Source organism: Thamnophis sirtalis, unplaced genomic scaffold, assembly GCF_051295495.1.
Source record: "Thamnophis sirtalis isolate CommonGarterSnake01/CBP01778 unplaced genomic scaffold, rThaSir2_p1.2 scaffold_1, whole genome shotgun sequence".
NCBI lineage: Eukaryota > Metazoa > Chordata > Lepidosauria > Squamata > Natricidae > Thamnophis > Thamnophis sirtalis.
The window spans coordinates 172,314,899-172,437,558 of NW_028261381.1; the positions used below are offsets into that span (position 1 = coordinate 172,314,899).

Below are 122,660 nucleotides of genomic sequence, written 5' to 3' on the forward strand. Positions count from 1 at the left end.
CTCTCTCTCTATCTACCTACTGTAGTTCTCTCTCTCTCTCTCTATCCCTCTATCTACCTACCTATCTACCTACTCTTTCTCTCCCTCCCTCCCTACTGTATTTATCTCCCTCTCTATCCCTCTCTCTCTCTCTCTACCTACCTACTGTAGTTCTCTCTCTCTCTCTCTCTCTCTCTCCATCTATCTACCTACCTACCTACCTACTTTCTCTCCCTACCTACCTACTGTATTTCTCTCCCTCTCTATCCCTCTCTCTCTCTCTCTCTACCTACCTACTGTATTTTTCTCTCTCTCCCTCTATCTACCTACCTATTTTTTTAAAAATTTGTCTCTTCAAAACCTTGGTGTGTCTTATGCTCCAGTGCGTCTTATACTCTGAAAAATACGTTAAGTATTAGGGGAGACATGATAGCAGTGTTCCAATACTTGAGGGGCTGTCACAGAAAGGAGGGGAGTCAACCTATTTTCCAAAGCACCTGAAGGCCAGACAAGGAATAATGGATGGAAACTGATTAAGGAGAGATTCAAATTTGAAATAAGGAGAAATTTTCTGACGGTGAGAACAATTAATCAGTGGAAGAGAAGTTGTGGGAGCTTCATCACTGGAAGCTTTCAAGAAGAGATGGGACTGCCATATGTCAGAAATGGGGTAGGATCTTGTGCTTGGGTGGGGGGATGGATTAAGAGGTCCCTTTAGGGGTGACATTCACTTACCTTCCCTACCGGTTCGCAAATGTGAGCGACCACTTCTGTGCATCAATGTTGGGATTCAACATTTTTACTACTGATTCTGTGTGCGTGGCTTGGTAGGTGTGGCAGGGGAGACGCACGATGAGCTGGGACGCAGGAGGCAGAGAATAGATGTGGGCAGGGCCAGTCAGAGGTATTATTTACCGATTCGCCAAACTACTCCAAATTTCCAGAACTGGTCAGAACCTGCTGAATACCACCTCTGATGCACACAGCCTTCTGTGCATGCGCTTTGGGCAAAAAAAAGGGACCTAAATGGGATGCTGTAGAGCCAGGGCGGGTAGGTGGAATCACCCAGGATTTCCGCTCCCAGTTTCAGGCAAACTGGTTCGAACCAGTAGAATACTACCTCTGGGTCCCTTCCAACTCTGTTATTGTGTACCTAGTGCTCCCAGCAGGCGTACCGGTCATAATCCCCCACTGCTTTGTATATACGTACAATGACAATAAAGTAAAGTGAATAGAATAACATTCAATAATGTTAGGAGTCAGAAGAAGGGTTATGGAGATAGAAATTCTGAGGTTTTAATTTAGATTAATTTGGTTTCTCTTTTTTTCTCCCTGCAGACCTTCCGTATATTGGGTAGATAAAATACCCAAAGAGCAGCCAAGATACACGATTCCAGGCGAGTTAGTCAAAATTTATTTTCCAGGGCAAAGATGCCTGGACTGTGATCTGCATGTTGTATCCAATGCGCCCTTTTGACAGCTCTTAAAATACCTGTAGGCTAGATGGGCCAACATTTTCAATCCTTTAGGAATTGAATCCTTTAGGAAGGACACAATGAATACCGACGGCTCTTCCTAGTGACTTCATGGCATCATGATAGATCACTGGCCATTTATCCAGCATTATTGTTTATTTTTAAGAGGCCACAAGAATATTGATGATTTTCCTCAATCCTACGTAGATATAATTTCCCACAGTTACGGGAACTCAAGTCCAGCACACCTACTGAGCGTTAGGTTTCACTAGGGCAGTGTTTCTCAGTCTTAGCAATTCTAAAATGTGTGGACTTCAACTCCCAGAATTCCCCAGCCAGCATTTCGCCAAAAGCTTGTTATTCTAAAGCATGGGTCCTCATACTATGGCCCACAGGCTGCATGCGGCCCGCCGAAGCCATTAATCCAGCCTGCGGAGGACCACGAGGCCCCACCCACATCACTCCACCCACCCTTCGGCCAATCGCATAACTTACCTTCGTGAGCCCCATGGACTAGAACTTTGGCCTGCAGAGACTTCTGGAGGTGGGAGAGGTGAAAATCGGGGCACAGAGACACCCCAAGAGGTTAAAAAAATGGGCAAAAACGGCTCGTTTTTCACCTCCCCTTCTCTGGAAGATAGATAGAGAGAGAGTGGGAGACACACACACACACAGAGAGAGAGAGAGAGAGAGAGAGAGAGAGAGAGAGACAGAGACAGAGACAGAGACAGAGACAGAGAGGGAGGGGGAGGGAGGGAGGGAGGGAGAGAGAGAGAGAGATCTCAAGCTCCTTGGAGCTGAGAAGAATTGCTGGAAAACTAAGTTTCCTGAAGTGGACCACTAGACTCTTAAGCAACTGAAAAAACATTCTAGTAAAAAAAAAGGCAACTAAAAGAGCAACATGCAAATAAAAGTAAATAAAACTTTCCCAGGAGCAAACCAAATTAAAGTTTAATATGTGTGCATTGTTCAATGGATGGTTAAATTGGTCATGATGACCTAGTCATGCCCACCCAGTCACATGACCAGCTAGCCACGCCCACCCAGCCAGTCCGGTCCTCCAACAGTCTGAGGGATGGTGAATTGGCCCCCTATTTAAAAGGTTTGAGGACCCCTGCTCTAAAGACAGCTAAGATTTAATGAGATATGCCAAAATAACACTTTCGGATTTAGGAAACAGAGAAACAACACAGCATAGCAATAGCAATAGCAGTAGACTTATATACCGCTTCATAGGCCTTTCAGGCCTCTCTAAGCGGTTTACAGAGAGTCAGCATATTGCCCCCAACAATCTGGGTCCTCATTTTACCCACCTCGGAAGGATGGAAGGCTGAGTCAACCCTGAGCCGGTGAGATTTGAACCGCTGACCTGCTGATCTAGCAGTAGCCTGCAGTGCTGCATTTAACCACTGCGCCACCTTGGCTCAACATGAACCCATGAAAGAAGGAATCTATCATAGTTAATGTATCAGCAAATAATTAGAAAGGTAAAGAATTATAACATGTAAAAAGTGATCATAAAAACCGAAGGGACTTGAAAAAGTAAAATTATTTATATATTTATTTGTGTATTAAGCATATGCTACTCATCTTGCCAAAGGTGAATCTAGATACATATAAAACTGAGTTTGTTTATTGGGCTGTATCTATAAAGTCTTTACTGAAATATAATGACAGAGCAAAGAAAAACATTGTGTAATAAAAGGGAAGGAAAATTTGAAAGAGGTAATCACAGTGGATCAATGAAAAGAGTTACAGGAAAAAAGCCAATTAAATTTACTCCAAGCTAAATTGATATAAACGATATATAACTTCACCAGCTGCCAAAATGATAAACCATATATTGTAATAATAAACACGTGAATTGCCATAACAAAGAAGGAACATTATATCATATGGGATGGTCATGAAAAAAATGTCAAAAGTACTGGAAAGAAATACATTGAAACATTCAGAATATTTTTTTTAAAAAAATGGATTGAAATCACAAATATTTTTTTAGTAGAAATGACTTCATTGAATATAAATGAAGGGCATCACATCTCTGGGAATGTTAGTCTAACCTGCATTGTTTCTCACTTCCCTTCCTGACTCTTTTACAGTTATGACTTCCAGGCAGGAAGAGTTGGCTGAATTCAAGATGGTCCAACAAGGCTACAAATATAACAGGTGGGGGGGAAAGTGAGCTAATCTGAAGACTCTGCCAAGCATTGACTTTGGTGGGAAAAGAGAAAATTAATTTGGTCATGTTGAAACTCTAGAAAGAGTAGAGAGAAGAGCAACAAAGATGATTAGGGCAGTGTTTCTCAACCTTGGCAACTTGAAGATGTCCGGACATCAACTCCCAGAATTCCCCAGCCAGCGAATGCTGGCTGGGGAATTCTGGGAGTTGAAGTCCGGACATCTTCAAGTTGCCAAGGTTGAGAAACACTGGATTAGGGGACTGGAGGCTAAAACATATGAAGAACGGTTGCAGGAACTGGGGATGTCTAGTTTAATGAAAAGAAGGACTAGGGGAGACATGATAGCAGTCTTCCAGTATCTCAGGGGCTGCCACAAAGAAGAAGGGATCAACCTATTCTCCAAAGCACCTGAGGGCAGGACAAGAAGCAATGGGTAGAAACTAAAGGAAAGAAGCAAGCTAGAACTAAGGAGAAATTTCTTGATAGTTAGAACAATTAACCAGTGGAACAAATTTTATTTTTTATTTATTGTATTAATTACACTTATATACCGCTTCATAGGGCTTTCAGCCCTCTCTAAGCGGTTTACAGATTTTTAGCAAATTGTGTCAGCAAATTGCCCCCACAGTCTGGGTCCTCATTTCACTCACCTCGGAAGGATGGAAGGCTGAGTCAACCTTGAGCCGGTGAGATTTGAACCACTGAACTGCAGATAACAGTCAGCTGAAGTGGCTTGCAGTACTGCACCCTAACCACTGCGCCACCTCGGCTCCAGAAGTTGTGAATGCTCCAACACTGGAAGTTCTTAAGAAGATGTCGGATAACCATTTGTCTGAAGTGGCGTAGGGTTTCCTACCTAAGCAGCGGGCTGGGCTAGAAGACCTCCAAGGTCTCTTCCAACTCTGTTATTCTATTCTAATCAAGGACAGAAGCAACCTAGAACTAAGGAGGTATTTCCTGACAAGTTAGAACAATTAATCAGTAGAAAAACTTGCCTTCAGAAGTTGGGAATGCTCCAACACTGAAGGTTTTTTAAGAAGAGATTGGAGAACCATTTGTTTGAAATGGTATAGGGTTTTCCTGCCTGAGCAGGGGGCTGGACTAGAAGACCTCCAAGGTCCCTTCCAACTCTGTTATTATTCTGTTATAGTTTGGGGGAAAGAAACTGTTTTAATACTGGATTTTATTCAGTATTAAACCACTTTTAATGGTCATGGTTTAGTTAGCCAGATCTCCCCAAATAAAGTGGAGTTGACTGGATTCATAGAGCCAGTGTGGTGTAGAGATAAAGATGCTGGACTACAAACCAGGAGACTTTGAGTTCTAGTCCTCCCTTAGGAATGCCTTTGGGCCAATTACCAAGTAATGACAAGTTCTAGTCCTGCCTTAGGCATATAAACCAACTGGGTGGTTTTGGGGCAGTTTCTCTCCTCTCAGCACATCCCACCTCAGAGTTGTGGAGAAAATAGGAGAAGGTGTCTGTCCACTGCCTTGACTTATCATATTTTTCAGAGTATAAGACGCACCTTGTTCCCTCAAAAAAGAGGGTGAAAATCTGGGTGTGTCTTATACACTGAATACAGCAATTTTGGCCTCCAGAAACCCCTCCCCCTTTGCAAAAATGGCCATGCATAGCCTTTAGGAGACTTCCAGAGTGCTCCTGGGGGCTGGGGAGGGCAAAAATGAGCAAAAAACAGGCCATTTCGTTCTGGTTTTGCCTCCCCACCAGCCCTCAGGAGCACACTACAAGCCTCCTAAAGGCTATGCATGCCTTTTTGACAAAGAAACAGGCACGTTTTTGGGAGGTCTGCAGAGTGCAAAAACTTTTTTTTTTTTAATTTGCCTCTTCAAAATCTTGGTGCCTCTTATACTCCGGTGTGTTTTATACGCTGAAAAATATGATATTTGTAAAAAAATAATAATAAAGGTGGGATATAAATAAATAAATGCACAAACAAAATATAACCAATCTGTAAAAACTCTAGATGACAAGTTAATGGCAAAGAGATATAGAAACATCATCTAGCAGCTGCTTAGAGATTTGCAGCCTAGTTCTTGGCATTGGTATCCTTCCTATATGATCTGCAGATCAGGGGGATAATTTACAGGTTATTAAAAAAATTCCCATGGGGCCTGTGATTGTCCATCTTACTCCCAGTTGGATATTGAGACCTGGCCACATAGTTTTCACAACCCTCTATTTTATTTCAAAGTCTCTCCAAACTATAAAGTTTATTTTTTTTAAAAAAAAAGCAGGCTTTAAAAAAAAAATCAGGCATAGAAACGTAGTTGACATCACCATATTCCCCTGAGGCTGAAAACTAGGGTGATGGGAGTGAAACTCTGCACTTCCTAAACCATGGTTGGTTTCATTATGACTTCTGTGTTTCCCCGAAAATGCCCGAAATAAGTGCCTGGCCTTATTTTTGAGGTTGTCTTATTATTTTTGAGGTGCGGGAGGCCCCTTAACCTCGAACTGCTGATCCAGAGGGGGCCGCAAGTTCTGTCTCTGTTAGTGTTGCTGGGCCTGGCGCTCTTTTTGCAGCTGCCACTAAGAGAAGGGCCGCGGTAGCTAGGGTTTGCAGCAGCGGCCTCCGTGACGCCGTTCCGTGTGGATGGCAGGGGCATGTGGACCGCATGGGGCATGTTCCAACCCCCTCACCCCCCCCAGGAAATGGTGGGGACCAGCTGCACATGTGTTTAAATATTTTAGGGGAGGGCTTATTTTCGGTGGAGGGCTTATTTTAGCGCATGCACCCAAAAGCCCAATTGGGCTTATAATCCAGGGAGGTCTTATTTTTTGGGGGGAAACAGGGTATTAAATAACAATTGGTTGGATTTTTTGGATTTGGTTGGTCACTACCTTCTTCCTAAGACTGCGTGAAAAGGACTGGCCCAATCATCCAGCTGTCAGGATTAGAATTCAGTCAGTTTTTCTATCACTGTTATACCAAAGTGACTGAGATAAGATATAATAATACGTGGAGTGGAATGGAGTGTCAGGGTTCCAAATAGCATCTGAAAGTAAATCAGAGTCCAAGGCAAAGTATTGCTCAAAGTTCCAATTTATTAAGAGAGCCATGTTGGCACTTCTGGGAAAACCTGAATCTGAAAACTTCCCAGTTTTCCCCACCCAGTTGAAAGTTCAAGATCTTTCCCCCACACCCGCCAGTCCATCACATGGTCCAATCTCCCACTGCCAGGCTGACAGTTTCATCCATCCAGTTCCGATCAGGTGCAGAGGCGCAAAGACAAAGGATGACCTTGGTTTTCTAGGAAGAATTTTGTTATGGCTACATAGCATCTAACTCCATACAATCCCCCCTCCCATTTTCCCACAATAGAAATTGCATAGTAGAATAATAGAAAGTATGGCAGGCCAAAGATCCAAAATAAAAGATACCTGCAGGCCTGATATAGAATAGAGTTGGGTAGGGTAGAGTAGAATTGAATTGAATTGACAGTGAATAGATTTGTAACACAAGTCAAATTAGTAAATTCACGCTAGGTTACTATTAACAAGTAACAATAAGTCAAATAAATTATGCTATGATTAGAATAAGATTAGCGCAATGAACTTTGCATGTTTTCTTTTTGGTTTTAATTGTTTTTTCTTCTTCTTACTTCTTTTTTTATATCAAACTAGATTTTTTTCTGAGACGCCAGTAACAGCCACAGCTCTGAATGTGTTGGCATCGCCCAGGTTAATTAACCTGTCACGGCCCCGACCCGTCACGGATATCTCGGAGTTAAATAATCTTAACTGGTTTATGGTATGGAGAACTTTTGTCAAACAGCTTCCATTCCTGTTCATGTAATATATATTTGCCATAGTGGGATCAGAAAATCTAGTACATCTTTTTTTTTAAGTCATAGCCTTACCCTACCAATGCTCAGGTTCTACTGTATTTTCTATATCTCTCCGTAGCAAGGTGGCGCAGTGGTTAAATGCAGCACTGCAGGCTACTGCTAGATCAGCAGTTCAGCGGTTCAAATCCCACCGGCTCAGGGTTGACTCAGCCTTCCATCCTTCCGAGGTGGGTAAAATGAGGACCCAGATTGTTGGGGGCAATATGCTGACTCTCTGTAAACCGCTTAGAGAGGGCTGAAAGCCCTATGAAGCGGTATATAAGTCTACTGCTATTGCAAGAAAGAGGATTCGCCTTTTCCCTCCAAGGAGAAGAGAATTTTCTCAGGGGTTGGGAATGCATCTAATTAGCAATGAGGTGGCCAAGGACCTTGTGTAAATATCCCGTCTTTCATCGTTCAGTAATGTTGCCAATAATCTGTAGCTTTCTTAGCTCTACAAACTTCCTTTCAATCCCTTAAGAGGGAACTCTTCCCATGTGATTTTTTTAAAACAATGATGCTACAGTTGTCACTCTAAAGGGACTCTTGCCCTTGAGAAATGATTAAAGAATCTCCTTTTCAGCCCTGGGGAAATTTGGAGGAATCTTCCATCTCATATCCATCAGTTGGATGGACAATTTGGAAAAATTGGCGCAGCTCTAGCCAGTATTTATTTAGCTATTTAAACAATTAAGATGGATGCCCATCTTGCAAATGGGTTTAAAGTAGGTTTGAAACCAACACCAACAATCCAAAACAATTACTAAAAAGCAGAGACATCACCCTACCAACAAAAGTATGTATAATCAAGGCTATGATTTTCCTAGTTGCAAAGTATGGCTATGAAGGTTGGACCATAAGAAAGACTGAGTGCCAAGGAATGAAGGCCTTTGAATTCTGGTGCTGGAGAAGACTCCTGCGAGTCCCTTGGACTGCAAGGAGATCCAATCAGTCAGTCCTAGAGATCAACTCTGACTGCTCTTTAGAAGGCCAGATCCTGAAGAGGAAACTCAAGTACTTTGGTCACCTAATGAGAAGGAAAGACTCACTGGAGAAGAGCCTCATGCTGGGAAAGATGGAGGGCAAAAGAAGAAGGGGACCACAGAGAATGAAGTGGTTGACTGGAGTCACCGAAGCAGTTGACATGAGCTTGAATGGACTCCGGGGGATGGTAGAGGACAGGAAGGCCTGGAGGAGCATTGTCCAGGAGGTCGCGATGGGTCGGACATGACTTTGCAACTAACAACAACATAACAGCAATCAAACACAGCACAACTGAGGTCTAAAAAACAAAAAAAATCCACCCCTTCCATCCTGCAAATCGGGGGTCTCCAAACTTGGCAACTTTAAGTCTTGTGGGCTTTCAGAATTCTGCAGCCAGCCAAGCTGGCTGTACTAAATGTTCTAAATAAAGTTTGGAGACCCATGCTGTAAATGAAAGGGCACATAAACATCAAACTAACCAGGCTAATCTAACATATAAGCCTCAGTGTTTAAGGGGAAAGCCAAGTCCCTTAGACTTATGGAAGGCTAACAGGATTGGGGTGATCAGATTTACTGGGGGAATGCTGCTCCATAGGACAAGCAATTCAACTGAGAAAGCATCTCTTCCAGATTGTGTTTGATGGCACCGATTGACAAATGAGACCCGAGCATGCCCATCGTTGGATCTGGTGAAGTGAGCAGAAATGATCCAAGACAAGAGAACCTGCAAATTACCTGGCCTTGTGCCATGTACAGCTTTATAGATGACAACCAGTACCTTGAAATGCACTCAGAAACCCACTGGAAGCCAGTACAAGTTATGCAGCTGTGGTGTTATGTGTTTGCCTTGGGACATGCTCAAAAGTGCTCATGCCATAGAATTCTCAAGGACTTGTAGAATGTGTTGGCAAAGTCCAAATGGACGACATCACTCAGCCTTCATGTAGATCAGGGGTTGCCAACCTTGGCATCTTTAAGACATATGGACTTCAACTCCCAGAATTCCCCAGCCAGTCATGATCTACATAAAGACTGGGTGATATCCATCTGGACTTCTTTGGCACCTTCTGGCTTGGGAAATTCTAGGAGTTGCAGTCCACACGTCTTAAAGTTGCCAAGGTTGGATACCCCTGATGCAGATGTTGACCAAGAACCGACAGGGGGCATCCTGCAAAGTACGGCCTAGAAACAGATCCTTCAACAATTACTGAAACTAGCTGCAAAGAAAGGGACTCTCCATAGCCCCATGCAGTGGTGAAATTCAATTTTTTTTACTACTGGTTCTGTGGGCATGGCTCACAGGATGGACCTTCTCCAGGTGCCATCAGCTGGATAATGCCGGCTGGCGATGCCTCGGAATAGGGCCTTCTCTGTTGCCACTCCAGTCCTATGGAATGAGCTACCCCCAGAGATCCGGACCCTACCCACTCTTATGGCCTTCCGTAAAGCTATCAAAACCTGGCTTTTCCAGCTGGCCTGGGGCTGTTGACCTCTTGATTGAGGTCCAGCCCTGCTTAGACTGGGTGCATGTTGTGTTTCTTTTAATTTTGTTGTGTCTTATTGTTTTAATCCCTTCTTAATATTTCTTATTTCTGTAAGCCGCACGGAGTCCTCCGGGATTGGGCAGCCTATAAATTCAACAAATGGAAATGGAAATGGAATGGATGTAGTGTGGCTTGGTAGATGTGTCTTGATAGGCATGGCAGGGGAAGGACACTGCAAAATCTCCATTCCCACCCACTCTCAGGCCAGCCAGAGGTGTTATTTGCCGATTCTCTGAACTAGTCAAAATTTCCGCTACTGGTTCTCCAGAACCTGTCAGAACCTGCTGGATTTCACCCCTGGCCCCATGCCTCACCCCGCTACTCCCCTGAGCTGATCCAGAAGTATACCGTGATCAATGGTGTCAAAATCCACTGAAAGAGAGACCCAGGATGGATGCACTATCCCAAACCAACTAGAGATGGACCTCCTCCTCCTCCACCATTGGGCTTCAAAAATTTTAGCAAGAGGTTCTCTGCCTGGTTGCTGGATGGGTGTGGCCATGGTGGGCATGGCCTAGTCGGCCTCCTGCACCAGGGCAGGGTGTGTGTGTGTTTTTTCCCTCCCCAAGCTCTGAACGCTTTCCTTGAGCCTCCGGGAGGGCAAAAACAGCATCCCCAGGCTCCAGAGGCCCTCCGGAGGCCGGAAACAAGCCCATTTCTGGCATTCCTGAACTTCCGGTAGGCCCATTTTTTGCCCTCTCTGAGCCTCCAAGTACGTCCTGCATCCAAAACGGGCCGCGTGGGGAATCCTGGGAGGGGCAGGGTGGGTGGGGCCAGCCAGAAGCGGGATTTGGGGGTTCTCCGAACTGCACAGAATCTTAGCTACAAGTTTTCCCAAACCCCTGAGGACCCCCAGCAATGCACCCCTGGTTCTGAACCACATTTCAAGATGTTTGTTTCTCTTCTGATGTGGTCTCTGCAACTCCAGAATAGACTGGTAGAAACTTTTTTTCAGAACCTGAAAATCCACTATCAGTCAATATAGCCAGCATAGAAGCAGAGGGGCAATAGAAATGATTTAGTAGCAGGTTCACACAAGTTAAGTCCTGAAAATAATCGCCATGTTCCAAGAACACACTGCACTTAAACAAATAAATTGTGATTTACTGTATTTTTCGGAGTATAAGACGCACCTTTCCCCCCCTCAAAAGAGGGTGAAAATTTGGGTGTGCCTTATACACCAAATGTAGCCACGCCCACCCACCCCCACCCTTTGGCCTCTGCCTCCTTGCAGAGAATTTTACCTCCTTGCAGCAAACGGAGAAAATGGGGCTTGCGAAGGCGGCAATAAGCTATGGCAATCCCTGCAGCCTGAAACAGCTGATCGTGCTTAAACTGAAAGTGAAACGCTATTTGCTGCAAGGAGGCAAATTGCTGGGAGGCAGAGGGAGATTTTTTTTTCTAATCAGGCTAAACTGAAACAGTCTGTTTGCTGAAAGGAGGTAAGTCAATAACTATAAAGGCCAATAGAATGTTCAAATTATTAGACTTATCTTTTAAAGACTGCTTTATTATTGTTTTAGACAACTTAAAAAAACGAAGCTTTTTAAAAGAAATGCTTGATCTGAAGAGGACCAATGCTATTGTATCTTCTTTTAAAGGCACAAAATAATGTATATTTCCAGAAAGCCACATCAATTTTAACAACATCTGTACTAGTACAGTCTGAAATGTAACACCACAAAGAGTGTATATCTTCTGTACCGTTTGCTGCAAGGAGGCAAATTGCCGGGAGGCAGAGGCAGATTTCCCCCCCCCCCTTGTTTTCCTCCCCAAAAGCTTGGTGCGTCTTTCTGCATAATTTTTTTTTATTTTCCATTTTCATAGCATATAATCACATGTATACTATTACATAGTCAATATCATGTTGTATTATTAAGTAATTACATCAATTCATCTTACCATCAACTACCAAAAAAACCCCAAAAACAGTTATTGGCTCTTCTGCTTTCCATACACCATATTTATACCTTATCCAACACTTTCTTCCCCCTCTCTCCTCCCCCTCTCTACCTCCTTTCTTCCCTCCATCATCCTTTTCTACTCTACTTCCCCTTCCTTTCTCCTTCTCCTCTCTTCCCTTACCACTCCTCCTTATACATCTCATCTACCCCCCCTTACCCTCTCTCCTGTCCCTCTCTTCCTATCTTTCTTCTCTCCTCTGCTTCCCACTCTTCCTCTAATTCACTTGGTGTATTTCAGCTTCTGAGCAAACTCCCTTTTGTGATGATGGTATTTATAATTCCATTTCAATGTACGTAAAAAAGAAAAGATAGCAGTATACATATACAATCAATTACCTTAAAATCCAACACCCCTCCTCCAACCTAGTATACTACCCTCTCTCCCACCCTCAAGCTTGATGTGTCTTATAGTTCGGAGCCTCTTATACTCTGAAAAATATGGTAATATAAGAGCCTGGATTGTATGACATGCTGAGACCACACAGAAAGTCCTTGATTTACAACCATTTGCTTAGTGATTATTCAAAGTTACATGGCACTGGGAAAAGTGCCTTATTGCCATTTTCATACTTACAACTGTTGCAGCATCCCCACATAATCAAAATTGGACGTTTTGCAACTGACTCATATTTACGACATTTCAAGTGTCCGGGTTCATGCGATCACTTTTTGCGACCTTCTGACAAGCCAACTCCATGGGGAAGCCAGCTTGACTTAACATCCATGCTTCTGACTTAACAACTGCAGCGATTCACTTAACAGCTGTGGCAAGAAAGGTCGTAAAATGGAGCACAACTCACTTAACAATTGTCTTGCTTAGCAACAAAAATTCTGAGTTCAATTGCAGTCATAATTTGAGGACTACCTGTAGTTGAGTTCTTGCCACAACACAGTGAACCCAGGGGTGGGTTTCAAAATTTTTTTACCACCGGTTAGATGACCATGGCTAGATGGGTGGGCATACGACTGAGTGGGCATAGCCAACTTTACATCACTCAAGCACACTCAGTCACATGACCCCTCACCAAGCCATGCCCACCGAAATGGGTCATTTTTCACAAAACCGAAGGCATTTTTGCTTCCCTCAGCCCTGCTGAAGACTGCAGAGTGCTTCTGGGGGCTGAGAGAAGGCAAAAACGCCTCCATTTTTGCGAAAAATGGCCCATCTCTTGGACCTTTCTGGGACTAGCATGCACACACCATTAAAAAAGGGGGAAAATACATGTTTTCAATGAAGAGTGTTCTGCACATGTGCAGAACAGAAAATAAAAATGGTGTCACTCAGGATAGAACCGGTACGGTGATATGTCCGGCCGAGTTACTACCTATTTGGCCGAACCGGTAGGAACCCACCTCTGAGTGAACCACAAATGACCCAATTCCATATTAGACTCATCTAACTTATAGTATGAATGCAGCCACCCTGGCAGCTTTGCTTAGCAATGTCACAAAACTACTTTTAAGATGACAAATTACATTTATTTCTTATTTATTTATTACTCAAATTTATGTAGCTATCTGCCTCCCCCGCAAGGGGTGGCATATTAATTAATGGCGCACTTGAATTCAAAATGTTTCGAACTCTAACATTTCTTTCATGATTATAATATCCTGTTCAATATTCTAGGTTCAAAACCGCTGGGCTTTAGAGCACTTTACCAGAAGTGTTTTGACACCATTTGGACTGTTGTGGAAATGTTATGAGTGCAAAATGGTTGGGTCAAGTACAAAACACCAATTTCAGACTTAACACCTTTCTGTAGTGGTTGAAAGTGTAGGCTGGTAACCATACATTTTGAATTCAAAGTGACTGCTTTGATTTTGAACAGCCCTGCAAACTCCTAGCTATGTTTGAACAGAATCAAATGTATTTTTTTCATTGTGATCTTACCATATTCTTATGGAGTATGGTCTTTGATATGCCCCTGATAAATAACTCATGCATCACACCATCCTTCGTTAGCTTTTTTATGCTGCTTTAGGTGAGTTTTAACCCAGGTCAGGGTTTTGTTTACAGTGGTGGATCCTACCAGTTTAACAACCAGTTCGGTGATCGTGCGCTTCGCATGATGCACAGTTTTGAGAAAATGTAACTCCGCATTGCTGCTGGGGAGGAAAACAGCTGAGGTGCGGCAATCCGCTCTTCTGCATGACTCAGCTGAGAAGATATACTGTATTTTTCGGACTATAAGACGCATCAGAGTATAAGACGCACCATGATTTTGAAGAGGTTTTTTTTTAAAAAAGTTTTTACACTCTGCATGCCTTCCAAACTGTCTGCATACCTCGTTTTTTGCACACACAAAAAGGGGGGGGGGGCATGCAGAGCTTTGGGAGGCTTGTAGAGTGCTCCTGGGGGCTGGGGGCCCCAAAAACAAGCAAAATGTTTGCTCAATTTTGCTCTCCCCAGTCCCTAGGAGCACTTTGCAAGCCTCCCAAACCCTCTGCACATTCATTTTTGCAAAGGGGGCGGAGTTTCACTAGGGCAAAAATGCTGTATTCAGTGTATAAGACGCACCAAAATTTTCACCCTCTTTTTTGGGGGAAAAAGATGCGTCTTATACTCCGAAAAATACGGTAGGTGAGTTAAGCGCAGTAGCGGGCGGGTGGGCCTACTTCATCATTGGAGCAAACCGGTTTGTTCCCAGCTGAGGGTCGGAGCTACCAGTTCACCTGAACTGGTCCGAACTGGTAGAATCCCACCCCTGGTTTTCTAGCGGCTTACCAATTTGTGTGAAGTCAGTCTTAATGCAATTGACTCTATTGTGTAAACCCCAAAATTTAGTCAACCCCTCAGTCAAGTGTGTTCAATGTATGTGGCCCTTTCTCTCCCCATACCTGTTTCCACGTTTTTTATAGCGTGTTAGTCTCCTTTGTTCTGTTCTCTCCATCTTTTCTTGTTCACTCATACCCCAAGAGAATATATTCCCCATAGAACTAAGCTGCCGTGCAGCATTTGCAAAATAAATAAATAAGTTAGACAGATCTTAAATTGTAGTTACTTTCAAGACAGAAGCTGAATTGTGGTTATTTTTCCACTAGTTTCGCAATAATTCCTCGTACATTCTTAAACAGTCAGTCCCTAAGGGGGAGCAAAATCCATTTTGCTAAGGCACTGCAGGAGAAGGTGTCCAAATGAGAATACAAAGGAACATTCTTGTAAGCAGAGGTGGTATTCAGCAGGTTCTAACCAGTTCTGGAGAACTCGTAGCGGAAATTTTGAGTAGTTTAGAGAACCGGTAAATACCACCTCTGACTGGCCCTGCCCCCATCTATTCTCTGTCTCCCGAGTCCCAGCTAATTGGGAGAAAATGGGGATTTTGCAGTAACCTTCCCCTGGAGTGGGGAGGGAATGGGGATTTTATAGTATCCTTCCCCTGTCACGCCCACCAAGCCATACCCACCAAGCCATGCCATGTCCACCAAGCTACGCCCACAGAACCAGTAGAAAAAAAAAATTTCAATCCCACCACTGCTTGTAAGCCATCCAGAGTCGTTTGACAGTGTGATGGACAGCATATAAATTTAATAAATAAATATACATAAGATTCACCCAGCATACAAAAAATAAAAATCTTGAACACACCCTGAAAACTATCAAAACCAACGATGTGTTTTTACATGCTCAGAAACAGGAAACTTCGAAAATGGCTGAATGAAACGACTTAGAAGTGCCAAAAGGATAAAGGGAAGGGTGCAGAAAAATGCAAAAGGGGGAGAGTCACAACCATGACTTAAAAACATGGAAATAGGTAAAACTTTTCTGCCTCAAAATAGTACAGAACAGGTGGTCTTTCAGCCCAATATTTCTGTTGTTAAGTGAGACATTTGTTAGGTGAGTTTTGCCCCATTTTATCACCTTCTTGCTACAGTTGTTGATAAGTTACTAACATGATTACTAAGTAACTATAACTTACTCACTGACTTTGCTTGTCAAAAGGTTGCAAAAGGGGATCATATGACCTTGAGACACAAAAACGGTCACAAGTATGAGCATATTCTGACTTAGGCTTCCTGAGAAAGCATAAATCACAATCTTAGTCCCCAAAACCCTCTTTTATTTATACAGCTGTAAATTATGGTCATTCACAGTCCGCAAGGCTTCACAAGCAGTCCGCGAAGGTTCCGACAGATGTCTGCTCGAGTTGCCACAGTCTCTCAGGGGAATGTTAATAAACACCCACCTTATCTCCCTGGGAATGCTGCCAGAGACCTAATTGCCAAATGCAGAGCAAGGCCAAACTGAGCACAGAGTCAAACAGAACTTTTCAAAGCTTGAACTGACCAGATGAACTAATTGCTCCCTGCAAAAGCTCACATCCTGTTCCCTCCTCTTTAATGTCTTATGGGAAGGGCCAATCATCTCCAAACCTTACTCCCAAGTCGACCCCATTCCCTTAATTATTCTTGCCTTCTGGCAGCTCTGTGCATGCGCACATTGGACACAGGCACCTGTTGTTCTTCTGCCTCGCTAATGTCAGACTTCAGAGGCTCCGGAGGCAGCAAATAACTACCAGATGGCCTTGGTCCCCTCCCTGCCTCTGACGCAGAGCCCTCGTCTGAGCCTTCCCCAGACCCCAGGACTGGCCCATGTTCCTCCCCACCTCCTTACTGTCTGAATCTGCTGCCAGCTCTGCTGGCCGCTGACATGCCGCAACAGAACTGTTGCCCATGTTGCCCAGCATCTGAATTTTGATCACATGATCATGGGTATGCTACAGAAGTTGTGTGAAAAATAGTCATGTCACTTTTTTTCAGTGCCGTTGCTTCTTTTAACTGATCACTAAACAAACTGTTGTAACTCAAGGACTATCTGTATAACATCATGGGTCATCCAACAATGTTGAACAGTAGAAGATTTAGATGCCCAGAATTGGAGATACAGGAAGATGCTTTCGAAAGGGAGACAGGGGTTTGGGCAGAAATTTTGAAAACTAGGCAGTGGAAGAGGGTAGAGATGGGAGAAATCCCTAGATTGAACAGCCAAAAAATAGATGCAGAGAGAGACAAAGATCCAAGAGAGGAATATGGGAGGCAAGTCAAAAAAAGCATAGCAATTAAAGTATTGAAGTGGGCAAGAGACGATGGAGAGATTATTTCTTTTTATGGTTATTTTATGATTTGCTTTTCTTTTTCTCTCTCCTTTTTTAGGTAGGTGACATGATTAGAACTTAGGTAGGATAGAAAGTAAACGTCTTTTAATAAAGGGCAATATAATTAAAAGTTAGAATAAGAGATAAAAATAAGAGAAAGGGGGAATATTAATGTAGATATTTTTATATAATAAAATAAGAGCAATCACAAGAGAAAACATGGAATAATTGAATAATAACCAACTGCAATATAAGTATGTACTCCTATTAGAAATATATGTTGGTTGAATGCAATAATTATGATTAATTTTATTAGTTTTATTTCAGAGGTGGGTTGCTACTGGTTCGCACCCATTTGGGCGAACCAATAGTAGAAATTGAGACTGGGTCACTGAACCAGTAGGGGTGGCAGGCTGGCCACGCCCCTAAACAGTTCCCCGGTCACCCATGATGTTGCCAGCATGTTTTTTAGTCCTTTTTTAATGTTCTGTGCATTGCACACATCAATTTATAGGCAACTGTTCATGTGCAGCGCATGTCCGACATACGAGCAAGCAGTGAACCGACAGTAATGTCAGTAGTTACCCACCCATTTTATTTGTATTAGAATGTATGACACCCAGGTGCCAGTGTTCAAGCATTGATATGTTCATAAAAAAATAAAAAACTTAAAAACAAAAGATTTAGATCCCCCAAAAGGAAGCTGTTTTCACATACTGAACCTACACAGTGGCTGCCACAAGTTATAATTATAGACCTAGAGTGACATCATGGCTTGAAAAGTGGCATGGGACAAGCTCATGGTGAGTGGGAGCATCAGCAGTTTCTAATAATGACAGGCTGTCTCCCAGAGCAGACACAGCAGGCTAGGATTAAGTCAGTTGTGACGGCTCAAATTGTGGGAACTTTGTCTTGAAAAATCTACATTAAATCTACAGTTTGTCTTGTATCCTTTGTTATGTTTGTGGATCTTTTTTTTCCTCGTGTGGAGGTGCAGCATGTTAAGCATGTGGTAGGAACACAGTTCATAGATCACTGACAGTTAAGCCTGTGGTGTAAACACAGCTCATGGGTTTTTAATCTGATCCAGAAGAGGGATGATAAAGCTGTGGTAAAATTTGATTGGCAGCATCTTCATGCTAATTTGTACTTGTTCTCAGTTTGGACTGTGGCGATAGGGGACATTTAAGTTCATTCATGGAAAAGACCAGCTTTGTTTCTTCTCTTTAGGTGAAAAAAGGAGCCTTAACTGCAGTTCCCACACCACGGATAATTGATCTAGCCAAACCAAAGTGCTGTCCCACAACTTCAGAGAGTAAGTAATCCGACTACAGCTGGAAGGGACCTGGGAGGTCTTCTAGCCCATCCTCCTCTTTACCATTTTAGACAGATTGCTGTCCAGTCTCATTACAAAACCTCAAGTGATGGAGGCACCCACAACTTCTGGAGGCAAGCTGTTCCAATTGCTCTCACTGTTAGCAAGTTTCTCCTTAATTCCAGGTTGCTTCTCTCCTTGGTTAATTCCCACCCACTGTTTCTTATCTTGCCTGTTTTGGAAAATATGTTGACCCCCCCTCTTCTTCGTGGCAGCCTCTCAAATAGCAATAGCACTTAGACTTATACCGCTTCACAGTGCTTTCCAGCCCTCTCTAAGTGGCTTACAGAGTCAGCCTATTGCTCCCAACAATCTGGGTCCTCATTTTACCCACCTTGGAAGGATGGGAGGCTGAGTCAACTTTGAGCCTGATGAGATTCGATCTGTAAACTGCTGGCAGCTAGTGATCAGCAGAAGTAGCCTGCACCACTGCGCCACCATGGCTCTTAATTCCAAATACTGGAATACTGCTATCATGTCACCCCCAGTCCTTCTTTTCTCTAGAGTAGACATACTCAATTCCTGAGACCCTTCTTATATTTTAGTCTCCAGATCTTTAATCAACTTAGTTGCTCCTTCTTTGCACTTTTTCCAGAATCTCAACATCTTTTTTGTAATGTGGTTACCAAAACTGGATGCAGGATTCCAGATGTGGTCTTAAGTAATCTGTTCCTACCCTTCCTATTATTGACAAGATAAGCTTGCTCTTTGCACCAGTTTAGTTGCAGATCCTCTGGGGGCTCTTAGTTACAGGGGAGGGGGGAGATGTGTCACACTGCTTACTAAATAATAAATCTCTTTCCAATTTTTAGAAGATTAGCAACAGGAGAATAGAGCTGTACAAACATAGGTGCCTCTGTGCATTGGCTGAATGACTCCCTATAGCGCCTGAGATTCCCTTCCCACAGCGATACAGTGCAGGAATGGTTCCCCATTTCCCCATGAGGAAGGATGGATGAAGATGATCAAATCACAGACGTCAATTCCCTCTCCTCTACAAACATTTTTCTTGATTAAGGAAAAGGAATATATATATAAAGAAATGACTATTCTGATCCATAATTCAGCACATACTGGTCATATATCAAATGCTACCAAAAAATAATATCTCTTACAAACACAACACAGAAGGAAGGAAATGTTTAATAGATAGATAGATAGATAGATAGATAGATAGATAGATAGATAGATAGATAGATAGATAGATAGATAGATAGATAGAGATAGAGATAGATATATAGATAGATAGATAGATAGATAGATAGATAGATAGATAGATAGATAGATAGATAGATAGATAGATAGATAGATATAGATATAGATATAGATATATAGAGATGGATAGATAGATAGATAGATAGATAGATAGATAGACAGACAGACAGACAGACAGACAGACAGACAGACAGACAGACAGACAGACAGACAGACAGACAGACAGACAGAGACACTACAACCAAACAGCTTCTACCCTCAAAACGACGCTATAGGGCACTGCACAACAGAACTAGGCACAAGGACAGGTTTTTTTTTCCTGAATGCCATCACTCTGCTAAACAACTAATTCCCACAACACTTTCAAATTACCTACTAAGACTATATTACTATTATTATTCTTTTCCTTCCTAGTGCCTCTCTCTTTCCACTTATGACTATAACCATGTTGCTTGTATCTTTAAAATTTATATTGTTTTATTTGTTTCCTAGTATAACTTGATTGCTTATTAGTAACCTATGACTATCACTGTTATATCTTATGATTCTTGATGAATGTATTCTATTTTATTTTTCTTTTCATACACTGAGAACATATGCACCAAAGACAAATTCCTTGTGTGTCCAAGAAAATAATAATCATTGCTCTAAGTAGGGCAGTGATTCCTGTATTTTATTTAGTATGCCCGATATACAGATTTCCCAACAGAGAAAAAATATTTGTAGCTCAGGGTTGAAATGAAGAGTTCTTGGTGCTCTCTGAGTTTGGTAGTTCTCTTGCAGATGTTTCATTAACTGATGCACTGCAGTTTAGGTAATGAAACATGTGCAAGAAAACCAGCAAGCTGAGACTTCTCATACAGATTTTCCTTGCTTGTTAATAAAATCCATATAGCTAGGGATAAAATCTAGGGAAAACAGGCATCCTTGACAAACAGTCACTGTTATGAAATCATATTGACAGACCTTTGTATTTCAAATGCCAATTTAGCAATGGAATTACTAAACGTACTCTGAAATATCCGTACAGGTGGTCCTTGCTTAATGACCAGTTGTCAGGGTTCCAAGTAACACCCCCAACAAAATAAGACTTCAAGGCTTGAGATTTCTCAAGGTTCCATTTTGTTAGAGATGTCATATTGGCACCATATGAAAGCTTCCAGGTTTTCCCCACCCAAGTAAAAGTCCAAGCCCCTGCCCAGCATCCACATGTTCGTCACATGGCCCAATCAGCCACTGTCCCAACTGGAGATGTCTCCTAGTCACACCTCTCCAGGTGCAGGGCAACATGTCCTTGACTCTCTGAGAAAGGAATGTTACTTTGGCTATATATCTCCCATACTCCATATAATCTCCCCTCCCATTTTGCAAGTGTTATTGAATGCGGCAGGCCGGAAGGCCCAATGCAAAAGATGGCTTCCAGACCTGATACCAGTCTTATGACTATGCTAAATTACAACGGCAATGGAATGGGTGCTTTACAACCCATAAACCCTCCCAAACCATCTTAAATAAATGCACAGCGTCTCTCACAGTCATGTCAGTTTTATGAACAGTTGTAGCATTCTGTAGTCATGTGCCATTTGAGAGGGTTTTTTGCCAATTTCTGGCATTTTTTGCCAGTTTCAGGCAAAAAAGCCCATTGAAATGAATGGGTTTTCTTAACAATCACTTGTTCACTTAAGGACTGCTGTGAAAAAGGACAGAAAATTACCGTACTTCTGGTCACATGGGTGCCTTGACTTACAAACATACTTCTGGGCTCAATTACAGTTGTAAGTTAAAGACTACTTGTAGAAGCTAAACAGGTTTTTGTTAATATTGATTTCGTTTTAAGAAGGATCTTTCAGTGTTTTCAATGCATCTTTCAAAATACCATAATGTAACTATTAAAACCACTTTTGGCATCAAGACCAAACATTATTTGCTGAAATAAATGTATTCTGGTGAAATATTTTGAAGTTAATTAAACTCAGCTATTAAGTATTAAAAAGTTAAGATACATTGAGTCATGGTGGCAATATTATGTGAAGTCCAAAGGCTACCCTAAAGTTTTCTAAATTATTTTTAAACTGAGTTTTTTGCGAGTAAAAGAACTATGTCTATGAATCACTATCCAACTATAAGATTAACTATAATTCAATAGATAAATATAATAATTAATATACATCTATAATGAAATAGATCTCCAAACAAAAAAAAAATCCTCACTGCTTAGCTTTTAGTGGAGTTATATACTTATCTACAGATTTAGCCCCGAAAAGGAACTGAATTTTTGTTTTATTCCAGCCAATTATCAAAGCCAAATATATTCCAATGGAAGCATAAAAATTAAACCCATTATTTCCTAATACGTAGTTAATCAGAATTTGAGTATTGAAAAAGATGTCCTTGCCGTTGACTTTTTTGAATAGTGTATTATGATGCAATAAAAATGGGGAGAACTATCTTATAATTCAATTTTAATGACATTCAGTTAATTTTGGATACTCTTAAGGCAGGATAGGCTATGCAGAACCTATGAAAACCTGTGTGTTTGTAACATCTCATGGAACCTCAAAACTGTATTTGTGTGTGTGTGTGTGTGTGTGTATGTATGTATGTATGTATATATATATATATATATATGAATCATTATTAAAAATGGTTGAAAACCATATTGAAGCCATTTGTAATTTTAAGCATGAATGCTAAGATCTTGGGGAACTGATCACTGAAATTCCATGAGATTGCAATTGTTTTTAACTTTTGGCATTTATTGCCTGAAAGGATTGATGACTACTGCTCTTAGAAATCCTAAAATCTCTGCCAATTGCAAGCCACTTTCTAGAATTTAAATTAACTGTTTGGAAAAAAAACTGACTGTAGGCAGTTTCATCAAGATAAACAAAAAAGTCTAGATGCCACCTGAAACCTCAAGCCCTTAATATACCACTATTTCCACAAGAATCCAGTGGCATCCAATTTTATTTACTGTCAAGGCACAAGGAACAAGGCCCACACTGTCAGGCATTACATAATAAAGAATCATCATCTTCTTTTAACGACCGAATAATCCCTTGTGGGGTGGAGTCTAAGCAACTGAATGGAGCTATCAGAGTGTTTATTGGCTTGACGCCCTTCCTGTCGCCAATGCAGAGTATTGTTCAGTAGATATATTCTCATTGTGCCCAGAGAGAGAAATATCTGCCTCTGCCTAGGATCGAACTCTCAGCCCCCTGGTTGTGAGGCGAGAGCTCCACCTCTAGGCCACCACGCCACTCCTATTACGACAATAAAGAATAAGTGTAAATATTGTTGTATTTACAAGAATCTGACCAGACTGATTACATTCTCTTGGGAACGGTCAGATAAAAGCTTCAGGGAATTTGAGGGAGGTAAGGTCTGTGCCACTTTCTGTGCCCTCTCTTCACACGCACACATGCACACACACACACTGTAGCTGGAGATTTTATCTACAATAGTGAGGAAAATAACTAAATATGGTGCTTAAATTTTATATTAAGGAAAGAAAACTGGAAATAGAGTCTTACAATGTGTCAACTGCATGTAAAACAGTTTTACACTCAACTATATTTTCAGTTAATACTGTAGAGGTTGTGCTCGACTTATGACCACAATTGGGATTGGACTTTAAGTTGCCAAGCAATGTAGTTATTAAGTGAGTCATCATATGAGTGGACCCAATTTTACAATTATTTTTACTGTGGTTATTAAGCAAATTGCATGGTTGTTAAGTGGACCATGCAGTCATTAAATGACTCTGGCTTCCCCAATTGATTTTGCCTCTCAGAAGCCAGATGGGAAGGTCACAAATTACAATCACATAACTACAAGATAGTCTACAAGTCATAAATGGGCGCCAGTTGGCAATGGCCCCAGTTGTGGCCATGGGGATGATGGTGCAGTCATTACTCTAAAGACAGGTTGTAAGTCACTATTTTTGAAGCCATCATACCATTGTTAACTGTTGTTAACATTGTTAAGTCAAGGACTAACTGCAAAACCTTGATTTAGCAGACCATTTTGGGAGAAAGGTGTCCATTAAATCTGAATGTTTATTAAATCCAAATTAAATTGCTCCAAATAACAATAGAGCATTACATGACACAAAATATGTGAACTGATGCAAATTACTAATTATATAAATTAGGCTGATTGTTGATTTATGTAAACAAACTGAAAATAATGGATTTGTTTGTTCTCGCCGACTAGGCCTGGTTTGCTATATTTTACACCAGTTACATTTCAGAATAGAATTCACAGGCAGTTTGGTGTCAAACCTTTGCATCCATTTAATCCATTAATGAGAAGATTTTGAATCATGTCACCAAGATCTTTTGCTCCAAGTAGGAATGCTACACACTAGCTGAATTTGAGCAAAGGTAACTCTGGCCATGCCCTGTTTCCACCTGTGAAACCAGCAGGAACTGACTCCAGGTCTCCCAAGTAGTAAACTTGTTCTATCAAGGAGAGCAAAATCCTCTCTAGAGCTGACTGGAACATAAAAAGAAATTATTACTGCACAAACAGAAACCATGTCTTGGTAGGACTGTTTCTGTGTTGTCCCATTCAGACTCTCACAGCCTCTGGCCACTAAGTCAAGAATTCTACAGCATCTTTGGCCTAACCCAGGCTATAGATATTCATCTGGACATCAGCAGCATACTAATGATACTATATCTTAAATTGACAGGTAATATCTCCTTGCAGTCTCATGCAGGTGTTACAGAACAGAGGGAAGTAGAACAAACTCTGTGGCCCACCACTGGGAATATCAATCAGGCCAATCCCTCAAACTGACTGGCATCACCCACTTAAGAGAGAAGTAGAATCATGGCAGAACAAGGCTTTCTATCTTAACACTTTGAAGCAGTTTAGAAAGAGACTGTTGTTGAGCCTATAGAGTGCCACCAATTCAAGAGTCTATGGAGATTCTCAGTCATCTAGGTCATGGTTATCCCAAAGGTGCTTTTTCAAAAGGCAACCGGACTTCCTTGGTTTTGCTTGAAGATGGTTCTTTTCCTCCAAAAAGCTTCTTCAGTTCCAACTGAAGGACCATTAGCTTTTCAACAACCTTCCCTAAAAGAAGAAGGTGGGCAGTTCTCCAATACAGCTAAAAGATCTCTTCAAGAAAATCCACTTCATCTTCTTCATCAAAATATCTGGCAAAAACCCTCAAAAAGGATTCCAGTTACTCATACCCTTTATTCCAGTGGTGAAATTCATTTTTTTTACTACATTTACATTTACATTTTATTGAGATTTATAGGCCGCCCTTCTCCCTGAGGGGACTCAGGGCGGCTTACAATCACAAGGGGAGGGGGTGCAGTACCAAGAGACAAACAATAGTGAACAAAATAAAATGGTAAACCACAACATGCATTCAAAAGTCAACACTCGGGCGGGCAAATTGGAAACCTATCCCCAGGCCTGCTGGGAGAGCCAGGTGGTCTGGATGGTGGTGAGGGTACGAATCTCAACGGGGAGCTCGTTCCACAGGGTCGGAGCTGCAACAGAAAAGGCTCTCCTCCGTGTAGTCGCCAGTCAACATTGACTGTCGGATGGAATTCGGAGGAGGCCCAGCCTGTGCGATCTAATCGGTCGGAGGGAGGTGATCGGCAGAAGGCGGTCTCTCAAATATCCAGATCCACTACCATGGAGTGCTTTAAAGGTGGTCATCAATACCCTGAAGCGCACCCGGAGACCGACAGGTAGCCAGTTCAGCTCGCGGAGGATGGGTGTAATGTGGGCGAACCGCGGTGCGCCCACTATCACTCGCGCGGCTGCATTCTGGACTAACTGCAGTCGCCGGATGCTCTTCAAGGGCAACCCCATGTAGAGCCCATTGCAGTATTCCAGCCTAGAGATCACAAGGGCTCGAGTGACTGTTGCGAGAGCCTCCCGGTTCAGGTAGGGCCGTAACTGGTGGACCAGGCGAACCTGGGCAAATGCCCCCCTGGTCACAGCCGACAGCTGATGGTTGAAAGTCAGCTGTGAATCCAGGAGGACTCCTAAGTTACGGACCCTGTCTGAGGGGTATAAAATTTGACCCCCCAGCCTGAGTGTTGGAATGTCAGCCAAATTATTGGGAGGGAAGCACAACAGCCACTCGGTCTTGTCCGGGTTGAGTACCAGTTTGTTAGCGCTCATACCAGTTGTTTACTACCAGTTCTGTTGGCATGGCTTGGTGGGCATGGCAGGGGCAGGATATTACAAAATCTCCATTCCCACTTCACTCCAGGGCCAGCCAGAGGTGGTATTTTCCGGTTCTCCAAACTACTCAAAATTTCCGCTACCGGTTCTCCAGAACCTGTCAAAACCTGCTGAATTTCACCCCTGTTTTATTCTCTGCTAGCTCTGGTGCTGCCTATTGACTGGGTAGTATAATCCCAGAGGAGCAGACTGCAACTTGAGTCTCATAGTTAATGCTACATAGCTTCAGGTGGAAACTGTGTGCAGAGAGCTTTTGCCCATCTTGCTGGTTCACTGGCTGTAGTCCTTTCTAAAACAAGAGAACCAGGTGACAGTAATTCATTTTTTCATCACTGTGCATGAACACTTCACTCTACACCAGTGGTGGGATTCAAATAATTTAACAACTGGTTATCTGCCCTAATGATTTCTCCCAATAACCAGTTCACCAAACTGCTCAGAAACTTAACAACTGGTTTTCCCAAAATGGTGCAAACTGGCTGAATCCCACCACTGCTCTACACTGCCTTTGAACACCACCCAGAAATTTCATTTCAAAAGGCAGCGAGTTATTTTGGGGGGCCCGTGTTCATCACCATAAATGTGTTCCACTGATGCTTCAGGCCTTGAACTAATCTATTTTTTTCTAGGTGCAATTCAAGGGCTTGGCTTTACATAGCTTGGCTACTCAGGTTATGACTGACTCATCTGATTCATGCATGTCAGGAAAACTGCTTGTGACCCACTGTTGTGGATGATCACATGGATGATTTGCAAGGGTTTGTTTTTCAGCAATCGCCATTATGTGGTGGAAGTCTTCCTGCAAACTTGTTGCCCTAGTGTTAACATTCTGAAATCTGCTAACCACAGAATGCTTATGGTAACTCAGATGAGCTGTGGGTTTTGGTGGTTTTTTTCCATTGTAATTTGTAATGCTACTTGATATAACTACTTATCTATTCTTTGTCATTGTTTTATTGCACTTCTATCATACACATTGCAACTGTTAAGGATGTACAGTAATTGATTGCAAAGTGCAAACTGAATAAATACTTGATAAAATAGTTTGATCAAAGCCAAGATGAGGTTAAACAAATGTCATAACATTCTTACTGAAATTTTTTTAAAGAACAATAACTTTCCAGCTTAGTTTTGAAAGTCTTCAATTCTGATCATTATATCTACAACCTTCAGTACATTGCTTTAAGCCGAGGATTCTCTCATTATTGGCTCTGATATAATATTGCTCCGGCTTCCAGAGGTGGTTCAGTGATTAAACCCAAAGGATCCACTCTTAGTGGACATGGGGGCTTTCCCTATTTTTAAATGCAATGACCCGAAACGAGGTGAGAGAGGCATAGTAAATTTCCTGCTGATAACATTTTTTGTTGACTTCAAGGATGAATGAACACTTTACCATAGCAGTGGGAAGGTCCATAGAACAGTGCTGCAGCAAGCTGTTAGAGTGGGGCAGGGACCAGAATGAAGGTATCCTAGCAGATGCATGTCTGACTGCATCCTTAACAAAATCACTAGTACAGGGACAATTTGCTATGCATTCTGTGTAACTATTATAATTTGAGCTCTCATTCTGCTTAGTAATAAGTATACCCCTTAGTGTATTGCAATTTCTAAAATTTTGATTGCAACCTTGGTATTAATTCATCCCATTATGACATGAATGAATAATATCAAGGTTGCAATCAAAAATTTAAAAATCCAATAGCCAAAAAGCATCCTATGTATTAAATACTTGTTTAACAAAAAGGACTTTAAATATTAAGGTGTACTTACTTTTGGTGCCCAACTCACACATAAGAGCAAGCATGGGGAAAAAAACCACTCTCTTCTTGACTTGCAATCTCTATAATGAAGTGGGAGAAAACAGCTGAGTTGGTCTTTCTTTGCTTAAACTGCTGGACAGCAATGTAAACCCTTGGATCCAACTCTTTCTATCATCCAAGGTACCTCATAAGAGGAAAGCTGCATTTATAAAATCAATTCCTTAAAACTACTAGATATTTAAAATCTTATTGTTTGAGGAATTTTGCATCATTTTAGTTTATCTTTGAATTTTTTTAGAAACATTGGTCATGGTCAGTTTAGCCTTTAACCCTTGCTTCTCTCTCCTGGGTTTGTTCTTACAGAGCCACATAGAAGACGCCGTTCTCTTCCTACAGCAGAAAAATTAGACAAACTCTCCAAACCCCGGATCTATATTTTTGAAGAGCACGACCCATACAAAATTTCCAAGGCTGCTCTCAAATACAATCCTTCTCCCCGCATTATTGAAATTAGTCATCCAGCAAGAGTGCGAGGAAGAATAATTTGAATTGTGCAGATGTTGGTTTTCCTTGTTTCTGTATTATTTGGGAAACCAATTAAAGGATTTTGCGTCTCTCAGAACTGTAAACTGCCTATCATATACAATGGATCAGTGGTTAGACCCCTGGCTACTTCTGCCTGATGACCTTAACTCAAACAGATTCTTCTCAGCTTGATCTTCAGCACAATTCCATCTGCCGGAAACATTGCTGGTTCTTTGGAATCAAGTAATATCATAAATTACAGAAATCCTTGCTTAAGCCAATCAGATTCTGGCTGTGATGCATTTCAATACCTTATCTTAAGATGTAGAATATGCACAAATTATCATTTTTTTGATAAGAACATAACAAATCCTCCAACATTATATGTGGGTAATTAATTTTTTACAACTAAAGTAAGAGAAGCAAGCAAGAAAAAACATATTAGGCCTAGACTCTATTACAAAAGCACTCACTGGACATTAAAATCCAGATCTTTAATATTGCACTAAAGCAAACAGAATCTACACCCCAAGGATTTTAAATTGTATTCTTTCTTGTCCTATATTTGAACAAAGCAAAAATATTTATGTTGTTACATCAAATGTTTTTAAATATTTGAAATTTCCATTAACACAATTTCCTTTCTTTTACTAAACATATTAGTGCTTTTAGGAATACTTGCCTCCATGATGTCCTTTTTATCTAATAGTTGATTAATATATGCATCATAGAAACTTAACAGTTCTATGTATAAGCCAATTCTGTTGCAAAATGCCATGTTTACATTGATATGTTGGTTTACATTTATATTTAGAATCAAATTTGAAAATTTCCAACAGGTCAGGTAGTACTCGTAAGAAATATAGAACATTGTTTTTCTACTAACTTTAAACAGTAGACATTTAAATATTTCTGGGCAACTTACAAGTGCTATTCCTTCATTCCTGAATAACATTATGGTAATTCTTAGTTTAGGTTCAGGGGTGCATTTTTTGAAGGCTACCCTAAACTTGATGCAACTTACAGTATCCAGAACTGTTCTCTCCAAAGTGAACTGCACAACAATCAATTTGGAAGAATTGCGGAGAAAGGTTTAAAGGATGGAAAGAGTGCTTTTAGTCTCTATAAAGCTTAGAAAACCAATATTGCCCCTTAACTTTCCCAAATTTATAACATGCAAGAAGATATGAGCCAAAATGTTTGGCTCCATCCACTTTGACAGTTCTACAAATTGTGAAAGAGAGTCTGGGGACCACATATGGACAGTTTGGGGAAAAGAACATATATCAGAAAGTATGCTGCAGAGAGGCATGATCTTATGCAATCAATGTAGTCAACACAGCAAAGTTTAAACCAAAAATAAGCAGAAGATGGATGATTTTCAGTAGATCAAAAAGTGTTTTTAATGCTATTTATGCATGCATTCATTCAATTTATAGCGCTGTCCATCTCAATGTGTGACTCTTGTTAATAATTAATAATTAATTTCAATATAATAACAATTACCTATAGTCTTTTACTTGTTGAATCCAGCTGCTGAAATCAAGAAAATAGGAATACGTTTTGTGTGAAAAAAGTTGTTTGTGTATCCCAAGCCTATATTTAAAACAAATTCCTCAGATTAACTATGCTGTCCCTTTGTTGAAGAACTTCAGGATTAATAGAGCCGAGGTGGCGCAGTGGTTAAATGCAGCACTGCAGGCTACTTCAGCTGACTGCAGTTCTGCAGTTCGGCTGTTCAAATCTCACCGGCTCAAGGTTGACTCAGCCTTCCATCCTTCCGAGGTGGGTAAAATGAGGACCCGGATTGTTGTTGGGGGGCAATATGCTGACTCTGTAAACCGCTTAGAGAGGGCTGAAAGCCCTATGAAGCGGTATATAAGTCTAACTGCTATTGCTATTCTCTATTAATAAATTAGGTTCTAAAACCTGAAGTCTACCTGTCCCTGCTCCAAAGAAAATTATGGAATGATTTATTTAATTATTTAACACCTTATTTTGCTGAATTGCCTGTGGACAATGAAACGTTTCCATTCATATACTTCTATCACTATTTCTGTGTCTCCAATTTTTTAATCTTAGAATCTTAATTTTTGCCTTGTCGCTTGCGCGTTTTCAGCAGAATACAGTAACTGATTTCACATACTACACTGTACAGTCTATGCATTAAGTAAAATATAATAAGTGGATTCATAACCAAATCAAACCATGGATGAACCCAAATAATAGCTCATAGACTAAAGATGATAAATTTAATCACCAAAAAAACCAGTCAGTCTGGCTCTACGAGATTCTGGATGAAAAAAGCCTATAGATACCTGGAAACATCATGCGTGATATTCATCCTTTATCTTAGCTTTGTCCTTTTTCCTGTTAATTTTTACAATTCATTAACTCTTTACTATTCATTTCTTATTCCTGTTCTTTCACTACATTCTTTTAACCCACTAGTCCATTTTGACTACTTTCATGTACCATACATACTAATTTTCCCACATTTAACTTTGATCACATGAACTGAATCACATTTTGCACTCAACATACTTTAATGTTGCCCAGTGATGTTCCTTATTCTCCTGCCTGTCAAAATTCTGCCTTATCCCCATGTTTTATTCCACTTACTTTTTTGGTGTCCACTTTTCATTTTGTCCATTAACATTATTTCTCATACGTGGCCTACAATTTGCCTATTTTTAATCGGAGCCATTCTTTTCTCTGCTGGGTATTCACAATAATTCATATTCTTATGTATTAAAACTGGATAAAACGTGACCCGTCAAAACCACGGTAGACAAAACCGCGCTTGACGAAAGCGCGTACCTGACGTCATCAGCAGCGCGACGAAAAAAATTAAAAATAAATTAAATTGAAATTAAAATAAAATTAAAGCAAGCCAATTCACATAAAGGTAAGGATTAGGTTTAGGTTTAGGGTTAGGTTAAGGGTTAGGGTTAGGGTTACGTTAAGCGTTAGGGTTAGGTTTAGCGCTAGGTTAAGGGTTAGCGTTAGGTTTAGCGTTAGGTTAAGGGTTAGGTTTAGCGTTAGGTTAAGGGTTAGGTTTAGGGTTAGGTTTGGGGGGGTTAGGGTAAGGTTTTCGCTTTAATTTTAAATTTACCGTTCACAGCGCGATGTTTTCGTCGCGCTGTGATGACGTCATGTATGCGCTTTCGTCGAGCGCGCTTTTGTCTACCGCGGTTTTGTGGTGGAACCGGATAAAATTGCAATGTGCATTATATAGGGCTGTCTTGGAAAGCTACTTTGAAATTCCAGTTGGTACAAAATACAGATCCCTTCCTCGTCTTGAGCCCTGTTATAACCGTGATGGTGAACCTGTGGCAATCGGAGCCATATTTGCTGTCACGGCAGCCCTCAGGTCCTGTCTGCACTGATTTTTGGCCTTCCGGAGGGCCTGGGAAGGCCGTTTTCGCCCTCCTTAGGCTCCAGAGGCTTTCCTGAAGCCTGGGGAGGGCGAAAAACAACCCAACGGGCAAACTTCCAGTCCCCTAATCATCTTTGTTGCTCTTCTCTGCACTCTTTCTACAGTCTCGATGTCTTTTTTTACATCGTGGCGACCAAAACTGAATGCCATATTCCAAGTGTGGCCTTACCCAGGCATTATAAAGTGGTATTAACACTTCACGTGATCTTGATTCTATCCCTCTGTTGATGCAGCCTAGAACTGTGTTGGCTTTTTTGGCAGCTGCTGCACACGGCTGGCTCCTATTTAAATGGTTGTCCACTAGGACTCCAAGATCCCTCTCACAGTTACTACTATTGGAACACTGGAAGTTTTTAAGAAGATGTTGGATAGCCATTTGTCTGAAGTGGTGTGGGGTTTCCTGCCTAAGCAGGGGGTTGGACTAGAAGCAGTGTTTCCCAACCTTGGCAACTTGAAGATGTCTGGACTTCAACTCCCAGAATTCCCCAGCCAGCATTCGCTGGCTGGGGAATTCTGGGAGTTGAAGTCCAGACATCTTCAAGTTGCCAAGGTTGGGAAACACTGGACTAGAGGACCTCCAAGGCCCCTTCCAACTTTGTTGAATTATAAATTCAACAGGCACCACGTACACTGTACCTGTGCCTTTGGTTTTCCTTGCCTAAATGTAGGACCTTACTTTTCACGCCATTCTTCCTTCATCCTTTCCTTCCCCAGGAAGCCCCCTCAGCTCTCCCTCTTCAGCCTCCCTGACATCCCCCCAATTCCTTCCATCTCCCCCCCTCCTGTTTTTTACCTCAGCTTCTCCCTTTCGCCCGCGTTCCTCTCCCCTCCCGGCGGGTCGCCAGAGCCGGCTCCCCGCTCCCTCCAGGTCCCCGCTGGGCTCCGAGACCCTCACCTGCCTCACCTGTCCCTACTTCTCCGCCGCCCTTCGACGTTTCCCCCCCTCCCCACCCCTCAGCTTTCCACGCCCCTCCACCCCACATTTTTACCTCAGAGCTCCCTCGGGTCGGCCTCCCCCCCCCACCCATCGACGACCACCCCCCCACCCACCCATCACCCGCGCGCACCCCTCACCTCCTCCCAGCCCCCCCCCTCTCTCGCGCGCGCGGCCCTCCCCTCCCGCTCCGTTCCCGTGCGCGGCAGCCAATCAGCGCGCGCCTCCACATCCGGGGCTCTCCTGCCTCCCCCCCCCCCGCCGCCGTTCTCACTCTCGGCTATGGCGGAGGTGAGTGTGTGAGAGAGAGAGTGGGGGGAAGGAGAAAGTCGGCTCCCTCTCCCCCTCCCCCCTCCTCCCCTCCCCCCTCCGAAGAGAAGGGGGCACCCCGCGGGGGGAGGGGGGGGACTGTCGGGGAGCAGGAAGTGGGGAGCCAGGGCAGGGGCTGTTTTTGGGGAGGGGGGGAGCAGGTGGGACTTGCAGGTGAGAGAGTTCCTGGGTGGGGGGGATGTGGGGGGGGATGAAGGGGCCGGAGAGGATGGAGGAGTTGGGACTTGGGTGGGGGTGCAGCGCCTGGGGTCGGAGGGGCAGGGCAGGAGGGGAGTCTCGAGTGGGTCAGAGTTTGTGGGGTTATGGTGGGGGGGAGGTGGGAAGGTGTGGCCGAGCGGGGGGCACTTCGGGAGGGTCGTTAAAACTTCTGGAGGGACTTTGGGTTACTGGGGGGGCTCAGCAAGGATGGGCAGGTTTGAACGATGGGGATGGAGGGGGGCAAACTTGTGGACCAGAGGAAGATTTGGGGGTGCAGAGCTGAAGGTGGGAGTGCTGAGGCCTTCTGGGTGTGGGGGGGCAGGGAGCTGATGAGGGATTGGGGTGCTCTGCACAGATCTGGGGTGCAGGGGAGGTAGAACTGTTGCCCTTAGGATTGGGGGTGCAGGATTGATTAGAGGGCAGGTATTGCAAAAGCAACTTGGATTCTTGAGAGTTTGCAAAAGATTTTTTTGGGGGGGGGGGTGTTTTATAAATACGTCTTTTGAGGGTTTGCGGATGCCCGCTTTGTGACTTTTTCCAGGGTTTAAATATTGAGGTCAGGGCGGGGGTCTTTTATGGGGAAACAGCTGTGTTTAGAGGAATTCAAGAAAAATTGGGGTTTAGGCCACTTCGGTGGAGTTGGGGTTACTTTTTGGGGAGGTGGGGATAACTTGAGGTTTGCTTCGGATAGGCCACAAATGAATGGGGGGCGTTCTCAGGACGAAGTGGCTCCCGAAATTAAGGAGTCCGGGGATGGGTGCGAATGTTGTGTCTCAAATGGTACAGATGGGACGTGGTATGGTTGGCATGCTTCTAATCAGGATATTCATCTACAAAGATGTCAATTTTTGGTGTGATAAATATAAAGTACCTGGAGGGTTATGTTTTGAATTTGCAAAATGGAGGAAGGGGCGACCTTCTGTAGACAGGGGAGCATAACTGAAATTTGGAGAATCGAGCTAGAAATGGTGTATCTACTGAGGGGAAAAAGCCAGAAATTCTAAGAAGCTCGATTCAGGTTTGAAGGGATGATAAAAGAGTAGGGAATATTAGAAAAATACTTGTAGGATATTTGGGGAGAAGGACTTGGAGCTGTTGACAAATTGGTGTAGTCCATGTTCAAGGTTGCACTTGGTAGAAATAACTGCACTTGGAAGAAAAGAGATGATGTAGCCGTATTTGTTTAGAAACTAACACCCGGCTTTGAAGAGCAACAAGCTTTAAATCTGACAAATATTGGAGACATGCAGAAGGCTTGAACATCCCATCTAAAGATCTCAAGAGGGTCAGTTTGGGGGGGTGGGGGGTTGGCCATCTGAAGAGACAACAAACCAAAATCTTGAGTCATCCAATGGCCAAGATGAAAATGAAAAATTGTGGTTTTCTGAAAGGGGATGATGCATTTCCGCAGACCATTGGGGAATTAAAAGTAAGGGAGTTCTTTAAAGATTACATCTGCTTTGCAATGGCCTTGGCAGAGGTTTTGACTAAAGAAAAATAATTGGACATGAGTGAGATAAGGTGGAGGCAGCTGGAATTTGGGTGGGCTGAAGATGAAGGGCAAGAAGATAAAGAGCTGTGTGAGGGAATGTGAAAAGGAGAACTTGGAAACTGGGGAGGAAAAAAAAAGAACTGGTGAAATGGAGGTCTTCACTTCTGTAACATTTGTGCAGAGTAATGAAGTCAGAAGGGACCTTGGAAGTCTTCTAGTTCCTTCCAGTTGCTCCTTTGATGAGTGTTCATTAATGTCTTAATCTTCACCTTGAGCTTTTATTTTAATTTGGTGGGATTATATAGGTGTAGGATCAAAGTTTTAAAAAATAGGAAATAGACCTTTGGGTGTGTAAAATGTAGTTATCTTACTTCAGATGTTGTACATTAAATATGTGTGCACTTCAAGGATAGTTTGGAGGAAAGGTTTTAGATCTCACACAAGGGCAGCAATTACCTTTCTGCTGTTCCTTAAACCATCCCATCTTTCTTCCGGCTTCTGCATGGTACCAAAAATACACATCCCTATTTTATGGGACGGGGTGGCTCAGTGGCTAAGACACTAAGCTTGTCAATCAGAAAGGTCAGCAGTTCAGTGGTTCAAATCCCTAGCGCCGCGTAACAGAGTGAGCTCCCGTTACTTGTCCCAGCTTCTGCCAACCCAGCAATTCTAAAGCACGTAAAAATGCAAGTAGAAAAATAGGGACCACCTTTGGTGGGAAGGTAACAGCGTTCCGTGTGCCTTCGGTGTTTAGTCATGGCAGCCACATGACCACGGAGACGTCCTCGGACAGCGCTGGCTCTTCGGCTTTGAAACAGAGATTAGCACCGCCCCCTAGAGACGGGAACGACTAGCACATATGTGAGAGGGGAACCTTTACCTTTACTTTATGGAGTCAATTCACAACTTAATCCTGAAAACCCTCGACATTTTGACTTTTGAAATGTCAGAATGGTAAAACTCCATTATTTATGGACGCTGATTTATATTTTAGTATGTACACCTTTTTATTGCTTTTTGTGTTTTTATTGCATTTTAAACTATAATTTCCATGAGCGTGGCCAACGGAATAACAAGAGTTGGAAGGGACCAAGTGCCTGCTCAAAGCAGTCAACTCTATACCATTTGAGACAAATGGTTGTCCAATCTCTTCTTAAAAACTTCCAGTGTTGGAGCACCCACAACTTCTGGAGGCAGGTCGTTTCTCTGGTTAATTGTTATCTCAGGAAATTTCTCCTCAGTTCTAGGTTGCTTCTCTCCTTGATTAGTTTCCACCCATTGCTTCTTGTTCTGCCTTCAGGTGCTTTGAAGAATAGCTTGACCCCCTCTTCTTTATGGCAATCCCATAGATATTGGAAGACTACTATCATGTCACCCCCCCCCCCCCCGGTCCTTTTCAGTAGATGGGCAACTAGGAATATTTAAAATAAATAAATAATGAATAAGTCTATCTTTGTTCCAGATGTTAATGCTAATGTGTGTAACCTCTAGGCTATAAAGAAGAAAGATCGGTGTGCCAATTTAAGGGGGAAAATTCACATGTTCACAGCTGTCAGGTTCTGTATGGGCTGTGAAATTGGATTGTGACTGTGAAGCGGTACTGTGGGTGGACAATCTTTTTATTTATTTTATTTGAAACACTCTTATGCTGCCTTTTGTTTGGGGTTAGCGTCTTAGGGCGAATATATCAAATCCTGATTTAAATATCTTTTTTTTTTTGACTGAAATTTGATGTCCCCAAGGAAACCATAGGCATCAGGGTCTTGGTGTCTCATGAAGTGTGACCTCATTCTAGAACACATTTTTCCCCGCAACTTGGTTCCGAGATGTGTTGAACTCATAGAATTCTCAAGGGGCATCGCTGAAATTGCCTGTGAATGATAGAAGGTGATGTCCAGCATTTCTGGAGGCATGAAATTGAGGATACGAAGTAGAGTATCACTGCCTATTTTATCTCACTCCCAACTCTGCTTTTCCAATATTATCCATTGCTGACCTGATGTTGGTGATTTGTTTAAGGAGGCAGCTGCTCTTTTTGAGACAGCTTTGAATAGGAAAATAGACTTTGGGAATCATCCTCGGGGTTTCTCAGTGCCGCCTTGATTTTATTTCTTTATATTAAATCTATGCTCTTTTCCTATCAAATGCAATGCTCAGGAAACCCACCGTAATAAAATAACAAGCAAAATAGGTTTTATATTTTATAGACATGCAGACAAAATCTATTTAGAATAGGACAGCACCAAAAATAAATAAACACTGATTTAAATGTTTCAAATTTTTTTTTTAAAAAAGTGTCAGGTTAAGCTGCCAAATCTTGCCTGATTTCTTTTTGATAAAAAGATTAAAGCGTGGAAAAGAATAACAAAAGTGGATTTAGCTTGAAAAAAAAGTTCCAAAAGTTGGAAATAATCTTTAGTTAGTTTTTCCTGCCATTTTTGGAGGATCAGTAATGATGATCAGCACCCTTCTAGATTAATAGAAGTCTGAAAAAGTCTTAAAACATCACCACTTTCTGAAGTAGACTACTTCCCCTTAAAGTTATCCACATTTTGTGGTCAATCATGCCAGATTCTACTGAGAATTCACGGTGAACCAGCATGAAGATTACTATCGGTCCCAATGATAAGTCTTCTTCACGCTGTTGTCCAAAATGTAGTTTGGAAGATCCAGAATAAGTTTCTTTGAAATGTGTTTGGATATTAGTAGCTCGGGTTGGTAGTTAGGCTGTTGGTTTGCGCTCCGAGCTCGGCAATTTGGTTGCAAACATTTCGCCACCATTCGAGGAGACGTCGTCAGTGCGTTTTGTTCAAACAATTCAAAACGCATTGTCGACATCTCCTCGAATGGGGACAAAACGTTTGCAACCAAATTGTCGATCTCAAACCAACAGCATAAGTTTCTTTGCTTGGAGCAGTGCTGGGTGCAATCTGAAAACTGGGATAAACAGTAATTTATTTGGGTTCTTTCCCCCCACCCCCAAATAGCTGTACTATCTTCTCAAGGACAAAGTCATTGAGTTTACTCAGCAGCTGTGAGCTCCAAGGTTAAACTAAAATATGCATTAAGATTTGGGTATCTTAATACTAACCTAAGACTTAATACTGTTAGAAGAATCCTTAATGTTCCTGTTCCTCCTTGATTACTAATCAGAATAGAGCTAGAAGGGACCTTGGGGGTCTTCTAGTCCAGTTCCCTGTTCAAGCAGGAAAACCTATACGCGTGATGGTGAACCGCAACCAAGTGCTCAAACAGGGATGCACATGCATGTGCACACCAGAGCGCGGAAACCTGACAACTAGATGGCCAGTGCGCATACACCAGTCATTGGGTACATGCACACTTGCGCCAACCACCTGGTCTTCGGGTTTCCGTGTGTACATGCATGCTGCTTAGCTGGTCTTTGGGTTTCCAGTGCTCTGGCGCAAGCAAAGACCAACCGGCCAGTGCACATGCAGGCGCCAGAAACCCCAAAACCAGGTGGCTGGCACTTGTATGTGCACCGGATAGCTGATCTTTGGGTTCCCAGCCCTACAGCACACACGAAGACCAGCTGGTGAAAACCAGGAGAAAAAGCAGAAGAGCAGCTGGCGAAGGTGCGCGTGCCCACAGAGAGGGCTCTGCGTGCCTATGTTATTTCAGACAAGCGGCTGTCCAATCTCTTAAAAATCTCCATTGATGGTGCACCCACAACCTCTGCAGGCAAGCTGATACACTGGTTAATTGTTCTGACTGTGAGGAAGTTTCTCCTTAATTCCAGGTTGCCCTGGAGCATGCAAACGAATGGCGAGGCAGCCTACTCATACTTTCCATCTGATTTGCACCAAAGGATTGTCCAGTAAAACCTAAATTCTCGCCGCTGAGTTCAGAGTCTAACTCCCATGTTTGGTTCATCTGTATTTTCCTTTTTTAAGCCTCGAAGACTTTTAACCATGCAGAATTACCGAGTAATAAAGCGTCAAGCGTACCCCTTAGGTACTTTATAAATATAAGGTTTATAATCCAGCAATATAAGTGCGCAGTTAATAATACTATGAAGTCTTCCTGTCTGTAATTGTTGTGTAATAGAATTTCTGAGATATTGGCTTCTTTCATTTGGGTAGCAAAAAGCAGAGGTGGTTTTGGGGGTTTTTTAGTTGTGAATTATTATACAGTATCTTTTGAGAAAAGGAAGGACTCACTTGGATTTCCTATGTTCTCTAGCCATTAGATTTGGCAGGAAGTTTCTCCTTAGTTCTAGATTGCTTCTGTCCTTGATTAGTTTCCATCCGTTGCTTCTTGTCCTGCCTTCTGGTGCTTTGGAGAATAAGTGAAGCCCCTCTTCTTTGTGGCAGCCCCTCAAATATTGGAGCGCTGTTATCTTGTCATCTATTTGAAGAGCCAAGGTGGCGCAGTGGTTAAGTGCAGCACTGCAGGCTACTTCAGCTGACTGCTAGATCAGCAGTTCAGCGGTTCAAATCTCACCGGCTCAGGGTTGACTCAGCCTTCCATCCTTCCGAGGTGGGTAAAATGAGGACCCAGATTGTTGGGGACAATATGCTGACTCTCTGTAAACCGCTTAGAGAGGGCTGAAAGCCCTATGAAGCGGTATATAAGTCTACTGCTATTATTACTATTACTATTTCATCTGTTTCTATATGAAACCAAACCTAATCAGGTGCTTTGAAGAATAGCTTGACTCCCTCTTCTTTGTGGCAGCCCCTGAGATATTTGAAGACTGCTATCATGTCACCACTAGTCCTCCTTTTCATTAAACCAGACATACCCAGTTCTTGCAACCGTTCTTCGCATGTTTTAGCCTCCAGCCCCCTGATCATCTTTGTTGCTCTTCTCTGCACTCTTTCTAGAGTCTCATCTTTTTTACTTCGTGGCGACCAAAACTGGATGCCGTATTCCAAGTGTGGCCTTACCAAGGCCTTATAAAGTGGTAGTAACACTTCACGTGATCTTGATTCTTTCCCTCTGTTTATGCAGCCTAGGACCGCGTTGGCTTTTTTGGCAGCTGCTGCACACGGCTGGCTCATTATTAAGGGATTGTCCACTAGGATGCCAAGATCCCTCTCACAGTTGCTACTATTGGAACACTGGAGGTTTTAGAGAAGAGATTGGATAACCATTTGTCTGGAGTGGTGTATGTTTCCCTGCCGAAGCAAGGGGTTAAACTAGAAGAACTCCAAGGTCCCTTCCAACTTTGTTAAATTATAAATTAATTACAAAGTATTGAGCCAGGTACCCCCTACGCCCATGATGGTGAACCTGTGGCACGTGTGCCACAGGTGGTACATGGGGCCATTTGTTAGGGCATCCACATGCTGGCCAGCTGACTTCGGCCTTCTTTTGAGGCCATTTTTCGCCCTCTGGAGACTAGCCTCCAGAGCGTGAAAAACCGGCCATATGGGCAATAGCAATAGCAGTTAGACTTATATACCGCTTCATAGGGCTTTCAGCCCTCTGTAAGCGGTTTACAGAGTCAGCATATCGCCCCCACAGTCTGGGTCCTCATTTCACCCACCTCGGAAGGATGGAAGGCTGAGTCAACCTTGAGCCAGTGAGATTAGAACCACTGAACTGCAGATAACAGTCAGCTGAAGTGGCCTGCAGTACTGCACCCTAACCACTGCGCCACCTCGGCTCTTCCTAAACTTCACCATTCCTAAACTTCCGAGGTGCCCGTAGGTCTGTTTTTTGCCCTCCGGAGCCTTCAGGAAAGCTCCTGAGGCCTCCGGAGGGCGTCCTGTGGGGGGAGGCTGTTTTCACCCTTCCCAGGTTCCTAGAACGCCTCGGGAGCCTGGGGAGGGCGAAAAAAACATGCCAAAAGGGGGGGTGTCCGCTAGTCACGTGCACATGTGCGCGGGGAGTGTGGTCACACACAGCATTATGAGTATGGTGCTTCCGAGCACGACCCCCCCCCCCCGTGCCCCCCCACCGGCTTTTGGCACAGGAGCCAAAAAAGTTTCACCATCACTGCCCTATGCTATCCCTGTGCATTTGGTTTCCCTTGACTAAATGTAGAACTTTGCATCAGAACATTCCTGGCTCAAGAAATTACCTGGTGGCGGGGAAAGATTCTGGTTGAAAACATCTGTACATCCTTTTATCATGAAAATGGATAACCACTGTAGATGGTCATCAAGAGGATTGAGGAGCCTAAGCACTGACTCCAGAGAACCTGCAGATCAATGGGGTGCTAAGGTAAACTTATCAAGAGGTCAAGACTTTGTAACCTAATCCCACCCCACGCCTTACAATTAAGATTTGATTAAAAAGTCTCTGGCAGCCTCCATTTCTTCATGAGGATTAGCTGCTAGGGGCTTGGCATTAGTCTTGATAACTTGACGTATTTACCGCAGCCGCTCTATTTAGGTTTGTTACAGTGGTGAAATCCTCCTGGTTCGGCTGAACCGGTAGGGACGATTGTCCTTGGTTCTGCAAAAACGGTAGTTTAAAAAAAAAAAGCCGCGGATCAGCAGGGAACCGCATGATCGTCAGAAGCTTGTTTTTCCCACTTTTTAAAGCAATTTTTTCCTGCCTATTCGCCCGAACCAGCAGGAAAAAAATGCTTTAAAAAGTGAAAAAAAGTTGGCCACACCCACCCAGTCGCATTAACAACCCCCCCATCAAGCCACGCCCACAGAACCCGTGGGAACAAAATTTAGATTTCACCAGTGGTTTGTTAGGACATGATTCTTGACTCCATTTTTGGGGTTTTTGGGCTTCCCTTCAGTAGTTTCAGGTTGTTGGAGATGCCTGGACAAATCCCTGCAGTTTTCTTGGCAAGGCCTCTCCGGTGATTTGCCATTGCATCCTTCCTAGGGTTGAGAGAAAGTGACTGGCCAAAGGTCACCAAGCTGGCTTCGTATCCAAGGCAGAACTAGAACTCTCAGTCCCCAGTTACTCTGGCCCAAAGTAACCCAGCCGGCTTTATTATTTTTATTTATCATTTATTTATGGAAATTTGATTAATCAGTGGTTCTCAAGCTTTTCTTCACTATGGACCTCCTTTAAATAACTTTTCTGGCCAAGGGCCATGGCCATGGACCCCCAAGATTTAACTCAAGATTTAAATCATAACATTTCTTCAAGCCTTCGCAGATCCTCCTCTGAGGACATTGTGCCCCTCCTCCCCCAGTGGTGGATAGACCACAGGTTAGGAACTACTGTAATAAATAATAAATAAACTCACAGCCTCCTGGTGATTGGCCCAAAATCACCCTACCAGCTTTCATGCCTAAGGCAGGACTATAACTCACCGTCTTCTGGTTATTGCCCCAGAATCACCCAGCCAGTTTTCATGCCTAAGGCAGGACTAGAATTCACTGTCTACGGGTGATTGCCCACAAATCATCCAGCCAGCTTTCATGCCTAAGGCACGACTAGAACTCACTGTCTCCTGGTGATTGCCCCCAAATCACCCTACCACCTTTCATGACTAAGGCGGGACTAGAACTCCCAGTCTCCTAGTGATTGGCCCAAAATCACTCATACTAGCTTTCATGCCTAAGGCACGACTAGAATTCACTGTCTCCTGGTGATTGGCCCAAAATCACCCAGCCAACTTTCATGCCTAAGGCAGGACTAGAACTCACTGTCTCCTAGTGATTGCCCCAAAATCACCCAGCCAGCTTTCATGCCTAAGGCACAATTAGAACTCACTGTCTCCTGGTGATTAATCCAAAGTCACCCATCCAGTTTTCATGCCTAAGGCAGGGCTTGAACTCACATTCTCCTAGTGATTGCCCCAAAATCACCCTGCTAGCTTTCATGCCTAAGGCAGGACTAGAACTCCCAGTCTCCTGGTGGTTGGTCTACCCTGTTGGTTTTTATTCCTACGGCAGGACTAGAATTCCCAGTTTTCCGGTTTCTAGCTTGATGCCTTTACTACTATACCCTCTTACTATTGACACCTATTGAATATACCAAGGAGGTTGTCCCTTGTTTGCCCTTGGGGCAAAATGCTTCCGCATACCCTTTCCCCCTGTATAGGACAGGTCAAACCTGGGTGGGAAATAAACTTTTGCAAATTTTTCAGGCACCAAACCATACACTGGCTTTACAGTTAATGGTTGCAGTTCATGGGCTTGTTCGGGTAGCCACCAGAAAAACTGACTCCAAGGCACACATTTATATTTATACCAGCATGTTGAATTGTATGAGAGACTTGAACTCTTAAAACCTATGTAGCCTCCTTAGTTGTAATATAACTAAACCTGTACTTTTGTTTAGCAGGCAGGCTGTTGCATTTTAAACCAACAAAAGCATCTGAATCTTTTTTTTTCAAAGACATCCCCATACAGAGTAGGTTACAGTAATATATTGGTCCTTTCCCGGTTGTTTCCTCTTCCCAGTGATCCGATTTATACAATTCACCTTTTTAAAAGCAGGTTTTCCCGTTGATATTTTCATGAAGCCCTGACTAGAATAGAATAATAGAATAGAAATAGAATAGAATAGAATAGAATAGAATAATAGAATAGAATAGAAGAATAATAGAATAGGAATAGAATAGAATTCTTTATTGGCCAGTTGTGATTGGACACACAAGGAATTTGTCTTTGGTGCATATGCTCTCAGTGTACATAAAGACAAGATACGTTCTTCAAGAATCATGAGATACAACACTTAATTATAGTCAGAGGGTACAAATAAGCAATCCGGAAACAATATAAATCATAAGGATACAAGCCATAAACTTACAGTCTTGCAGTCATAAGTGGAAGGAGATGGGTGATAGGAATGATGAGAAGACTAATAGTAATAGTAATGCAGCCTTAGTGAATGGTTTGACAGTGGTGAGGGAATTATTTGTTTAGCAGAGTGATGGCTTTCGTGGGGGTGGAGGGGAACTGTTCTTGGGTCTAGTTGCCTTGGTGTGCAGTGCTCTGTACCATTGTTTTGAGGATAAGAGTTGAAACCGTTTATGTCCAGGAGTCTATAGCATAGCAATAGAAGTAGCAGTTAGACTTATATACCGCTTCAAACCTCTCTAAGCGGTTTACAGAGTCAGCATATTGCCCCCACAGTCTGGGTCCTCATTTTACCCACCTCGGAAGGATGGAAAGCTGAGTCCACCTATAAATACTTTCACAGCCCTCTTTTTGATTCATGTGGTATAAACATATAGTTATCCCCTTTCCAATATTACTATCCTGTCTGATTACTATCAGCACAGATCTTATTAAGGTATGTTTGAAGCTAGGCTATTTTTTTTTATCAAATTAACTTCTTTTAACTTTCATAAATTAAAGCAAACGAATCATCTCAATTTTGGCATTTATGAAGAAGTTGAAAAGCTTCCATTTGGGAAAAGTGAAGAGATTCCTATTGATGAGAAGGTGATTAGGAAAATGTTACAATGTGCAGAAATGAACAGAGTAACACTAACAATTAAAGAGGAAGAACAAACTGAATATTATATGATATGGGAAGTATTTTATCAATGATTAGAGAATAAAAAGTGAAATTGGAAATAAACGAAGATTAAAGAAGGATATAAAATATGTTAAGAGAGGTATAAATAAGATAACTGTTAGTATTATGTTTAATAATACTTTAATTGTTTAATTGTTTAATATACTATAATTTTAAGACTAGAGAATTAATATTAATATGAATGATGTTGTAAATGTTGAAGGCTGTTGCAATGAGATACTTGTATCCAGATGATACACTGTTTAAGGAAAGATGGAAAGATCCATCGTGTGTGTGTGTGTGTGTGTGTGTGTGTGTGTGTAAAGCCTACAAATTTGAAATTTGGCACTTATGTTCCTCTTGGTTTCTAGGTGCTCTCTAAGAAAGGATTTTTCAAAATGACCATCAGATCATTAGCATTTCTTACGTTATTATTAACATGTTCTGATGCTAAGGAGTTAGACGTTCTACTCCCCCTCCCCACCTGAAAAGAACTCTGCTCCAACTGCCACTTGCGTGTGGGCATGGCCAACGCGTGACTCATCCGGCCTGCAGGCTGGGAGTTTACACATTCTACTCCCCCTCCCCACCTGAAAAACGCTCTGATGCTAAGGAGTTAGACTGAGGGAGAGAAGGGGATAAGATAGGAGAGGCCTCCTGAAGGAGAGGAGAGGAGAGGCTTCTGTGGGGCACGCCTGAGGGTGGGAAGGGGAGGGGAGAGGCCGATGGTAACTACTCATTAGTGTTCAAGCTTTAACTGTCAATTTATCAAGCCCAATCACATAGTTCCGTAGCGAAGGATGGGTATCCAACCAGGTTTTAAATATGTGCAACTGCAGACTTCACTGTTTTGGATTGCTGTACAGTATTGTAAGAATGTTCTGTATGTCTTATGGAGATTCTCAGTCATCCAGGTTGGGGTTGCCCCAAAGGTGCTTTTCCAAAAAGTGGAACTGGACTTCCTTGGGTTTTCTTTTTCTTTGGGAACGTTTTGCTTCTCGTCCAAGAAGCCCAGTTGCCATTTGGAAAAAGCACCGTTGGGTGTAAGAGCATCCTATTTCTTCTTTTGCTTTTATTGAATCATATACACTTCCTATTCCTGAGTTTCCCCTGGAGAGATTTTGTCAAAAGCCTTTTGGAAAAGCTCAGATGAACAACTTGCCATTCGGAAGATATGTTTTTATTCTGTGGTTGTTGCTGTTTTTGTTTTTTAAAGGGAAGAATTTCCCTTTGCATAGACTTTATAATTTTGTCTTAGTAAATCTTTCCACCACGTTGGATAATAATCCTTATACAATATCAGAAAAGCATTGCTTGAGGTTGTGTGCGTGCTTGTGTGTGTGTGTGTGTGTGTGTGTATGTGTAATTATATACCCTGTTTCCCTCAAAATAAGACCTCCCCAGATAATAAGCCCAATCGGGCTTTTGAGCGTATGTGCACCCAACTTCTTTTGCAATTACCTTTTGAGGCTTTCCCTCCTTATGGAGGGTGTCAATGATGGTTTTCTGCACAACTGTCAGGTCAGCAATCTTTCCCAGGATTGTGATTCCTACTGAACCAGACTGAGAGGCTCAGGAACCCTTTGCAGGCGTTATGTCTTAATTAGCTGATTAGAGTGGGACACTTTGAGCCTAGAATATGGCACCTTTTCACAATATTCTAATTTTCTGAGGTTGTGGATTTGGGGTTTTCGTGAGCTGTAAGCCATAATCATCACCATTATGACAAATCAGGGCTTGAAATATTTTGCTTTGCATGTAATGCGTCTATCTCATATATTAGTTTCACCGGTTAAGTTGCATTACTGAAATAAATGAACTTTTGCATGATATTCTAATTTTTCGAGTTTCACCTGTATATCCCTCTCCCTCATTATTAGTTTAGACTTTTGGGGATTATTATTTTTAAGCACGTGTATGGATTCATTCTTTCTTTCTTTTTTGTTCATTTTGGCAACACTTCCATTTTCTCTAATAGCTTCCTTGACAATGCTAATTAATCATTTTGGAGAGGTCTTGAACTCAAGTACGTTACTTGACCTGTGGTAAATCATCTATGAATGTGATTTTTCAGGAACCCTACCCACACCCACCCCCCAGCATCCCAAAGTGATTTGATCCATTCAACTTTCCTTTTCAACTGCTTTTAAAGCAGTCCCCTCAATTTCAGGGGCTTTCTATTCCTGCCTGGAAGGGATGGGAGTGGGCTGGGCTGCCTGAAAAAAATGTTTTCCACTTGTCCATAAATTGAATCCGTTTGGTGCTGTGTCAACACTTCCAGTTGGATCAGTGAGACCTGGGTCTCGGGTGAGATTTAAGGCTTCAAGGCTTTAAAAATGGCACTTCTGTCTCGTGAGTGGAATGTGGATTCATCCCATCCTTGAGCATTTATAGTTACTCCTCAACTTATAACAGTTCGTTTAGTGACCATTTGAAGTTAGTGTTGTGGCCCACCAGAGGCAAGTGGAGCTAGCAGCAGATTCGGACAGTGAGGAGGTTGGGGAGGAACCTGGGCCAGTCCTGGAGCCTGGGGAAGGCTCTGATGAGGGATCTGCGTCGGAGGCAGAGAGGGGGCCAGGGCCATCCGACAGTTATCAGCTGCCTTCAGAGTCAGACATCAGTGAGGCAGAAGAACAGCTGGAGCCTGTTCCCACTGTGCGCATGCACAGAGTTGCCAGAGTAAAGGAACAGCTAAAGAACAGGGGTCAACTTAGGAGTAAGGCCACAGGTGGACGATGAATGGCCCCTCCCAGAGGAACTAAAATAGGAGCAGAAGGGGAGTGGAGTTTGCAGGAGACAATTAGTTCACTTAATTGGTTCCCGACTCTCTGAAACTCCTTGCTACATTTTGCAGATATCTGGCCTGGCAGCTTTCCAAGCCAGATAAGGTCTGTGGCCGTAAATCCTCCCTCGAAAGACTTTGCTGGATTTGAATGAGCAGAATCCACAGTAAATTAATAAAGGGAGTTTTTGTCAGGACCAGGAGTTTGCTTCATGCTTGGGAAGCCTTCGGTCAGAAAAGTCACTTATGACCATTTTTCATACTTAGAAACCGTGGCAACATCCCCATGATCACGTGATCAAAATTCAGACGCTTGGCAACCGATTCATATTTATGACGGTTGCAATGTCCCGGGATCATGTGATCCCCTTTTGCGACCTTCTGACAAGCAAAGTCAATGGGGAAGCAAGATTCACTTAACGACCATGATACTAACTTAAGAACTGCAGTGATTCACTTAACAAATGTAATAAAATGGGGAATCATTTAACAATCGTTGTCAGCATTCCAAGTAATGCACCCATAGAAAGCAGAACTCCAAGGCAGGTAGATTCCCCCAAAGAACAATTTATTGGATACATCCTATTGGCACAACAGGGTTAAAGTCGACTCTGAAAGTTCCCGCAGCTTTTACTTAATTAAAAAGTAAATATTCCCCCTTTTCCCCAAGTCACTGGTCACACTGTCCAATCAAGGTGCTGGCTGGTTGCTGGGTTACTTCACTCCTCCTCTGGCCAGCCACCTGTGAGAATGTCCTTGGTTCCCATAAGGAAACTTAAATTTATTTTGGCTACAAAACCCCATCTAGCTATTCACCCCCTCTTTGTCCCTTCTTCTGCTTTGTGGCAACCCTGAAGCCGCCAAATTGGCCTCAGCCAGGTACATTTCAGGGTTGACAATCGTGTTACTAACTTAAGAACTGCAGTGATTCACTTAACGAATGTAATAAAATGGAGAATTTTCACTTAACAATGGCCTCACCAACAAAAAAATTAAGTTGTGGTTGTATGTCGTAGGTCCAGGTCTAAAGGGACACAGTGGCTAAGACGCTGAGCTTGTCGATCAGAAGCTCGGCAGTTCAGCGGTTCGAATTCCTAACATAGTGTAACGGAGTAAGCTCCCGTTACTTGTCCCAACCTAGCAGTTTGAAAGCGCGTAAAAAATGCAAGTAGAAAAATAAGAACCGCCTTTGGTGGGAAGGTAACAGCGTTCCGTGTGCCTTTGGCATTTAGTCATGTCGGCCACATGACCACGGAGACGTCTTCGGACAGGCTGGCTCTTTGGCTATAAAACAGAGATGAGCACCGCCCCCTAGAGTCGGAAACGACTAGCACATATGTGCGATGGGAACCTGATCAAGTCAAGGACTATCTGTAACTAGAGTCACCCATCCATTCCTCCTTTGGATAATTCCCTCGTTTCCTTTCCCATATAAAGGTGTTTTGGTTACAGTCTCACGTCCCTGATAATAAATCATTATGAGGTATTGCCACTCTTCTCTGTTCCGTGAAGAATTTGATCTCTTTTGAGATTTATGGATTTGTTTGATATTATGATCGCTTTGATATATAGAGCAACAATCTTATTATTTTCTTTACAAGTAGAGTGAAGTTCAATTGATGTTGAGGCTGTGGGTCCCCTTGTATTTCTTCTTCTTCGTGTCAACAGTGTGGAAATTGGTTGCCATTGCCATCTCCAACCATTTTTTTCAGCGCTCTAGAATACAGCTAGTCCTCAACTTATGACCACAATGGAGCCCACGTTTTCTATCGTTAAGTGAGTTTTGCCCCATTTTAGACCTTTCTTGACGCAGTTGTGCTGGCGTGAGTCAGCCATCGTGCAAAATAATTTGGGTGCAATTCAGAGGTGGCCTCCTACCGGTTCAGCCCGGTTTGGCCGAACTGGTAGTGTCATGTCTGCGTGGGTTTGCAGAAATGGCAGTGACCCAGGCTGGCCACACCCCCGAACCAGTTCTCTGGTTGCTACCGCCATCTTTTTTTTTTTTTTAGTTCTGCGCATGCACAGAACAATTTCCATTCAACTGCACTTGTGCACGCAATGCACATCCAGGACGCACACAAGTGAACTGGCTGAAACCCACTCCTGGCTCAATTGTGGTCATAAGTTGAGGACTACCTATAATTTGCAAGAGACACTGTTTTGGAGCACTTCTTTGTTAGTGACGTGGTCAAAATAGCGAATTGTCGAAAGCATTTTTGTTGGGAGACATCGAGTCTCTTCTTAATACAGGTAATCCACCACAAATTGAGCCCAAAGTTCCCGTTGCTAAGTCAGGCGGTTGTAGAATGAATTTTGCCCCGTTTGACCACCTTTCTTGCCTGAGTTGGTAAGTGAACCACTGCAGTTGTTAAGTGAGTAACACAGTTGTTAAGTGAACCTGGCTTCCCCACTGACTTTGCTTGTCAGAAAGTCGCAATAGGGGACCCCATGGCCCTGGGACACTGCAACCGTCATAAATACTTGCCAGTTGCCAAGCGCCTGAATTTTGATCATCTGACTGAAGATATTGCAATGAAAAATGTGAAAAAAAAGCGTGAAAAACGGTCACTAGTCACTTTTGTCAGTGTAACTTTGAACCCCCACTAAATGAACTATTGCAAGTCAAGGACTACTTATGCTTACTGACACCTTGTATTTCCTCATGGTCTCCCATCCAACCGTAATCCATTCCAGGACTTCGGTCGGCACACAATTTGGTCGTGACCGGAAGCAAGACTGACTGCACATGCGCGCGCACACACAAAGGAGGCACGGAAGGGGAAATCGCTGCGGCTGTGTTTGATTGCCACCTGAGGGTGTGTCCGTGAACAGTGTGAAACATTTAGCGCAGTGATGACTGACCTTTTTCTCTCCGTGTGCCAAAAGTGTGCATGCACGTGCAACAGCATGCGGGCGTGTGCCCACACCTATAATGCAATGCACGTGCAACCCCCCCACACACATGCGCGCACGAACCCCCACCAGAGCCCTGTCTTGGGCCTAGCAGGCCTCCCTGAAGCCTCCTGGGACCAAAAACGGAGCGGGGGGGGGGGTACAGGGCGCATCTCCAACATGCGCCCTGCACATGCACAGCAGAGATCTGAAAATCAGCTGGTCGGCAGGAGGAGCTGAACTGGGCAACGGCTTGTGTGCCCACAGAAAGGGCTCCATGTGCCAACTGTGGCATGCGTGCCATAGTTTCAACATCACGGATTTAGCGGGTTTTTTTGGTTGGCACCCGCTTTGGTCGTGGTCAGAACCGTTCATGACCATATGTCCCACTGTATGACTAGGCCTAACTCTTGCTTAGCTTGTAACCCCAGATAAGGTCAGCTGGTTAGTTGCTGCCACCTATTAAGACATACCTTTAATTTGAGTACAAGCAGTCCTCAACCTACGACCACAATTGACCCCCAAACTTTCTGTGCTTAAGTGACACATCTGGTTTTTTTTTTTTTTAAATTTATTTTTAGACATACAAGACCAACAACACATAAGATATAAAACTCTCATCAATTACATAACAGCATGTCGTTTGGTTACAAGCGTTTGTGCATCCGTATTTTCAATTACATATACGATCACTAAATTTCCATCAAATATAACTAAGTACCTCACTCTCATCGCACATCATGTATTCAGTTACAATTAATATTCCTTTTAAACAAACCTAATTCCCTTGCATCCTTAATTATCTGTTTAATAACAACAATATACCTTTACCTATGTCATTCTAGTTATTTTTACAGTGTGAATTTTCCAACTGTTTATGTTTATACATCACTACTTTCGATTATGCATAGTCCCGCCAATCATCCATCAAGTATACTTACGTTCATTGTTGTCCTTGTGCATCATACATTCAAGCACAAATGTTAATCCTTCATTTTTAAACAGTGTTCTAAATATTCACTTCATATAATAATACAATGGCAGAGTTGGAAGGGACTTTGGAGGTCTTCTAGTCCAATCCCCTGCCTAGGCAGGAAACCCTATACCGTTTCAGACAAATGGCTATCCAACATCTTCTTAAAAAGACTTCCAGTGTTGGGGCATTCACAACTTCTGGAGGCAACTTCTGTTCCACTGATTAATTGTTCTCACTGCCAGGAAATTCCTCCTTAGTTCTAAGTTGCTTCTCTCCTTGATTAGTTTCCACCCATTGCTTCTTGTTCTACCCTCAGGTGCCTTAGAGAATAGTTTGACTCCCTCTTCTTTGTGGCAGCCACTGAGATTTTGGAAGACTGCTATCATGTATCCCCTAGTCCTCCTTTTCATTAAACCAGACATACCCAGTTCTTGCAACCGTTCTTCATATGTTTTAGTCTCCAGTCCCCTAATCCTCTTTCTTGCTCTTCTCTGCACTCTTTCTAGAGTCTCCACATCTTTTCTACATCGTGGTGACCAAAACTGAACGCAGTATTCCAAGTGTGGCCTCACCAAGGCATTATAAAGTGGTATTAACACTTCATGTGATACATGTACCAATCTTTCATTACTTCCTTATTAAACTGTTTAACAACAAAATATCTTTATAATATACATCACTACTTACAACTATGCATAATATCACCAATCATCTACCAAATATACATAGGTTCATTATTATCCTTATCCTTCATTTTAAGTGACACATCTGTTAAGTGAGTTTTGCCGCATTTTATTATCTTTCTTGCCTCGGTTGTTAAGTGAACCACCATGGTTCATACGTTAGGAACTCGGTTGTTAGATGAATCTGGCTTCCCCCTTTGCAGGAGGTCGTCGTGACCTCGGGGCACACCAACCGTCATAAATACGAACTAATTGCATTTAGTGGCCGTGGCCATGTGATCAAAATTCAGGTGCTTGGCAACTGACTCATATTTATGACGGTCGCTGTGTCCCGAGGTCACGTGATCCCCTTTTACGACCTCCTGACAAGCTAAGTCAAGGGGGGAAGGCAGATTCACTTAACAACTGAGGCACGACCACGGGGATGCTGCAAAGGTCGTAAATCTGAAAAACGGTCATAAATCACTTTTTTCAGCGCCATTGCAACTTTGTGAACAGTCGGTAAGCGAACTGTTGTAAGTCAAGGACTCCCTGTATACGATCAGCTGGGATTTCAGGTGGTGGTGTTGTGTAGGAGAACTTTGAATTCCCTTGATCCTTATCTATCCCCAATTTGCTTTGGCCGTTATTAGGTCAGATTCTTGTAGAGAGTGTTAGCATGCAATAAACCTCCATTCATTTGAACAGCTCTGGCTCCGGATTGCTTTTACGCTCGACAATAACTGAACCAGCTTTTAAAATTCTTTTTGGCACCAATCTGGAAAGGTTATTTGAAAAAGATTTCTAGGAATTGGCATCCAAATTCTTTGTTTCTGGGCATCTGCTTCCTTTGCTGCCATTCAAAAGAAATTTGAAAGCAAAATTTATAGGCGTACAGGCAGTCCTCGACTTACGACCACAGTTGAGCCCCCACATTTCTGAGGCTAAGCGAGAACCTTGTCCAAGTGAGCTTTGCCCCATCTTACGACCTTTCTTGCCTCAGTCATTAAGCGAATTGCTGCAGTTGATTAGTCAACCAGTTGTTAAGCGAATCTGGCTTCCCCGTTGACTTTGCTTGTCGGAAGGTCGCAAAAGGGGATCACGGGACCCCCCAGGACACTGCAAATATGAGTCAGTTGCCAAGCGTCTGGATTTTGATCACGTGACCACGGGGGTGCCGCAAAGGTCATAACCGTAAAAATGGTTGTAAGTCTTATGTTTTCAGTGGCGTTGTAAATTTGAATGGTCACTTAATGAACTGTTGTAAATTAAGGACTACCTGTATGTCTGTTAAACCACTAGTGGAGGATTTTGAATTGTCCCTCAAGTGGCTCTGTTCTGCATTCCTGGCATTTAGTAGATTCTTTCCCCCAAGCCAGGGGTCAGCAAACTTAAACACTCGAAGAGCCATTTGGACCCGTTTCCCACAGAAAAGAAAACACCGGGAGCCACAAAGCTCCTAACCGGAAGCCCCCTGTTCAATTCTGGAGCTGACCGGAAGTTCAGTTCCCCCACCATAGAGTCTCCTCCTAGCGCGCCGTCCTTTTTCCTCTACCTGTCATAACCAAAAGCCCTATCAATGGCGGAGACAACTGGAAAACCCTCCCCTTGCCGTAGAGTCTTCTCCTGGCGCACTGTGCTTCTCTCCCCCCCCCACCGGAAGCTCCTCTCAAAATTGTGGCACCGACCGGTAACGGAGCCGCAGCAGAGGGAGGAAAGAGCCACATGCGGCTCCAGAGCTGCAGTTTGCTGACCCCTGCCCCAAGTCATCAAGCCATCTCTAATGAGGACAGATCCACAATTTACTAATAAGCCCGTGGGGATAACGCATTACAACACATATGCTCCTGCCTAGAGGTTGAAGCAGGGGTGAAATGCTACCAGTTCGGGCCAGTTCGGCCGAACCGGTAGCAAAATATACTAAAAAAAAGTTTTTAAAAAAAACATTCCGACAATCACACATCGCACAGCTGATCTTCGGAACTTTTTAAAAAACTTTTTAAGCATTTTTTTTACTATAGGTTCTCTGGAAATGTGGGGGTGAGGGGATCTGTTTTTGCTCCCAGCAGGCTTTCCTGAAGCCTGCTTGGCCAAAAGGGGGGGAGGTGCTGAGAAAGCCAGAGAGAGAAACAGAGAGAAAGAAAGAAGGGAGAAAGAAAGAAAAAGAAAGGTAGGGAGGAAGGGAAAAAGGAGAGGAAGGAAGGACTACAAACCAGGCATTAGACGCAGCTTCAAAGGATAATCCAGGGCTGGAAGGGGCCTGGAGGTCATCTAGTCCAACCCTGCTCCAGCCAGACATTGTTAAAGTGAGCTTCTGTCTTTTGATCCCCCAGTTACATGACTGCATAGCCACGCCCACCCAGTCACATGACCCACCACCACCAAGCCACGCCCACAGAAGCAGTAGTAAAAAAATTAGATTTCACCACTGGGTTGAAGGCATCTTCCTCACAGGATTTTCCTAGAAGACCATGAGCTTGGGTAGTCCTCAACTTACGTTCATTTAGTAACCGTTCAAAGTTACAGCAGCGCTGAAAAAAAAGTGATTTATGACCATTTTTTACACTCTACATTTTTGTCCGTGGCAGCAACCTCATTCTCATGTGATCAAAGTTCAGACATTTGGGCAGCTGGTTCATATTTATGACGGTTTCTGGATCCCGAGGTCACGGGATCCCCCCTTTGCAACCTTCTGACCAGTAAAGTCAAGGGGGAAGCCAGACTCACTTAACAACCGTGTGGCTATTTTAACAGCTGTGGCAAAACAAGGTTGTAAAACGGGGGCAAATCTCATTTGACAAATGTCTCATTTATCAACAGAAGTGTTGGGCTCAATTGGGGTCGTAAGACGAGGACGAGTATCCTGCCTTTATTACATCTATGTGTAACTCAAGGCAGCCAAACACCTTCCTCCTTCTGTTTTCCCCACAACAGAAATCCTGCGAGGTGGGTTGGGCTGAGAAAGATTAACTTGTCCAAATAAATACATTGCACCACAGTTCCTATCATCCCAGCTGCTGGGTTGCTGAGAATGATGGTAGTTCTAGTTAAGGGGTGTCAGAATCTATTTCATTGAGGGCCGCATCATGGTTGTGTGTGTGTGTGTGTGTGTGTGTTCCAGCGGAACTCTGGAACACCTCGAGCAATTTCAACCAAATTTGGTACACAGATGACTTACTCTCTGGAAACAAATACTGTGTGGGGTAAGACATCCCCAAACACTGCTCAGGGTGTGCCTTCTGTTAAGATACAGCCTGTTGTGCCTTTAAATGGCTTCTACTGTACTGCTGTAAAATGGCTTCTACCGTACAGCGCAGTGGAGTTGCCATTGTAACGGCTTCACAGTACTCCACAAGGGGGCTCCCTCTGGTAAGGGGGGAAATCCAACATTAGAAATTATGTCTGGTCTGGACATTTTCTCCCTATAAATAAATACCCAGGCAACACACCAGGTTATCAGCTAGTAATAAATATGAATTGTGAAATAACTTCTTTTCTTTTTCCTTCAAAGGCCTCGATTGGGAGGCAAAGCCCAAGGATCGTGTCTTATCCTGCGCATAACTTATGTTCTGGGCGATCCAATCTTCATACCACGGCAGGTAAGGGGACCTTCCAGTCTCAAGACCGGTCTTTTTGACTGATTGTTGTTCATTAATTTTGCATTATGATTGTTCATTAATATTCCTCCTGATACTGCTTTGGTTCTCCATCTTTGCAACCAACTTGCTGTGCATCCACCAAAAGAATACCAAAACACTCAGAAAGCCAGTTTTGTGATGTCCGACCCATTGCGACCCCATGGACAACGTTCCTCCAGGCCTTCCTGTCCTCTACCATCCCCTGGAGTCCATTTAAGCTCACGCCTGCTGCTTCAGTGACTCCATCCAGCCTCCTCATTCTCTGTCGTCCCCTTCTTTTGCCCTCCATCTTCCCCAGCATTAGGCTCTTCTCCAGGGAGTCCTCCCTTCTCATTAGGTGGCCAAAGTCTTTGAGTTTCCTCTTCAGGATCTGGCCTTCTAAAGAGCAGTCAGGATTGATCTCCAATAGGACTGATCGGTTGGATGGCCTTGCAGTCCATGGGACTCAAAGCAGGAGTCTTCTCCAGCACCATAATTCAAAGGCCTCCATTCTTTGACCCTCAGCCTTTCTTATGATCCAATCTTCACAGCCATCCATTGCAACTGGGAAAACCAGAGCCTTAACTATACACACTTTTGTTGGCAGGGTGATGTCTCTGCTTTTGCAGTATGCTATCTACATTTGCCATAGCTTTCCTCCCCAGGAGCAAACTTCTTAATTTCTTGGCTGCAGTCCCCATCTGTGGTTATCTTGGAGCCCAGCTATAAATTTTGTAAATAATAAAGTTCAGTTCTAGAGTGGCTAACGGTAGCCGTTTCTTCCCTTCCATCCACACAGTGGTGTCTATGGGCTCAGCTGACCACCGATTCAACCTGGCTGAGATCCTGTCCCAGAACTACGGAGTACAGGAAAAAACGGAGGAGGCCGACGAGGAACCAGACCACAGAGAGGAGAAAGCGAAGCCTTTGGAAGAGATAGAGAAGAGTTTCAATGCCGCCCAGGTAAGGGGCTTGGAGGTCTATCCTTGTGTCTTCTTTGCTTACCCAGGGAAGGTCTATGGAGATTCTCAGTCATCCATAATTCGTAATTTAATGAGTTTATGTGCTGCCCAATCCCATAGGACTCCGGGCGGCTTACAAATACGAGATAAAATAAAATAACAAATAGGGGAGAAATGAAAACAGATTAAAAAACACAACATACATTCGGCTTAGCTGGGGGCTGGACCTGTTTCATAGATCAACAGCCCCAGGCCTGCCAGAACAGCCAGGTTTTGGTGGCTTTTTGGAAGGCCGCAAGAGTGGGAAGGGTCTGGATCTCTGCGGGCAGATCGTCCCAGAGAGCCCGAGCAGCTACAGAAAAGGCTCTCCCCCAGGAGGTCACCAGCCGGCATTGTCCGGTCGACGGCACCCGGAGGAGGCTTAGCCTGTGGGTTCTTATCGGCCGTTGGGAGGTGTATAGCAGGAGGCGGTCTCTCAGATATCCATGCCATGGTTGTCCCAAAGGTGTTTTTTTTCAAGCGGCAACTGGACTTCCTTGGGGTTTTTTTGGTTTTTTTTGAAGACATTTCGCTTCTCCTCCAAGAAGCTTCTTCAGCTCTGACTGGATGGTGGGGAACGGAAGGATTTATATTCCTTGCAGACAAATGTGTCAACTCAGAAGCGAACTTGCAGACAGCTTTTAATTTGCATTCTTTTTAGAGAGTTGTTAAGGCTACTTAGAGGTTTGTCTGTGTCCTCAGGGTCACCTGAGTGGTGCAAATGGTTCCTGTAGTCTGCACTGAAGCAGGACCGTTGCCGCATCCCCCTCCCCCCCCCCATGGTCACGTGATCAAAATCCAGACGCTTGGCGACTCATAGTGATGACGGTGGCAGTGTCCTGACAGGCGAAGTCAATGGGGGAAGCTGGATTCATTTAACAGTCACGATAACTAACTTAACAACTGCAGTGATTCACTTATCAACCGTGGAAAAGAAAGGTTGGGAAATGGTGGCAAAATTCACTTAACAAATGGTCCGCTTAGCAACGGAAATGTTGGGCTCAGTTGCGGTCATCAGTTGAAGACTGCCTGTAGTCTGGCCTCTGCTATTTTCCTCCATGAGCAACTCCAGAGAAGGCCACCTCTTTATTCCCTTTTCTCTTTAGCCAGGGGATTCCAGCACTACAGCAATAGCACTAGCACTTAGGCTTAGATATACCACTTCACAAGCTTCACAGCCCTCTCTGAGCAGTTTAGAGAGTCAGGCAATTGCCCCCCAACAATCTGGGTCCGCATTTTACCCACCTCGGAAGGAGGGAAGGCTGAGTCAACCTTGAGCCTGGTGAGATTCGAACCGCCAAACTGCAGCCAGCCGGCAGTCAGCAAAAGTAGCCTGCAGTACTGCACCCTGACCACTGCGCCACCATGGCTCACAGGGTTGCCAAGTAGCAATAGCAATAGCAGTTAGACTTATATACCGCTTCATAGGGCTTTCAGCCCTCTCTAAGCGGTTTACAGAGTCAGCTTATTTCCCCCCAACAACAATCCGGGTCCTCATTTCACCCACCTCGGAAGGATGGAAGGCTGAGTCAACCTTGAGCCGGTGAGATTAGAACCGCTGAACTGCAGATAACAGTCAGCTGAAGTGGCCTGCAGTGCTGCACCCTAACCACTGCGCCACCTCGGCTCTTGTTCGAAAGATGGTCATGTGACTGCAGGGAGGGCAGTAAGCCATGGGGTACCACAAGGTTCCCGTCTTAGACCCAGTGTCAGGGTTCCAAGCAATGCTCCCAACCAATTCGGGACTCTGAGGCCTAGGCTTCCTCAAAAATCCTGTTTATTTGGGGTACATCATATCGGCGCGGTCAAATGTAAAACCAAGACTGAATAATTCCCGCGTTTTTCGTATCATTAAAGAATAGATACCGTCCACACACACCACCACCTTTGTGTCACAGGTCCCGTTAGCCAACCAAGCAGGTGATGAACTTCTCAGCACTCCCTGTTCTGACCGAGGCTTCCCCAGCAGCACGAAGCCGACTCCTCGGCCCGATAAACCCCTTTTATTTAATTGACAGTGAATTCCTCTTCAGCCAAGTCTTTCCTCTCCCACCGTCTTTCAAGGTAGTCCACAATTACCGACCTTTATCAGGCTTGGATAGTGGCCAGGCCGAGATCTTTCAGACGCCCGCAGTACTTGGCAAGAATGCAGGAATGAACGAATTGTCTCCTGCAAACTCCACTCCCCTGTCGCTCCTCTTTTATTTCCTCTGGGAGGGGCCATTCATCGCCCACCTGTGGCCTCACTCCCAAGTCAACCCCTGTTCTTTAGCTGTTCCCTTCGACTGGCCACTCTGCGCATGCACGCACTGGGAATAGGCTCCAGCTGTTCGTCTGCCTCACTGATGTCCGACTCTGAAGGCAGCTGATAACTCAGACGGCTCTGGCCCCCTCTCTGCCTCCGACACAGAGCCCTCATCAGAGCCTTCCCCAGACTCCAGGACTGGCCCATGTTCCTCCCCAACCTCCTCACTGTCTGAATCTGCTGCCAGCTCTGCTGGCAGGTCACAACAACTCCTTCCTGCTGTTGCTAGGGCACTGTTGATCTGACCTTGGTTTTCAGGAGCCTTATTTTTGTTATGTCTGGCACATTGGAGGAAGGCATCTCACATTCCATGAATCCCCCCTTCCCTCCCTAAGTATGGCAACTAAGAAACGAAACAAGAAAAATATGGCTTCAGCTAGAGTCATTTACAGAGTTGACACCCAGTACATTTCAATATCTTCTTCATAAATGACTCAGATGAGGGAATAGAAGGGGAACTTACTAAATTTGCAGATGATACCAAGCTGGCAGGAAGAGCCAATATCCCAGGCTCAAGATCCAGATGGATCTTGACAGACTGGAACCCTGGGCCCTATCTAACAAAATGAAATCCAATGTAGAGAAAAGTAAAGTATTACACTCAGGCAAGAAAAACCAAAAGTACACATATAAACTGGGTGAAACCAGGATTAATAGCAGTGACTGGGAGAGGGATCTCGGAGTGGACAACCAGCTAAATATGAGTTAGCAGTGTGCAGCGGCAGCCAAAAAAAGTCAATGCAATCCTAAATTGCATTAACAGAGGGATACAATCAAGATCAAGTGAGGTACTAATGCCACTATAGAAAGCCCTAATAAAACCACACCTACAGTACTGTATCCAGTTTTGGTCACCACACTATAAAAAAGATGTTCAGACCAGGGGTGGGTTTCAACCAGTTCACGACGGTCCCTGCGATCCAGTTGGTTGCCGAACCCGGAAGTAAGTAACTTCCGGGAACGGCGAAGGCCCGCCCGCGCCCGCTCCTTACCCGGTTTTGCCGAATTCTGCGCTTCCACGCATGCGCAGGACGCATACAGTGCCTGCGCGATCCTCCAGGAGCAGCTGGAGCATCGCACAGACGCTAGTACGCATGCATGCACCGCGCGCGTGCGCGAGGACGCCGCCGGCCTCGTTCCAACCGAACCGGTTGGAACGGGGCGAGAAACCCACCCCTGGTTCAGACTCTAGAGAAAGTGCAGAGAAGAGCAACTAAGGTGATTAGGGGATCGGAGGCTCAAACATACGAAGAATGGTTGCAGGAACTGGGCATGGCTAGTCTAGTGAAGATAAGAACCAGGGGAGACATGGTAGCAGTCTTCCAATATTTGAGGGGCTGCCACAGAGAGGAGGGGGTCAAGCTATTCTCCAAAGCACCTGAAGGCCAAACAAGGAACAACGGTTGGAAACTGATCAGGGAGAGATTCAACCTGGAAATAAGGAGAAATTTTCTGACAGTGAAAAAAATCAACCCATGGAACGGAAGTGGCCTTCGGAAGTTGCGGGAGCTTCATCACTGGAGGCTTTCAGGAAGAGACTGGACTGCCATCTGTCAGAAATGGTGTAGGGTCTCCTGCTTGGGTGGGTGGGGGGAAGGTTGGACTAGATGACCTACAAGATCCCTTCCAACTCTGTTATTCTGTTAAGATTTCTGTTAAGGGAGAGGGGCAGAAGTCAGAACTTTGGAACCGCATCATAAATACCTTGGGAAGGTCTGTAAGAACTTTAAACGATTGCTGCACTGCCAGTCATAACTCGAGAACTAGCTCTGTGCGACCACAACTGAGCCCACAATTTTGTTGCGGAGCGAGACAGTCCTTCAATGAATTTTGCCCCATTGTACAACTTTTCTTGCCACCGTTGTTAAGTGAATCCCTGCGGTTAAGTTGCTAACACAAATCCGTATGTGTATCCGGCTTCCGTATTGACTTTGCTTGTCAGAAGGTCACAAAAGGGGATCACGACCCCAGGACAAAAATACTTGCCAGTTGCCAAAGCCGTGACCCGTCAAAAGCGCGGAGGACAAAATCGCGCTCGACGAAAGCGCGCATGTGATGTCATCACAGCGCGACGGAAAAAATTAAAAATTGAAATAAAATTAAAATTAAAGCAAGCCGATTCACATAAAGGTAAGGGTTAGGTTAAGGGTTAGGGTTAGGGTTAGGTTAAGGGTTAGGGTCAGGTTTAGAGCGTTAGCGTTAGGTTTAGCGTTAGGTTAAGGGTTAGCGTTAGGTTTTTCGTTACGTTAACGGTTAGGTTTAGGGTTAGATTTAGGGTTAGGTTAAGGGATAGGTTTAGGGTTAGGTTTGGGGGGGTTAGGGGAAGGTTTTAGCTTTATTTTTACATTTTTCGATCACAGCGCGATGTTTTCGTCGCGCTGTGATGACGTCAAATGCGCGCTTTTGTCGAGCGCGATTTTGTCCTCCGCGATTTTGTGGTGGAACCGCCAAAGCGCTTGAAGTTTTGATCATGTGACCATGGAGATACTGCAACGGCCAAAAGCGTGAAAAAATGGTCATAAGTCACTTTTGTTAGTGTTATTGTAACTTTGAACCATCACTAAATGAAGTATTTTATGTCGAGGACTACTTGTGCTCACTGATGCCTTGTATTTCTCCACAGTCTCCCATCCATGTATGACTAGGCCTAACTCTTGCTTAGCTTGTAACCCCAGATAAGGTCAGCTGGGTATCTGCTACCAGCTGCTAAGACATTCCCTTGGTTGGGCATCTTCTATAATTTGTTGTCAGGGTTCCAAGTAAGACCCCCAATGAAAGAAGACTCCAAGACTTGAGCTTCCTCAAAGTTCCACTTCATTAGAGATGTCATCTTGGCACATCTGGGAAAACCCGAAACTGAAAGCTTCCAGGTTCTCCCCACCCAAATGAAAGTCCCAGTCCCTGCCCAGCACCCCCATGTCCATCACATGGCCCTCAGGCACCGTCCAAAACTGGAGATGCCTCCCAGTCACATCCCTCAAGGTGCAGGGCAAGATGTCCTTGACTCTCTGAGAAAGGAATGTTATTTTGACTATAAAGCTCCCACACTCCATACAATCCCGCCTCCCATTTTCCCACAGCAATCAATGAGGCAGGCCTGAAGGCCTAATGCAAAAGATGGCTTCCAGGTCGGACCCTCACTTAATAAAAAACACTTTCTTAGCAAAATAAATTTGGTGGCTCTAAGTCGAAGACTACTAGAGAGAGAGGGAGAGGAAGAAAAGAAGGAAGGAAGGAAGGAAAAGGAAAGAAAGAAAGAAAGAAAGAAAGAAAGAAAGAAAGAAAGAAAGAAAGAAAGAAGGGTGGAAAGAAAGAAGGGTGGAAAGAAGGACAGATATAAATACATACACACACAAATATATATACACATACATATATATCATAGGTAGGTAGGCGGGGAGAGAGAGAAAGAGAGATCCTCTGTGAGTTCAAGTCCCTGCCCAGCACCCACATGTCCATCACGTTGTCCAATCAAGCACCATCCAAAACTGGAAATACCTCCCAGTCACACCCCTCAAGGTACAAGGCGAGATGTCCTTAACTCTTTGACTATAAATCTCCCACGCTCCATACAATCCCGCCTCCCATTTTCCCACAGCAATCAATGTGGCAGGCCTGAAGGCCTAATGCAAAAGATGGCTTCCAGATCTGACCCTCACTTAACAACAAACACTTTCTTAGCAAAATAAATTTTGGGCTCAATTGTGGCCCTAAGTCGAAGACTACTAGAGAGGGAGAGAGAGAGGAAGGAAGAAGGAAAGAAGGAAAAAGGAAAGAAAGAAAGGAAGGAAGGAAGGAACGACAGAGGGTGGAAAGAAGGACGGATATAAATACACACACACACACAAACACACACACATACATACATATACACATCATAGGTAGGTAGGCGGAGAGAGGGAGGGAGGGAGAGAGAGAGGGGGAGAGAGATAGAGAGAGAGAGTCCCTGCCCAGCACCCACATGTCCATCACATTGTCCAATCAAGCACCATCCAAAACTGGAATTACCTCCCAGTCACACCCCTCAAGGTGCAGGGCGAAATGTCCTTGACTCTCTGAGAAAGGAATGCTATTTAGACTATATATCTCCCACATTCCATACAATCCCCCCCTCCCATTTTTCCCCAGCATGAAATATGGCAGGCCTGAAAGCCCAAATTAAAAGATGACTTCTGGGTCTGACACAAGCAGTCCTCGGCCTACACGCCACAATTGAGCCCAGACTTTCTGTCACTAAATGAATGGTTGTAACTCAAGGACCACCCCCTACGCCCCTATATATTGCGCTGCTCGATTTTTCAACTTCCCCATTGCCAGAACTGAATCAGTATCACTCCTGTTTTGCCACTCAGAACAGTGAGATGCCCTTTGAAGAGCTGCTGGCACTGTATGGCTACGAGGCTTCGGACGCCATCTCTGAGCAGGAGAGCGAGAGCAACGATGCCACGCCCAATCTTCCAGACATGACCCTGGATAAGGTAGGGGGTGATGATCCGAACTGCCTTGTCCGGTGGGGTGCCCAGGTTGAGGTGTTATGTGTTAGGATTTGATTCTCCTGGATATTATTTGGTTATGTCGGTTCTGTCCCGTTTTATTGCTTTTACAAATAACTCAAATGGCAAGACTGTCCTCCTCCTATTTCCCCCACCACAACAACCCCGTGAAGCAAGTGGGAATGAGAGAGAGAGTGACTGGCCCACTGTCACCCAGCTGGCTTTCCTGGCTAAGGTGGGACTAGAACTCACTGTCTCCTGGTGATTTGTGCAAAGTCTCCCAGCTGGCTTTCATGGCTAAGGTGGGACTAGAACTCACTGTCTCCTGGTGGTTGGCCCAAAGTCACCCAGCTGGCTTTCCCGGCTAAGGTGGGACTAGAACTCACTGTCTCCTGGTGATTTGTGCAAAGTCTCCCAGCTGGCTTTCCTGGCTAAGGTGGGACTAGAACTCACTGTCTCCTGGTGATTTGTGCAAAGTCACCCAGCCGGCTTCCATGGCTAAGGTGGAACTAGAACTCACTGTCTCCTGGTGGTTGGCCCAAAGTCACCCAGCCGGCTTTCCTGGCTAAGGTGGGACTAGAACTCACTGTCTCCTGGTGATTTGTGCAAAGTCACCCAGCCGGCTTCCATGGCTAAGGTGGAACTAGAACTCACTGTCTCCTGGTGTTTGGCCCAAAGTCACCCAGTTGCCTTTCATGGCTAGAATGGGACTAGAATTTACAGTCTCCAGCTTCTAACTGACTCTCTGACTCTCTTTTCCTTAATATTCATCCTAAATGTAACCTCAACACAATTGCTGTGTGTTCACATGGCATGCAATGCCCAAAGTAGTAAACCATAGTGTGGCTTGACATCCTAGCTGCTTCCCCCCAATACCCCGAACTGCCAATTACTTTAAAGCCAATTTGAGCTTAGGCTAGCACGTTGGTCCAACCCACCAACACCTCCCTTCCAGGGTCATCTTTCTGTCGTTGACCTTCCTGAGTCTATCGCTTCTTTGTTAAAGGGAAGGACAAGCAGATATTTTTTTCCAGTTATTTCATAAAGAGGAGATCTTTCTCGCGGATTGCTCGCTGCTCCTTGCTCCCCGGAGATGCCAAGAAAAAAACTGGGATTTGCTGCACTCAGAAGCCGGTCCTCCCACAAGGAAGAGGAGTCTCTACTTTTTGTAGGCGAGGCTTACATATTCCTTAATAATTTTGAATAACTTGCAGACTCAAGCAAAAAAAAGAAGCCTGTACTTTACTATTATTATTATTTAAGATTTAATCTTCAATTCGGTTCACAGTCTGGGACTGGTAAAAACTTAACAGTTCAAGTCCTAACTGAAGAGCTGTTAAAGTAACTGACTATACAGGCAGTTCTGAGTAAGATGGGTTTTTTATTTATTTTTTTGCAAAGCCAGGATATTCAGGTATGATAAATTCAAAATTTCCATGTATCTAGGCTGCCCTTTGGGTATTGCTCCTAAGACTCTTGTTACTGTCGTACAACCGTTGATTTCTTCCTCTGCAATTGCTCAATTTCAATTATTATTGTTGTCGTTTCTGTTGTTGTTGTTGATCATCGCACAGTCTGTTCAGTCTGGGTTTGGCATTTGTGTCTACCTGTTGAGACCTTACCAAGGACCTGGGATAGGCAGATGTTTGACGGTGTTACAGATACCGTCGCAGGATGGAAGCTGTTAAAGTAAAGCCGCCTTCTGCAATTGACTGGTGGCAGATTTGTTGGTGCTTATGGCGCTGTAGTGCTCCAGTTGTTTTGGGGCTGCACCCAAGGCGCCTGTTACTATTGGCATTACCCTTGCTTGCCTTTCGCCACAATTGTTCTATTTCTCTTTGTAGGTCTTTGTATTTCGTTATCTTCTCTAGTTCTTTCTCTTCTACTCTGCTGTCTCCAGGCACTGCTGTACGTCCACGACCCAAACTTTTTGGTCTTTCTTATCGACAATTGTTAAGACTGTTAAGGTGTTATGTGGCTGGTGGCCTGTCTGTTTGAATTCTAAAGTCATAGGACAATTTTAACTTCTTCGTTTTCGATGACTTTCTCTGTTTTATGGTCCCACCAGTTCTTGCCGGCGGGCAAATGATATATCTTGCAAATCTTCCAAAGCACCATTGCTACTACTTTGTCATGCCACTGCTTGTAGTCGGTCTGTGCGATCTCCTTGTAGCGGCTCACCAGGTGGGTCCATTGTTTCTGCAGCTCCTTTGCAATAGGTGGCACTTACTGTCTGTTGCTGACTGTCTGTTGCTGTCTTCTCAATTCCGGCTTTCTAAGCGTTTGTCCTTAAGGCTTGGTCTTCTGCAGCCAGAATTATTCCCTCGGTCTGTCAGGGTTCCAAATAGCATCTGAAAGTAAATCAGAGTCCGAGGCACCCATCCAGATCCAGTCACATACAGAGACAAAGGATGACCTTGGCTTTCTAGAAAGAATTTTGTTATGGCTACAGAGCATCTCACTTCTTGCAATCCCCCCCCTCCCATTTTCCCACAATGGAAAATGCATCGTAGAATAATAGAAAGTGTGGGCAGGCCAAAGATCCACAAGAAAAGATGGCTGCAGGCCTGAGACAGTCCTAATGCACTGGCCATGTAGCGCTTTGTCTACCCATGCCTCCATTCTGTTCTTCATTTGGTCTTCCTTGTAGGCCAGTCTGGTCTCTCCAGTAGTCAGTAAATATTAGTTATCAGTATATAAAAAGGGTTTTTTTTGGTTACATAATAATAAATTCTTTTGTCAACAGGGTATTGTCTGGATCCCCCCTTTAACGTTTCCACAAACACATAATTCATTCTACATTATTTCCCATTTTAGCTATATCACTTTTCTTCTTGTGTTTCCCAATCTCTAATTTTTTTAATGATTTTTTTAAAAAAACAAACTTTTACAAATATTTACTTCCCTCCCCCCCAAACCCCCCCAAGCTCCCCCCCCCCCCCGGACTTCCCAGAACCAATACAGGGTATAAATCTTTAACAAAAACATTCTAAAATAAGCTTAAAAAGAAAAAAAAATTGATAACATCTTTCACTCGAGCTTTAACTCCTCCTTGCTAGGCTAGCTCTAAACAATTTATATCATTCCTGGTTTCTTTAGTCATAAGCTATCTGAAGTTTCTTAGTCCCGTATTTATTTTGAGTATAATCAATCCATCTTTTCCACTCCAGTTTATATCTCTCATTTGAGTGATCCTTGAGATATGCTGATATTTTAGTCATCTCTGCTAAGTTTGTTACTTTCAATGTCCATTCTTGAATAGTAGGCAGATCTTCCTTCTTCCAGTATTGCGCCACCGACAGTCTAGCTGCGGTTATTAAATGCAAAATGAGGTTAGTCTCTATAATATTAGTTATTAGTAGGGTTCATAGCACAGTCATCCAGATGTTCAAATTGGATTTCACATTTTTATCCACCTATCGAGTCCTTCCCAAGGACCTGAGAGAGGCCAATGTGGATATTTGATGGTCTTAAAAGGTATTGTCGCAGGATGTCAGTTGTTCTGAGTCAAGCTGCCTTTTGCAATTGATTGGTGGAGATTTTATCAATGCCAATGGTGTTCAAATGCTGCTCCAGGTGTTTTGGGATGGTCCCCGAGACGCCTATCGCTATTGGTGTCAGGCCTGCATTTATATTCCTTTTTAGAATTTTGGCCTGCCACACTTTCTCTAATTTCATTATGCTGTTTCTTTAAGTATAGTCAATGGGAGGGGGGAATAGAAGGAGTAGGATTTTGGAATGTATTGTTTTTCATTCTTTACTAGAAGCAAGGTCATCCTTTGTCTCCACACCAGTACACCTGACCAGAAGAAGCTGGGCATGGACGCCAGCGTGGAAGAAGGAGATTGGACCATGTGATGGACTGTGGGTGTGGGGACAAGATCATGAACTTTTAACTGGGTGGGATTCTGATGTAACTTCCAGAGTTGGAATCCCCACAGCTGTGTGCCAACATGCCTGTTTTATTAAATTGGAACTTTAAGCATAGTTTTGCCTTCGACTCTGATTTAATTCTACATGGTATTTGGAATGTTGACAATTGGTTCTACCTTTGCTTTCCTTTGCCACAGTCGCCCTGCTTCTATTTCCAGGTCTTTGTGTTTTTTAATCCTCTCCAGTTGTCCTCTCCGGGCAATGCCACGTCCACTTTTCAAACTTTCTTATCAAAAGTTGATAAGCCTGGGATATTGTTGTGACAGGTGTCTGTCAGTCTTGAATTCTAAAGTCCCAGCGTACTTTAGCTTCTTCGTTTTCTATTTCTCTACTTTATGGTCCCACCACTTCTTGCTTGCAGGCAAATGGTATTTCTTGCAGATCTTCCAATGCACCATCATTGCTACTTTACACTGCTGTTGTTTGTAGTTAGTTATTATCATTCACGGTTATGTGCTAGATTTAGATTTATTATTACGCACTAAATCTCTCGCAGCTGATAAAATACAGTGACTACTACGTTTTGTGTCTAATGTATATGCATATTTATCCTTAGGGGATGACTACAGTATTATTATTTATCTCTTTTATTATTTTTACCTCCCTCTTTTATTGGCTGTACATTTTAGTATTATTGTTATATTCTGTATAAAACCAAATGCTTCTTTACCAGAGACAAATTCTTTGTGTGTCTAACCACACTTGGACAAATAAACAAAGTATAAGTATATAACTATTTAGATCAGTGTTTTGCAATCTTGGCAACTTTAGGATGCGTGCAGTTTTATACCCAGAAATCCACAGCCAACCGTGCTGTGGTCCACACGAATCTCTGGAGATTCTCAATCATCCAGATCATAGTTATCTCAAAATGTTGTGACGTGCCAACAGAGCTGGCAGCAGAGTCGGACAGTGAGGAGGTTGGGGAGGAACATGGGCCACTCCTGGAGTCTGGGAAAAGCTCTGACGAGGGCTCTGCGTCGGAAGCAGAGGCTGGGCTGAGGCCCTCTGGCAGTGACCAGGCGCCTTTAGAGCTAGACAGCAGTGAGGCAGAAGAACAGCTGGAGCCTGTTCCCAGTGTGCGCATGCGCAGAGCTGCCAGAAGAAAAGAACAATTCAGGAAACAGTTGACTTGGGAATAAAGTCACAGGTGGACAGTGATTGGCCCCTCCCATAGGAAATAAAAGAGGAGCGAAAGGGGACTGTGCTTTTGCAGGAAACAATTTGTTTGTTTCAGGAGTGTGAAGATCTGTCCGTGAATCTCAGAGACTCTGTGCCCAGCCTTTCCTTGCACAGCACTTCATTTGGACAATATTTATATGGCAGCTTTCCAAGATAGATAAGGTCTGTGGTCATAAATATTCCTTTGAAAGACTGTTTGCCAGGCCTTGCTGAATGTGAATGAGAGGGATTCACATTCGTTTAATAAAAGGGGTTTTCTCGGGATCAGGACTCTGTGTTTTTTGGGGAAGCCTACGTCAGAACACAGAAGTGCTTTTTCAAAAGATAACTGGACTGTGATTTTTTTTTCCTCTTAAGGAAGAAAATAAAATAAAGATGTTTCTCATCCAACTCACGTCCACATGTCTTAAAGTTGCCAAGATTGAGAAACACAGGTTTAGGGACTGGCCAACTGCAGAATAATTCAGGGTGGCTTACACCTAGAAACAAAAAATATTACAAAGAAGAACGTACGTATCCAAATGACCACATGCTATACATCATAGTAAACGAATAACTGGGGTCCACCACCAGCCTACTCCAAGGATTGGGAAAACACCCCAATTTTTAAAGATCTTAGGGTGGGCGCTATAAAGATTTCTGAGGAAATACTCCAGAATGCAGGTGCTACCAATAGCAACAGCACTTAGACTTTATATATCGCTTCACAATGCTTTACAGCCCTCTCTAAGCCGTTTACAGTGTCATCCTATTGCCCCCACCTCATTTTACCAATTTAGGAAGGATGGAGGGCTGAGTCAGCCAGTGAGGATCAAACTGCTGGCAGTGGGCAGAATCTGCCTACAATATTGCATTCTAACCACTGCCATGTCCTCACGGCTCCTGCCATTGCTTAGAAGGCATGGTTTAATTAAGGAGGTTTTTTGTCACGTGTATTTACCCTCCCTTTCCATCAGAGGTTCAGGAGAGCCAAAACAAGCCTAAATGTTGTCAAGACACAAATTTTGTTTTTTTTTAAACTTTTTATTAACAAACATGTAAAATACACACACACAAAACTTAAACGTATACCACATTTACCCAATACAATACGAACAGGAGCTTCCTGTTCTTTCTAATAGCAATTATCAATCGATACCACTCACCTTATAGTATTTCCCCTTCTATTGTATTTCATTTGGATTTCACCATTCTTAACCCTCTTATTTTACTCATAACTATTATTTTTTGAGTTTTGTTATATTCCTTCATTGATTCTTGTTTCTTTCCTCCATCCACCTCTACCATTTATCCCATATCTGGTAGAATTCTGATTCTTCTTTCCCCTGGATTTCTTTAGTTAGTTTGTCCATTTCAGCACAATCCATAACCTTTCTTATTATTTCATCTTTGCTTGAAATTAATTTGTTTTTCTATTTCTGGGCAAAGGCAATCCTTGCCGCCATAATTATATGTAGTATTAAATACTGGATTTCTTTTTTTTGTATTTCGCAGACATTATTCCTAATAAAAAAATTTCAGGTTTCCATTCTATTTTAACCCCTGTTATTGCCTCCAGCCAATTTTTGATCCTTTTCCAAAAAAATTTAGCCTCCTCACAGGTCCACCATAAATGTGTCATAAAAGACACAAATTTTGGTTGCATTAAAATAATAAGATAGCCGTTGACAAAGTCTTTTTTTTTCATTTGGTTTTTTTAATTAAACATGCAAAATTTAGTGATTACATAAACAGTGCATTGTCTGGGTACAGTTAATTTTAGAAAATAGTAAAGATAATAATACCAACAATAATACTGGTAATAATCAGATGATAATAATAATAATAATAATAGTTCTGATAAATGGGGAACTCATCAAATTTGCAGATGACACCAAGTTGGCAAGGAATAGCCAACACTCCAGAAGACAGGCTTAAGATACAGAAGGATCTTGACCAACATGAACATTGGGCACTATCTAATAAAATGAAATTCAATGGTGAAAAGAGTAAGGTTCTACATTTAGGCAAGAAAAACAAAATGCACAGGTACAGTATAGGTGGTACCTGGCTCAATAGTAGTAACTGTGAGAGGGATCTTGGACTCCTAATGCCAACCATTTAAATATGAGCCAGCCGTGTGCAGCAGCTGCCAAAAAAGCCAACATAGTCCTAGGCTACATAAACAGAGGGATAGAATCAAGATCGCATGAAGTGTTCTTACCACTTTATAAGGCCTTGGTAAGGCCACACTTGGAATACGGCATCCAGTTTTGGTCGCCACGATGTAGAAAAGATGTGGAGACTCTAGAAAGAGTGCAGAGAAGAGCAACAAAGATGATTAGAGGACTGGAAGCTAAAACATATGAAGAACGGTTGCAGGAATTGGGTCTGTCTAGTTTAATGAAAAGAAGGACTAGGGGAGACAGGATAGCAGTCTTCCAATATCTCAGGGGCTGCCACAAAGAAGAGGGAGTCAAGCTATTCTCCAAGGCACCTGAGGGTAGAACAAGAAGCAATGGGTGGAAACTAATCAAGGAGAGAAGCAACCTAGAAATAAGGAGAAATTTCCTGACAGTGAGAACAATTAATCAGTGGAACAACTTGCCTCCAGAAGTTGTGAATGCTCCAACACTGGAAGTCTTTAAGAAGATGTTGGATAGCCATTTGTCTGAAACGGTATAGGGTTTCCTGCCTAGACGGGGTTGAAGACCTCCAAGGTCCCTTCCAACTGCTATTGTATTGTATTGTATTGTATAGTTGCTTGTCTGTTTTGATGAACCTTCCCTATCTAATTAATCATTCTCTTATGCTTTTGGATTTCTAACTTCTGTTTCTGTTAGTTAGCCATTGATAAAACAAAACCCATGTTAAAAAGGATTCCCTTTCATCTTTCTCCTTGATTTTAAGTCTCATCAACCCAATTTTGGACTCTACATAGTTTTTGTCTTTTTTTAAAAAAAAAATCTCCTCTTTTTCTGATTGTTGAATGAAGGAGCAGATCGCCAAGGATCTACTTTCTGGAGAAGAGGAGGAGGAGACGCAGTCTTCGGCAGATGACCTGACGCCTTCGGTCACTTCTCATGATGCATCAGACCTTTTCCCCAATCAGAGCGGCTGTAAGTTTGATTAAGAGCGTCTCTTAGACCTCCGGAGGTGGGCAAATGGAAAGATGGAGCAGTTCAGCTCTTTGTGGTACGTCAGGCTGCAGATTGGCAGCTGCAGCACCACGACAAAGAGATTTTGTATTTGTATTTGTATTTTATTATTTGTATGCCGCCCTTCTCCAGGAGGACTCAGGGCGGCGAACAATTCAAGGGGGGAAAGAAGGGGAACATAAAAAGACAAAATACAAATAATAAAAGTAGACAACAGTCGCACAACCATACATGTCGAGAGGGGAGGGAACTCATCAACCCCAGGCCTGTCGGCAAAGCCAGGTTTTGACGGCTTTCCGGAAGGCCTGGAGAGAGGTGAGGGTCCGAATCCCTGCGGGGAGTTCCTTCCAGAGGGCCGGAGCTGCCACAGAGAAGGCCCTCCCCCGGGTAATAGCCAGGTGGCATTGGCTGGTAGATGGCACCCGGAGGAGGCCAACCCTGTGAGATCTAATGGGTCTGTGGGAGGTAATTGGCAGCCAGCACGCTTCTTCACACAGGCCATCCTTGATTTGCAGCCATTCGTTTAGCGACTGTTCGAAGTCAGAGCAAGCCCTGCAAAAATAAAAGTGATTGACAACCAGTCATCACATTTACATCGCTTGCAGCATCCCCATGGCCATGTGATCAAAATTTGGGCGCTGGCAACCAGTGTGTATTTATGATAGTTATCCCCAAAGGTGCTTTTTCAGAAGGCTTCTGGACTTCTCTTGTTTTTTTTCTTTTGAAGAGGTTTCCCTTCTCATCCAAGAAGCGTCTTCAGCTCTGACTGGATGGTGGGGAATGGAAGGGTTTATACTCCTTTCAGACAGCTGGTCATTTGCATCCTTTTTAGAGAGCCACTTGGAGGTTTATCGGTGTCCTCGGTGTCATCCGAGTGGGGCAAATGGTTACGAAGCCTTCTTGACAGCAGGATGTTTTCTGCCCCGTGTCCCTTCCCGGTTAAAGTCAGGCGCAGGCTTGTTGAGGATGAGCCTGTGTTGGCTGCATCTCAAACTGAAGCGCAAATGGTGCCTGAATTCTGCAATTTTTCTGGAAATCCGTTAATGCCTCCTCACCATTTGAAGGGTGTTCATCCCAAAGTGCATAGGCCTAGCACCTTTGGGACAACCTGGAGATTTTTAAGAAGAGACTAGACAGTCCCTTGTCTGAAATGATATAGTTCTGTGATGGCGAACCTATGTCACATGTGCCACAGGTGGCACACAGAGCCATTTGTCAGGACACACAAGGTGTTGCCCTGTCAGCTGGCCAGCGTGCATGCATGCGCGTGCTGGCCAGCTGACTTCGGCCTTCTTTTGAGGCCATTTTTCGCCCTCCGTCGAGCCAGAAGTTCGGGAACGGACTTCCAGTTTGCTCGTAGGGCCAGTTTTAGCCCTCCGGAGCCTTCAGGAGGCTTCCCTGAAGGCTCCGGAGGGCAAGAAACAACCCTACGAGCAAACCGGGAGCTCCAGTTTGTCCGCTTTTAGCCCTCTGGAGCATTCAGGGAAGCCCCCTGAAGGCCGCTGAAGGCTCCGGAGGACTAAAAACAGCCCTACGGACAAACTGGTTTGCTCGTAGGGTCATTTCTTGCCCTCTGGGGCCTTTAGGGAAGCCTCCCGAAGGCTCCGGAGGGCTAAAACTGGCCCTACGAGCAAACAGGAAGTCTGTACAGTTTGCCCGTAGGGCCGTTTTTTTGCGCTCCAGAGGCTTCAGAGAAGCTCCTGAAGCCTCTGGAGGACCTCCGGGGGGGGGAACAGGGGGGGAGCGCTGGTTGTTTGTGCATGCGCTGGGGTTGTACGCATAGCATTATGGGTATGGTACGCCCGCACACGACCCCCCCCCCTGCACTCCCCACGCTTTTGGCACACGAGCCAAAAAAAAGGTTTGCCATCACTGATATAGGTTCTCCTGCTTGAGCAGGGGGCTGGACTGGAAGACCTCCAAGGCGCCTTCCAGCTTCTATTCTATTCCATTCTATTTCCTATTCCCATTCCCATTCCCTAGTCTAGTCTAGTCTATTTCCTATTCTATGCTATGCTATTCCCTATTGCTATTGCTATTCCTATCCCCAGTCCATTCAATTTCCTATTCCATTCTATCCCTGAACTGGATGACTGAGAATTTCCATAGACATTTGTGACGGTTTCAGGATCCCGGGAGACACGTGATCCACTAATTGCAACTTCCCCTGCTGGCTTCCTTCAAGCAAAGTCAGTGGGAGAAGTTGGATTAGCTTAATGATTCGCTTGTGATTCACTTAACAACTGCAGTAATTCAGTAAGTTGTTGTGGCGTAACTGGGTTAAGGTCATAAAATTGGTCATAAAATCAGCTTTGCTTTGCTTAGCAACAGAAATTTTGTGGTTCGTAGGTCGGGGACTACCCATACTGGCCTTATTCATACAACCTACTTAACAGGCTCAAAGATTGTTCCAGTTGTCCTCGACTTACAACAGTTCATTTAGTGACCGTTCAAAGTTGTAACATCCCCATGGTCACATGAGCAAAATTCAGAGGCTTGGCAACTGCCTCGTATTTATGACGCTTGCAGTATCCCGGGGTCGGGTGATCATCCTTTGCGACCTTCTAACAAGCAAAGTGAACGGGAAAGCCAGATTCACTTAACAACCAGGTTACTCACTTATCAACTGCAGTGATTCATTTAACAATTGTGGCAAGACAAGTTGCAAAACTGTCTCAACAACAGAAAGACATTCCAAAGATCTTCTCTGATCTTCTTCATCCATCTTACTCAGTGTCTTGTTCTTTTTGTTTCCTTCATTCAAGTCTCACTGCTGTATTTTTCTAACCCACCCAATATCTAAGTGGCTGCCACAAAGAAGAGGAAGTCAGCCTATTTTCCAAAGCAGGGATCTCCAACCTTTTGGACCTCCGGGACCACTAAATTCATAATTTTAAATCCCGCGAACCACTAATATGATCTGCCTAATGATAAAGCCACACTTGGAATACGGCATTCAGTTTTGGTCACCACGATGTAGAAAAGATGTGGAGACTCTAGAAAGAGTGCAGAGAAGAGCAACAAAGAGGATTAGGGGACTGGAGGCTAAAACACATGAAGAACGGTTTCAGGAACTGGGTATGTCTAGTTTAATAGAAAGAAGGACTAGGGGAGACATGATAGCAGTCTTCCAATATCTCAGGGGCTGCCACAAAGAAGAGGGAGTCAAACTATTCTCCAAAGCACCAGAGAGTAGAACAAGAAGCAATGGGTGGAAACTAATCAAGGAGAGAAGCAACTTAGAACTGAGGAGGAATTTCTTGACAGTGAGAACAATTAATTAGTGAAACAAATTGCCTCCAGAAGTTGTGAATGCCCCAACACTGGAAGTCTTTAAGAAGATGTTGGATAGCCATTTGTCTGAAATGGTATAAGATTTCTCGGCTAGGCAGGGGGTTGGACTAGAAGACCTCCAAGGTCCTTTCCAACTCTGCTATTGTATTGTATTGTATTGTATGACTGGCTGGGTGAGTGTGGCTAGATGGTCATATGACTGGGTAGGCGTGGCCAACTCAATGTCACTCAGTCAAGGGGCGCCTCATCAGCCTCAACTCACCCCTCCCCTCCTACCCACTCCTCACCTTCCCCCCTGTGCTCTTTAAGGCCCCAACAGGAAGCAATTGCTGGAGCTAAGCAGCCCCTATGAGAAAGAGTTGGCAAAACAACTCAGTTCAAATTGGATCTGACCGAGAAGGAAGCTCAGCAGAAGCTCCTCACTGAGGACTAGGAGCATAGGCTTTCCAAGCAGAAGGAAAACCTGTGGGAGTGCAAGGCCAGGTACCGGCGCCTGGAGGCTCAGCAGGCTGAGATGGTCAGCCAGTTCCAGGCCATGATGCAGTCCCACTGGAACGAGGCCCTCCAGCTCTTTGCCACCAGCAATGCTTCCCTCCAGCCTTCGCCCAAAGGCCCCCACCAGGAGGTTGAAGCAGACCCCAAGTCGGAATTTCTGCCCCCCTCTGCCCCGCGCAAAAAGACCCCGAAGGGGGAGACTCTCTGCAGCAACACAAGCGTTCATTGCACATATTCTGCCCAGAGACCGTAGTTTGAGGAGCCCTGATTTAGTGCAATATAAAAAAATGCAAAGTTTTTCTGCAGACCACCAAAATTTTCTCACAGACCATCAGTGGTCCATGGACCGCCAGTTGGTGACTGCTGCCCCAAAGGGCCTGAAGAAGCAATGGATGGAATCTAATGAAGGAGAGAAGCAACCTAGGATTCAGGAGAAACAACTACTTAGTGGAAGGGCTTCCCTCCAGAAGTTGTGGGTGCTCCAACACTGGAGATTTTTAAGAAGAGATTGGACAGCCTTTTGCCTAAAATGCTACAGGCTCTCCTTCCTGAGCTGGTGGTTGGACTAGAAGACCTCCAAAGTCCCTTCCAACTCTGTTTTTCTGTTATCTGTTTGCATCACGTGTCCATAATATGTGAGATTCTGCTTGCTAATTATGTCCTCGGGATAACGGTCAGCCTTTATTTCCTCTTGGCCCAATTGATTGACTCTTCTTGAAGTCCACGGTAACTTAGTAACCCATAATTCAGAGGTGCCAATCTTCTACCTCCTCTAATTCTTTCTTAAATGTCCAGCTTTCGCAGCCACGCTTTGCTCCAAGGGAGACCCATTGCTTTCACTCTTCTGATCCCTGTTGTCATAGAAATATCCTTACCCTTCATGATCTCGCTTAAATTGGCCACTTCCATCTTTCCTGGGATTAATCATCTTTACGTCTCCAACATGCCTCCCATTTCATTTTCTACTTCGGCCCGAGAAAACAAATCTTTCCGCCACTTTTACTTTTTTTCCCCCCCTTCCATTCAGCTGTGATATTGTGTTTTTTTTTAACCTGAAAATTTTATATGTTACCAAGGAGCTTTTTTCAAGAGGCAACTGGACTGTCTGGTTTTTCTTTTAAAGACGTTTCACTTCTCATCCAAGAAGCTTCTTCAGCTCTGAGTTGGATGGTAGGGAACGGAAGGATTTATGCTCCTTGCAGACAGCTGGTCATTTGCATGCTTTTTAGAGAGCCAATGAGGCCACTTGGAGGCTGGTTTGAAAGAGGGGTCAAAGGGGCCATCTGTGTCAAAATTGAACAGCCCCCCTCTCAACAGAGAGGGAGGGATACGAGATTTATATTCAGTTTCCACTCACATGACTCTGAAGACACAGCTAAACCTCCAAGTGGCCTCAACGATTTTCTAAAAGGATGCAATTGTTAAGTGAATCACTGCAGCTGTTAAGGTTGATCAGTGGAACAGAAGTTGCCTCCAGAAGTTGTGAATGCCCCAACACTGGAAGTCTTTAAGAAGATGTTGGATAGCCATTTACAATACAATAGCAGAGTTGGAAGGGACCTTGGAGGTCTTCTAGTCCAACCCACTGCCTAGGCAGGAAACCCTACACCACTTTAGACAAATGGCTATCCAACATCTTCTTAAAGACTTCCAGTGTTGGGGCATTCACAATTTCTGGAGGCAAGATGTTCCACTGATTAATTGTTCTAACTCTCAGGAAATTTCTCCTCGGTTCTAAGTTCTCTCCTTGATTAGTTTCCACCCATTGCTTCTTGTTCTACCCTCAGGTGCTTTGGAGAATAGTTTGACTCCCTCTTCTTTGTGTTTGTCGGAAACGGTACAGGGTTTCCTGCCTAGGCAGGGGGTTGGACTAGAAGACCTCCAAGGTCCCTTCCAACTCTGCTATTGTATTGTATTGTAAGGTAGTAGTCATAGCAATAGCACTTATATACCGCTTCCCAGTGCTTTTACAAGCCTCTCTAAAGGCTTTACAGAGTCAGCCTCTTGCCCCCCAACAATCTGGGTCCTCATTTTACCCACCTCGGAAGGATGGAAAGCTGAGTCAACCTTGAGCCTGGTGAGAGTCGAACTGCCAAATTGCAGGCAGCCGGCAGGCAGCAGAAGTAGCCTGCAGTACTGCACTCTAACCACTGTGCCACCACAGCTCTTGTAACACTCTTGTTAAGTAAATCTGTCTTCCCCCGCCATAGAATTTACTTGTCAGAATGGGGCAAAAGGGGATCCCATGACCCCAGCATACGTCAACCGTCATAAATATGAACCAGTTCTCAAGCAGCCGAATTTTGATCGTGTGGCCATGGGGGTGCTGCGATGGACCTAAGTGTGGAAGACGGCCACAAGTCCCTTTTTTCAGCACCGTTGTAACTTTGAATGGTCGCTAAATGAACTGTCGTAAGTTGAGGACTTCCTGTATTTTGAGAGAAAAGGCCTGTAATATGGAGGCTTCAAACCAACTGCTCCTATAGACGTTTAATGAATGAGGGATAACAGAAGGAAAGTAAACCCAAGATACAAAACATTTACAGCCAAGTTTTCTCACCTTTTCTGAATGAGTGTTGGACAACTTTTTCAAGGATTATCCAGCCAGGTGGATGGGAATTGTAGTCCAAAACTACAATTTGCAAATTTGGGGTTGAGGAAGCTTTAAAAGTGGGATGCATACTCTTTTTTTTTTATAAAAGAAAAATGATGAACGCTTTGGATATATACTTCTTCATCCACCTTTTTATAGTAGTTTTGTTCAATATATGTATATATATATATATATATATAGAGAGAGAGAGAGAGAGAGAATATTCTATATTCTGGGATGTAGCTGAAAATATTACAGCTGCTGCTTACAATTTTGTGTGTGTTGTGTGTGAGGGACGCGGTGGCTCAGTGGCTAAGACACTGAGCTTGTCAATCAGAAAGGTCGGCAGTTCGGCGGTTCGAATCCCTAGCGCCGCGTAACAGGGTGAGCTCCCGTTAATTGTCCCAGCTTCAGCCAACCTAGCAGTTCGAAAGCACGTTAAAAAATGCAAGTAGAAAAATAGGGACCACCTTTGGTGGGAAGGGAACAGCGTTCCGTGCGCCTTCGGCATTTAGTCATGCCGGCCACATGACCACAGAGACGTCTTTGGACAGTGCTGGCCCTTCGGCTTTGTAACGGAGATGAGCACCGCCCCCTGGAGTCCGGAATGACTAGCACATATGTGCGAGGGGAACCTTGACCTTTATGTTGTGTGTGTTTGTGTGTTAGAAGCAGCCCATTTCCTTCATAGACCAACTCTTGTGTGCCATCTGCAAGTAAAATATTAAAACATAAAAACTGTATAGGAATATAGTTAGCTATAGTATAGCTACAAACTGCTACAGAATCAATGGCGAAAGTATTGGAAGAAACATCAAGTTACAATCTGACTAAATCAAGATTTTAAAAAACAGAGATAATATCTACGCAAAGAGAGTCGATATTTGTGACTTCATTGGTCGACAAAATAATTAACCAATTGGACTCCAAATTGTCCTAAACTGCTTTAGAACAGTTGTTAAGTGTCCTCTGCTTGTTCTCTGCTTTGTTATTGACAAAACCAAATGGGGGAGCTCAGGGCTGAAGTGTGAGGTCCCTTGTTGGTCTCTGAGCTTGGTTGTTTCCTTGCAGACGTCTCATAACCCAACTAGGTAATATAATCAGTGCTACAAGGCGGTAGGATTCGTTCTCAACTCCCATGCTCTCAGCAAACCCCCATTCGCTTCTAGTATCGATGATGTTGCCTAGTTTGGGTCATGAAACATCTGCAAAAAAAAAAAAAAAGCAGCCAAGCTCAGAGACCACCAAGGACTACCCCACCCCCCCCCAAAAAAAAACCAATTTTCTCAATTAAAAGCGGAAAGAGGTCATTTTTGTCTTTTCTTTTCCCCCCCCAAGCTAATTTTGTGGCAGACGGAGAAAAGGCTCCTTGTTCTTCCCCTTGTGCTTCCTTCTCAGCTGAAGACTCCGAAGAAGATTCCATCGCTCCTAATGACTGCAAGAAGGTAAGGGGTTTGGCATCCCATAATTGTCACCCCTCATTAGCACAGGGGGCCTGAGTGGTGTGTAGTGGCCTAGAGGTGGAGCTCTCACCTCACAATCAGGATGCTGTGAGTGTCAGGGTTCCTAATAGCATCCAAAATTAAATCGGAGTCCAAGGCAAAGGATTCCTCAAAGTTCCAATTTATTAAGAGAGACATGTTGGCACATCTGGGAAAACCCGAATCTGAAAGCTTCCCGGTTTTCCCCACCCAGTTGAAAGTTCAGGATCTTGCCCCCACACCCACAAGTCCATCACATGGTCCAATCTCCCACTGCCATGCTGGCAGGTCCACCCATCCAGTTCTGGTCAGGTGCAGAGACAAAGGATGACCTTGGCTTTCTGGAAAGAATTTTGTTATGGCTACATAGCATCTAACTCCGTACAATCCCTCCTCCCATTTTCCCATAATAGAAAAATGCATACTAGAATAATAGAAAGTGTGGCAAGCCAAAGAACCTCGGCAGGGTGGGGGGCAGTTCAACGTCACTTGTGTCGGGGGTGCCTATGATGGCCTGAGTGCTCTGCCAGCGAAAACGGAGCTCGGGAGGGCTGCACGCGGCTCTCGGGAAGCTCCATTTTCACTTGCAAAGGCACTGCGGGCCAGTCCTTTGCTGTTTTCAGGGTGGCCCCATGGGCCAGATCTAAGCACCCATCCAGTTCAGGTAAGGTGTAGACAAAGGATGACCTTGGCTTTCTAGAAAGAATTTTGTTATGGCTACATATCGTCTAACTCCGTACAATCCCCCTCTCCCATTTTCCCACCATAGAAAATGCATAGCAGAATAATAGAAAGTGTGGCAGGATCCAAAGATCCAAAAGAAAAGATGGCTGCAGGCCTCACAGTGAGTCAGTGGTGTGTTTCAACCGGTCTAACGACCAGTTCGCTGAGTGCTCACTTTCTCCGAGCCTCTGGGAAGGCGAAAACTACCTCCCCTGGGCTCCGGAGGCACTCCCGCCTGTTTCCGGTCTTCTGAAAGGCACGTTTTCCCCTCTCCCTGAGCCTCCGCACAGGTCCTGCACTTACCTCGCATCCAAAGCTGGCCACATGGAGACTCCTGAGAGGGGCAGGGTGGGAGGGGCCAGCCAGGGGTGGGATTTGGAGGTTCTCCGAATCAGCCATAACATTAGCTACAGGTTCTCCCGATCCGAGGCAAACCCATAGCAGCTCACCCAGTGGTGAAATATTCAGTTTTTTTACTGCTGGTTCTGTGGGCGTGGCTTGGTGGGCGTGGCAGGGGAAGGATACTGCAAAACCTCCATTCCCATCCCACTCTGCGTCCAGCCAGAGGTGGCATTTGCCGGTTCTCTGAACTACTCAAAATTTCTGCTACTGGTTCTCCAGAACCTGCTGGATTTCACCCCTGAGCCCAGCCCTGATTACCTGTACCACCGAAGCTTCTTAGAGATTTCAGTTAAGGAAATAGGTATCCGTTTTGCAGGTGCAATTTATCCGCTCCACCCTCAAAGATGGCGTCCTTCCGCTTATAATATCTACACATTTTACTCCCTTTTAGGAGATCATGGTGGGACCTCAGTACCAGGCCATCATCCCTCTCTTGCACTTGAACAGGCAGGGTGAAAAAGGTGAGCAATTTTTCTCGCGCGGAGCCTTGTTGTTTTAGCCTTCGGCAGTGCTGTATGGGTGTCTTTAATCTCTCTTCCTAGACCAGGGGTCGGCAACCTTAAACACTCAAAAGAGCCACAAAGGTCCTAACCAGAAGCCCCCCCAGTTCAATTCTGGAGCCGACCGGACGTCCGGTTCCCCCACCATAGAGTCTCCTCCTAGTGTGGCGTCCTTTTTCCTCTACCTGTCCTAACCCAAAGCCCTATCAACTGTGGAGCCGACCGGCGACAGGGAGCCACAGCAAAGGGATGAAAGAGCCACCGTTTGCTGAGCCCTGTCCTAGAAGTTAACCTTCAGGGCCAAGAACTGTGCAAATTGGGCTGTCCTTAGACAATACCAGCTGAGGATTTCAAAGTTTTGGAAAAGCTAAGAAATAGCCCCTGGGGGGGTGAGGGGGGGGTGAGTGAAAATTTGCAGTGTTTTTGCTGACAATTAAAAGAACAAGCCTTGTTGCTTGAACACTTTGCCTTCTTCTTTACAAACTTATTTGAGTTTTTAATTGAGGTTCTCGCGTCAGTGTTAAAGTGCTGAACATTGGTCGCACAATTGTCATGTGTGTAACCACTAGGGCGTAGGACTGAGTTTGGTTGAACCAGTTTCCTAGATTCCTTGTAACGGGAATGGAGAAATTGCTTGCTTGCTTATTTCATTTATTTATTTGATTTTTATCCCTCCTTCCTGTTTTCCCCACAACAGTCCTGTGAGATGGGTTGGGCTAAGAGAGAAGGACTGTCCTAAAATCGCCCAACAGGCTTTCATGCCTAAAGCAGGACTAGAACTCACCGTCTCCTGGTGATTGGCCCAAAGTCACCCAGTTGGCTTTCATGCCTAAGGCGGAACTAGAGTTTTAAGTATTCTGTTGATTGGCTCAAAGTCATCCAGCTGCCTCTCATACCTAAGGCAGGATTAGAACTCACCATCTCCTGGTGATTGGTCCAAAGTCACCTAGCCGTGTTTCATGCCTAAAGCGGGATTAGAACCCACCATCTCCTGTAATTGATTTTCCCTATACCACTGCCACACCCAGTGAAGTTTTTTGTCTGCTTTTTATTTCCCACTGTTTCTACACCTTCATTATCCCTCCCCCCTTCTTCCTTCCCTTCTTCTTTAAATACCTGCTTCCCTGAATTCAGAATTCTATTTAGGCTCGATTTTAATGATTTATGCATATTTTGTATTTTGTATTTTTTGTATTTTATTAAAATTTATAGGCCGCCCTTTTCCCTGAGGGGACTCAGGGCGGCTTACAACCATTAGGGAGGGGGTACAATACAAAATAAACAATATAAAAACAAGATAAGTAGTAAAAACACAACATGCATTCTACATTCAACACTCGGGTGGGGCAAATTAAGGACTTATCCCCAGGCCTGTTGGGAGAGCCAGGTCTTGAGGGCTGCGCGGAAGGCCTGGACGGTGGTGAGGGTGCGTATCTCGACGGGGAGATCGTTCCACAGGGTCGGAGCTGCAACAGAAAAGGCTCTCCTCCGTGTAGTCGCCAGTCGACATTGACTGGCGGATGGGATTCGGAGGAGGCCCAGTCTGTGCGATCTAATCGGTCGGAGGGAGGTAATCGGCAGAAGGCAGTCTCTCAAGTACCCAGATCCACTACCATGGAGTGCTTTAAAGGTGGTCATCAGTACCCTGAAGCGCACCCGGAGATCGACAGGTAGCCAGTGCAGCTCGCGGAGGATGGGTGTAACGTGGGCGAACCGCGGTGCGCCCACTATCACTCGCGCGGCTGCATTCTGAACTAACTGCAGTCGCCGGATGCACTTCAGGGGCAGCCCCATGTAGAGCACATTGCAGTATTCCAGCCTAGAGATCACAAGGGCTCGAGTGACTGTTGTGAGAGCCTCCCGATTCAGGTAGGGTCGTAACTGGCGGACCAGGCGAACCTGGGCAAATGCCCCCCGTGGTCACAGGCGACAGATGATGATCGAGAGTCAGCTGTGGATCCAGGAGGACTCCTAATTATATTTTTTATAATTTCACGTAGTTCTTCAAATTCCCACCTTTCCATAATGTCCAGTTCCAAAGTTACAGTTTTATACAATTCTTATTTCAAAGTTCTGGTCCACCTTAAATTTAGCTAATTCAGCTGCTGTGGAGAAGAGCGACGGGAGCCATCTTGGTCTTTTGTTCTTCTTTAATGCCCAGTTCCAAAATTGCAGTTAGTTATACAGATCTTATTTTGAAGTTCTGGTCCACCTTAAATTTAGCTAATTCAACAAGTGTGAAAACGGAAGAGAAACTGGAGCCATCTTGAACTTTTGCAGAAACAAAAGAAAAAAAACTTTTGTATTTTCCCAGTTCTTGATTTTTTTATTATTTTTCCCTTGCTACTTTCCACCTCTCGTTGGTTACAGTTGCTCAAAATATATTAATTGGAACACACTTGCATACAACCAAACTTGGATATGTTTCTCTTCGGCTCCTGTTTTCCCAAGTTCTGATTTATGGAAGTTGGTTATTTAAAACTTCCCGCACAGGCAAGATTAGGTTATCAATTGTCAGTGAGAAAAAGTGTTCTTTCTTCCTTGTTGCATTCCACCTCTCATTGATTGGAGTTGCTTAAGATATATTAGTTGGAAGAAATTAGGACGAAGTAATTCCTTCGGAATGTTTGGTTTCTAGTTCAAATCCAAAACCAAATTTAGAGTTTGTATTTGAGTGGGTTTGTCACTTCTCTGCTTTCTCCCTTTCTGTCCAAATTGTTTCGGACAGAAACAATTGGCTTGGGGGGGGTAGTGTTTCAACCCTCCATTTTCCCTTTCTTTCTTTCCTTTTGCTAAAATCCAGATCTGTCTATTAATACTATTTGTACTCTCAAGATTCTTTGCCTTTTCCAAGTTTTGATTTATGACTGGGTTAAATGAATTTTCTTACCAGTCTTTCATCTCGCCCCAACACTCCTGTTCAGTTGCTATGGCTGGAGTTGGTTTATCAGACAGGTTCATGTGAGGCTCTTCAGAGCTCACATCCCCCACATCTGTCCAGCTGGAGAACTTCCTGTCAAATCTCGACTTTCATACTTAAAGTGAGACGGAAACTCATAATTTCGTGGTTTCTAGGCCAAGACCTTAATCACTAAACTAAACTCTGGGTTTAATCTCTCTCTTTCTCTTTCTCTCCCTCTCTCCGTTTCACTCACTCACTGTTTCTTTCTTCGCCTAGTCTATGAAAACGATGACCAGTTGCTGTGGGACCCAAACATCCTTCCAGAGAGGGAGGTGGAAGAATTCCTCTTCCGAGCCATCAAGAGGAGATGGGATGAAGTCTCCAACGCCAGGCTTCCCGAAGGAGAGATGGTGAAGGATAACGAACAAGTGAGTGCTGTCTGGCTAAGTCTCCCCCATCACGAGGGAGATTGCTGCAAGGAAAACGCTCGTGAGCGGTAGGAAGATTAATTAATGGGTTAATTTTAAAATGCTGATGCCGCCTCAAACCTCCCCTCAAGCAGAGAAGGACACTAGGGCTGTGATGGCGAACCTATGGTACATGTGCCAGAGGTGGTACGCAGAGCCGTGTCAGTGGGCCATTGCCAGCTGCTCTTCTGGTTTCCGGCGCGCGCATGCGGACTGGCCAGCTGGTCTTTGCATACGCTGCAGTGTCAGAAATCGAAAGACCAGCTAGCCAGTGCGCATGTGTACGCTGGAAACAAGAAGAGCAGCTGGCAACGGCACGCATGCCCCCAGAGAGGGCTCTGCGGGCCACCTCTGGTATGTGTGCCATAGGTTCTCCATCACAGGCCTAGGGCAGCTGCACTCGTGGTCTTTGCCCACACTGGAAACCTAAAACCAGGTGGCCGGTGCGCATGCTGTTCTTCAAGTTTCTGGTGCTCTGACGCACGCACAGGAACGTGCCGCCGCGAGTTCTGGTTTGGGCACACAGTGCCGAAAAGGTTTGCCATCGCTGTACTAGGGCAACAAAAAAGAAATAGAATAGCCTGCCTTTAAAGGTGTTTCAGCCCTAACAGTGATTCTTAACTTAACATTTGTGCAAAAGACACGCCCAGGTCAGACAAAGCTTTAGCTACTAGATCCGTGATGGCGAACTTATAGCATGTATGATTTTTCACCGTCCCTACAAGACAGTTATAATCCTCAAGGGATCCCCAAGATGGCAGGGATATCGACGGTTCTTCAGAGCCCCTAGAGAATGTGTCGTGTCACCGCAATGCTGGCCACACCCCTCGCCATGCATCGTTTTTACGGCCAGCTGATTTTTCAGGTCATGCCACGCATGCACGGGGGGTGGAGCGCATGTGGGGGATGTACATGCACAGGCAAGGGGATGCAGCGCCCCCCCGCCTCCCCGGGCCCATTTTTGCTCCCAGGAGACTGCAGAGAGGCCTATTAGGCCCAAAATGGGGCATGGCGGGGTCACGCACATATGTGCAGGATTCGAGGGTCATTCAGGCGGTCACATGTGCATGCACGGGGTGGTGGGATACGGGGGGGCGCACGCGCATTGCATTATGGGTGCACTTTTGGCACACGTCAACAAAAAGGTTAGTCATCCCTGTACTGGATGCTAAAGTTGGCAGGTGCTTGACTGAGGAAGATGTTACCTAGTTGGGGGTTGGGGGGGGGAAGACAGCCAGCTCAGAGAGCACCAAGGACTGCACAGATTAACCCTGAGCTACAGATATTATCTTCTCTTGGAGAAGAAGGATGTTTCTAAGCCCTGCTAAGATGTCAAGGTCTTTGGCAATGAATATCTCGATGCCAATGGAGGGATCCTTGGTGCTCTCTGAGCTTGCTTGGTTTCGTGCAGATGTTTTATTACCCAAAGATGTCACTGCTAGAAGGGAACAGGAGGTGGAGGTGGAGAAGGAGGTGGAGAACATGGAGGAGGAGGAGAAGTGGAGCAGGAGGAGAGATATGGAGGAGGTGGAGAAGGAGGAGGTGGAGAAGGAGGACATGGAGAGGAGGAGGTGGTAGAGAAGGAGGACATGGAGGAGAATAGACAGAGGACATGGAGAGGAGGAGGAGGTGGTGGTGGAGAAGCAGGACATGAAGGAGGAGGAGAAGTGGAGCAGGAGGAGGACATGGAGGAGGTGGAGAAAGAGGAAATGGACATGGAGAGGAGGAGGTGGTAATAGAGAAGGAGGATGTGGTGAAAGAGGAGGACATGGAGAGCAGGAGGCGGTGGTGGAAAAGTAGGACATGGAGGAGCAGGAGAAGTGGAGCAGGAGGAGAGATATGGAAGAGGTGGAGAAGGATGACATGGAGAGGAGGAGGTGGTAGAGAAAGAGGACATGGAGGAGAATAGACAGAGGACATGGAGGAAGACATGGAGAGGAGGAGGTGGTGGTGGTGGAGAAGCAGGACATGGAGGAGGAGAAGTGGAGCAGGAGGAGGACATGAAGGAGGTAGAGAAGGAGGACATGGACATGGAGAGGAGGAGGAGGTGGTGGAGAAGCAGGACATGGCAGAGCAGAAGAAGTGGAGCAGGAGGAGAGATATGGAAGAGGTGGAGAAGGAGGAGGTGGAGAAGGAGGACATGGACATGGAGAGGAGGAGATGGTAGAGAAGGAAGACATGGAGGAGAATAGACAGAGGACGTGGAGGAAGACATGAAGCGGAGGAGGAGATGGTGGTGGAGAAGCAGGACATGGAGGAGGAGGAGAAGAGAAGCAGGAGGAGGACATGAAGGAGGTAGAGAAGGAGGACATGGACATGGAGAGGAGGAGGAGGTGGTAGAGAAGAAGGACGTGGTGGAGGAGAGGACATGGAGAGGAGGAGGTGGTGGAGAAGGAGGACATGGAGGAGAACAGGTGGAGGACATGGAGGAAGACATGGAGAGGAGGAGGTAGTGGTGGAGAAGCAGGACATGGGTGCAGAACATAGAGGAGGAGGTTGAGAGGAGAGGAAGATGAGGAAATGGAAGAAAACGACCGTGTGGTCCTTGGGGGCCCCTTAACGTGGTTGTTTTCTTGCATACATTTCTTCATAATGTGCTGCAGTTGAGCTGAGTCCCTCCTTAGCCATTGTTATCCCATAGTTTTTTTGCACGGTGATAGACAATGACAAGGTCTTGCTCCTTCTTCCCATCCCCTTCCCTGCTCAGGTTCTTGTTTCTCAGCAGCCTCTTACTTGTCCTCGTAGCCAAAGCTGCTTTTCTGATCATCCCGCCTCCCTGTGCGATTGTGTCCCCCACAGGCCCTCTACGAATTGGTGAAGTGTAACTTCAACGCAGAAGAAGCTTTGCGGCGACTCCGGTTCAATGTGAAGGTCATTCGAGGTGAGACAGAAGGCAGTTCTTCTATTTTTCTCTTCTTTCTATCTTTCTGTTGTTTGTGTTCTGACCTGGGCTCCCCAAAAGCACGAATAGCAGTAGACTTATATACCGCTTCATAGGCCTTTCAGGCCTCTCTAAGCGGTTTACAGAGAGTCAGCATATTGCCCCCAACAATCTGGGTCCTCATTTTACCCACCTCGGAAGGATGGAAGGCTGAGTCAACCCTGAGCCGGTGAGATTTGAACCGCTGACCTGCTGATCTAGCAGTAGCCTGCAGTGCTGCTTTTAACCACTGCACCACCTTGGCCGACTCCTCGTCCTGGTAAAACCTCTTTTATTTAGGTTAAAGGGGATTCCTCTCCAGCAAAGTCCCGGCCAGGAGTCTTTCGAGAGATTTCACAACTACAGAGCTTTTTCAGGCTTGGAGAGCTGCCCAACCGATATCTTCCAAACGCCACTCTGTAGCAGATAATGCTTGGCAAGAAGTCAGGAACGTTCCTCGACTTACGACCACAGTTGAGCCCAACATTTCTGTTGCTAAAGTGAGACATTTGTTAAGTGAGCTTTAGCCCGTTTTCCGACCTTTCTCGCTAGCGTGGTCAAGCGAATCGCTTGCAGCTGTTAAGTGAGTCGCACGGTGGTGAAGTGAATCTCGCTTCCCCGTGGTCTTTGCTGGTCAGAAAAGGGGATCACCTGACCCCAGGACACTGCAACCGTCATAAATATGAGTCAGTTGCCAAGTGTCTGAATTTTGATCACGTGGCTACTGTATAGGGATGCTGCAATGGCTGTTAAGTGTGAAAAAAACCCGACATAAGTCACTTTTTTTCTGTTGTAAAAAGTTTTTCATTTTTATTTTTTAACATGCATATAATCCAAAGTATACCATTACATCTTAACAAACATTTTTTTTAAATATTCCATATTATATCAATTCCTCTTTTACCATCAAGCCACATCAACTTTCATTTGCTCTTCTGCTTTCCACACACCATATTATAGTCTGTTTCATCTTCAACCTTTCTCCTCTCCCTCTCTTCTCCTCCTCCCTACCCCTTTTCTTCCCTCTTCTCTACTTCAGTGTTTCTCAACCTTGGCAACTTGAAGATGTCTGGACTTCAACTCCCAGAATTCCCCAGCCAGCGAATTCTGGGAGTTGAAGTCCAGACATCTTCAAGTTGCCAAGGTTGAGAAACACTGCTCTACTTCTCCTTGTTCTCTCCCTCTCCTCTCCCCTCTTTCCACATCTTCCCTCTCTCCTTCTCTTTTCCTCCCTTCTGCTTCCCTCTCTCCTCTCTCTCTCTTTCACTCTCTTTTTCTCCCTTCCACTCTCTAATTTGCACGGTGCATTTCAGCATCTGAGCAAGCTCCATTTAATATTAGTGGCGTTAATAATTATATTCCAGAAAATATTTTTCCGTATTGCTAATTTTACATACCTTCTCCTTTTAAAAGTATACTTATAAACAGGTTCCACTTTTTTTCAGTGACATAACTTTGAACGGTTGTCATTAAATGAACTGTTGTAGAAATAGAAAGTGGGGTGGAAATTAAAAAGAAAAGAAAAGAAAAAGAGGATGATTAAAGGTAAAGGTTACGCATGGATCAATTTCACCCCTGAGCAGAGTTCTAAACTTGGATCTCCAGTTTAATCTCAGCTCTTAATGTGAAGAGAAGGGCTGCTGGATTAACGAAAGACCCATCCTGCCAAAGATGTGGTTGAAAGCATCGGCTGCACAGAGCCCATCAACCCCAATATCCAGGTGGATTTAAGGACGAGAGTTAATGAAGAATTAATCAAGGGAGGGTTTGAACACCTCACTGAGCCTTATTACACTTAGCTCTGAGACGTCAACCAAACCAGGACTGTGATTAAGACGGAGAACGTTGGCTACATTATCAAGCCATGCTTGGTGTCAGGGTTCCAAATAGCATCCAAAAGTAAATCAGAGTCCAAGGCAAAGTATTGCTCAAAATTCCAATTTATTAAGAGAGACATGTTGGTGCATCTGGGAAAACCTGAATCTGAAAGCTTCCCGGTTTTCCCCACCCAGTTGAAAGTTCAAGATCTTGTCCCCACACCCACAAGTCCATCACATGGTCCAATCTCCCACTGCCATGCTGGCAGTTCCACCCATCCAGTTCCGGTCAGGTGCAGAGACAAAGGATGACCTTGGCTTTCTAGAAAGAATGTTGTTATGGCTACATAGCATCTAACTCCGTACAATTCCTCCTCCCATTTTCCCATAATAGAAAAATGCATACTAGAATAATAGAAAGTGTGGCAGGCCAAAAAACTTCGGCAGGGTGGGGGGCAGTTCAACATCACTTGTGTCGGGGGTGCCTATGATGGCCTGAGTGTTCTGCCAGCACACGGCCCTCGGAAGCTCCATTTTCACTTGCAGAGGCACTGCGGACCGGTCCTTTGCTGTTTTCAGGGTGGCCCCATAGGCAATATCTAAGCACCGTGCGGGCTGGATCTGGGCCCCGGGTCTTGAGTTTGACATCCCTGATCTAAATTTATTTATTTATTTATTTATTAGACTTATATACTGCTTCATAGGGCTTTCAGCCCTCTAAGCGGTTTACAAATGTTTTAGCAAATTGAGTCAGCAACTTGCCCCCACAGTCCGGGTCCTCATTTCACCCACCTCGGAAGGATGGAAGGCTGAGTCGACCTTGAGCCGGTGAGATTTGAACCGCTGAACTGCAGATCACAGTCAGCTAAAGTGGCCTGCAGTACTGCACCCTAACCACTGCGCCACCTCGGCTCTAAATCATTGTGTATGTCTGAAGGAGGTTCAATTAGCGGTTGAATTTCCTCTTCCAGCTTCTATATGACAGAATAACAGAGTTGGAAGGGACCTTGGAGGTCGTCTACTCCAACCTCCTGCTCAACCAGGAAATCCTATACCATTTCAGACAAATGGCTGTCCAATCTCTTCTTAAAATCCTCCTGTGTTGGAGCATCCACAACTTCTGGAGGCAAGTTGTTCCACTGATTAATTGTTCTAACTGTCAGGACATTTCTCCTTAGTTCAAGGTTGCTCCTCTCCTTCATTAGTTTCCACCCATTGCTTCTTGTCCTGCCTTCAAGTGCTTTGGAAAATAGCTTGACTCCCTCTTCTTTCTGGCAGCCCCTCAAACCTTGGAACACTGCTTGTATTTGCACAACATTGGAAAAATGTAGAGATTCCTATTGATAATAATCTGATACGGAAAATATTAGAATGTGCAGAAATGAACAGATTAACATTAGCAATTAAGGAGAAAGAGCAAATTGAATATTACCGTATTTTTCAGAGTATAAGACGCACCCTTTTCCCTCAAAAAAGAGGGTGAAAATCTGGCTACGTCTTATACACTGAATACAGCATTTTTGGCCTACTGATACCCTACCCTGTTTGTAAAAATGGACGTGCAGAGGGTTTGGGAGGCTTCCAAAATGGTCCTGAAGGCTGGGGAGGGCAAAAAAGAGCAAAACATCAGCCATTTTTGTCCTCGCAACCCCCAGCCCCCCAAAGCACTCTACAAGCCTCCCAAAGATCTGTATGCCCTTTTTTTTTTTTTTTTTTGCAAAAAACGAGGCGTGCAGAGTGCAAACACTTTTTTTTCATTTACCTCTTCAAAATCATGGTGCATCTTATACCCCAGTGCGTCTCATAGTCCAAAAAATATACTATATGATTTGGGAAGTATTTACCAATGGTTGGAGAATAGAAAAGGAGTTTGGAAATAAAGAAGGCTAAAAAATAAGTAGACAGTATATTTAGATAGAGATTTAAATAAGATAAAAACTGCTAGTATGTGTATGATGAGAATAATGATGTTTAATGTTAATCTGACACCATTACTAGAAGATATTAAGATAAATGGAGAGTTTTCTCATGTTTAAATGCTTAATATAATGTAATACTAAACTTAGGGAAATAAGGTTAATACGAATGTGAAAAATGAGGTAAGTGAGGAATGATGTTGCACAGAGATGTTTGTACCCAGACGACATAAAGAAAGATGGAATGTTTATTTTTGTAACAGAAAAATAATAAAACTCTTTAAAAAAAAAACATTGGAAGATTGCTATCATGAAATTCAATGGTGAAAAGAGTAAGGTTCTGCGTTTAGGCAACAAAAACAAAATGCACAGGTACGGTATAGGTGGTACCTTGCTCAATAGTAGTAATTGTGAAAGGGATCTTGGAGTCCTAGTGGACAACCATTTAAATAGGAGCCAGCCGTGTGCAGCAGCTGCCAAAAAAGCCAACACAGTTCTAGGCTGCATAAACAGAGGGATAGAATCAAGATCATGTGAAGGGTTAATACCACTTTATAAGGCCTTGGTAAGGCCACATTTGGAATACGGCATCCAGTTTTGGTCGCCACGATATAAAAAAGATGTGGAGACTCTAGAAAGAGTGCAGAGAAGAGCAGCAAAGAGGATTAGGAGACTGGAGACTAAAACATATGAAGAATGGTTGCAGGAACTGGGTATGTCTAGTTTAATGAAAAGAAGGACCAGGGGAGACATGATAGCAGTCTTCCAATATCTCAGGGGTTGCCACAAAGAAGAGGGAGTCAAGCTATTCTCCAAAGCACCTGAGGGCAGGACAAGAAGCAATGGGTGGAAACTAATCAAGGAGAGAAGCAACTTAGAACTGAGGAGAAATTTCCTGACAATGAGGACAATTAATCAGTGGAAAAGAAATTGCCTCCAGAAGTTGTGAATGCCCCATTCTGAACAACCGTGTGACTAATGTAACAGCCGTAGTGATTCGCTTAACAACGGTGGCAAGAAAAGTTGCAGAATGGGGCAAAACTAAATGAACATCTCGCTTAACCACAGGCATTTTGGGCCCATCATAAGTCGAGGACTAGCTATCATCCGGTTGCCTGAATTCTTGCACCCTCTCCTCTCCCTCTCAGATCTTGCTAAGCAGTTCCCGCGTAGCTTGTGCACTGTGCGAAAGTCGAAAGAACAGGCCGTTTCCAAGGCACTCCTACGTCTTCAGCCTTGAAAGAAAGAATCGTGGATCAGCGATCGATGCAACAATTAAATGCAGTTACTTCCAATAAAGTCAGGATCTCGTTGCAGAACGATCCGGCAAGACCAGAGGAACATCTCAGTCAGTGCTTGCGGATTGAATCATATTTCTCCTTTAAAAATAAAAGAAAAAATCTGAACAGCTTAAAAAAATTCTACTTGGAGTGCTCTAATTTCTAAAAGTTTAGGAAAAAGAGGATATCTATCTTATCTGTCTCTATCTGTCCATCTATCTTGTCTATATCTATCTTATCTATCTATCTATTTATTTTATCTATCTCTATCTGTCCATCTATCTTATCTGTATCTATCTATCAGTGGTGGGTTGCAGGCGGTACGCCCCGATACACACGTACTGGAGCCAGCCCAGAACCCCCAATACCGTTCCGGTACAGTGCTCCGGAGGGCCCGCCCGAGCTCCTTATCAGAGTTTAAAGGTTTTTGCGCTTCAGCACAGGCGCATGGTGTGTACAGCACCTGAGCGACACTCTGTGGAGCAGCTGGAGCGTCGCGGAGTATCACAGGTGTTTGAACACATGCGCGCGCAGCGCACATCCATGAGGACACTGCTGGCCCCTTTCCAACCATACTGGTTGGAACAGGATTTGAAACCCACCACTGCTATCTATCTATCTTTCTTTCCTTCTTTCTATTTATATCTATCCTATCTATCTTTATCTGTCCATCTATCTTATCTATCTATCTCTTTCTATCTATATCTACCCATCTATCTTATCTATATCTATCCACTTATATCTATATATCTTTCTATTTATATGTATATATCTATCTCATCTATCTCTATCTGTCCATTATCATCTATATCTATCCATTTATCTTTCTATTTATATCTATCTCTTTCTTATCTATCTCTCTATCTATATCCATCTATCTATATCTATCCACATATCTATATATCTTTCTATTTATATCTATCTATCTTATCTCTCTATCCAACTATCTCATCTATTTCTATCTATCTTATCTATCTATATCTATCCATCTTATCTATATCTATCCACATATCTATATATCTTTCTATTTATATCTATGTATCTATGTCTGTCCATCTATCATCTATATCTATCTATCCATTTATCTTTCTATTTATATCTATCTCTCTTACCTATCTATCTATCTCTCTCTCTCTATCTAACCACTTATATCTATCTTTCTATTTTTATATATATATATATAAAATCTCTCTCTATCTGTCTATCTTTATCTATCTATCCATCTATCCTATCTATATCTATCCAATTATCTCATCTATTTCTATCTATCCATCTATATCCGTGATGGAGAACCTATGGCACGCATGCCGCAGGCAGCACGCGGAACCATATCTGAGGGCACGGAAGGCATTGCTCCATGTCAGCTCCACCATGCATGTACATGCTGCCCAGCTGATTTTCGGCCTCCCAAAGGGCATGGGGAGGCCGTTTTCGCCCTCCCCATGCTTCAGTAAAGCCTCCTGAAGCCTGGGGAGTGTGAAAAATGGGCCCACCAGAAGTCTGGAAATGGGCCATTTCTGGCCGCCTAAGAACCTCGGGGGGGCTGTTTTCACCCTTCCCAGGCTCCAAGAAAGCCATGCACGCATGCACGGGGGGCAGTGTAGGGGTGTCGCACGCGCAGGTGGGAACAACACGGCATTTAATTACAGGGCATGCATGCACATGCACACGATAGCGTGTGTACATGTGCTTTTGGCACCCGAGGGGAAAAAAATGGTCGCCATCACTGATCTTTATCTGTCTGTCTGTCTGTCTATCTATCTATCTATCTATCTATCTATCTATCTAATCATCTATCTATCTATCTATCTATCTATCTAATCATCTGTCAAACCTATCTGTGTCCATCTATCTATCTATTTATATCTATATATCTATTTTACCTATTTACCTACCTACCTACCTATCTAATGTGTCTGTGTGTGTGTGTATGTATATGTATCTTTCTCTCCTTCCTTCTTTTCACCCACCCACCCACCTTCCTTCCTTCCTCCCTTCCTTTCTTTCTCTTTTTTCTTTCCTTATCTCTTCCTTTCTTCCTTCATTCATTCCAAACCTCTTCCTTCCTTCCTTCCTTCCTTCCTTTCTTTCTAATAGTCCTCAACTTAGGGCCACAATTAAACCCCAAAATTTCTTTTGCTAAGAGAGAGTTGTTAAGTGAGTTTTGCCCCCATTTGACCACGTTTCTGGCTCCAGTTGTTAAGTGAATCACTGCAGTTGTTAAGTGAGTTAATGAATTCTTGTTAAATTAATCCGGCTTCCCCATTGACTTCGCTTGTCAAGAAGGTCACAAGAGGTGATCCCATGACCCCGGGGCACTGCAACCATCTTAAATATGAGTCACTTGCCAAATGTTTTAATTTTGATCATGTGACCCTGGGGCTGCTGCAATAGTTGTGTGAACAATGGCCATAAGCCACTTTTATCAGTGTTGTCGTAACTTTGAACGGTCACCCAAAAAAACCTGTTTTAAGTTGAGAACTACCTGTACAAAGATGATCGTAGAGACAGACTGCATTCTATTGTCAGAAAAATATGACTTTAGGACAAGAAAATAAGAGAAAAAAAGCTTGTTTCTCCTACTTTGATTCTTTTTTTTTATGGCTTTTAAGATTCTGCTCTTACAACCTATAGCTGTGATGGCGAACCGATGGCCGTTTGTGGCGCCATTTGTTAGGGCACGCGAGACGTTGCCCTCCCAGCTCCAGTGCGAATGCACGCGCTGGCCAGCTGACTTTGCCTTTCATTTTCTGCTGCTTTTCATCCGCCGGAGACTTTGGGAAAGCCCCCGGAAGCCTCCGGAGGGCGGAAAACAGTCCTACGGGCAACCTGGATGTGACCTCCGGTTTTTCGCCCTCGGGAGGCTTCAGGGGGCTTCTCTGGAGGGCGAAAAACGGCCCTACGGGCAAACCGGAAATCCATTCCCAAACATCTGGGTTGCTTATAGGCTGTTTTTCGCCCTCCAGAGCCTTCAGGGAAGCCCCCTGAAGCTCCCGAGGGCCTGCAGGGTGGCAGGGGAGACCGTTTTCACCCTCCCCAGGCTCCTAGAAAGCCTCTGAAGCCTGGGGAGGGCAAAAAACGGGTCCTAATGGATGCCAAAGGGGGGGGGGTATCACGAGCATGCACGTGGGAGGGTCGCACGCATAAAAGTATGGGGGGGGCACGCCTGCGCACGACCCCACTGCACTCCCCCCACTTTTCGAGGTGAAAAAGTTTAGCCACCACTGACCTATAGCAATAAAGTCGAAATTCTAGTATTTCTGGTAGCCCTTATATCGTGACCTGGCCTACCTCGAAGGGCTGACGTTCTGTTCTTGATTGCTTCTCTCCCCCTTCCAGATGAGCTGTGTGCCTGGAGTGAAGAAGAATGCAGGAACTTTGAACATGGATTCCGGGTGCATGGAAAAAACTTCCACCTTATCCAAGCCAACAAGGTAATTTTAAAGTCACCCACTTTCAAAGCCAGCCAGGTACCCGTAGGAGCCTCTGGAGCATCCTAAGCAGGGTTGTGGCTCCATTCCAAAGGGACAGAGGATAAGGCTAAGTTGCAGGAGGATGACTTCCCTTCTTGCCCCTTCTTAACCTTCTTGAGAGACCGCCTACTGCCAATCACCTCCACTCGACCAATTAGATCCCATAGATTAGGCCTCCTCCGAGTTCCATCTGCCGGTCAATGTCGACTGGCAACCACGCGGAGGAGAGCCTTCTCGGTGGCAGCTCCGACCCCCTGGAACGATCTCCCCGTGGAGATTCGTACCCTCACCACCCTCCAGACCTTCCGCACAGCCCTTAAAATCTGGCTATCCCGTCAGGCCTGGGGCTAAAGACCGTAACCCACCCGAATTGTATGAATGTTGTGCTTTTAATGATGTACTGTCTTATGTGTTAATTTGTTTGTTTTCCCCTCCTTTCGAATTGTAAGCCGCCCTGAGTCCCCCCAGGGAAAAGGGCGGCATATAAATAAACTACTCATACTCAAATAAACTACTCATACTCTTGCATGGCCTGGCAACTTTGGGCATCGTGATGACAATTTAGACCAGGGGTGTCCAACCTTGGCAAGTTAAAAGTGTCAGCCTCTATATTGCTTGCTTGCTATCGGCTGCCATAGTAACGGGGAGGGAGGGGGTTTATGGTATTTGGGAGGGGAACCGTGCCGGAGGAGATATCACAAAAGAGGGAGTTTTGTTCTCACCATCTTCTGCCCATGCTGGTGTTTGGGTTCGGTCAAGGTCAACCGTCTGTGCATACCAGCCGGATGAGGCCACCTGAAGATGCACCCCACATGACACCCTTGGGAGTTGCAGATTGGACATTTAGGCCGGGGTAACTGGGCGGAGGGGTTTGGGTAAATGCTTTGACATGTACAAGTTCGCGCTTTTTTGCCCCAGATCTCGCTTCACTTTCGCTGTTTTCATTTCACATTCAGTAGAAGTACCTTTTTTTTCTAAATCAATGGAGTTGGGAGTTTTCTTTCTTGGACGTTGAATGAGGCATGCCTGACATAAAAGACCCGTGGGTTTCAAGTCCCAGAATTCCTCAGGCAGCCATGTGGATTTTATTCTGCTAGTCATAACTGACTCTAGGAGTGGTGCTCCTCTCTGTTGCAAGGCCATTCAGATGTGCCTTCCGTGGTCATGACTTCACGGAGTACAGTTACCTTCCCACTCAGGTCCGGAACCTGGATTGTCGGCTTTTCAGCGGACAACCCCAGCATCTTAACTGCTAAGCCATCGTGCTGCCCTACTTACCGTATTCTTCAGAGTATAAGACGCACCTTCCCCCCCCCAAAAAAGAGGGTGAAAATCTGGGTGCGTCTTATACACTGAATACAATAGCAATAGCAGTTAGACTTATATACCGCTTCATAGGGCTTTCAGCCCTCTCTAAGCGGTTTACAGAGTCAGCATATTGCCCCCAACAACAATCCGGGTCCTCATTTTACCCACCTCGGAAGGATGGAAGGCTGAGTCAACCCTGAGCCGGTGAGATTTGAACAGCCGAACTGCAGAACTAGCAGTCAGCTGAAGTAGCCTGCAGTGCTGCATTTAACCACTGCATTTAACCACTGCATTTAACCACTGCGCCACCTCGGCGCCATTTTTGGCCTCCCGAAACCCCATCCCCTTCACCAAAATGGACGTGCAGAAGGTTTGGGAGGTCTGCAAAGTGCTCCTGGGGGCTGGGGAGGGCAAAAATGAGCGAAAAATGGGTCGTTTTTTGCTCGTTTTTGGCCCCCAGGAGCACTCTACAAGCCTCCCAAAGCCTATGCACGCCCTGTTTTTGGCAAAATCGGAGCACTTTGCAGGCCTCTCAAATGCTCTGCATGCCCCGCTTTTCACAAAAACGAGGCGTGCAGAGGGTTTGGGAGGCCTGCAGGGTGCAAAAACTTTTTTTTTTTAATTTACCTCTTCAAAATATTGGTGCATCTTATAATCCGGTGCGTCTTATACTCCGAAAAATACGGTATATTGTAGACCCTACCTTATTTATCTTCTAAACCTCTAACAGTGAACCTATGGCACATGTGCCAGAGGTGGCACGCAGATCCCTCTCTGTGGGCACACGCACTGTCGCCAGCTGCTCTTCTAGTTTCCGGCGTGCATGTGTGCCGTCCAGCTGTTCTCCGTGGGTGCTGGAGCGCCAGAAAACAGCCTGAAAACGGCCATTTTGGAGGGCGTTTTTCAAGCCAGAAAAAAACCCTAAAAACGGCCCCAAAAATGGTGCAAACTACCAAAAAACAGACTGCTTTGGTGGCTGTTTCCCAGGCCATTTTCAGGCCATTTTTAAGCAGTTTTTAGGCTGTTTTTCAGCTGAAAAATGCCCCCCAAATGGCTAAAAAATGGCCTGAATATAGCTCAATAACTGGTAAAAAAACAGCCAAAAAACAGGCATGGACGTGCCGGCCAGCTGGTCTTTGGGTTTCCGGCGCTTCAGCACATGCACATGCGTTCTGGTTTGGGCACTCAGTGCCGAAAAGATTCGCCATCACTGTTCTAAACCAAGGCTGCATTGTGAAATGAAACATTTGGCCACTAGAAGTCCTGAGTGAATTGATTCCATCCTCTTGGTTTAATTTTTGGGTTTGAGGGCAATGCCTTTTAATGTTGTGTACTGCTGAGCATCATTTAGGACTGGGGTGGATTATAAGTATGGCAGATAATCTTTAAAAAAAACAAACCACACATTTATTTATCTCAATCTGTCCTGTTCTGTTCTTTAGCCCCAGAGGTTCTCAGCTTTGCTGGCTGGGGAATTCTGGGAGTTGAAGTCCGGACATCTTCAAGTTGCCAAGGTTGAGAAACACTGCTATAGCAAATCATGCTAAACTTGATTTAACAAACCACAGTTGCTGTTCTTCATTTATTGTTTATTGATTATGGTAATTTGCACACCAGCTACTTGTCAGGCGGTGGACATTAAAGTATTAAACCCCTATATGGGTAGTCCTCAATTTACAGCCGTTTGTTTAGTGACCCTTTGAAATTACAACAGCGCTGAAAAAAGTGACTTTTCGTTTTTCACACTTGCAACAGCCTCGTAGTCACACAATCAAAATTCAGGTGTTTGGCAGCTGGCATGAATTTATGATGGTTGCCGTATCCTGGGGTCAGCGATCCCCTTTTGCGGCCTTCTGGCAAGCAGAGTTAATGGAGAAGACATTATTCACTTAACAACCATGTCACTAACTTCACAACTGCAGTGATTCCCTCAGCCACTGTGGCAAGAAAAGTCGTAAAATAGGGCAAAACTCACTTAATGACTGTCTCGTCATTAAATGTGGGCTCCATTGTAGTTGTAAACCGAGGACTACCCATATAGGTAAAGGCAAAGGTTCCCCTCACACATACCGTGTTTTTCGGAGTATAAGATGCACCTTTTCCCCTCAAATTAGAGGGTGAAAATCTGGGTGCACCTTATACAGCATTTTTTGCCTCTTGAAACCCCTCCCCTTTGCAAAAAATGGATGTGCATAGCCTTTAGGAGGCTTCCAGAGTGCTCCCGGGGGCTGGAGTGGGGGCTGGAGTGCTCCTGGACAGAAATGAGCAAAAAACAGGGTGTTTTTTTGCTCGTTTTTGTCCCCCCAGCCCCCAGGAGCACTCTACAAGCCTCCTAACGGCTATGCATACCCTTTTTTTGACAGAAAACAGGCCAGTTTTCGTGAAAAACGGGCCGTTTTTGGAAGGTCTGCAGAGTGCAAAAACTTTTTAAAAAAATTTGCCTCTTCGAAATCATGGTGCATCTTATACTCCAAAAAATACGGTATGTGCTAGTCGTTCCTAACTCTAGGGGGCGGTGCTCATCTCTGTTTCAAATCCAAAGTACCAGCGCTGTCCGAAGACATCTCCGTGGTCATGTGGCCAGCATGACTCAATGCCGAAGGCGCATGGAACGCTGTTCCCTTCCCACCAAAGGGGGTCCCTATTTTTCTACTTGCATTTTTTACGTGCTTTCAAACTGCTAGGTTAGCAGAAGCTGGGACAAGTCACGGGAGCTCACTCCGTTACGCCGCGCTAGGGATTCGAACTGCTGAACTGCCTATCTTTCTGATTGACAAGCTCAGCCATTGCATCCCTAATAACAGAACGCCAGATTAGAATACAAGTAGCCCTTGACATACAACCATAACGGAGCCTGCCTGATACAGTCAGAAGTTGTGATCGTCATAAACCAGGTCATCACGAGTCTTTCAAAGACTCACCTTCTCATACTGATCCTTGTAACCTATCAAGGCATCAGGAGGATTCCCATACCTGGTTGGTAGGAAGAGAATGTACATTTTAAAGCAGGGGCCTCCAACCTTTGGCGACTTTAATCCTGGCGGACTTCAACTCCCAGAATTCCCCAGCCAGCAAAGCTGGAAGTTGATGTCAGCTTGGGAAGCCATATTAACACCGTAAGCTTCCACGCTGCCACATTCTTGTGCTTGGGAAATTAGGATCGGGGGGGGGGGGGGATTTAGTAGAAGGGGTATTCCTGCACCGGGGGGAGGAGTGGTTGAAGTGAGGTCTCGAGTTGGGACAGATGGGAATTGGACCATGTGATGGACTGATGGGTACAGGGGTTGGGTTTGGACTTTTGATTTACTAAGGGGAAACCCCGAAACTCTCAGATTCAGGTTTTCCCAGATGTGCCAGTATACCTGCTCTAATAAAATGAAACTTTGAGAAAATGTCTATGTCAGTGTTCCAAATAGCATCCAAAAGTAAATCGGAGTCCGAGGCAAAGTATTGCTCAAAGTTCCAATTGATGAAGAGAGCCATGTTGGCACATCTGGGAAAACCCAAATCTGAAAGCTTCCCGGTTTTCCCCACCCAGTTGAAAGTCCAAGATCTTGTCCCCAACACCCACAAGTCCATCACATGGTCCAATCTCCCACTGCCATGCTGGCAGCTTCCACCCACCCAGTTCCGGTCAGGTGCAGAGGTGCAAAGACAAAGGATGACCTTGGCTTTCTAGAAAGAATGTTGTTATGGCTACATCGCATCTAACTGCATACAATCCCCCCCTCCCATTTTCCCACGACAGAAATTGCATAGTAGAATAATAGATAATACAGTACAATAGTGTGGCAGGCTAAAAATCCAAAAGAAAAGATGGCTGCAGGCCCGACAATAGCATTTTTCTTTTCGCTCAAGGTCGGGGTATTCCTGCACCTGGAGGAGGAGTGGTTGAAGTGATGTCTCGAGTTGGGACGGATGGGGATTGGACCATTTGATGGACTGATGGGTGCAAGAGTTGGGTTTGGACTTTTGACTTAACTAAGGGGAAAACCCGAAACTCTCAGATTTAGGTTTTCCCAGATGTGCCAGTATACCTGCTCTAATAAAATGAAACTTTTGAGAAAATGTCTGCCTGGGAGTTTTCAATTGGAGTTGGGCTCTTCACAGGTGTCAGGCCTGCAGAAAATGGGAGGGGGGATTGTACGGAGTTAGATGCTATGTAGCCATAACAACATTCTTTCTAGAAAGCCAAGGTCATCCTTTGTCTCTGCACCTGACTGGATCGGGATGGGTGGAAGCTGCCAGCATGACAGTGGGAGATTGGACCATGTGATGGACTTGGTGGGTGTGGGGGCAAGATCCTGAACTTTCAACTGAATGGGGAAAACCGGGAAGCTTTCAGATTCGGGTTTTCCCAGATGCGCCAACATGGCTCTCTTAATAAATTGGAACTTCGAGCAATACTTTGCCTCGGACTCTGATTTACTTTTGGATGCTATTTGAAAAGCTGACACCAGGCTTAAAGTTGCCAAGGTTGGAGAGCCCTGTTTTAAAGGATCCTGGTGTCTGTTATCCATTTCTAGCAGGTCCCAGGAAGGCCGGTCTTCCATTCAATTCAATTAGAATAGAGCTGGAAGGGACCTTGGAGGTCTTCTAGTCCAACCCCCTGCTCAAGCAGGAGACCCTATACCATTTCAGACCAGTGGCTGTTCCAGTCTTTTCCAATAACTCCTCACCCTTCTTCCTGTTTTTGTAGGTCCGGACCCGGTCGGTGGGTGAGTGCGTGGAATACTATTACATATGGAAGAAATCGGAACGGTACGACTACTTCACCCAACAGACGCGGTTTGGAAGGAAGAAGTACGTCCTACCTCCTGAAGCCACTTGCTGGCCAGAAAGTAATATCTGGTGTCATCTGGCCATAGGTGGCGAAGTGTGCATCCCCATGGAATTGAGCCCAGATCTTTTGACCCAAATCCTTAGGGGTCTTGAGTCCAGAGATCTGCATACGGGCAGTTGAAAGCAGGAAATGAATACACACACACACACCCTTGGTAATGTCAGAATTTGGTAGAGTGCAGGAAGTCCTTGACCTTTTAAAGTTACTAAACGGACGGAAGGAAGGAAGGGAAGGGAAGGAAAGAAGGACGGATGGACGTACAGTGGGTGGCTCAGTAGAGCGAATGCAGTATTGCAGGGTAACTCTGCCCACTGCCAAGAATTCGATCCTGACCGGCTCCAGGTTGACATCAAATGGCCAGGTCTACTAACGTAGATGGAAATTTTTAATCTTTGCCTTAATCCTACAAAGTCTCGTGGGATTTTTGGACTGCGGAAGATTCTACCAGTAGTCCTCGACTTACAACAGTTTGTTCAGTGACCGTTCAGAGTCTAAAACGGCCCTGAAAAAAAGTGACGTAGGGTCATTTTTCTCAGTTACGACCTTTGCAGCAGATGTACCATAACGTGATCTAAATTCAGATGCTTGGCAGCTGGATCGTACTTACGACGATGGCAGGGTGCCAAGGTCACGCGATCCCTTTTTACGAACTTCTGTCAAGCCAAGCCCATGAGGAAACCAGAGTCCCTGAACCACCCAGGTTAATAACTTACCAACTGCGGTGATTCGCCCAAGAACTGTGGCAAGAAAGGTCGTAAAGCGGGGCAGAGCTCACTTCATCGATGTCTCACTTAACGACGGAAGTTTTGGGCTCAATTGTGGTCGTAGGTCGAGGACTGCCGGTGGTCTTTTTTTGTTGTTGTTGTTGTTCAGATGGAAAAGCCACCTACATATTTGCTCCTCTTTTGTCTCCTTTCGTCTCTCCAACTCCGTAGGGATTACGGGGATAACTTTTTAGACGGCGGGGAAGTGGAAAGCGCCAGCCGCGCGCGAAGCTCTCCGCCCATCGCATCGGCCACTGGCTGCCTGGACTCCTGTTTCAACCCGGATCATTTAACAATGGAGACCGCAGGTAACGTTTTTACAAGATTGGATGTCTTCTTGATCCCAGTAAACCAGGGTGGTCGGTCCTGTATGTGGGTGCATCAAAAGAAAGAGAGGTAGAATTGCTTGTATCCTAGGAAGAGAAACAGAATTTAGGTAAAATTCCACACTAGCTCATAGACGTCGAGAAGATATATAAAAACTTGGTGCATTTCAGTGTTAAATTTATATTTTACCGACAAAAGAAATGAAGGGAGATGTGGCCCGCCAGCAGCCAGCAGAGCTGGCAGCAGATTCGGAGAGTGAGGAGGTTGGGGAGGAACCTGGGCCAGTCCTGGAGTCCTGGGAAGGCTCTGATGAGGGCTCTGTGTTGGAGGCAGAGAGGGGGCCAGGACCCTCCGACAGTTATCAGCTGCCTTCAGAGTCAGACATCAGTGAGGCAGAAGAACAGCTGGAGCCTGTTCCCAGTGTGTGCATGCACAGAGTTGCCAGAGGAAGGAAACAGCTAAAGAACAGGGGTCCACTTGGGAGTAAAGCCACAGGTGGATGATGAATGGCCCCTCCCAGAGGAAATAAAAGAGGAGCGAAAGGGGAGTGGAGTTTGCAGGAGACAATTAGTTTGCTTAATTGGTTTGTGACTCTCCAAGAGTTTTGCAGATATCGACCTGTCAGTTCTCCAAGCCAGATAAGGTCTGTGACTGTAAATCCTAAGATAGATAGGTAGGTAGATAGGTAGATAGGTAGATAAGTAAGTAGGTAATATAGATATATAGATAGATGATGATAGATAGATAGATAGATAGATAGATAGATAGATAGATAGATAGATAGATAGATAGATAGATAGATAGATAGATAGATAGATAGACAGACAGACAGACATAGAATACAAATAAGCAATCAGGAAACAATATCAATATAAATCGTAAGGATACAAACAACAAGTTACAGTCATGCAGTCATAAGTGGGAGGAGATGATAGGAACGATGAGAAGACCAATACTCATAGTAATGTAGCCTTAGTGAATGGTTTGACAGTGGTGAGGGAATTATTTGTTTAGCAGAGTGATGGCGTTCAGGAAAAAAACTGTCCTTGTGTCTAGTTGTCTTGGTGTGCAGTGTCCTATAGCATCGTTTTGAGGGTAGAAATTGAAACAGTTTATGTCCAGGATGCGAGGGGTCTGTAAATATTTTCACAGCCCTTTTTTGACTCCTGCAGTGTTCAGGTCCTCAATGGAAGGCAGGTTGGCAGTAATTGTTTTTTCTGCAGTTCTAATTATCCTTTAAAGTCTGTGTCTGTCTTGTTGGGTTGCAGAACCAAAGGTTGAGCCATCGGTAACTGCTTATACATAACTTTATTCATCCCTCTTTCTGCATGTTTTTTAAATAATGCACTGCTCTGTTTTATACTTTGATAGGCATTTTATATGCTGTTTTTGTGAAGGTTTTAATGCATTAATGCTATATCCTGTTATGCTATACTGTGTGTGTGTGTAAGAAATTATACACACGCGCGCACACACACATACATATATACATACAGTATATAGATATGTGTGTGTGTGTATATATGTATATGTGTATATATATATATATATATATATATATATATATATATATATATATATATATATATATATATATATATATATGTATACATACATACATACATACATACATACACATACACATACACATACATACATATATACACAGATATAGATATATAAAAACTTCCAGTGTTGGAGCATTTACAACTTCTGGAATCAAGTTGTTACACTGATTAATTTTCGTCACTGTCAGGAAATTTCTCCTTAGCTCTTGATTGAATGATTCTTTGATTTGCTTCCACCCATTGCTTCTTGTCCTGCCTTCAGGTGCTTTGAGGAACAGCTTGACTCCCTCTTCTTTGTGGCAACCCCTGAGATATTAAAAGACTGCTATCATCTCTCCCCTAGTCCTTCTTTTCATTAAACTGAGTCCCCCTCAGGGGAAAAGGGCGGCATACAAATGAAATAAACAGTTAAATAGTTAAACTAGACATACCCAGTTCCTGCAACCGTTCTTCATATGTTTTAGTCTCCAGTCCCCTAATCATCTTTGTTGCTCTTCTCTGCACTCTTTCTAGAGTCTCTACATCTTTTCTACATCGTGGTGACCAAAGCTGAATGCAAATATTCCAAGTGTGGCCTTACCAAGGCCTTATAAAGTGGCATTAACCCTTCACGTGATCTTGATTCTATCCCTCTGTTTATGCAGCCTAGAACTGTGTTGGCTTTTTTGGCAGCTGCAGGACATGGCTGGCTCACATTTAAATGATTGTCTACCAGGAGTCCAAGATTCCTCTCACAGTTTCTACTATTTAGCCATTTTAGGGGAAGGGACAAGAATTGTGTACTCCCTCTCTGACTTATAGGACTGTTAATGTAGATTACCTGGCCCAGTTCCGTATCTATATTGCTTAGCTACCAGACCGAAAAAAGCTTAGGGCAGTTTATGAAATGCAAGTTAATGAGTGGTACTGAATGAATTGGGTTGTTGTTGTTTTTCCCCTCCTTACACTTCCCAATCCCCTGCAGAGCCATTGAGCATTGAAAGCGCAGCCTGCAGTCTCGGCAGCACCAGCGAATCTGGGCACGGCTACGAGTGCAGCACGCCTTCAGAAACAAACTGTTCCTTCGACCCCCCCGAGGAGGTGACCCCCGCCAGTCGTGTCCCGACGTACCTTCAGCACCCATCAAATCCTTCCGAAGCCGGATTCTACCAGATGGCCGCGACGGACAAGCAGGAGGAGCCCTTGCGGTGCTCGGGGGAAGCGATTGCCGTGGACTTCCCCCCACTTCCCGAGAGCGTCACGGAAAGCTTACCTTTAATTTCCAGCCACGCGGGACTGGAGGGAGTTCCAGAGACGTTGGTGGCCCCTGCGCAAGTGTCCTTAGCTGTCCCCGATTTCAGCCTCCTGGGTCTTGGAGAAGTCGATAGCCTCCTGACCACTCAACAACCCTGTCCGGCGCCCATGGCCCATTCAGACTCAGTGTCTCAGTGACAGCGGCCGTTGAGAGGTTCTTTGTAGGCCCGGAGCTGACTCGGATTCTGGGGGAGACGAGGGGACGAGAGATCGAAAATCTTGGCTCGACGATGATCTTTTCCTGGTCCTCGGTGACAAACCTGCTGCTCCTCCCCTTCCGAAATCCGAGGAGCACCGGTTCCCCCACCAGCCCTGCCCCTGGCCGTTCCAGGGTCTCTCCGGCAAAACCAAACACCTCCGTCACAATCTCCTGTGCAGCTATCGCAGGAGCTGGCCGAAGGGAACTGTGACCCCCATGGGGTCATCACGGACGGAGGGGGACTCCTCAAAGCCATGCGGGACAGACCGAGTCTTCCCCCCCATCCCCCCCCCCCAACCCGCCGTCTCCACATTCAGCCAAACACCTCAGATTTGCCAGGGGAAGGCGCTTTGGCCCCAGAACGGACACTCTGCAGGGAAGAAGGCTGGCCGCGAGCACTTTGAAGAGGGGGCGGGCGGGCTGGACGCGGGTGGAACACAAGGTTTCCTGGAGCGCAGGACTAGATGTAAAAACGCATCGGGTTCCTTCCTAATCACCGGAGCAAAATAGGGTACAGAATACCTGAATTCCAGTTTCATCAGTTGTCAGGACTGGTACCTCTCCTAGTTCAGGTCTTTTCCCATACACCTGTTCGGTGCGGACGGGTGAGAGCATCTGAGTGTGCGGCTCTACACGCATACGCGGGACGACTTGTTGCCAAATGTTTGCGATCGCACCCTTGTGTGGTTAGAACGAGCGGAAACCCTGTTGGATCCTGTTTTCTCCTCCCTCGTGACCTCGCTCTGGTGGGGGCTTCCTCGAAGTCAGGTGCAGTTTTGGGGCAGAAAACAGTCCCCGGGTGTGGGGGGGGGGGGACACACACATCTCTCCGATCCTCAGTGTTTCTCAACCCTGGCAACTTCAGCTCCCAGAATTCCTAAGCTGGCATTTGGTGGCCTTCAACTCCCAGAATTCCTCTGAGCCATGTATGGCTGAGGAATTCTGGGAGTTGAAGTCCATCCACCCATCTTAAAAGTCGCCCTGGTTCAGAAACACTGCCCTCTACAGGAAATTGCTCGCAAGGCTTTTTTTTTCTGATAAAGTCACATTTAGTGAAGTAGGGAGATAAAAGAATGAGGAGCGGAAAAGAGAGGAAATTGGCCTAGCGGCATCTTTGGATGATATTCAGTGCCCCCTCCCCATTTTTGCCCATCCCCCTTCACACACACAAACACACAAACACACACACACACCAAAAACATACATTCCATGTTTAGCAGAATGATTTCAAGCAAGAGAAAGATCGCGGGGGTGGTGGGGGGAAAAAAACACTCCACCCTCTGATTCTATTGTCTTTTATTTTTTGCTAGAGAGAAAGATATTTTTCACAACCTACTCCTCCATTCGCAGCAATTCTCGTGTTACTACTACTTCTTCTTCCGTGTGCCAAACAAGGGACCTGGAGGGTGGATGGGGGGAGTGCAAAGAGGTGTAGGAGAGGGAAGGGGGAGCATGAAGAGTTTTTCTCTTCCCCATCCACCCCCCATCCTCTCCAATCTTGGCTGTTTTGGCCACTTTGAAAGGTTGGCAGGATTAGCAAGGACAAAGATGATGCCATAACAGGCCGCCCGCTTCTCGACGGTGTTCCCGGATTGCGGTTTTTGGATCCTTACCTTTTTTAATTTTTTAAAACAATTGTGAAGTCCCGAAGAGGAGTTATTTATTGCGTTTATACTCTTAAAAGAAAAACGTCCCACTCCTAATCGCAACTCCCGATTCAGCAAGATAAGAGCTTTGGGTTCTCCCCAATTTTGTACAGCTGGAGCCTTAGAACAGGAAACGAACGGGACACGAGGACACCCCCTTACCCTATAATCCCCTACCTTGCTTCCCATCCAATCCCCCCCCCCCACCGCATCGTACGTGGGCTGTTTCTGTGAAGGTTGGGTGCAGGAGGGTTTTGATTTATTTTATTTTTTATTTTATTTTTAAATCGTTCTGGATCCGGTCGGAGACCTCATCCGTCCTTCATCCTCCCAGCTTCTTTTGAAGTGGAAGGTCGAGGGCTGTGCCTCTCCCACCGCAGGCCTTGGGGAGCCTCTGGAAAAAGAGCTTGGGGGAAAAAAACGAGGCGTTAGATCAACAGGGAAGGAAAAGCCGCTGCAGAAATGAAGCGGGGATGACAAGGTGGCGGGATCTGCTTTAGGGACCAGCGCTGGGGGCGGACGGAGTGGCTAGGCTGCCTGAGCTGAGAATTCAATGTTCTACAGCAGTGTTTCTCAACCTTTGGCGACTTGAAGTCCTGTGGACTTCAACTCCCAGAATCCCCCAGCCAGCACAGCTGGCTGGGGAATTCTGGGAGTTGAAGTCCACAAGACTTCAAGTCGCCAAGGTTGAGAAACACTATTCTACAGTTAGGGCCTTTCCTGCAGCTCAGCAGAGATGAAACCCCTTTGAGGACTGTCCCAGAAATGTATTTCCTTTTACCTCTCTCTCTTTCTCTCTCTCTTCCTTCGCATTCAATGCTCCTCTGGATTCAGTGACACCCCCCCCCAAAAAAAAAAACCTGGTTTCTCATGAGTTTTACCACAGCACCGTGACGGAGAACCTATGGCATCAGAGCCATGTCACCTAGCACAACGCGGCATCGCCCGTTCCTCTTCCGTGTTTCTGGCGCACATACGCATGGGTGCCGGCCAGTTGATCGTCGTGCGTGCATGCGTGCCAGTACCCGGAAGACTAGCTGGCTGGCATGCGTGCACCTGCTGGAAACCGGAAGTTTGTTTTCCGGCACGTGCATGCCCCTTGGAGAAGCTCCTCTTCCGGGTTGCGTGGCAGACGAGCGCGCATGCCATAGCATTGGCGGCTAAAAAAAATGCCTCTTTTTTTTTTTTGCAGCAAAGTAAGAATCCCGCTCCTTTTTCCAACGTCCTGTATTCTTTTCTTCCTTCTCCCTTCCCCGCCCGCCTTTCTCGTCCTCATTTAATCCTTGATTATTCCGAGGTTCTGGATTCCGTCCCCCGCTGTCGCCCCAGAACGGTCAGTCTGCAGCTCTCAGGGTTAACATTTCTTCCAAGGGGCTTCACATATTCGGTCGTCGTTCCGGATACCGTACGACAAACCGCACGCCATGCGCCCCCCCCCGCCCGCCCGCCCAGTTTTGAGAATGGCTGCGCAGGGCTGGGTCTGTCCTTTAGAGCAGTGTTTCTCAACCTTGGCAACTTGAAGATGTCCGGACTTCAACTCCCAGAATTCCCCAGCCAGCATCCGCTGGCTGGGGAATTCTGGGAGTTGAAGTCCGGACATCTTCAAGGTTGAGAAACACTGCTTTAGAGGAGCGAAACAACTTTCGGTATCTTGGCATGACGAACGGTCTCCGGAACATTCCACAGGTTCACGTAAAACCCACCCAGGACAAAAACAAATGTATTGGGTACACGATTTCTCAGGTCACCCAAAAGAGTTCCACATTCCCCCCCCCCCTTTCAGACCAACGTCCCGAATGCTTTTCTTCTCTTGCTGCATTCCTAGGTTCTACCAGTAGGTGGGGGCAGAGGTTCTGCCGGCAGATTTCCCCCTGTTGGCAGTAAGTTGCAATTGGCAACAGGAAGCTCTTGTGTGACCTTTGCCCCTTCGTTGTGTTTTAGAGAAGGGTCTTGGGCCATAGAAGTTTGGGCCCTTCTTGATGGATGTATCCTCCCCCCCCCCTCCCCGCAATCCCAATCAAACCCCATCTAATTCAGCGCTTCTCAACTCTGGCTATTTTAACGTGTGGACTACGACTCCCAGAATTCCCCTGTCAACCATGCTGTCTGGGGAATTCTGGGAGTTGAAGTCCACCTATCTTAAAAGTGGCCAAAGATAAGAAACGCTGGTTTAATGGAAGCAACCCATCAATCCGTACAATCCCCGTTGTTCATAATGCCCTTTCTCAAAAAAGAATATATATATATATATAAATATAAATATTTTGCTCCGATGAATCCTTTTAACATCTTGTCCCCTCGCTTCCTTTGGAATGGGCCCTATTTCATTCCTTCTGTTTTAATATCTGAAAATGTCTTATTTATACTATGAATTTTTCAAGTTTGTTTACATTGGGGCTGGTGGGGGGGGGAATCTTTTTTTTTTTTTTTTAAGGAATACCGTGCTAATGAGGGGAGAGGGAGGGGAAGGGAAGGGCCATTCTTCACAAGAAGAAAATCTTCTTTATTCCTTTATTTTGTTACACAAAGCGTTCATTTATCTTCGTTGCCTTTTTTTTTTTTCCTGGTTGCCTCTCTTCCCTGCCCCCCTCCCTTCCCCGACTGATGAAGCCGAGGAGGGATCTCCACTGTGAAGTGATATTGCCTTGAATACCCTTCATTTATTTATTTAATTAAAAGCATAAGTTTGTGGAGGGGAAGAAAAAAAAAACCAAATGGGAGACTTGTGTCTTTTTTTAAAATATATATATATAAATAAATATATATCTATATCTATATCTCACTTTCTTTCTGTTCTCCCCACCCCACCCCATTTCCCTTTTCTGATCTATCCTCCCCTTTTTTGCCGCCTTGTCTTACTTCTCAATATTCTGGTTCTTTTTCTTTTTTTGTCGTTTTCCCCTCCATTTTTTTTGTTTTGTTTTTTGCATTAATAGCAATAGCAGTTAGACTTATATACCGCTTCATAGGGCTTTCAGCCCTCTCTAAGCGGTTTACAGAGTCAGCATGTTGTCCCCACCACCAATCCATTTTACCCACCTCGGAAGGATGGAAGGCTGAGTCAACCTTGAGCTGGTCAGGATCGAACTCCTTGGTGTGGGCAGAGTTAACATAGCAATAGCAGTTAGACTTCTATACCGCTTCATAGGGCTTTCAGCCCTCTCTAAGCGGTTTACAGAGTCAGCATATCGCCCCCAACAACAATCCGGGTCCTCATTTTACCCACCTCGGAAGGATGGAAGGCTGAGTCAACCCTGAGCCGGTGAGATTTGAACAGCCGAACTGCAGAACTGCAGTCAGCTGAAGTAGCCTGCAGTGCTGCATTTAACCACTGCGCCACCTTAAGGTACCTATCAGTAAGGGATGCGGTGGCTAAGAGGCTGAGCTTGTCGATCACTAAGGTCGGTGGTTTGAATCTTTAGCACCCCGTAACGGAGTGAGCTTCCGTTACTTGTCCCAGCTTCTGCCAACCTAGCAGTTCGAAAGCATGTAAAAAATGCAAGTAGAAAAATAGGAACCACCTTTGGTGGGAAGGGAACAGCGTTCCGTGCGCCTTCGGCGTTGAGTCATGTCAACCACATGACTATGGAGATGTCTTCGGACAGCGCTTAGAAACGGAGATGAATACCGCCCCCTAGAGCCTGGAACGACTAGCACGCGAGTGCGGGGGAACCTTTACATTTACCTATCAGTGGGACAGATAGGCTACCTCAGCAGAAGAGTTCAAATACCGGTAGTCCTCGACATGCGACCACAATTTTGTCCAAGACAAGTGTTAAGTGGGATTTGTTCCATTTTACATCGTCTCTTCCCACAGTCCTTAAGCGAATCGCTACAGCTGTGACGTTAACCCGGTTGTTAAGTAAATCTGGCTTCCTCGTTGATTTTGCTTGTCAGAAGTTCGCAAAAAGAGATCATGTGACTCTGGGGCAGTGTAACCTTCATAAGTATGAACCAGTTGCCAAGCATCTGAATTCTGATTGTGTGTCCATGGGGATGCTGCCATGGCTGTCAGTGTGAAAAACAGTCATGTCACTTTTTTCAGTGCTGTTGCAACTTCAAATGGTTCAAATGGTTGCAATTTGAGAGCTACCTATAGCATGAAGTTCAATTATTTATCAGGGTTATTTGCTGCCACTCTCGAGGTTCTAGGCGGGACTAGAACTCCCAGTCTTCAAATGATTGGCCCAAAGTTACCCAGTCGGCTTACATGCCTAAGGTGGGACTAGAATTCCCAATTTCCTGGTAATTGGTCCAACGTTACCCAGTCAGCTTTCATGCCTAAGGTGGGACTAGAACTCCCAGTCTCCTGATGATTGGTCCAAAGTTACCCAGTCGGCTTTCATGCCTAAGGTGGGACTAGAACTCCCAGTCTCCTGGTGTTTGGCCCAAAGTTACCCAGTCGGCTTTCATGCCTAAGGTGGGACTAGAACTCCCAGTCTCCTGGTGATTGGCCCAAAGTTATCCAGTCGGCTTTCATGCCTAAGGTGGGACTAGAATTCCCAATCTCCTGGTGATTGGTCCAAAGTTATCCAGTTGGCTTTCATGCCTAAGGTGGGACTAGAATTCCCAGTCTCCTGGTGATTGGTCCAAGTTTATCCAGTTGGCTTTCATGCCTAAGGTGGGACTAGAATTCCCAGTCTCCTGGTGATTGGCCCAAAGTTATCCAGTTGGCTTTCATGCCTAAGGTGGGACTAGAACTCCCAGTCTCCTGGTGATTGGCCCAAAGTTATCCAGTTGGCTTTCATGCCTAAGGTGGGACTAGAATTCCCAATCTCCTGGTGATTGGTCCAAAGTTATCCAGTTGGCTTTCATGCCTAAGGTGGGACTAGAATTCCCAATCTCCTGGTGTTTGGCCCAAAGTTATCCAGTTGGCTTTCATGCCTAAGGTGGGACTAGAATTCCCAGTCTCCTGGTGATTGGCCCAAAGTTATCCAGTTGGCTTTCATGCCTAAGGTGGGACTAGAATTCCCAGTCTCCTGGTGATTGGCCCAAAGTTATCCAGTTGGCTTTCATGCCTAAGGTGGGACTAGAACTCCCAGTCTCCTGGTGATTGGCCCAAAGTTATCCAGTTGGCTTTCATGCCTAAGGTGGGACTAGAATTCCCAATCTCCTGGTGATTGGTCCAAAGTTATCCAGTTGGCTTTCATGCCTAAGGTGGGACTAGAATTCCCAATCTCCTGGTGTTTGGCCCAAAGTTATCCAGTTGGCTTTCATGCCTAAGGTGGGACTAGAATTCCCAGTCTCCTGGTGATTGGCCCAAAGTTATCCAGTTGGCTTTCATGCCTAAGGTGGGACTAGAATTCCCAGTCTCCTGGTGATTGGCCCAAAGTTGCCCAGTCGGCTTTCATGCCTAAAGCGGGACTAGAACTTCCAGTCTCCTGGTGATTGGCCCAAAGTCACGCAGCAGGCTTTCATACCTAAGGCGGGACTAGAACTTCCAGTCTCCTGGTGATTGGCCCAAAGTCCCGCAGCAGGCTTTCAGAGCTAAGGCGGGACTAAAACTTCCAGTCTCCTGGTAATTGGCCCAAAGTCACCCAGTCAGCTTTCATGCCTAATGCAGGACTAGAACTCCCAGTCTCCTGGTGATTGGCCCAAAGTCACCCATTGTTGTAAGTTGGGACACCGCAACCATCATAATTATGAGTCAGTTTCTAAGTGCCTGAATTTTGATTACCGACAGAGGCTCCAATGGTTGTTGTAAGTGTGAAAAATGGTCATAACTCCCTTTTTTCAGTGCCGTTGTAACTTCAAACAGTCACCAAGCAAAAGGATGTCAGTCCAGGGCTACTGTACAGTGGTGATTTGTGTTGTTTTTTTCCAAACTGGGCTGGGGAATTCTGGGAGTTGAAGTCCACCCATCTTCAAGTAACCGAGTTTGAAAAACTCAATTTTGAGTTACTAATCTCCGCAGCCCCCACACCCACTGCCCTTGAGGATGAACTGTTTCCCCACCTGACTGCTCCCTCTCCAACATCTCTCACAGAAGGGATCTTACCTGCTGTATCTCTGGAAGGGTTCTTTGAGGTCATGCAGCTCAACCCCCCCCTGCTCATTCCAGACATCTCTTCAGCCCCATCCCATGAAATGGAGTTTGAAAGCTCGAATACAGGGGTGTCCAAACTTGGGAACTTTTAAGTCTTGTGGACTTCAACTCCCAGAATTCCCCAGCCAGCATGGCTGGCTGGGGAATTCTGGGAGTTGAAGTCCACAAGTCTTAAAAGTTCCCAAGTTTGGACACCCCTGCACTAAACGGTTAGATAGTTTTTAATAAATTCAATAAAAGTCTGCCTTCCTGGAGTTTAAATCCACATCTCCGCATTCTGCAGACCTAATATTTGGTTATGGGCGCTATCTCTATGCTGTAGAACAGGGAGTCCTCAACTTACGACCACAATCGAGCCCAACATTTATGTGGCCAAGCGAGAAATTGGGTGAGTTTTGCCCTGTCTGACGCCGTTTCTGGCCACGGGTGTCAAATGGATCACCGCCGTCGTGAAATCAGTAGCATGGTTGTTAAGTGAATCTGGACTCCCCATGGGCTTTGCTTGTCAGAAGGCCGTAAAAATAGATCACATGGTCCCGGCACAGGGCAATGGTCATAAATGTGAGTCAGTTATCAAGCATCCGTCACGTGACCACGGTGGTCGTAAGTGTGAAAAATGGTCACAAGTCACTTTTTCCAATGGCATAATTTGTAACGGTCACAAAGTGAACTGTTGTAAGTCGAGCTCTACCTGCACTTTCAAATCCTGCTTAGTCTTCCTTTCTTATTTATTTATCATTTGTGAAACCAATTTACAGAGCCAACCATGTAGGTGAGAAATATAACGCTTTATAAGGCCTCGGTACGGCCACACTTGGAATACGGCATCCAGTTTTGGTCGCCACGATGTAGAAAAGATGCGGAGACTCTAGAAAGAGTGCAGAGAAGAGCAACAAAGAGGATTAGGGGACTGGAGGCTAAAACATATGAAGAACGGTTGCAGGAACTGGGTAGGTCAAGTTTAATGAAAAGAAGGAGTGGGGGAGACATGATAGCAGTTTTGAATGTTTGAATGCTGAATGTTTATTTCATTTGTATGCTGCCCTTTTCCCCCGAAGGGGGACTCAGGGCGGCTCACAACTCAAACCAGGGAAGGGGGATACAGACAAATTAACAACAACACAAAACAATACATAATTTAAAAACACGCAACAATCATACCATTCGAGATAGGGGCACGGTTCTTTAGCCCCAGGCCTGTCGGAACAGCCAGGTTTTAAGGGCTTTGCGGAAGGCCTGGAGGGTGGTGAGGGTGCGAATCTCCACGGGGAGTTCGTTCCAGAGGGTCGGAGCAGCCACAGAGAAGGCTCTCCTCCGGGTAGTCGCCAGTCGACACTGGCCGGCGGATGGAATTCGGAGGAGGCCTAATCTGTGGGATCGAATCGGTCGAGTGGAGGTAATTGGCAGCAGGCGGTCTCTCAAGTACCCAGGTCCAATACCACGAAGGGCTTTATAAGTGACGACTAGCGCCATGAAGCGTATCCGGAGACCAATAGGCAGCCAGTGCAGCTCGCGGAGGATAGGTGTTACGTGGGTGAACCGAGGTGCACCCACAATCGCTCGCGCGGCTGCATTCTGGACAAGCTGAAGTCACCGAATGCTCTTCAAGGGCTGCCCCATGTAGAGCATTCCAATATCTCAGGGGTTGCCACAAAGAAGAGGGAATCAAACTATTCTCCAAGGCACCTGAGGGTAGAACAAGAAGCAATGGGTGGAAATTAATCAAGGAGAGAAGCAACTTAGAAATAGGGAGAAATTTCCTAACAGTGAGAACAATTAACCACTGAAACAACTTGCCTCCAGAACTTGTGAATGCTCCAACACTGGAAGTTTTTAAAGAAGAGAATGGTACAGGGCTTCCTGCTAAGGAGGGGGTTGGACTAGAAGATCTCCAAGGTCCCTTCCGACTCTTTGTTATTTTGTAAACATTCTCCTTAACAGGTTTTTCTTTTCAATCCTCTGATTATTCCCCTTTTTTGCACCCATTCCACTCTATTCAGGCTCTTTTTAAAAAAAAAGAAAGAAAGAAAGAAAGAATTGGATGCAATACTTGAGATGAGCTTTGAGTAGACTAAACAACAGCTGATAATGGAGCCAGCCCAGATTGTGTTGTTCATAACACAATCAGCCAAGGTCTTAGTATTTTCTAATGCAAACCCTTGGGGGATTCTGAATAGACGTAAGGATACAGTCACCTCGAATGGAGACACCAATGAATCAGTGGTAAGTCCTTGACTTATGACTACAATTGGGACCCCTGGTTGTTGTTAAATAGAATAACAAAGTTGGAAGGGACCTTGGAGGTCCTCTAGTCCAACCCCCTGCTTAGGCAGGAAATCCTACACCATTTCAGACAAATGGTTATGGATAAAATGGATAAAAACGTCCAGTGTTGGAGCATTCACAACTTCTGGAGGCAAGTTGTTCCATTCATTAATTGTTCTAACTGTTAGGAAATGTCTCCTTAGTTCTAGGTTGCTTCTCTCCTTGATTAGTTTCCACCCATTGCTTCTTGTCCTGCCTTCAGGGGCTGTAGAGAATAAGTTGACCCCCTCTTCTTTGTGACAGCCCCTGAGATATTGGAAGACTGCTATCATGTCTCCCCTAATCCTTCTTTCTATTAAACTAGACGTACCCAGTTCCTGCAACCGTTCTACATATGTTTTAGTCTCCAGTCCCCTAATCCTCTTTGTTGCTCTTCTCTGCACTCTTTCTAGAGTCTCCACATCTTTTCTACATCGTGGCGACCAAAACTGAATGCCGTATTCCAAGTGTGGCCTTACCAAGGCCTTATAAAGTGGTATTAAGACTTCATGTGATCTTGATTCTATCTCTCTGTTTATGCAGCCTAGAACTGTGTTGGCTTTTTTGGCAGCTGCTGCACACAGTGTTTGATTGTGCGATTTTTTATTGTTGTTTACAATTAAAACTTTTTAATTGGTTTATCAAAGTATAAAATGCAAAGGAAGAAAACATGAAAAAGTAAAAAGAGAGGAAGGGAAAACCGGGGGGGGGATATATAGTGTAATGGGAGGGGGGGAGGAAAAAGGCACTGACTTCCGACGTTCTTTGGCACAGTCAAAGATAAGAACATTAAAACTACAACTTTTTGCTTTTGCACAGCTATATGTACAAGCCATTTCTATAACAAGGAGCCTGTCTAATTTACAAAAACAGAATCAAAGTTTCATTATTATTATTTTCCTCATTGCCAACACAAAATCCAGAAGAGATTTCGAACTCGAGACAAAATGTAAAATAATCTCTTATTTGGGTAAAAGAAACATTTTAACCATCTCAGCTTGCTTTGCTGTGAGGAATAATATCATTCATTCTTATATTTTCAAATCTAACCCGTAATACTTTACCAACTTTAAAATATTGTTCAGCCTTAAAGAACGGCGTACCTGCCTATACATACTGTACGTACTCATTTTATACATACAAAACTAAGGTAAAGCTTTCTAACAAAAAAAAAAATCCAGACCTTTTGTTGTTAAAATGAATCACAGCAGTTATTAAGTGAATCATGCAGCCATTAAGTAAATCTAGCTTCTCTCTCGATTTTTGCTTGTCCAATGCTGGCTGGGAAGGTCGCAATGAGTGATCATATGACTCCGCTACCAGAGGTAGTATTCAGGAGGTTCGGACAAGTTCTGTAGAACCAGTAGCGGAAATTTTGAGTAGTTCGGAGAACTGGTAAATGCCACCTCTGGCTGGCCGCGCCCCATCTATTCTCTGCCTCCCGAGTCCCAGCTGATCGGGAGGGAATGGGGATTTTACAGTAACCTTCCCCTGCCACACCCACCAAGCCATGCCCACAGAACCGGTAGTTTAAAAAGTTTGAATCCCACCACTGCCCGCCACCATTGTAAATACAGGTAGTCCTCAACTTACAAGAAATCATTTAGTGACCGTTCAAAGTTAGAACGGACTGAAAAAAGCGACTGATGGCCATTTTTCAAACTTAACAATCTTTGTAGCATCCCAAGGATCACGTGATCAAAATTCAGATGCTTGGCTATTGATTCATACTTATGACCGTCACTGTGTCCCAAGGTCACGTGATCCCCTTTTGCGAGCTTTTGACAACCAAAATCAATGGGGGAGACAGATTCACTTAGCAACTATGTTACTAACTTACTAACGGCAATGATTCACCTAGCAACGGTGGCAAGAAAGGTCACAAAATGGGGCAAAACTCACTTAACAAATGTTTCACTAAACAACATAAATTTTGGGGTCGTAAGTCGAGGACTACCTAAAAATACCAGTGGCCATACGCCAGAACTTTGATCACATAACCGAGGGGGTTGCTGCAACGGTTGTAAGTGTGAGGATCGATCACAAGTCGCTTCTTAGTGCTGATGTAACTGGGCACTAAACGAATAGTCGTAAGTCAAGGACTACCAGTAAAAATGTTTCAAACTGAGCCTCAGATTGCAAAGATATTTTGGCACTGTAGCGGATATGTCAAAAGCTTCCCATGGATGCACAGCGTGGGAGGGCTTCAACCTCAAGGATAAATCAACCCCCACTTAACCAGGAATTGAAAATCACTCTTAATGTTATCAAAAACTAGTCGATAACCTGGAGTTGCCCAGGTATTTATTTATAGAGGGAAAATGTCCAGACCAAACGTAATTTCTAATGTTGGATTTTCCCGCTTACCAGAGGGAGCCCCCTTGTGGAGTGCTGTGAAGCCATTACCATGGCAACTCCACTGCGGGCAGTACAGTAGAAGCCTATTTTACAGCAGTACAGTAGAAGCCATTGTCACGTTCCGGCGTTCACATTGAATACAAACAGAGAGTCAGTTTGTTTGGTGAAAAACTTTATCTAATATTACGTGATAACCAGCACTAAATGACAATGATACAAAGGTAAGCAAATCCAAGTCAGTTCTAACCAAGTTAACACCATCACTCATATATATACCATTACCCCACCCAGCTCCACCCACAACTCCACCCAGATCACCATGACCTACACCCTCAGCCACACCCCCACTCAATGTCATCATAACCTCCTTTCTGGTTCGCCCACCTAGCAGAAGAGTTCCGGCAGAGTAGGCAGTTACACTCGAGTAGAAGAGTTACTTCTGAGGAGGCAGCTGCACCCAAGTAGAAGAGTTACTCTGCAGAATAATGAGGGAAGCCTTGCAGAGCCACATGGAGCTACAGGCTCCGCCAACATCAGAGAGTCAACATCAACGTGGCAACATTGGGGGCGTGTAAGCATGGCTGAGCGGGTGTGGCGATGGACTGGCTCCCCCCTGAATGGCAGCCCGAGGGCTGACAGCCATTTTAAGGCACAACAGGCTGCATCGTAACAGAAGACATACCCCGAGGGGTGTTAGCGGTGTCTTACCCACACAGTATTTTCTTCCAGGGAGTACGTCATCTGTGTACTAAGTCTGGTTGAAATTGCTCATGGTGTCCCAGAGTTATGTTGGAACACACAAACGCACACACACAGACCCAGCCATATATATATGTGTGTGTGTTGCATTTGTGCTGATAAATAAATAAATAAATATTTGGGCATACCAGGGGTGTGATAAAGGAGGAGAACCTTGTGGCTTAGTGGTTAACACAACTGCTTAATATGTAATACAGCACAGGTTCAAATCCCAGTAAGGGCATGGCTAGCTGATGAGAGCTAAATAGCTTGAAATAGATCTATACTAGTCTCCCTTTATTTATTTATCAGCTCAAATACAACACACACATATATATATATATGTGTGTGTGTGTGTGTGTGTGTTATATTTGTAACAAAGGCAACAGTAAAAATATTGGGTTTCTGTCGTGATGGACTCTTGTGACGAGCCGATTGACAGATAATGGAAGCTGTTAGCTTCCTCCCATAATTGGGGCTTACCAGGGGTTGTGATATATATTCATTCGATTGATCAATCAGAATAAAGTTGGAAGGGACCTTGGAGGTCTTCTAGTCCAGCCCCCTGCTCAAGCAGGAGTCCCTGCTGGTATACGATTTGAACTGGATCCTCCATATTTGGGGTGATTGCTGTGCGCACACACACAAATCCCCCCCCTCAATCGATAGAAGAGACCAAGCAGAAATATTGCTATTCAAAGATTTGATTGATTTTGATTTTATTACATTTATATGCCGCCCTTTTCCCCAAGGGGACTCAGGGCGGCTCACAATTCAAATCAGGGGAGGGGGGTACAGACAAAAAATAAAAGACGGAACATAACAATACATAATTTAAAAACACACAGCAGTCATATCATTCGAGACGGGGGTGGGGAACAGCTCTTTAGCCCCAGGCCTGTCGGAACAGCCAGGTTTTAAGGACTTTGCGGAAGGCCTGGAGGGTGGTGAAGGTTCGAATCTCCACGGGGAGTTCGTTCCAGAGGGTCGGAGCGGCCACAGAGAAGGCTCTCCTCCGGGTAGTCGCCAGTCGGCATTGGCCGGCAGATGGAATTTGGAGGAGGCCTAGTCTGTGGGATCTAATCGGTCTATTGGAGGTAATTGGCAGCAGGCGGTCTCTCAAGTACCCAGGTCCAATACCATGAAGGGCTTTATAAGTGACGACTAGCGCCTTGAAGCGTATCCGAAGACCGATAGGCAGCCAGTGCAGCTCGCGGAGGATAGGTGTTACATGGGTGAACCGAGGTACACCCACGATCGCTCGCGCGGCTGCATTCTGGACAAGCTGAAGTCTCCGAATGCTCTTCAAGGGCTGCCCCATGTAGAGCACGTTGCAGTAGTGCAGAGCTGATGTGCATAGATTTTCTGAATGAGATGAACAGTTAGAACCAAACAATGAATCCAAATCTAATTCATGTTTGGATGGGACTTTGCCTACTAAACACCATTCAAATTTCCGAATTCAATATTTTCTTTTTGTGCACACATGTTTAAAAAAAAACAATTCATTGTTTGAATAGCATGATCCCTGAGGCAACCCTGAGCTTAATTTAGATTTCCCTGGTTCCATTGAGTCTGCCCTTTCTAAAGGAATTCACACTTCCACCATCGTCCAAGGTCAAGGGCTTAGAACCAGTGAGCTAAAAAGCCCCATATTCTCCGAATGTTTGAAAAAGATTGGGGGAACCGGATCCCAATGCTAGTTGGCTGGCATATCTTCTTCCCTTGTCATCAGCCCCTGGCATAATATCCTCAAATATCAATCTAATTTCATACCAATTTATTGTGATGCCTGCAAACTATTTTTTTCCACATCAAAAGAGGCTGCTTTGGTAGAGTAGAGTAGAGTAGAGTAGAGTAGAGTAGAGTAGAGTAGAGTAGAGTAGAGTAGAGTAGAGTAGAGTAGAGTAGAGTAGAGTAGAATAACAAAGTTGGAAGGGACCTTAGAGGTCTTCTAGTCCAACCCTCTGCTTAGGCAGGAAACCCATCACCAATTGCGGCCCTATTTGGACCAAGAGGCACTTCAGACAGTCACTCATGCCCTCGTCATCTCAAGACTGGATTACTGTAACGCGCTCTACTTGGGGCTGCCCCTGAAAAGTGTTCGGAGACTGCAGCTGGTCCAGAATGCAGCCACGCGAGTGATACTGGGTGTGCCAAGGTACACCCACATCACACCTATCCTCCATGAGCTGCACTGGCTCCCCATTGGTCTCCGAACACGATTCAAGGTGCTGGTTATTACCTTTAAAGCCCTACATGGTCTAGGACCTGGGTACCTATGAGACCATCTCCTGCCACATACCTCCCTTAGACCAATTATATCACACAGGATGGGCCTTCTCCGGGTGCCTTCAGCAGGACAATGCCGGCTGGCGACGCCGAGGAGTAGGGCCTTCTCTGTTGCCACTCCAGCCGTATGGAATGAGCTGCCCCCGGAGATCCGGGCCCTCCCCACTCTCACGGCCTTTCGCAAAGCCATTAAAACCTGGCTTTTCCGGCAGGCCTTCTGATTGGGTGTTTGTTGACTTTCTTTTAACTTTGTGTGTCCTATTGTTTTTAAGCCTTTTTTTCTTTTAATTCTTTTTTATTCTGTAAGCCGCCCAGAGTCCTTCGGGATTGGGCGGCATAGAAATCAAATAAACTCAACTCAACACTTCAAACAAATGGTTAACCAATCTCTTTTTTTTAAAAACTCCAGTGTTGGAACATTCATTGTTCTGTCAGGAAATTTCTCCTTAGTTCTAAGTTGCTTCTTGATTAATTTCCACCCATTGCCTTCAGTTGATTTGAAGAATAGCTTAATACCCACTTCTTTGTGGCAACCCCTGAGATATTGGAAAGCTGCTATCATGCCTCCCCTGGTCCTTCTTTTCATTAAACATTAGACATACCCAGTTCCTGCAACCGTTCTTCATATGTTTTAGCCTCCAGTCCCTAATCCTCTTTGTTGCTCTTCTCTGCACTCTTTCCAGAGTCTCCGCCTCTTTTCTATATGGTGGTGACCAAAACTGAATGCCGTATTCCAAGTGTGGCCTCACCAAGGCCTTATAAAGTAGCATTAACCCTTCACGTGTTCTTGATTCTCTCCCTCTGTTTATGTAGCCTAGAACTGTGTTGGCTTTTTTTGGCAGCTGCTGCACACGGGCTGCTCCTATTTAAATGGTTGTCCACTAGGACTCCAAGATCCCTCTCACAGTTACTACTACTGAGCAAGGTACCACATATACTGTACCTGTGCATTTTTTTGTGTTATGTTTTTGTGGATTTATCTGGTAACTTTGAACTAGTCTTAGGCAGCTGACTAGAACTCCCAGTCTCCTGGTGAGTGGCCCAAAGTCACCCAGTCAGTTTTCATGCCTAAATTGGGACTAGAATTCCCAATCTCCTGGTGACTGGCCCAAAGTCACCCACCCAACTTTCATGCCTAAATTGGGACTAGAATTCCCAATCGCCTGGTGATTGGCCAAAGTCACCCACCCAACTTTCATGCCTAAATTGGGACTAGAATTCCCAATCGCCTGGTGATTGGCCCAAAGTCATTCACCCAACTTCATGCCTAAATTGGGAGTAGAATTCCCAATCGCCTGGTGATTGGCCCAAAGTCACCCAGTCAGCTTTCATGCTAAAGTAGGTCTAGAACTCCCAATCTCCTGGTGATTAGCCCAAAGTCACCCACCCAACTTTCATGCCTAAGGTGGAACTAGAACTCCCAGTCTCCTGGTGATTAGCCCAAAGTCACCCACCCAACTTTCATGCCTAAGGTGGAACTAGAACTCCCAATCTCCTGGTGATTAGCCCAAAGTCACCCACCCAACTTTCATGCCTAAGGTGGAACTAGAACTCCCAGTCTCCTGGTGATTAGCCCAAAGTCACCCACCCAACTTTCATGCCTAAGGTGGAACTAGAACTCCCAGTCTCCTGGTGATTAGCCCAAAGTCACCCACCCAACTTTCATGCCTAAGGTGGAACTAGAACTCCCAGTCTCCTGGTGATTAGCCCAAAGTCACCCACCCAACTTTCATGCCTAAGGTGGAACTAGAACTCCCAGTCTCCT

The 122,660-nt window shown here is 44.7% G+C and overlaps 1 protein-coding gene and 1 long non-coding RNA gene across 3 annotated transcripts; both read left to right on the top strand.

The window, feature by feature from the left end:
* The first annotated feature begins 7,288 nt into the window (after window positions 1-7,288).
* Window positions 7,289-28,257, top strand: LOC148049852 (uncharacterized). Its single transcript, XR_015695267.1, has 3 exons — window positions 7,289-7,410; window positions 18,302-18,386; window positions 28,004-28,257. It is a non-coding gene; the product is annotated as an uncharacterized LOC148049852 (long non-coding RNA).
* Window positions 28,258-32,802: 4,545 nt separating this feature from the next.
* MIER2 (MIER family member 2) lies at window positions 32,803-106,704 on the top strand. 2 transcript variants are annotated; one of them, XM_087703310.1, is made up of 13 exons: window positions 32,803-32,829; window positions 54,790-54,877; window positions 55,695-55,858; window positions 62,554-62,679; window positions 70,784-70,907; window positions 78,667-78,773; window positions 80,326-80,395; window positions 83,613-83,764; window positions 86,603-86,684; window positions 95,076-95,170; window positions 101,217-101,320; window positions 102,296-102,432; window positions 104,984-106,704. In XM_087703310.1, the coding sequence occupies exons 1-13, from the start codon at window positions 32,821-32,823 to the stop codon at window positions 105,448-105,450; spliced, it is 1,725 nt and encodes a 574-aa protein (XP_087559436.1). In that variant the 5' UTR covers window positions 32,803-32,820; the 3' UTR covers window positions 105,451-106,704. The 2 variants fall into 2 exon arrangements, with proteins under 2 accessions (XP_087559436.1, XP_087559435.1); XM_087703309.1 differs by lacking the exon at window positions 32,803-32,829 and having other exon boundaries at window positions 54,524-54,877.
* The last annotated feature ends 15,956 nt before the right edge of the window (window positions 106,705-122,660 follow it).

Coding starts and splice junctions, on each gene's coding strand:
- MIER2 (XM_087703309.1), top strand. CDS start 54,751: ATGAATTGTGAAATAACTTCTTTTCTTTTTCCTTCAAAGGCCTCGATT. Junction 78,774..80,325: donor CTCCTAATGACTGCAAGAAG/GTAAGGGGTTTG, acceptor ACTCCCTTTTAG/GAGATCATGGTGGGACCTCA. Junction 80,396..83,612: donor GAACAGGCAGGGTGAAAAAG/GTGAGCAATTTT, acceptor TTCTTCGCCTAG/TCTATGAAAACGATGACCAG.